The sequence below is a fragment of the Haliotis cracherodii genome, unplaced genomic scaffold (assembly GCF_022045235.1).
Source record: "Haliotis cracherodii isolate W230 unplaced genomic scaffold, xgHalCrac1.p SCAF_10, whole genome shotgun sequence".
In the NCBI taxonomy this organism is placed as follows: Eukaryota; Metazoa; Mollusca; class Gastropoda; order Lepetellida; family Haliotidae; genus Haliotis; species Haliotis cracherodii.
In genome coordinates this window covers 53,248,586-53,392,764 of record NW_027266265.1, presented here as the reverse complement: position 1 = coordinate 53,392,764, position 144,179 = coordinate 53,248,586, and the positions used below count along the sequence as shown (strand labels likewise).

The 144,179-nt window shown below is 40.8% G+C and overlaps 6 protein-coding genes, 1 long non-coding RNA gene and 1 pseudogene across 8 annotated transcripts in view; 5 read left to right on the top strand and 3 right to left on the bottom strand.

Moving 5' to 3' along the window:
• LOC139452569 (uncharacterized) overlaps positions 1 to 7,102 on the bottom strand; it is a 9,721-nt gene extending 2,619 nt beyond the window's left edge. The window contains exons 1-3 of the long non-coding RNA XR_011652378.1: positions 7,049 to 7,102; positions 1,114 to 1,188; positions 427 to 480 (exon numbers count right to left, since the gene is read on the bottom strand). This is a non-coding gene — a long non-coding RNA (uncharacterized lncRNA). The remainder of the gene's footprint in view (positions 1 to 426; positions 481 to 1,113; positions 1,189 to 7,048) is intronic.
• Positions 7,103 to 35,157: 28,055 nt separating this feature from the next.
• On the top strand, positions 35,158 to 41,027 carry LOC139453898 (uncharacterized). Its single transcript, XM_071235344.1, has 7 exons — positions 35,158 to 35,200; positions 36,460 to 36,637; positions 37,180 to 37,391; positions 38,367 to 38,612; positions 39,311 to 39,472; positions 39,770 to 40,431; positions 40,473 to 41,027. The coding sequence occupies exons 1-7, from the start codon at positions 35,158 to 35,160 to the stop codon at positions 41,025 to 41,027; spliced, it is 2,058 nt and encodes a 685-aa protein (XP_071091445.1).
• A 22-nt stretch (positions 41,028 to 41,049) lies between these two features.
• LOC139453897 (uncharacterized) lies at positions 41,050 to 41,993 on the top strand. The gene is made up of 2 exons (XM_071235343.1): positions 41,050 to 41,079; positions 41,169 to 41,993. The coding sequence occupies exons 1-2, from the start codon at positions 41,050 to 41,052 to the stop codon at positions 41,991 to 41,993; spliced, it is 855 nt and encodes a 284-aa protein (XP_071091444.1).
• A 22-nt stretch (positions 41,994 to 42,015) lies between these two features.
• Positions 42,016 to 44,652, top strand: LOC139453896 (integumentary mucin C.1-like; annotated as a pseudogene).
• Positions 44,653 to 51,903: 7,251 nt separating this feature from the next.
• LOC139454525 (meckelin-like) lies at positions 51,904 to 88,086 on the bottom strand. Its single transcript, XM_071236295.1, has 21 exons — positions 87,880 to 88,086; positions 84,673 to 84,761; positions 83,528 to 83,627; positions 82,065 to 82,161; positions 78,137 to 78,209; positions 76,593 to 76,667; positions 75,621 to 75,686; positions 75,044 to 75,165; positions 71,917 to 72,163; positions 68,691 to 68,754; positions 67,973 to 68,068; positions 66,495 to 66,575; positions 65,796 to 65,962; positions 62,979 to 63,233; positions 61,085 to 61,532; positions 60,457 to 60,665; positions 59,588 to 59,707; positions 56,126 to 56,233; positions 55,235 to 55,337; positions 53,200 to 53,342; positions 51,904 to 53,029 (listed from the first exon to the last, which is right to left on the bottom strand). The coding sequence occupies exons 1-21, from the start codon at positions 88,079 to 88,081 to the stop codon at positions 52,949 to 52,951; spliced, it is 2,946 nt and encodes a 981-aa protein (XP_071092396.1). The 5' UTR covers positions 88,082 to 88,086; the 3' UTR covers positions 51,904 to 52,948.
• Positions 88,087 to 88,959: 873 nt separating this feature from the next.
• Positions 88,960 to 123,121, top strand: LOC139454524 (RNA-binding protein 12B-like). 2 transcript variants are annotated; one of them, XM_071236293.1, is made up of 4 exons: positions 88,960 to 89,050; positions 104,806 to 104,873; positions 105,148 to 109,010; positions 122,185 to 123,121. In XM_071236293.1, the coding sequence occupies exon 3, from the start codon at positions 105,157 to 105,159 to the stop codon at positions 108,997 to 108,999; it is 3,843 nt and encodes a 1,280-aa protein (XP_071092394.1). In that variant the 5' UTR covers positions 88,960 to 89,050; positions 104,806 to 104,873; positions 105,148 to 105,156; the 3' UTR covers positions 109,000 to 109,010; positions 122,185 to 123,121. The 2 variants fall into 2 exon arrangements, with proteins under 2 accessions (XP_071092394.1, XP_071092395.1); XM_071236294.1 differs by having other exon boundaries at positions 105,148 to 109,024.
• A 13,487-nt stretch (positions 123,122 to 136,608) lies between these two features.
• Positions 136,609 to 142,217, bottom strand: LOC139453894 (neurofilament heavy polypeptide-like). Its single transcript, XM_071235342.1, has 2 exons — positions 142,195 to 142,217; positions 136,609 to 137,494 (listed from the first exon to the last, which is right to left on the bottom strand). Exons 1-2 carry the CDS (start codon positions 142,215 to 142,217, stop codon positions 136,609 to 136,611), a joined length of 909 nt encoding a protein of 302 aa, XP_071091443.1.
• A 744-nt stretch (positions 142,218 to 142,961) lies between these two features.
• The window catches only part of LOC139452560 (uncharacterized), an 11,962-nt gene continuing 10,744 nt past the window's right edge, over positions 142,962 to 144,179 (top strand). Inside the window, exon 1 of the mRNA XM_071234086.1 lies at positions 142,962 to 143,183. Coding sequence (XP_071090187.1) covers positions 142,962 to 143,183 — 222 coding nt within the window. The remainder of the gene's footprint in view (positions 143,184 to 144,179) is intronic.

Below are 144,179 nucleotides of genomic sequence, written 5' to 3'. Positions count from 1 at the left end.
ACACACACACACACATGTGCATGCACGTCACTATATAAGTGCAATAATTTTGGATGCGACGTTAAACCTAATTTCACCGCACCTCAACATGCTCAAGAGTTGGGAACAAAATGTCCGATTGGGAACTGTTTTACTGGAGCCCTGGCAAAATCTATTTAGATACATGTAAAATGATGTGATTATGAATACAATGAAGGAGACTGAAGCTATATCTTTCCTAAAAAATATAAAAGTCAGAATGAATACGTGCATAGTCAGAAACAAAAGCGAATTTTACCAACTAGTAATGGAACGAGTTTTGTTGTAATTGGTATTAAACAATATATAATGAGACTAACCACAGGTCAGTGCAGTTCAGACAAGGTATAGAAGATTAGAAATTACCCAACATAATTCTAACAATCTAACAAGTAACTGAATAATTACCGTGTAGTGTTGATCTGCAAATATGCCTGCATAGACACCAGCCAAGAAAAATGCCTGAATTTGAAAAAATCTCATATATAAAAACCAGCATATCAAAAAGAATTGTCAATGTTTTGCGTACCAAAGATTCCACTTTCCCTTTGATAGATAGGTCTTTGTAGTAGCAATAGTGATTGAGTTGGCTTTAATGCTGCTTTTAATGGTATTCCTGTTATATCACGGCATGTCAGCCTTATGTGGGAGGAAAGCCCCAAGTGATGCAGGTCTCAGACTACTTCGGTGAAACCCGCGAGCACGGTTATGGTGCTGACAAACCTAGAAACATAATCTGGGCGAACTGGGATTCGAACCCACAATCATAGGTTTCTGGCGTGCCCAAGGGATGCAACTCTGCACAGCAAATCGCTGCGCCTTAGACGACTGGGCCACTCGTGCCCCCTGGGAGCAATTAGGGTACTGACATATTGTTCACACTTTTGCTATCAAAGCAACTAACAATTTTCAGTATTTTCCATTTCATAAAGGGCTCAATAATCAATTAGTTATGTTTTTGTTTCAAATTAGCACATTTCCAGGGAGAATATGAGATGCATATGGAATTGCCTTCACTACATATATAGCCTATTAATATCATACATATAACCATCTACCATCTGCATGATGAAATGGACAAAATTGTTAACTTACTATTTTCCCAAACATTTTCACTGGTCACGTAGCAGTTCTAGGTGTCAGAATAGATGCCTCCCAAGATCTCTCAAGCTGTAAAAGACATTATGTCGTAAATGAATAAGAGAATTTGGATACATATTTCATTGCAATAATAAAAACCACTAAAGTATGATACCAATAATACCAATATTATAAACTGGTTTATAATAAGAAACGAAGCTTGAGTCAACAATTGGCCTAGAAAATTTTATTCAAGTCGTTCAAATACCTCTGTGTCTGTTGCCTAGTGGGGTGCAGGCTAAAACGGCACCTCAGCAAAACGTCACCGATTTCTCTGGCGAAAACGGCACCGCATTTGGCGAAAACGGCTACTATGCGTCGGGCGAAAACGGCACCTCTGTTGTTAATAACGATAACAACGATTTTTGTAGTAATATATAGGTAACATGGTATTTTATTAGTGATGTATTAACATTTCCTCTTTTCAGAGATATAAGTAAATATAGTATTTGATTGGTGATTTACATTGTATTTCCTCTTTTCAGTAAATATGTTCCTATATACATGTCTATCTTCATCATCATCATCATCATCCTCTTCACAAAATTGGTCCATGAACAACAGAACATTGTGAAAGTACTTGGGTCAGGGAGAGATCCCCATCCTTGTATCTTCGCCATACGTCGAAGATCTCCTCTTGACCAGATGTTGAAGATTTGTGAACATACACCCTGAGTCGTCCCTCCTGAATCAGTCGCGACTGTAGAGGCAACAGACTAGCCTCTCGGAACAGCTCTGGGATCAATCTGTTGTTGATGCACAGCGGAAAGGGAAGTCTTCTTCAGTCCGGCAAATTTCTCTATAACGAGCCACAGAAAGTCCTGTTCCACATACTCGATGGGTCCACTGGTCACAGTTATCACATGATACAGCATGTTGATTTCTTCTGACAGTCTTCTCGCATGCAACACATCGAAAGGCCATTGTGAATAATTGTGATCCGACAGCATACTTACTTACTTACTTTGGAGATTTAACGTGCGCTTTCCGACTGATGCGTATTTCGCACACGGGCCCGGCCAGGCCATTTAATGTGTTTCCGAAAGGGGCGAGGGTGGTCTGTGCAACCCAAGAGGGGGCTTTAGGGGTTGCTTATATAGAATTTGGGAATTTTGAGATTTGGAATAGATGCTGATGGGGTTGGGGAGGAGAACTAAGGGAGCTGGGTATGGTGGATGATTGTTTGTTTATGTGATTTTGATTTGGTAGGTTATTATGGTTTTAGATGCGTTTTATTAGTTCCGTTTTTATTAAGAATACGCCTAAGGCCTTGAAGTTTTCTAGTTTATTTTGTGGGTTTAGTATTGCTTCTAGAGTGAGAGCCTTGTTTAGATTGAGGGTGGTTTGTAATGCGGTTCGATGTGTTAGGTAGTGTGTGCAGTGGATGAGTGCGTGTTCTGGGGTTTCTGGTTGTTTGCAGTGTGGGCAGTTACCTGTAGTGTGTTTTTTAAAATTTTTTAGGTGGTTATTTAGGTTGGTGTGTCCTGTTTGGAGTTTAGTGATTACTCTGTCGATTTTTTTTGATGGATGGAGAATTTTTGGTTTGGTTAGTGGTTTGCTGAGCACTCTTTTGATTTTGCTATTTGAGTTTAGATATAGGTTATGCCATTTTTTGTGATTTTTTGTTTGTTTACACTTTTAATTTCTGTTTTTGAGATGGGTAAGTTTAAGCTTTTTTCTGGGATTTTAAGGGATAGTTTAGCTGCTTTATCGGCGTTTTCATTACCGTATATTCCTACGTGGGCGGGTATCCACAAGAAGGTTATTTGTTTGCCTGCTTTTGTTAGGTCGTTGGAGCTTTTAAGTATTTGATTTATTAATTTAGGTCGGTTTTTGGTATTTTTGTTTTGGAGGGCTTGTAGTCCACTTAGGGAGTCAGTAAGTATTAGGATTTTTTGGTTGTTTTTGGATTCTTGATTGTGGAGGGCTGAGGCCATGCCCATTAGTTCGGCCGTGAATATTGATTGGTTATTTGGGAGTCGGAAGGATTGTGTGGTTTTAGTTGGTTGTGTGGTATGGACTCCGAAACCCGTGTGTTTGGAGGTCGGATCTGAGGATCCGTCCGTGTAAATGTGACACCAATTTGGCCAATTTTTGTGTATGTATGCTAGTGTGGTAGTTTTAGCTATGTTTGGGTCGGTTTGTTTATTTATTTGGCTAGCTAGTGTTGTGTCTATTTTGGGTATTTTAAGTTTAGGGGTGAAGATATTTGATTGTTTGCAGTTTTGTTTAAGATTTTTAATTTGGTGTTCATTTAGGTAGTTTGTTATTCTTTGGGATATTGGGGTAAGTAAGGGGTGTTTACGAGCTAGAGCTTGGTTTTTAGGGCTGATGTTTTGGTTTATTAAGTTTTGGATGAGAGGGTTTGATTGGGACGCGGCCCAGAAATTTAAGCTTAGCTGTTCCCTGCGTAGACTTAGTGGCATTTCTCCTGTTAAGGCCTGAAGTGAGGTGTAGGAGGTGCCATGTTGGGTGCGTGTAATGAGTTTGAGAGCCTGATATTGTATTGAGTCAAGTTTTTTGGATAGAGAGTTGTTTAGGGTGTTGTATATGGCGCAGCCGTAGTCTAGTTTTGATCTAATTAGGGATATGTAGAGAGAGAGGAGAGTATCTTTGGAGGCTCCCCAGTTAGAGCCAGTTAGGCATCTTAGGGTGTTTAGGTCTTTACTGCATTTAGTTGTTAGGTTTTGGATGTGAGCATCCCAGGTGAGATGTTCATCGAAAATAAGTCCTAAGAATTTGGTTTGTTTTTGAAATTTGATTGTTTGGTTGTTTAGCTGGAGGATTGGGGAGGCGGGTTTCATGTTTTTATGTTTGAATACTATTCCTGTTGTTTTTTCTGAGTTAAGGGAGAAGCCCCATTTGTCAGCCCATTGTTGTATTTTATTAAGAGATTTTTGGAGTAGATTTGTGGCCATTTTCATGCTTTTAGTGCGGATCCAGATGGCTCCATCATCCGCGAATTTTGATGTGTTTACTTTAGGGGATAGACCCTCGAATAGATCGTTTATCATTATATTGAAGAGGGTGGGGCTGAGGATACTGCCCTGTGGAGTGCCATTTTCTAGGGGACATTGGTCCGATAGAGTTTGGTCTATACACACGGTTATTTTACGATTGTTTAGGAAGTCCTGGATGTAGTTTATTATCTGACCTTTGAGTCCTATTTTTTTAAGTTTTTGTATTAGCCCATCGTGCCATACCATGTCGAAAGCTTTAGAGAAGTCTAAGAAGATGCCTGTGGTATATTGTTTATTTAGTTGTCCTGTCTTAATATCTTGTTCTAGTCGGGCGAGGTTATCTAGGGTTGAGCGGCCAGGAGTGAAACCGCTTTGATCTGGGTTTATGGTGTTATTTTGGGTTAAGTAATGTTGTAATCTATTTTTAGCCATTGATTCCATTACTTTACATAAGTTTGAAGTTAGGGATATTGGTCTATATGAGTTAGCTTGATTAGCTGGTTTATTAGGTTTAGGGATTGGTATGACTAGGGCCTGTTTCCAGGGTGTAGGAACCTGTCCGTTTAGGTAGATGAGATTGTATAGTTTGAGTAGTGCCTGGAGCAGTTTTAGGGGGAGTTTTTTAATTATTTGGTAAGAGGTTAGGTCTAATCCTGGGGCTGTGCCCTTTTTCCTGTTTTGGATTACGTAGAGGAGCTCCTCCATTGTGTAGGGTTGATTTATTTCTAGATTGTTATTGTTTGGTTCTTTTGTGGGTTTGTTTTCTGTTTTAAGTTTATCTTGGAATTTTTGGCTGAAGTTGCTGTTACTGCTAACGGCCGAAAAGTGGTTGGCGAGATTATTTGCTTTTTGGGCGGGGTTGGTTGAGTTGTTAATGTTAGGGTTTTTTTTATGTCGTTTTAAGCCTCTAATTGCGTGGATTTTGCGCCAGACCGTTCTGGCATCTGTACGGTTATTTATACCTTCGCAGAATTTTTTCCAGTCTCTACTTTTGGCTATTTGGACTAGTTTTTGAACCTGGTGGTTTAGTTCGTGGGCTATGTTTAAATATTTGTAGTCGCGTTTTGCTTTATTGAAGGCTGATTTACGTTTTCGTCTAGTCTGTTCTATTTCCTCATTCCACCATGGTACCGTCGGTTTGCCTGTCTTAGATACTTTGAAGGGGATGGAGGTTTTGGCTGCGTATAGTCTGTTAGGTTTTTACAATAGGTTTCTGGATCATTATTTTCTATTTCGTTTAAGTTAGCTTCGTTGCAGATATCTTGGAATTGGTCCCAGTTAGCTTTGTTGTAATGGAATTTTGGTTCTTGGTTTTCTGTTTGGATTGGTACGTTTGTATTTCCTATGGTTATGTTTATGGGGAAGTGGTCGCTACCTAGCGGGACGTCGTGCACTTCCCATTGAGTGCTTTGGGCTAGATCTGCGGTGCATATGGTTAGGTCGATAGCCGACATTTTTTGGTTTATCTTATCGTACCTCGTGGGTTGGTTGCTATTAAGGAGTACTAGGTCGTTTGTTTCTATCCATTCGGAGATTAATTTGCCATGAGTATCTATTTTATCATCTATGCTCCATGTAGGATGGTGAGCGTTAAAGTCTCCTAGGAATATAGTAGATTTATCGCTTATTTTGAGTAGTTTGTTTAGATCCTCAGGTTGGACTTTTTGTTCCGCCCAGTGGTAAATATTTATGATGTTTATGTTTCGGTTATTTAATGTGATTTTAATGCCGTTGGCTTCTAGGTTTGGCGTGTCTATTTTTATTTCTTCGTAATTTATATCTTCCCTGATAAATATGATTAGTACTCCTGCGGCTCTTCTTGTTTTCGGTTTAGCTCTGTCAGTTCTAACTGAGTTGTAGTTAGGTAGTGTGAATTTCGATTTTTTTGAGAATTTGGTTTCCTGTATACAAGCAATGTGAGGGCCTTTATTTAGTTTAAATTTAGTTTTTAGTTCATGGCCGTGGGAGGTGAGTCCGTTGGCGTTCCACTGAAAAATATTTAGTCCTTCGAATATTGGGTTCGGGTGATTGGTGATTTAGTTTTTAGTTTTTATTTTATTCGGTGAGTTCTTTTAGATGGACAGCATCATGTTTGGCCTCTTAAATACAGTTTCAGCTAAAATTGAGTATTGGTACTTAAAACTTCAAAGCGTATAGTGTTTTCACAATAAGTTAACTACGCCTCCCAATCGGAGTCGGTGAGTAAATTGGAGTAGGGGGCTAATTTCTTATTTGTTTTATTTCACAATTAGTTGTGTTTGTAAGAGACGATGTGAGTTTAATTTCTATTATTTTTCTTCAAAGCATGTTATGTTTTCACAATAAGTTGAGTTGCGTATAAGCTAAGTTGGATTATAGTTGGAGTAGAGACTAATATCTAATGTAAACTTGTTTTAACATCTCACAATTATTGGCGCTTGCAAGTTACAATGTAAGTTTAATATCATTTATTTGACAAAGGTAAAAAAAATTAATAAGGTGCCGTTTTCACTCGAGTCAAGGTGCCGTTTTCGCTCGAGTCGAGGTGCCGTTTTCGCCAATCGGTGCCGTTTTCGCCCGGTGACGTTTTGCTGAGGTGCCATTTTCGCTATAACCCTGCCTAGTGTAGGCCTACACATACACTCAGCATATATATGAATCTAACTTATAATAAATAACCTACATACATACAATGTCTCAGTTTACTACATTCAAACGTCTAGATGTAGTGGAAATGGACGTAACGACCCGGGATACAGATCTGAAATCCTCAGAAAATGAAACTAGAGCACAGAGAAACAGGTAAAGGTCAATTTCAAGTCCATTTACGATGTCAACTGATTAAATCCTGCCCTGCGATATATAGATCAATAAAACGGCGATAGATACTACATTACACGATGTGAAACACGTACTCTGACAAGTATTTCAAGAGTCTCCATTCCTCTTACCTGTATATATGTGTAATGGAGATCGAAATATGATGGCTCGGTCTGAAGGCTCACAATATTTCTAAGGGAGGCTACTCTATTGCAATATTGAATGATGCATACCGGTTAAAAAACTTTTCTACAACGCCTGTCCTGTGTTTACTAGCACCGATGATTTTCCCTGGTAGAATATTAATAAAATGACTCTTAGAAGTATGGTTAGAACTGACAATTGTATATATAATTATATTCACAAAGCAACTTGGATTGTGTTTATAAAGTGTTTATTGCATCAGATGGTCAAAGTTAGAAGCTATTGTTATTGACGACCTCGATAACAAACTGATGAAGTATGGGTTAGACTTGCATGGTTACCGTGGAAATCAGACGCCTAGATTAGAAATCAGACACTCCTCAAAACGTAAAGAAACGCTTAGTAGATATCGATATGCATACATGAACGACGTGAGACTTATCGCACCCTGGCGTTGACGTTTTGTGCGACATAGAATTTGTGATTCTGATGGGCGGTGGGACAGGTTTGAGTCAGGTAGGGGTCATCAAATTTCCTGCCTCATCAAGGACAAAGCCAGGATAGATGTCACCTTTCTTTGGTGGAAAGACCATTAAGACACATCTCCGAGGCAATGGCAAAGGTAGCGGAAATTCCAACCCCAGAAGATGTGTATACCATGCAGGTTCATTGGGGAAACCCTTTGACCTCTGTCAACAAACATGACCAGAAATCCGCCATTTCCGAACACATCAAGAACCAAGACAACAACAACAACAACAACAACAACAACAACTGGCGTCAAAGGAAAGTACAAGAGGCTAATGGCCAATAACATCAGGAGATACCAGCCATCTAGCCACGTAACGTGACCAGTGCTGCCTAGTGCTTGGGACTTAATACATTGATTTAATTAAGCTGTGCCACCATCTGTCTATTGCCTTATCCCATATCAAGACCTATTATCCAGCTGGCTTCCACTTGTGCCTTGCTTATTTCAGTCAGTGCTAATTTTCCTCATGGCTTCCCTTGTTAGTTTCCAACTTTGTTTTCTTATTATCTTTCTGCTGTTTTTACATGTACTTACCGTATTTGACGTAATAAGCGCCCCGCTCTAATAAACGCCCATGGCGATATTTGCTAATATATTGGCTAGTGAACAATCCCAATCAGCACCCCTTCCGATTGATCAATGTACACAAGACTTATTTATTCGCGTATGAAAAAAATGGAAAACAATGTCTGTCGCATATAAACATTTCAGGCAGTCAGCATGAACCACGAAATTTATCTTTCAACTGTTTTTTTTAAACAAAATAATAGTCTAATAAGAGGCCCCTATTTCTAATTCTGAGAGCGCCCTGGGCGCTTATGTCGAATACGGTATATATGCTCTCTGCATCCTAGCAACCCGGTAAAGGAGTAAGCATACACACCGAAACGTTTTGTTCCTCATAATAAAGAAGTTGACATCCATTATGGAGGTATACACGAAAAAGCCGGTTTGCACCCGGAAGCGGATTTACGATAAGTTAGTTTATCATCCAACACTGGCTCCCACAGGAGATATCACTTGGATAAGCTCAAGCGATATCTACACTGTAGATATCGCTGCAATCAAATTACATCACTATGCTTTGCAGACCATTGTGACGTCACCGTTACCATGACGTCACAATCAAATGACATCACTAATGGCTCTGCTACTGAAGCTGTTAGCAGTACTTTTTACACTGAAAACACTGCTAATTACTGTCTACAAATTGAAAAAGTTGAAAGAATGGTGTTGGATGATAAATAAAATCTCACCCTCGTGTCTTGTGATATCAAATATATCAACACTCGTTGATAAAAGTGGCAAAAATCCTCGGCAAGCCTCGGAATTTTTCCACTTTTATCAACTCGTGTTGATAAATTTGATATCAAAAGACACTCGGGTGAGATTCTCTATGTACTCACCGGAGTTTTCGTTTATAACTCCATAAACGCTAAAAATATTGAAGCCAATTCTCATAAATAAATAAATACACATACAATAATAACTTCACATATTGCTTATTTATTCACAACGAACTACAAGATATAACACTGAGCATCAAAATACGAAACTAGTGACATCGCTCAGCGCTTTATGCAACACAAGCCCCGCACATTCTGTAATCATCCAATACGAAAACAACAGACCATAAGTAGGCGTGGCCTAATTTATTTTTCGGTTTATGAAAACATAAACGCAAATTTATTTGCTTGGTTAACCAATCAAATGCCATGGAATCAGTTGCAATTTATTCATATGAAGGTCAATATTAGAATCAATGAGGTTCTTTCTTAGTTTTCATCACACATGTCAGAAGGGACAAGTACACATCCGAATGTGATGAGTGAGTGAGTGAGTTTGGTTTAACGCCGCTTTTAACAGTATTCCAGTCATATCACGGCGTGTCAGCTGAATGTGGGAGGAAAGCCCCAAGTGATGCAGGTCTCAGACGTTTACCACTTCGGTGAAACCCACAAGCACGGGAATGGTGCTGACAAACCTAGAAACATAATTGGGGCGAACCGGGATTCGAACCCACAATCATAGGTTTCTGGCCTGCCTAAGGGACACAACTCTGCACAGCGAATTGCGGCGCCTTAGACGACTGGGCCACCCGTGCCCCCTGCGAATGTGATGAGTGAGAGCACCAGATGGCGTTACGCTTTGATCAACTCTCCGACATTTATCGGATTAATCCGTGATATCATTCTATGTATATGTGATATATGCATTCAGTGTGTTATGGAGATTGTACAAAACAAGATGTAAATAATGTAAACACACACGAAACACGTTTTGATCTAAACAGGTTTAGGAATGTGATTAAATAATATACGGAATACATATTTGGTGTGTTCTATCTAAACACTTTTAGGGTCTAAACACACGAAATGAACTTTCGTCTCACAGCCGACCGCCTCCGTGGTCTAGTGGTAGAGCGTCCGCCCGGAGAGCGGAAGGTCCGGGGTTCGATCCCCGGCCGCGTCATACCAAAAGTCGTTAAAAGATGGTACTTGTTGTTACCCTGTCTGGCCCTCGGCATTAACTGGCTAAAACAAGGACTGGTCGGCTCGGAGTTAGTATACTGTGTCTGAGTGGGGTATTCATGTGGCATGGCATGGTATCTCAGTGGGCGAGCACTATAAATCGGCATCAGTCCGGACTAGTACAAGCATCCACACACAAATGCATGCACGTCGCTATATAAGTGCGATAATCTTGAACGCGACGTTAAACCCAATTTCACCTCACCTCACCTCACCTCGTCTCACTGCCTAAACACCACTTAAACACCACACCCCCATACTCTAAACATGTTTAGAATTTCAACACGTTTAAACATGTTTAGAATTTAAACCTCTTTAACCTTGTTTTGAATTTAAACATGTTTAAACAAAGTGCAAATCTAAGGTCAAATATTAATAAGATGTATAATATGTATTAAAATTAGATATTCAAATCAGATACACAGGCACTTGCATAACACATGTACCACTAGGATTTACAACAAACTTGATACGATATTAACATAACATGTTCAAGCTCAGTTAATGATGACAAGGAAAATTGATATCTGTGAGGACAACAGCCTCCGTAACAAAGGTGGTAGCGGACTTGAATAAAGAAGATACGGGTCTTTCCCACATTTAGACGACCCGTGAAGATCCGGGGTAGAATAGGTCTTCATTTACCCATGCTTGCCGTAAAAGGCGACTATACGTGTTGCAAGAGGCGACTAACGGGATCGGGTGGTCAGGCTCGCTGACTTGGATGAATCATTTCATCGATCCCAATTGCGTCGATCGATGCTCATGATATTAATCACTGGATTGTCTGGTCCAGACTCGATCATTTACAGACCGCCGTCATATAGCTGGAATATTGCTGAGTGCCGCGTAAAACAACAAACCAACCAAACAAAACCAACCACATTTAGACCCTTAACACGTTTAGACATAAACATGTTAGACAAGGAACGTGTTTAGGTTTGTGCTTAGGATCTAAACACATATTCTGCAGTGTGGTCGGTGGCCAGCCAGTATTCAGTCTGTTAGATCTATTTGTTATTAAGTTTTGCGCTTTGCTTTTGAAATAATTGTCATTATCATAACAAAGACCACCATAGTAATGCAGATGATAATCAGCGATCGAATAGTTGTCTCCCACCTATTGCCAGTGGAACTGAATCGGATTGAATGCTGATAAAAACTTGTCAAATAGTGGATGACAGAAAACAAACTGAAGCTGAATGACAGCAAGACTGAGGCTATGTTGATTGGTGCCAACGCCAAAAGAGATTTGGCTGGGATTAGTACTAATCTGATTGGTGACTTATCCATTCCCATCAGTGATTCAGTTAGGACTTTTGGGGTTTATCTGGAGCCTGGCCTCACAATGAAGAATCAAATTACGAACATTTGCAAAATATGCAAACACCATCTGCGAAATATTGGTAACATTCGCAGCGCATCTTCTTCTTTTGTGATTTCAAGACTTGATTACTGCAACATTCCGTTCATCAACATCACGACATACCTCCTCTCTAGACTACAATCTGTTCAGAACACGGCAAATAGGATTACAACCCGTACCCCCCCCCCCCCCCCCCCCCCAAAACAGTGCTAAAGTCACTACACTGGCTACCTGTCAGTGACAGGATAGACTTTAAGATCTTGTCCATGATCTATCAATACTATCACGGTACAGCCACCGCTTGTCTCACAGACTTAATCTCAATGTACACTCCAACTAGGAGTCTCAGCTCTGACATTAAGATCCTCCCCAACAGTACTCTGACAAAACTGAAGTCATTTGGACATTTCCAACATATCTTCTTCTTTTTCTCCCCCCTCCTCCTTTTTACCTTCTCCTCCTTACCCTTCTTCTTAGCCTTCTCCTCCTTCTTCTCCTTCTTCTAGTTCTTCCCCTAGGCCTTCGCCTCCTTCCCCCTTCTTCCTCTCCTACCCCTTCTCTTCTTCTCCTTCTCCCCTCTCCTGCTTCTTCTCCTCCTACTCCTTCTCCTATTCTTCTCCTTCTTCACCCTCCTTCTTCTTCTAGAAGGCTATCGGTAGATAGAATGGAGCTCCCATAATTCATATGGTCTACGTATAAACAACAAAATATTTATCAAAACGTTCCGCTTTCCAGGTGACGATGACTAAAGGTTTGTCATAATAACATGACGTCACACTGTGGGTGCACGAGGAATGAAATAATACATTGTGGCCCTCGCTATCGTGTTGCTCACATTTATACACATTTATCACATACACGGCGGAACAACCCGATTAAGCTCGGAATGTTTTACAACTTGCGGCCGCCTGGCGTTCTTTATTAGCAACGTTGTCTTTTAGCAGATTAGTGTCCTTTTTGTGCAGTGGCGTTCTATACACATTGTTCTTCTTTACATATCACGTGTTTTGTTTGAGTGTTATTCATGGTATTGTTTTGTATTTTAAGTTATTATTCGTATAATAACCTATATTTGTAACATTCATTCTTTATTCGTAACATTTGACTATGCGTACTTTTGTCCTTTATTTCAACTTTGTATTTTTTCACCGAATGGCCGCCACAGAACACATTCGGTTTCAAATGGGAGAGGATTGACATGACCAGTCCTAAGACGGTCTAAATAAGCCCAACATCATCTCATTTAAGCAGTGAAATGATACATAGGTCCCGTCTGTGTGCACCTTTTCAGTGGCTGCATTTGCACAAAAAACAAAATAACAGAAGATTGTATGCTCGCCATAGTATGCTCCTCAATAACACTGGACGAGTTGTGGAATTAGCTTGGTTTAAAGATGGTTATGTTGATATTACAATCAATTGCTAGTGTGCAAATACTGACTTAATACGGGTATCCATTCTATTTGTTTGCATAGTATGCTCCTCAATAACACTGGACGAGTTGTGGAATTAGCTTGGTTTAAAGATGGTTATGTTGATATTGCAATCAATTGCTAGTGTGCAAATACTGACTTAATACGGGTATCCATTCTATTTGTTTGCATAGTATGCTCCTCAATAACACTGGACGAGTTGTGGAATTAGCTTGGTTTAAAGATGGTTATGTTGATATTGCAATCAATTGCTAGTGTGCAAATACTGACTTAATACGGGTATCCATTCTATTTGTTTGCATAGTATGCTCCTCAATAACACTGGACGAATTGTGGAATTAGCTTGGTTTAAAGATGGTTATGTTGATATTACAATCAATTGCTAGTGTGCAAATACTGACTTAATACGGGTATCCATTCTATTCGTTTGCATAGTATGCTCCTCAATAACACTGGACGAGTTGTGGAATTAGCTTGGTTTAAAGATGGTTATGTTGATATTACAATCAATTGCTAGTGTGCAAATACTGACTTAATACGGGTATCCATTCTATTCGTTTGCATAGTATGCTCCTCAATAACACTGGACGAGTTGTGGAATTAGCTTGGTTTAAAGATGGTTATGTTGATATTACAATCAATTGCTAGTGTGCAAATACTGACTTAATACGGGTATCCATTCCATTTGTTTGCATAGTAAGCTCCTCAATAACACTGTACGAGTTGTGGAATTAGCTTGGTTTAAAGATGGTTATGTTGATATTACAATCAATTGCTAGTGTGCAAATACTGACTTAATACGGGTATCCATTCTATTTGTTTGCATAGTATGCTCCTCAATAACACTGGACGAGTTGTGGAATTAGCTTGGTTTAAAGATGGTTATGTTGATATTACAATCAATTGCTAGTGTGCAAATACTGACTTAATACGGGTATCCATTCTATTCGTTTGCATAGTATGCTCCTCAATAACACTGGACGAGTTGTGGAATTAGCTTGGTTTAAAGATGGTTATGTTGATATTACAATCAATTGCTAGTGTGCAAATACTGACTTAATACGGGTATCCATTCTATTCGTTTGCATAGTATGCTCCTCAATAACACTGGACGAGTTGTGGAATTAGCTTGGTTTAAAGATGGTTATGTTGATATTACAATCAATTGCTAGTGTGCAAATACTGACTTAATACGGGTATCCATTCTATTCGTTTGCATAGTATGCTCCTCAATAACACTGGACGAGTTGTGGAATTAGCTTGGTTTAAAGATGGTTATGTTGATATTACAATCAATTGCTAGTGTGCAAATACTGACTTAATACGGGTATCCATTCTATTTGTTTGCATAGTATGCTCCTCAATAACACTGTACGAATTGTGGAATTAGCTTGGTTTAAAGATGGTTATGTTGATATTGCAATCAATTGCTAGTGTGCAAATACTGACTTAATACGGGTATCCATTCTTTTTGTTTGCATAGTATGCTCCTCAATAACACTGTACGAGTTGTGGAATTAGCTTGGTTTAAAGATGGTTATGTTGATATTGCAATCAATTGCTAGTGTGCAAATACTGACTTAATACGGGTATCCATTCTATTTGTTTGCATAGTATGCTCCTCAATAACACTGGACGAGTTGTGGAATTAGCTTGGTTTAAAGATGGTTATGTTGATATTACAATCAATTGCTAGTGTGCAAATACTGACTTAATACGGGTATCCATTCTATTCGTTTGCATAGTATGCTCCTCAATAACACTGGACGAGTTGTGGAATTAGCTTGGTTTAAAGATGGTTATGTTGATATTACAATCAATTGCTAGTGTGCAAATACTGACTTAATACGGGTATCCATTCTATTTGTTTGCATAGTATGCTCCTCATTAACACTGGACGAGTTGTGGAATTAGCTTGGTTTAAAGATGGTTATGTTGATATTACAATCAATTGCTAGTGTGCAAATACTGACTTAATACGGGTATCCATTCTATTTGTTTGCATAGTATGCTCCTCAATAACACTGGACGAGTTGTGGAATTAGCTTGGTTTAAAGATGGTTATGTTGATATTACAATCAATTGCTAGTGTGCAAATACTGACTTAATACGGGTATCCATTCTATTCGTTTGCATAGTATGCTCCTCAATAACACTGGACGAGTTGTGGAATTAGCTTGGTTTAAAGATGGTTATGTTGATATTACAATCAATTGCTAGTGTGCAAATACTGACTTAATACGGGTATCCATTCTATTCGTTTGCATAGTATGCTCCTCAATAACACTGGACGAGTTGTGGAATTAGCTTGGTTTAAAGATGGTTATGTTGATATTACAATCAATTGCTAGTGTGCAAATACTGACTTAATACGGGTATCCATTCTATTCGTTTGCATAGTATGCTCCTAAAAACACTGTACGAGTTGTGGAATTAGCTTGGTTTAAAGATGGTTATGTTGATATTACAATCAATTGCTAGTGTGCAAATACTGACTTAATACGGGTATCCATTCTATTTGTTTGCATAGTATGCTCCTCAATAACACTGGACGAATTGTGGAATTAGCTTGGTTTAAAGATGGTTATGTTGATATTACAATCAATTGCTAGTGTGCAAATACTGACTTAATACGGGTATCCATTCTATTCGTTTGCATAGTATGCTCCTAAATAACACTGTACGAGTTGTGGAATTAGCTTGGTTTAAAGATGGTTATGTTGATATTACAATCAATTGCTAGTGTGCAAATACTGACTTAATACGGGTATCCATTCTATTCGTTTGCATAGTATGCTCCTCAATAACACTGTACGAATTGTGGAATTAGCTTGGTTTAAAGATGGTTATGTTGATATTACAATCAATTGCTAGTGTGCAAATACTGACTTAATACGGGTATCCATTCTATTTGTTTGCATAGTATGCTCCTCAATAACACTGGACGAGTTGTGGAATTAGCTTGGTTTAAAGATGGTTATGTTGATATTACAATCAATTGCTAGTGTGCAAATACTGACTTAATACGGGTATCCATTCTATTTGTTTTCTGCCGAGTATCCATGAAATCATCAAGTACCACCCCACCAGCAACCCATGCATGCCATAAGAGGCGGCTAACGGGATCGGGTGGTCAGGCTCGCTGACTTGGTTGATACATGTCATTGTATCCCGACTGCGTAGATAGATGCTCATGATGTCAATCACTGGACTGACTGGTCTATTCTCGATTTTTTAGGCTCAGTCACACATTCAGGATTTTTACTGATGTAATCTGCCATAATCGGCACTGTGAACCCGGCCTTACAGACCGCCGACATGTAAGCGGAATATTGCTAAATGCGGCGTTCAACAAAAACACAACCCTCAAACCCAAGCCAATTACCACCCAAGGGATCAATCACAGTAGCACACATAACTTACTTGATTAAACACGCTGATCGACAACGAAACCTTATAAAGTTTTGCCTCAAAACTGAGTACCGACAAACATCTCCGCCTGTGTTTACTGTCCTCTATTTACTACGTAAAAAGAAAAGTTGCTAATATTCTTTACATGAAGGGTAATGTATTCCAAGTGCAAACAGACAACAAAGCGAGTGTTACAATGACAAAACCATACTGAAAGCACTAATGACTCGCACAACGATTTCTGTGTGTGTAATGCCAATGTTGAGATGACATGACAATATCAATATAAATCTTCGGAAATATTTGCTTACGTATGTGATTAAAGGCTTAAAGTCTTGAACGGGGATGATGCTACGAACGTGTTTACTTATTCTGAAACTAGAGTCTATTTTAAATTATAATTCTGTTTACAACTGTTTATCTTTTTGAGTTATCAACACATCTGGGATTGTATATAAACATTCGGGGTACTATTTTCCCCCGTAGCATATAACAGCGTTCATGGTGAGTTAAAGAGCAAATATTTAAAGTTATAAACAGGACAAAATAAAACAGAACATATTTTTTGCTTATGGTAATTATATTTTGTTTCCAAATATGAACTAATTATGAACTATCGTTGACGAGTGCGCTTATAGTCATGGATTACTACAAGGGACATTGTGGCGTTGTCGCATTGTCGCATTGTCGCATTGTCGAGCTTTGAATAATCTTTAGTATTTTACCAAAGTGCGACAACGGGACATTTTTTAAGGTCAAAATATGTCGCCCCATTTTGACACTTTTTGGTTGTTTTTGCAAGGGCGACCCTGCGACAACGCGACCGTAGTATTCCATATATAGGGGAACTCACAATCACTAATGCAAAAAGTGTATTTTCTCAGCTGTGAGACAAGTACCGCCGAACAGGCGGGGTTGCATTGATGCCTGAGCGTGAAAGACCTGAAAAACACGACACCCACTAGAAATAGTAGGGGATCATGAAATATAAATGTTATGATCGGTCTAAAGAAGAAAGATCAGCTTTGAAAAAATGATTAACAGAGAGAGTACGGTTTCGGAACCAAAACCTAACACCCCCAACACCCAGAAACGTTGCGCAGGCTAATTTATGGGCCAAGATTGAGAAAGAAGTCTGAAAGTGTATGATCATTGCATGTAAGGTTTAATTACAAATTCTGCACTGCCATTATGATGTCACAACCTTATATATAAAGTTTAGATTAGACCTTTCAATATTCCATAAAATAGTTAAGGACCATCCGATTCTTTGATATTACTGACAAATTGCAATGACATATTAGCTGTAGTTATGTGATGTAAAGTGATGTTGGTTGTTTAGTATCAGCAATATTCCAGCTATGTGACGGCGGTCCGTAAATAATTGAGTCTGGACCAGACAATCCAGTGATTGACATCATGAGCATCGATCCACGCAATTGGGATACGATGACCAAGTCAGCGAGCCTGACCACCCGATCCGTTAGTCGCCTCTCACGACAAGCATAGTAGCCTTTTACAGCAAGCATGGGTTACTGAAGACCTATTCTACCCCGGATCTTCACGGGTCTGTAGTTATGTAATATATAGAGACATACTTTGTTTCAAGGTAATTGCGGGCGCATTGTAATTCACATCGACAACTTTAATTACTCAGCCCCTCAAATGTAGAAGTATGTTGTCTTAGATTTGCCGACTGTAATTTAACATTAAAAACTATTATGGGTCAATCCAATGTAGCACCAACAAACCGAAGTTTAATCATTCGTCATTGCGCATACATATATGTATCTCCTGGGTATTGATCGAGGTCGATCCTGCCATACAGATGCGAGTATTTCACACTGATATAATTCGATATCCCGAGTGTTGCTATTGTGTCCCGCAAACGTCTCAGTAGCGACTCGCAACCAACTGTGAACTGTGTACGTCACTACCACCTACAGCTGACGAAACGCTCCATCTATGGGGCCGTGGATCCGCCCGACGGTAAGCGACCACGTCAAGGTAACCGAAATTGTTCTCGATTATTCCAATTTACTTCCAAACTTTCAAAATTATTATCACATCATCGTTGCCAAACCCATAGAACTTTTCCTGGATGATATTATGCTCACATAAGAAGCCTCGGCCTAGAACAGCGAATGTGACCATGCTTTTGCCTGAGGTCAGATACGATTTTGTTTGTTTGTTCTTTACCGCCGCACTCAGCAATATTCTAGCTATATGATGGCGGACTGTAAATAAACGAGTCTGGACCAGACAATCCAGTGATCAACATCATGATCATCGATCAACAAAATTGGGATACGATGACACGCACCAACCAAGTCAGCGAGCCTGACTACCGATCCCGTTAGTCAGGCAGATGTGAAGAGACATTAACAGGAACGTTTTATAACGTGTTATTCACTTCATGCACCAACGATGTGCCTGCAGAACAACCAACGATCTTGTCTTTGGAAGGCATTTAGAAGTGATTTCACATAAGGAAGAGAATATATGGATGTCAACTTCTTTATCATGAGGAACACAACGTTTCGGAGTATATGCTTACTCCTTCGTCAAGTGAAGGATGAAGGAGTAAGCATATACTCCGAAACGTTGTGTTCCTCATAATAAAGAAGTTGACATCCATATATTCTCTTCCTTAACCAAAGATCTTATTTTGACTACTGACACAATGTCGCACAACATTTGCTATGTGATGCTGATGCTGCCAAGCATTACCGTTATCGACGTAATAAGCGCCCCGTTCTAATAAGCGCCCACGGCGATATTTGCTAATATTTGGCTAGTGAACAATCCCAATCAGCACCCCTTCCGATCAATGTACACAAGACTTATTTATTCGTGTATAATACGCACTCGTGTGTTATGTGCATCCTTAATTATGGGCAATTGAATTCTGGAAAATATACCGGTCGTATGTAAACATTTCAGGCTGTCAGCATAAACCACGAAATTTACGATCTCTCAATAATATTCTAATATTATTTCTAATTTTGAGAGGGCCCTGGGCGCTTATTACGTCGAATACGGTATTAGTGATACAACCACTGGGAGGTCTTTAACATGATCTAAACACAATTCTTCAGTTTCCATTTGTTGTTCAGCATACAACAATCCCTGGTGACAGCTTTCCACCGATTTCTTTTCCTGGATTTCCATCATGGCGAATGGTAAGACCTTCAGGATTTGTGCTATGTCCTGGTTCTTCTATCGCAGACACACAGATGGCATTGACAAACTTGGAAGCGAATTGTCTTCCTTTGCCTGTGACTAAAGTTTTTTGAGCTCCGTACATTCTAAAGAACTCTTTCACCGGCAAGTCAGCAACTTCTGTAGCACCCAGCGTTGTCATTTGGAAACTCCATCCATTTTGTAAAGGAGTCAATGAAAGAAGTCAAATAGAAGAATGTACGAGTTAACGTTCTTGATCTTTGGCATTGGTCCAAGGATGTCGACATGGAGGCGTTCAGAGGTTCCCTCTAATGGCATTGGTTCAATGATGTGGACATTGAGGTGTTCAAAGGTTCCCTCAATTCTCATTGGTCCAAGGATATTGACGTCGAAGGGTTCAAAGGTTCCCTCTATTGGCATTGGTCCAAGGATGTCGACATTGAGGCTTCAAAGGTTCCCTCTATTGGCATTGGTCCAAGGATGTCGACATGGAGGCGATCAAAGGTTCCTTCGATTGGCATTGGTCCAAGGATGTCGACATTGAGGCGTTCAAAGGTTCCCTATATTGGTATTGATACCATGGGTTCAGTTTTTTGTGGCTTGCATATCCAGCAGATGTCACAGGTCTTGATGTTATCTTGTATGTCTTGGTACATGCTTGGCCAGTAGTATTTCCGCTGGATCCCACGTGGAGTCTCTTCCAAAATGGCACCACCCTACTTGTGAGTGATGGTATACAGTTAGAAGGTCTTTCCTTTTCGGTCGTGGGACTGCTAAGTGTTCGCCCCGATTATGTTTCTGGGTTTGTCAGCACCGTGCCCGTGCTCGTGGGTTTCACCGAAGTGGTAAACGTCTAAGACCTGCATCACTTGGGGCTTTCCTCCCCAGTAAGCTGACACGCCGTGATATGACTGGAATATTGTTAAAAGCGGCCTTAAACACAATTCGCTCACATACTCCTTCGGGATTCTCCTCATCCCGCCGGATCATTGTGTCGTGTTTGATTAAATTCGTTACCTGTGTATCTGTGTTACCATTCTGCATTATTGTCGTTATTGTAAAACAAATCTGATCAAAACATACGAGGCAGATCAATACTTCTAAATTGCTTATTCAAACCTTATGTAATACGATTATTCAGTTATCCAGAATGTTGATGTAATTGAATTCTAGGGTATATATTGAATGATACTATTGCCGATCAGTCATACGAAAGTATGAAATTATTGTCCGTGAAACAATATCAAGGGGATGGAATGTTAACACGTAAGCCTCCCTTGTTGCTGAATATTTCGCTGGCACTAAACACTCTTAATAAAAGGTTTCATTGAAGCTTGGCGCAAGAACAAAGAAAACCATAACAATGTGGAAATAAGGTGGACTAACGCCAGATAAAATAGCACTATTTAGACATGATCATCAGTCCTGAATACATAAGTTAGTGAGTTTTTTCCACATAAGCACTATAAAGGATGACGACGCCAAGATACTTATTCTGAAATATCACCCGTGTGGAAAATTTAGGGTTTGGGCTTGATGACCTAACGTTTTAACAACGAGACTATTTCACGTTAAAATACCCTCAGTAAAAGACATATACGAACAAAGATAGGTAGAAGTTATGACTATGACGCCATTTCAAGAAGCATCCAAGTTTCTGTGCCGATTATTATGGGCACACCATATATTTTACCCTTCGTGTCACATATTCTACCGTCCCATGAACCCATGCTTGTCGTAAGAGGCGACTAAGAGGAACAGGTGGTCAGTCTCGCTAACTTTGTTGATGGAAAATGTAATTTTTTTCCAATGGTCAAAAGTACGTATGTGGCATTACAAATAACCTATCAACCCACCCACCCTCAACCCCCCACCACACCCCACCTACCACTAGACCACGGAGGCGGTCTGATTGCTAAAGGTTTTAACACATGGATTGATATAATATCTAAGAGGAATAAACTTTTGTCTTAATAATGCGTAAAACGGGCAGGTAAACACAACATGGACTTCGTCCTAAATACAACCATTGTTACATAGCTGACAAAAGCTTTGTGAATAAACAAGATCCTCTCTTCTGCCCAAATTACCCCGTATAGGCAATTCACTTAATCTCAACAGGCACACCATACGCATATGATCTCAATATCTGAAAGCTGTAACATAATATTCCATATCCAATAATATGTTAACGTGTGAATAATACCTTCATTTACAAGACTCATATATTTTCATCTGGATACTCTGTTTGTTACAATCCAACAAACGATGTCTAAACGGCTGCAAGAAACAATTAACATCCCCAATACACTCTTCAAAAAAAAGAAACGCACAGGTAGAATGTACTTCATTGAACCTTACTACACAAAAAGTCCGGTATATATTTTGGATATATGTTTTTGGAAAATGTTGGTGGCCTGATATTCGACAAACGGTATCCAATTTACAACAGGGAGCTGTTTCAACAGGACAACGCTCCACCGCACACAGCTCGTGTCGCGGTAGACTACCTTCATAATGCCAACATCAACGACTTGCCCTGGCCGTCGAGATCTCCACATCTCCAAAACTGGCCAACGCGTTACAAGCAGAATGGAGCAGAATTCCGCAAGACGGAATTCGTACACTTATCCAGTCAGTGCCGTGATTGCTGCCCGGGGTGGTCACACGAGATACTGAGTTCAGCGCAACCTTGTGGCCTTATGAGACATGACAATAACAGTTTTCAATGCCTTTGGACAACGACAACATGTGACTATCGAGCTCCAAAATTTCATATTTGTATCTATGATATTAAATTTAATAAAGCGACTTTATTAGGTACATATATATTTTCTCAAATCTACCTAACCGTGAACATCCGGGGTAGATTAGGTCTTCAATAACCCATGCTTGCCGTAACGGGCAACTAACGGGATCGGGTGGTCAGACTCGCTGATTTGGTTGATGCATGTCCTCGTATCCCAATCGCGTATCCAAAACTGGATTGTTTGGTCCAGACTCGATTATTTACAGACCACCGTCATATAGCTGGATTATAGCTGAGTGTGGCGCTAAACAACAAACCAACCAAACAACCAACCTAAAATCTAGGTGCCACACATAAACAAATCCATAAATATCGAGTAATTATTTAACATGAGTTGCACAAGTAGCTCTACCACAGTCATTCAGCTTCTTCATTAACAAAAAACACCGTTTCCTAACGATTAGCACAATACATCTGTACTTAAGGTGCACGATATCAAAGAAATGGGTATAACGGAACAAGCATTATTGCAGATCACAAGAGTGTGGTATAACGCATATATATCCTGATATTAACATCTCTGCACTGAAACTAAAAACATGAATTTCAAACTTGGAGCTATTGAGCTTATTTAGCGGTTTTAAAGAGTGAAACGTGGTGAAATACAGCTGTTTTGGTGATGTGCTGTGCCATTTATGCCCCTTCTCATGAGTCATATTCTTTACGTAATCGATATATTGATTTGGATGCAAGCGAGTGCGTTTGAACAGTATTTCAGTTACATCACGGCTAGATGTGGTAGGAAAGACTGACGTGTATATCCGTGACAAAACAGCACCAACGACACTGTATGTGATGACTTCAACTTTCCATTTGTCGACTTTGGTGTTTTGTCGAGGAATATTCCTACAGATCCAGCCTTTGGTGTCTACATGTTACAACTTTTGAGATACAATCCAACATAATCTTTCCACGAAGATTTCAAAGAGAGTCAAATAACTGTTGCTTATAAGTTGGTCAGGGTTAAAACATTCAAGGCCTCGGTGACGCTTTCAAAAAGTTTTATTGTGGACATTTTCAAGTCTGAGGCATCAGTGACCAAACGTATGTCCAATGCAATTCCCCATTTGACTGAGTGCCAATGTTTGTTGAGGTGAGCACTTGACTTGCCTGTGCATGTATTTGTGATGGGGGAGTTACCAGTGGAGCACAATATGCTGACCTTACATACGCGAACCTCTCACTATTTGGTGGTTTATAAAAAAACCATGCTTATGGTGTAGTCGGAATCTTACAATTGAGTTTGCTTTCGGTGTTGTTGTTTTATGGCGGTGAAAAGGGATTTATCTCTTTTATTTTGACGTTTACCAATTAAAACACGACAACGGGATAGGTGATGATAAACCTGAAAACAACATTTTTTCTGTGAAACTATTTAGTTTGATTTAGGGCATACAGGCATCGGGAGAATGTGCTGTCTGACGGTATCCTCCGAGACATCGGTGACAGCGGAGTTGTTAGCGTTCCAAGATTTATTCAGATGCATTGCGACTTTGCAGTTGTTGTTGTTGCTTTATGTGTTTAAGAGGTCGCCTTCTGCCTTAGCAATATCGGCTGACCTGTCCCTCTTTAGGAATCATGTGTCTGAGTAGAGTACACATATCTATTGTCAGTTTTAATATTGATATGATTTCTACTTTCTTATTGATATGATTTCATTTTTGATTTGTAGAAATTGATAGAATTTCTGTGGCTGCTCTTTTTGTATATATTCGAGTTGCTGTCAATCTCCCAGAAATAGAGTAAGTTTGGCCTTCGCTTTTGCATCTCTTGGCTTTAGGAGATCTATGACAGATAGCGGATCTAACTGCAATTCTTGTTTGTAGGAGCCCGGGCTGGGGCATGGTCTGGTTGACTGCAAGATGGGCATACGTTGTCATCGTGCTTTTTGTGACCGAGATGTCTCCATCGACTTTCATTATGAGTATGAAAAGTGCATGAAGAATTTGCCTCCAATTCAGCAGTGAATACTGACTGGCTGTCAGGCAGGCCGACCGAATATGCATCTGGTGGAGCTGTGGATGTAGATCCAGTAACCACCAGTGTTGTTGATACTATTCTTGGATCCGTCAGTGTATATAGGTACCTGTTCCAGGTAGTTTGAATTTTAGTGACAGCTTCTGATCGTAGTAGGGTTGGGTTTTCTTTAGTGACGTCTGAGTAGTGTCAACTTTGGGAGTTGTTAGATGTCCAGGGAAGGTGTAACCTTTTGTAGTGACTTTCTGGTGGCTGAATGTCATCACAATTGTGACTTCGGATGAGTTCACGTACTAATATCCCAGATGGCTTTGGCGAGGGATTTTTTCCGATCTAGCGCTTCATCTCGGGTGTTTTGTCTTGCCATATTTCTTTCACCAAAGGGTTTGATGTTCGTCCCCAGAACAGTAATATTGACTGCTCTCTTCTTAGTTTTAACGCGAGTTCTCCTGTTGAGGTATCTGTTGGTGCACCTGTGGCTGGCATCGGGACTTTATATGCTGCAGGACAAAAGGCCTCACAACCATAGTCTAATTGTGATCGGATAAATGCTTTGTAGAGGCCCAGCTGAGTGCCCCTCGATGTGCCCCAAGATGTGCCTGAAATTGCACGTAACCCGTTCAGGTCTTTTAGACATCTGTTTGCCACATATTCTATATGTTTGCGCCAAGTTATGTGTTGATCAAGGACATTCCTGCGTTATGCATGCCGATTATTTTCCATCTTGTGGCGTTTGATAATCGCCTTCGTGCCATGGTCACACACTGTCATGGAATAACTGTTTAAAACCGAGCTTAAGAAAGCAAGTTTAACGTTTGGATATGCAGCTTATCGAGATACTCGAGGGTAGCATGATGCACGGGCATGCCACGTGTACTTTCGTCACGCATGACTGATTACATCATCTCTAGAAAACATAAGTCTTCCCGTAATTATATCTTTCATGACTGTTACAAATATTGGGACCAAACAATAATGAAATATATTCGGGTGTGCTTAACTTTTTTCCTTGTGTATATAAAACACTTGAAAGGGCAATATATTTAATAGAATCATTTCCATTTAGAACGAGTAACACAGACTAAAAGCATAACTATTGTCATAATAATAATCCATTACATCTTTACTGATATTGGTGTAGAAAACTTATCAATACCAAATCTGCCTTTAACATTTCGTAATATGAATGACTGGACCGCGGTCCAGTGGAAAAAGCATCTGCCTGGAGAGCAGAGGGTCGGTGGGTCGAACCCGGACCGCGTCTTATCAAAAGATGGTGCTTGGTTTCGGGATGACATCTCAGTGGGCTAGCATTATAAAATCGGCATTAGTCCGGACGAGTACAAGCGGTTCTACTAAACCGTTCACATTTAGTATATTATTCTTGTGAGAATTGTGTCTCGGAGGCAACATGGCTATACTGGCACACTGTTCTTTTATGATGAGACATATGTATTTATCGATTATACACTTCCTTTTCCTCTAGACATATCATAATAATTTATTTGATGCTGTTACTATGAAGTACTCTACCGCCTCGTCCTACCGAACTGAATCTAAACATATCTTGTGATTGTGAATGAAGAGTTCACAATACTCTAATACAGTATTGAACATACTTCAGACAAATTATGCATCTTCAATAGCACGTAATATTTCTTTCTCATTTCTGATTGTACTTATAGTGACGGTAACACGTTTTCTCTGAAACTCTCGAGATATGGCACATAATGGTTAGTGGTTAGTGGTTAAAGCGTTCGCTCGTCACGCCGAAGACCCGGGTTCGATTCCCTACATGGGTACAATATGTGAAGCCCATTTCTGATAACCCCCGCCGTGATATTGCTGGAATATTGCTAAAAGCGGCGTAAAATCATACTCACTCACTCATTTATATGGAATTTCAAGAAATATCTTATGTATATCTACTAGACACATATACCCTACTCCTAATAAATTGTGCATTGTAAATTGTGTATTCATAGCACTATATATATATCAAGTAATCTAAATAATGTATTGTGAATAACGTATTTGCCTGTGTAAGATCTTCGGATTCAAATCTGGAGGATATAAAGAAATTCATTAATTCATCAGCAAAGACCATTTCTGGTGTCCCCTGTTGTGATATTGCTGGAATATTGCCCAAAGCGGCTTAAAACAATACTTACTCAATCACTCACTCCCATTTCTAGGTATAGGGTTCATATGATTTATTTAGTAAAACATTTCCATGCACTGAAGTGAAGCGTAATTTATATAACGATTCTCGTTGACAATGCACATCGGTGGTTTGCTTGAGGAATTCCAGATGAATAAATTATATCGTCAACTTGAACACAAATGTGCAGTGGACAAACAATACAATGCTACATATTGGCCGTAAAGGGAATATTTGTTGTGACAACTATATCTGTATCTACGTTCCAAGCGGATACAAGTTTCTTGATATTGATTTGTAATTATGAATAACCATGAACACAACACCCGTAAATATCATGAAATAATCATTGCACATTATTCTACTGCTTTACTGTAAGATCATATAACACTACAGCATGAATTAATCACCTCCAGTCAATTTAATGATACTTCGCATAAATGACACGATCGTTAAGTGTTTGCTTTTCTTACTCTGAATATTATAGCTGACAGCTGACATAGCGTTTGATTCCACCAAGTTCAGGGGACGATGCTAAGCTGCGTTGGTTGTTTGCCTCTCTGGGTTACACGTGTAGCGCGTGCGCTCGTGCATACGTGAATCAGTGGAATAAAACTGGCATGTTATTATCATGTTGGTAGACATATATTGATTTATCCTCACTTAATATATAACATCAGTTATATTTACAAAGATGTTTCAGAACAGGGAGGGGAAAGTCACATACAAACTTCATGCCTAACAATCATTTTGGTGTTGTTGTTGTTGTGTGTGTCGTTGTTGTATAAAACGATATATTTGTGACTACAACAGGAGTAGGGAATGGATTGATGTCGGATGCAATTCCCTCTTTTGACTTGTACCATTATACCCCGTTTACACCTGTTATCACCACTAGTTCATAGTAAAAACAGAAACACTTTGCTAAAGATATAATCGGAATCTGCAATGGACAACGCTATTAGCTGAGATGATTTATGATCAAGGAAAGGGTGTTATCGCTTTTGTGAACGAAAACTGATGTGTAAATCACATGCTGTACCAAAGTTCCTGATATTGCACATTACCCTTTTACCATTATCTCGTACACCAAATATAATATACTCACACGCAAAAGAAACGCAAGTGGTTTTAAACAAATAGGTAACAAACACGGAACCATAAATTGATACGAGTTCTAGCAAGTAGTGAAGCCTGATGGTGTTATCAATATTTTTGGTTGCATTTTGGAAGCCCCGAGTAAAAATGCAACATAAAAAACGAATAGCTAAAACGCACCAACTCAATGAATATGTGGGTATCATGCACCCATTTCTCGCGAAATCGAAAACGCACGAACTGTCACGAACTGTGGTCGATTTTTGTCAATCTTGCCCTATTAGTCCAAGGATGCCGAGATGGAGGCGTTCAAAGGTTCCCGCTATTGGCGTTGGTCCAAGGATGCCGACATGGAGGCGTTCAAAGGTTCCCTCTATTGGCATTGGTCCAAGGATGTCGACATGGAGGCGCTCAAAGGTTCTCTCTATTGGCATTGGTCCAAGGATGTCGACATGGAGGCGTTCAAAGGTTCCCTCTATTGGCATTGGTCCAAGGATGTCGACATGGAGGCGTTCAAAGGTTCCCTATATTCTCATTGGTCCAAGGATGTCGACATGGAGGCGTTCAAAGGTTCCCTCTATTGGCATTGGTCCAAGGATGTCGACATGGAGGCGTTCAAAGGTTCCCTCTATTGGCATTGGTCCAAGGATGTCGACATGGAGGCGTTCAAAGGTTCCCTATATTCTCATTGGTCCAAGGATGTCGACATGGAGGCGTTCAAAGGTTCCCTATATTCTCATTGGTCCAAGGATGTCGACATGGAGGCGTTCAAAGGTTCCCTCTATTGGCATTGGTCCAAGGATGTCGACATTAAGCCGTTCAAACTTTCCCTCTCTTGGTATTGGGCCAAGGATGTCGACATTGAGGCGTTCAAAGGTTCCCTCTATTGGCATTGGTCCAAGGATGTCGACATTGAGGCGTTCAAAGGTTCCCTCTATTGGTATTGGTACTATGGGTTCAGTTTTCTTTTGTATGGGGCTTTCCTCCCACATTAAGCTGACACGCTGTTAAAAGCGGCGTTAAACACAACTCACTCACTCACTCCTGGATTCTCCTCATCCCGCCGGATCATTGTGTCGTGTTTGATTAAATTCGTTACCATGGTATCTGTGTTACCATTCTGCATTATGGTCGTTAATGTAAAACAAATCTGATCAAAACATACGAGGCAGATCAATACTTCTAAATTGCTTATTCAAACCTTATGTAATACGATTATTCAATTATCCAGAATGTTGATGTAATTGAATTCTAGGGTATATATTGAATGATACTTTTGCCGATCAGTCATACGAAAGTATGAAATTATTGTCCGTGAAACAAAATCAAGGGGATGGAGTGTTAACACGTAAGCTTCCCTTGTTGCTGAATATTTCGCTGGCACTAAAAACTCTTAAGAAAAGGTTTCATTGAAGCTTGGCGCAAGAACAAAGAAAACCATAACAATGTGGAAATAAGGTGGACTAACGCCGGATAAAATAGCACTATTTTGAGATGATCATTAGTCCTGAATACAAAAGTCAGTGAGTTTTTTTCGACACAAGTACTATCAAGGATGACGACGCCAAGATACTTATTCTGAAATATCACCAGTATGGAAAATTTAGGGTTTGGGCTTGATGACCTAACGTTTTAACAAAGAGACTATTTCACGTTAAAAAACCCTCAGTAATAGACATATACGAACAAAGATAGGTAGAAGTTATGACTATGACGCCATTTCAAGAAGCATCCAAGTTTCTGTGCCGATTATTATGGGCACACCATATATTTTACCCTTCGTGTCACATATTCTACCGTCCCATGAACCCATGCTTGTCGTAAGAGGCGACTAAGAGGAACAGGTGGTCAGTCTCGTTAACTTGGTTGATTTAAAATGTAATTTTTTTCCAATGGTCAAAAGTACGTATGTGGCATTACAAATAACCTATCATCCTGTTCCAATCACCCCCACTCCCCACCCCCATCCCCTGTAATTAACGAGGAGGCACAATTGCTGGGAATTTATCGGAAACAGAAATTGTCCCTTGAAAACTCTTGAAAAAAGATTATGCTTTAGACTGCTGGACAAAAAAGAAATTGCCTTTTAAAAAAAACAAAAACACATTCAGGCTCATAGCTTTAAATAAATGAATTTCTGGTTTGGTAGTTATAGCCGAAAAATATCTAATCTCGACACAAAATCCCATGCAAACATCAACGACCTGCCCTGGCCGTCGAAATCTCCAGATCTCAACCCAATCGAACACCTCTGGGATGAACTCGATCGACTTGTACGTCAAGACACAGACACTCCCACACCTGGCCAACGCGTTACAAGCAGAATGGCGCAGAATTCCGCAGGACGGAATTCGTACACTTATCCAGTGAGTGCCGAGGAGATGCAGAGCCGTGATTGCTGCCCGGGGCAGTCACACGAGATATTGAGTTTAGCGTAACCTTGTGGCCTTATGAGACAACGGCCACTTGAGACTATCGAGCTCCAAAATTTCATATTTGTATCTATGATATTAAATTAAATACAGCGACTTTATTGGGTACATATATATTTCCCAAAATCTGCCGACCCGTGAAGATCCGGGGTAGAATAGGTCCTCGGCAACCTATGCTTGCCGTAACCGGCGACTAATGGGATCGGGTGGTCATACCCGCTGATTTGGTTGATGCATGTCCTCGTATCCCAATTGCGTGGATCGATGCTCATGATGTCAAACACTGGATTATCTGATCCAGACTCAAATATTTACAGACTGTCGTCATATAGCTTGAATATTGCTGAGTGCGGCGTTAACCAACCAACCAACCAACCAAAAATCTACCTATACGTTTCTTTTTTTGAAGAGTGTATTCTGCTCGTGCCACACATAAACAAATGCATAAATATCGAGTAAATATTTAACATAAGTTGCACAAGTAGCTCTACCACAGTCATTCAGCTTCTTCATTAACAAAAAACACCGTGGGGGTTTTATTTTAGTGAAAAATGGCGTTTTTTCAAGTTATGTCCGTTTCCTAACGATTAGCACAATACATCTGTACTTAAGGTGCACGATATCAAAGAAATGGGTATAACGGAACAAGCATTATTGCAGATCACAAGAGTGTGGTCTAACGCATATATATCCTGATATTAACATCTCTGCACTGAAACTAAAAACATGAATTTCAAACTTGGAGCTATTGAGCTTATTTAGCGGTATAAAGGAGAGAAACGTGATGAAATACAGCTGTTTTGGTGCTGTGCTGTGCCATTTATGCCCCTTCTCATGAGTCATATTCTTTAGGTAATCGATATATTGATTTGGATGCAAGCGAGTGCGTTTGAACAGTATTTCAGTTACATCACGGCTAGATGTGGTAGGAAAGACTGACGTGTATATCCGTGACAAAACAGCACCAACGACACTGTATGTGATGACTTCAACTTTCCATTTGTCAACTTTGGCGTTTTGTCGAGTAATATTCCAGCAGATCCAGCCTTTGGTGTCTACGTGTTACAACTTTTGAGATACAATCCAACATAATCTTTCCACGAAGATTTCAAAGAGAGTAGGGGGCACGGGTGGCCCAGTCGTCTAAGGCGCCGCGATTCGCTGTGCAGAGTTGCATCCCTTGGGCACGCCAGAAACCTATGATTGTGGGTTCGAATCCCGGTTCGCCCCGATTATGTTTCTAGGTTTGTCAGCACCACACCCGTGCTCGTGGGTTTCACCAAAGTGGTAAACGTCTGAGACCTGCATCACTTCGGGCTTTCCTCCCACATTAAGCTGACACGCCACGATATGACTGGTATACTGTTAAAAGCGGCGTTAAACCCAACTCACTCACTCACTCAAAGAGAGTCAAATAACTGTTGCTTGCTAGTTGTTTGGTCAGGGTTAAAACATTCAAGACCTCGGTAAGGCTTTCAAAGAGTTTTATTGTGGACATTTTAAAGTCTTAGGCATCAGTGACCAAACGTATGTCCAATGCAATTCCCCATTTGACTGAGTGCCAATGTTTGTTGAGGTGAACAATTGACGTGCCTGTACATGTATTTGTGATGGGGGAGTTACCAGTGGAGCAGAATACGCTGACCTTACATACGCGAACACCCTTTATTTGGTGGTTTATAAAAAACATGCCAATTGTGTAGTCGGAATCTTACAATTGAGTTTGCTTTCGGTGTTGTTTTTTGTATGGCGGTGAAAAGGGATCTCTCTCTTTTATTTTGACGTTTACCAATTAAAACACGACAACGGGAAAGGTCCTGATAAACCTGGAAACAACATTTTTCTGTGAAACTATTTAGTTTGATTTAGGGCATACAGACATCGTGAGAATGTGCTGTCTGACGGTATCCTCCGAGGCATCGGTGACAGCGGAGTTGTTAGCGTTCCAAGATTTATTCAGATGCAGTGCGACTTTGCAGTTGTTGTTGTCGTTGCTTTAAGTGTTTAAAAGGTCGCCTTCTGCCTCAGTAATATCGGCTGACCTGCCCCTCTTTAGGAGTCATGAATCGAGTAGGGTACACATGTCTATTGTGAGTTTTAGCATTGATAGGATGTCTACTTTCTTATTGATATGATTTCATTTTTGATTTTTAGAAATTGATAGAATTTCTGTGGCTGCTCTGTTTGTATACATTCGAGTTGCTGTCCATCTCTCAAAAATAGAGTAAGTTTGGCCTTCGCTATTGCATCTCTTGGCTTTAGGAGATCTATGACAGATAGCAGATCTAACTGCAATTCTTGTTTGAAGGAGTCCGGGCTGGGGCATGGTCTGGTTGACTGCAAGATGGGCATACGTTGACAGCGTGCTTTTTGTGACCGAGATGTCTCCATCGACTTTCATTATGAGTATGTTTTTTTTGTGGATTTCGGGTTGATTTTTTTTACAGCGATATACCGATCTTACTTGCATCCCATTAGGCTTTTTGGACAATGGAGGCTTTGATTTTGCTTTCCATCTCCACTTTGCTGAAGGCTGTATCTCTGCCTTGTGTAGAGCTAGCTTAGCCAGTGTGTCTTCTTTTCAGTTTCACGAATATCTATTTGAGACGGGATCCAACACAGCTCCACCTGTCCGATAGTTTTGTGTATTCGTATAGAATATTATTGACTCTGTTTGGTCTAGAGTTTGAGATTCTGCTACTGATCGCTTGTAGTGTACATAACAAGTCTGACAGGATGACTGCCTTTGTTTCCGGTATGAGTTTGAGTACATGATGAATTGCCTCCAATTCAGCAGCGAATACTGACTGGCTGTCAGAGAGGCAGGCCGACCGATTGTGCTTGGGGTTTGGAGCTGTGGATGTAGATCCAGTAACCAGCAGTGTTGTTGATAGGATTCTTGGATCCATCAGTGTATATATGGGCCCAGTTAGCTTTTCTAGGCTAACTGTAAAGGGTTCATGGAAAGACATAACAACATTCAAACTCAGTCGCAGCCTTTTCTAGAATTATACCAGAGGTATCATGGCAAAAGGCTGAAGATCACGTTCTTGAAATAGAACGTCAGTACCGCCAACGTGACGGCGTAGATATCAACCTTGACCCGCCAGTTATCATACCTTTGTGTGATAGTACGGATTCAGATACGTCATCAGCTAAGTCTGACGCTTGCTAAAGACATCATCTGTAGAACAACAAATACTTCTTGATTCACAAACCAAACCTTTCATGTACTCATCCCGTCTCACAGATTAACTATTCTATCATTTTTTCAAAGCAAATATAATGCAGTACGTATCTAAATTGATAACCCCGTCAAACGCATATCTCAATAAGCAATAACAGCAATATTTTGAGACCAGGTGACATTTGCACCTGTGAGAATGCACGGGCCGGTGTGAGGTCGTCTTCTCGGTACAGGTGTTCGGTAATTACCACAGTATACAGGCCCTATCACACACGCATGACAACAGACGAATAGTTATTATCATTTTACATGTAAAAGCACCTTTTTAGCATTTTCCCAGCATTTTTGACAGTACTTTTAATATTCATTTTAGAGACGTCCATAGTTTCATTGTTGATATATAATTGTAGGTGTGGTTGTGGCCTATTTCTGGATTGTAAAGGGACCGATGAATGTCTATGTTTGTTTTACTGCCTTTCTCGACTGCCGAGGAATGTAAGAGGACCATGTCATCAACAAGGAATGTAGGAACATTGTCATTTGGGTCATTTGCCGGAACAGAAAATAGTCACTGGGCCCGGCTAAGTCTGGCCTGTACAGTTAAATCACCCACCCTACAGCCCAGACTTAGCCCCCTGACTATTTCCTGTTCCGGCAAATGAAATCTGCCCTACGTGGAAGACACTTACAGGATGACGAGGACATAAAGGCTGCCACAGAGGCGTGGTTAGAGGGCCAATCTGTGGATTTCTATAAAAGTGGTATTAAAAGCTTGAAGGACAAATGGAATAAGTGTATTGAGGTGAATGGAGATTATATTGAAAAATAAAAGTACAAAAGATATTCTGCGACTTGGTCTTATATTGAAGTTGCAAAACGTATTGAACGTCCCTCGTCCCTGTTCTTGGACAGTTCTTGGCTGGCTTCAATGTTCTGCCTTGCAATGTTCTTGCGATCTTCAGGGTGTCCAAAAGTTTTTTTAAGTGATCAGTCACATATACGTATGCACACATGCAAATAATTTCTTAAGTGGTTTCATCATTATTTGTCGTCACGATATGGCTGAAATACTGCCGATGTGACGTTAAATCATAACTCACTCACTCACTCATCACTATGTGACAGTGGTTCATAAACACATGCTTTTTACTTGGCGTCGTACAGTGGAATTCTTATAGTTATGGAAACGGTTTGTTGTTATATTTTATCCATCTCATATCAACACCGCCGGTGCACTAGCCGCCGTTTGACTAGGACTATGTTGTGTACGGGTGATGGTAGTGTGATGGTTAGTCGGGTATTAGGTATTGCCTTGAGTATGATTCTTGGTTTGTCTGCACCAAATCTAGCTCGTGGGTCTCACCACAGTGGTGAACATCTGAAACCTGCATCACTTCGGGTTTTCCTCCCAGATTAACCTGACGTACCTTGATATAACTGGAATACTGTTCAAAGCGGCGTTACAGCAAACTCACTCAATCCTAATAATATTATTTTTATTGGAGTCCAAACTGTCGGGGCAGACCGAGATTCGAACCACACATTATTTGGAACATAACGAGTCATGAACACTTCATATGCACTAGCATATCCAAAATCAGTTAGGTAACATTCATAATTCCCAACTAACCAATATGCCTAAATCAATATACAGTAAACTACGTTTATAACGAACACGCTTATAACGAACAGACCGATATAACGAACTTATTTTTTAGTCCCGACCATTTCTTGTATAAATGCTGTATATATGCCTATAACGAACTACGGTTATTACGAACTAAAATTAGTGGTCCCTTCGAGTTCGTTATAACCGTAGTTTACTGTAGACAATATCAATTATTTATACATGCGCTTTGTGAATTGCACAATGAAACATTGCATCATGTTTCATCACGTTTACCATTATCAATACACTCTATATTCATTCGTATATAAGTATCGTTTTAGAGGACCATATGCATATTTTTCAGATTATGCCAACGCTAATAGCTCTGCTCATCGCAGCTGTTGTTTCATGTAAGTAGCTTAAATAAGTTATGTTTACAGTGTAGTAATACAGTAATAATATACAACTGTATATTCCAAATTCACATTATGGATACAATAAAGTTAATGTATTTCTTTGATGTATGCTTCATATATCTATAAACATGGGGCATGGCCTGGGTTATAAAACCAGCAACGCAACAAATAGTATTCGAGGTCGCTCTTTTTCATTCAATCCTGTTGAATGGAATATCTTGCACGTGTTGCCATCATTGCTCTCCCGAGTATCCGGGGTAGAGTAGGCCTTCAGCAACCCATGCTTGCCGTAAAAGGCGACTATGCTTGTCGTAAGAGGCGACTAACAGGATCGGGTGGTCAGGCTGGCTGACTTGGTTGATGCATGTCATCGTATCCTAATGGCATGGATCAATGCTCATGAAGTCAGTCACTGGATTGTCTGTTCCACACTCGATTATTTACAGACCGCCGTCATACAGCTGGAATATTGTTGAGTGCGGCGTTAAACAACAAACAAACAAACACAAGCACACACACAAAAAAAACCCAAACAAACAAACAATCCTTCTGTGACGCTTCTTCCGATTACCCCGATTATGATTCAAGGTTTGTCAGCACCATACCAGTGCTTATAGGGGTCTGAGACCTGCATCACTTGTGACTTTCATCCCTCAGTAAGCTGGACACGCCATGATTGAACTAGAATACTGTTAGAAGCGGCGTTAAACCAACTCACTCCAAATAATGTTTTTTCATTGGAGTCCCATCTTTCGGGGCGGACGGGATTCGAACCCACACATATAACTTCTGTCTACCAGAGAATCAACTTAGAATATTCTGAAATGGTCCATCGTTTACCTTATACACATTCGTGTAAATGCAAGCAAAACTCATGCATTAACGTGTCTGGTTCAAAACTGGATGACGCAAAAGAAACCAAGATGCAAAGACGCAAACAAATAATCAGTTGCATAATCGGACAGTGTCAGATATACCTTTTCTTTAGACATCATTCCTATCTATAGAAGGACCTGTGTGGCCCAGTCGTCTAGTCGCTCTGCAGAGTTGCGTCCCTTGGGCGTGCCAGAAACTTAAGATTGTGTGTTCGAATCCCGATTTTCCCTGACTGTTTCTAGCTTTGTCAGCACCCGTTGTAAACGTCTAAGAAATGCTTTACTTCGGGTTTCTCTACCACATGAAGCTGACATGCCGTGATGTTATTGGAATACTGTTCAATGCGGTGTCAAACTCATGTAACTCACTCATTACAGGTGTCGAGTGTAGCAGCCTGACAGGCAAACAGTTCTTCATATATACGGACAAAAAGACATGGAACGAAGCAAGGACAATATGCGAGGACAGTGGAACACGCCTGGCTAAGATAGACAACCAGCAGACTTTGGATGCTCTTTTTGCTTATGAAAAGACTGGTCATTGGAAAAATGACATGTAAGACAGAATTTAACTATAACTATTTTGGATGAACTACATGAAGTACATGTAAACAAAATAATTATCAAAATTCTTTCCTCCTGAAATATATAAAATATATACTTTTTTAGTGTTGGTGAAGTGTGATGCAAGTCAGCTTCTCAAATTAAAAATACAAGCTGCAACACTTTATAATAATTAGATATCTCTGCTCAGGAACAGATGGTCACTGGATTGTCAAATTTGGTACTACACTTAGGTTTAAAGTCGTTGTAGTCGCAGATTGTAGTAGGTGTTTACCACTTCCACAATGATAATAAGTGGGGTGGAACTGGGTTCGAATCTACCACAAATATATTTTTGGGCAAGATAATGGTAGCGTAAAATAGTTTTGTTTTGGGTTGTATTTTTCAAGTCACATTTACAAATAAAACTCAGCAGCTTAAAAATGTAAGTTTAAAGTATATTAGATGTACATATAGCAGAGAGTTAGAAAGAAAGTACCGATTTACTCATAACGTTTACATAAATAAATTATTCATGTATATCTTTGACCTTAGGGCAAACCATTTCTGGATTGGACTGAACTGTGACGGAGCCTTTCGGTACCATTGGGATCACTGTGAGGCTGTTGATAGCTCATCCTTTACATTCTGGAAAGGCAAAGACGACGATGAGACAAAACTATGTGTTTATGCTAAAAAGGACACGTTAGAATGGTACAGCGAGGTGTGTCACAACGAGTACCAGTATCTGTGCCAGGAAGACACGGGTGAGTAACCAGACACCAGGGCTCCGCTGCAAAAAGCGATCTTAGCACTAAGACGATCGAAACTCACATACTTTAACATAGACACACGAAAGTCGTAGCGCTGAGGTCGCTTTGTGCAACAGCGTCCAGGGAAGCAATCTTAGTGTAAAGACCGTAAATTGACATTGACCTAAGCTATTGAAACGAGTCTTACGGCATCATGCCACGTAGAATCCTTTCTTCTACGCCCGTCGTAACCATTAGGATTATACTTGCGAAGTCTTAACGTCTCATAAACTCTTTACTCTGTCAAAGGAATACATCCGTTACATATTCCGCATCCGAAAAAATGGTATAAATAATGCAGGGTAAAACCCTTTTGTTTACGTTACCGCATTGGGTATACGTATTTACGAATGTATATACGATTGGAATCGCTCCGGAAACCAAGTTTTAGGCATACCCGTTTATAGTCGGTAAACCAGGAAATGCGGTGGAGGTGAACAACTGGTTTGCACCAACGTAACAAATGAAATTATTTAATTTGAAAGGAAGCGCTTTTACGAGAATGGTAACTGCTAAGACAACTTTATACGTGTTGTGAATAGCACCATATGCCGCATATACTTCTTTTGGACAACATTTGAAGTTCATCATCAAATATATGCAATGTAGGCACGGCGAAAATGCGTCGAAAGGATGTCTCTTCACTATCAGTAAACAGAACGTTTCAGTGACAATTCCGATCGACTTTCTCCGAGTAATCCGAAGACAATCTCAGTTTTATGGCATATACATTATATATGAAGTAATCGTGTGAATATTGCGAGTGATGAGGTAAGCAAAACCTTTCATTTTCATCATAAGCCGTTTACTTTTACAAATGTTATTAAATGTTTTGGGTTATTGTTAGGAACGCGCTTATAGTTCTTCGAAATTGTGGAATGGGATATAATCAAGAAGCGACTGTTACTTCCTTGTGTTTGGCGGTTCTAGGTCCCTGTAATTATACAGAGCACACTGGGACGTGTTCGGGATCTCATCATAAGAGGACTGCTGACTATGCTGTTGTGGATGTCGCTGAATGTGAAGACCTGTGTAGTAACACCCTAAAGGATGAGCTAGCGTGTTGGATGTACAGTTACAACAATCCGACCTGTACACTGTATTTCGACAAGGACCCATGGGAATGTACAGAACCTTCACCGGACGCTACAACCAAGACACGGACCTGCTTTACATGTGTGTATAAATGTGTGTTCACTCGGTTACTGACACCTTCCCAAAGAAATGCAAAAGAACACTGATTTACCTGGTTCACACTCGAATATTTGTCTGTTGTTTTACGCCGCACTCATCAATATTCCAGCTATTGACGGCGGTCTGTAAGTAATCGAGTCTGGACCAGACAACCCAGTGATTGGTATACGGTGACATGCATCAAACAAGTCAGTGAACCTGACCACCCGATACCGTTAGTCGCCTCTGACAGGCAACGTGGCCTCTTACGAATGTGTTGCTGAAGACTTATTCTACCCCGGATCTTCACGGGTTATATCAATAACATCCCATCCTATTGTTACCTGGCCGAAACACAACATTCACGTTCGTCTGCACAACGAGTGAGTGAGTGAGTACGGTTTTACGCCGCTTTTAGCAATATTGCAGCAATATCACGGCGGGGGACACCAGAAATGGGCTTCACACATTGTACCCATGTCGGGAATCGAACCCGGGTCTTCAGCGTGACGAGCGAACACTTTAACCACGAGGCTACACCCCCCCCCCCCCCCCCCCACACACACACACACATCCCGCCCCTCCTCTTACATAAGGTAACACTTATAAGGCGACTTATATTTATTCATATATTCTTGATGTAACCGAAATGTAGTTCAAATTCACTATATCTTCTGTGTAATTTCGTTTTTTGCCGACAGTCGAAACTTTGGCTTCGCCCTCAAAGGACAGCAACTCTAACAGCAAACCAATTATCGACTGCAACTTATACACAACCCCTGCTGCATCTACCTCAGCACCAACGACAGTATTCTCCACTACCACCATGGCAACTACCACCACAACTACTACACTGGCAGCAACTTCTACCACTACAATCGCACCTACTGTTACAAAACCAACGACTCAAATGATACCTATTTCTACCAACACATCATCAACAACTAATCAAACTACCCCAGTCACTACAATCATTACTTCGGCAATTAATCCCTCTACCCCAGACACTGCAAGTATCACCATGGCAACTATTCCCACTACCCCGGCCACTACAAGTATCACCATGGGAACTAATACCTCTCCCCAATTCGCTGTAAGTGTAACAATGGCAACTACTCCAACTACCCTGGCCACTGCAAGTAACACCATGGCAACTACTCCAACTACCCCGGCCACTGCAAGTATCACCATGGCAACTACACCAACTACCCTAGCCACTGCAAGTATCACCATGGTAACTACTCCAACTACCCCGGCCACTTCAAGTATCACCATGGGAACTAATACCTCTCCCCAATTCGCTGTAAGTGTAACAATGGCAACTACTCCAACTACCCTGGCCACTGCAAGTATCACCATGGCAACTACTCCAACTACCCTGGCCACTGCAAGTATCACCATGGCAACTACTCCAACTACCCTGGCCACTGCAAGTATCACCATGGGAACTACTACAACTAACCCGGCCACTGCAAATATCACCATGGCAACTAAACCAACTATCCCGGCCACTGCAAATATCACCATGGCAACTACTCCAACTACCCCGGCCACTGCAACTATCACCATGGGAACTACTCCAACTTCCCCGGCCACTGCAAATATCACCATGGCAACTACTCCAACTACCCCAGCCACTGCAAGTATCACCATGGCAACTACTCCAACTACCCCGGCCACTGCAAGTATCACCATGGCAACTACTCCAACTACCCTGGCCAATCCAAGTATCACCATGGCAACTACTCCAACTACCCCGACCACTGCAAGTATCACCATAGCAACTACTCCAACTACCCCGGCCAGTGCAAGTATCACCATGGCAACTACTCCAACTACCCCGGCCACTGCAAGTATGACCAGGGCAACTACCCCGGCCACTGCAAGTATGACCATGGGAACTACTCCAACTACCCCGGCCACTGCAAGTATCACCATGGGAACTACTCCAACTACCCCGACCACTGCAAGTATGACCAGGGCAACTACTCCAACTACCCCGGCCAGTGCAAGTATCACCATGGCAACTACTCCAACTACCCCGGCCACTGCAAGTTTTACCATGGCAACTACTCCGACTACCCCGGCCACTGCAAGTTTCACCATGGGAACTACTCCAACTACCCCGGCCACTGCAAGTATCACCAGGGCAACTACTCCAACTACCCCGGCCACTGCAAGTATCACCATGGGAACTACACCAACTACCCCGGCCACTGCAAGTATCACCATGGCAACTACTCCAACTACCCCGGCCACTGCAAGTATCACCAGGGCAACTACTCCAACTACCCCGGCCACTGCAAGTATCACCATAGCAACTACTCCAACTACCCCGGCCACTGCAAGTATCACCATGGCAACTACTCCAACTACCCCAGCCACTGCAAATATCACCATGGGAACTACTCCAACTAACCCGGCCACTGCAAGTATCACCATGGCAACTACTCCAACTACCCCGGCCACTGCAAGTATCACCATGGCAACTACTCCAACTACCCCAGCCACTGCAAATATCACCATGGGAACTACTCCAACTAACCCGACCACTGCAAGTATCACCATGGCAACTACTCCAACTACCCCGGCCACTGCAAGTATCACCAGGGCAACTACTCCAACTACCCCGGCCACTGCAAGTATCACCATAGCAACTACTCCAACTACCCCGGCCACTGCAAGTTTGACCAGGGCAACTACTCCAACTACCCCGGCCACTGCAAATATCACCATGGGAACTACTCCAACTACCCCGGCCACTGCAAGTATCACCATGGGAACTACTCCAACTACCCCAGCCACTGCAAGTATCACCATGGCAACTACTCCAACTACCCCAGCCACTGCAAGTATCACCATGGGAACTACACCAACTACCCCGGCCACTGCAAGTATCTCCAGGGCAACTACTCCAAATACCCTGGCCACTGCAAGTATCACCATAGCAACTACACCAACTACCCCGGCCACTGCAAGTATCACCATGGCAACTACACCAACTATCCTGGCCACTGCAAATATCACCATGGCAAGTACTCCAACTACCCCGGCCACTGCAAATATCACCATGGCAACTACACCAACTATCCTGGCCACTGCAAGTATCACCATGGGAACTACTCCAACTACCCCGGCCACTGCAAGTATCACCATGGGAACTACACCAACTACCCCGGCCACTGCAAGTATCACCATGGCAACTACTCCAACTACCCCGGCCACTGCAAGTATCACCAGGGCAACTACTCCAACTACCCCGGCCACTGCAAGTATCACCATAGCAACTACTCCAACTACCCCGGCCACTGCAAGTATCACCATGGCAACTACTCCAACTACCCAAGCCACTGCAAATATCACCATGGGAACTACTCCAACTAACCCGGCCACTGCAAGTATCACCATGGGAACTACTCCAACTACCCCGGCCACTGCAAGTATCACCATGGCAACTACTCCAACTACCCCAGCCACTGCAAATATCACCATGGGAACTACTCCAACTAACCCGGCCACTGCAAGTATCACCATGGCAACTACTCCAACTACCCCGGCCACTGCAAGTATCACCAGGGCAACTACTCCAACTACCCCGGCCACTGCAAGTATCACCATAGCAACTACTCCAACTACCCCGGCCACTGCAAGTTTGACCAGGGCAACTACTCCAACTACCCCGGCCACTGCAAATATCACCATGGGAACTACTCCAACTAACCCGGCCACTGCAAGTATCACCATGGGAACTACTCCAACTACCCCAGCCACTGCAAGTATCACCATGGCAACTACTCCAACTACCCCAGCCACTGCAAGTATCACCATGGGAACTACACCAACTACCCCGGCCACTGCAAGTATCTCCAGGGCAACTACTCCAAATACCCTGGCCACTGCAAGTATCACCATAGCAACTACACCAACTACCCCGGCCACTGCAAGTATCACCATGGCAACTACACCAACTATCCTGGCCACTGCAAATATCACCATGGCAAGTACTCCAACTACCCCGGCCACTGCAAATATCACCATGGCAACTACACCAACTATCCTGGCCACTGCAAGTATCACCATGGCAACTACTCCAAATACCCTGGCAACTTCAAGTATCACCATGGCAACTACACCAACTATCCCGGCCACTGCAAGTATCACCATGGCAACTACTCCAACTACCCCAGCCACTGCAAGTATCACCATGGGAACTACTCCAACTACCCCAGCCACTGCAAGTTTCACCATGGCAACTACTCCAACTACCCCAGCCACTGCAAGTTTCAGCATGGCAACTACTCCAACTACCCCGGCCACTGCAAGTATCACCATGGGAACTATTCCAACTACCCCGGCCACTGCAAGTTTCACCATGGCAACTACTCCAACTACCCCGGCCACTGCAAGTGTCACCATGGCAACTACACCAACTATCCTGGCCACTGTAAGTATCACCATGGCAACTACTCCAACTACCCCGGCCACTGCAAGTTTCACCATGGGAACAACACCAACTATCCTGGCCACTGCAAGTATCACCATGGCAACTACTCCAACTACCCCGGCCCTTGCAAGTATCACCATGGCAACTACTCCAAATACCTTGGCAACTGCAAGTATCACCATGGAAACTACTCCAACTACGCCGGCCCCTGCAAATATCACCATGGCAACTGCTCCAACTACCCCGGCCACTGCAAGTATCACTATGGGAACTACTCCAACTACCCCGGCCACTGCAACTATCACTTTGGGAACTACCACGACTAACTCGTCTACTGGTGCTCCATCAGCTACAACTGCACGGGCGTCGTCGTCAGCAGCAACGGACACAGCCACCTCCACTAGACAAAGCGTAACAGCTACACCCACCGCATCATCAGAGACGACAATGTCTTCAACAGCCACCATGTTCTCATCGCCTTCCGTGGCAAGTAAGCTGAAATAACATAATACAAAGGAAATAATAGCTTTAACCGGGTAATGTGGTATAGGTCAGATTAACTGTTTCAGTTCGTGCTTCCACCACCATACCTTTACAATAATCTGATATCAGACTTTGTGTCTCGACCTGTACAAAAGTAATTAACCAGCATTAGAGTGAGTAAGTATTGTTTTACGCCGCATATAGCAATATTACAGCAATTCCAGCGGGTGACACCAGAAATGGGCTCCACACAATATTCCCATGTGGGGATTCGATCCTGGTCTTAGGCAAGACCAGTGGACGCTCATCAGCAGGTTGCCCCACCGCCCCTGCGCCATAAGAAAAACCTGCCACTAGGGCTGGGACGGGTAACTCGGCTACTCGGGATCGGGTGGTTACTACCTGGATAACTACGGGACCCCCGGGCCCTAGGTTGGTCACGTGATATATTGTTTAATGACAAAACTTATCGAAAACTCTATGGCCACACTACATGTCACTAATGTTCCCATTTCTTTCTGTCTATGCTCGCATTTTATATGCTTGAAAAAAAAGATAAAACTTCAGTGTATGCATGACCAGATCGTTTTTACGTGTAGCAAAATACATTTTGCAAGGGCTGCGGTCGAACAGGGTACCCGGGTAGGGTCGGGTAATAGCGGGGTGGGTACCCGGGTAGGGTCGGGTAATAGCGGGGTGGGTACCCGGGTAGGAAATGTTGAATCGTCCCAGCCCTACCTCCCATCTGTGAACTAATATATATTAATAATATAGAATAATATCGCTTGCGGTACAATAATTTTCAGATTCTTCTGGGAACAGCAAGCTGTGTCCGTGTTTGATGTGCGCTGAAACAGAAACGGGGACCGAGATACGGCGCATCATGGAAGCCATTCTCCTGCTCCTGAAGTTAGACAAGTCCAAGCTGTCAGCCGCCAGGAGGAAGCGGGAGTCAGCGCCGGACGACAGACCCTCGGCACAGGCCATTGGCTACTCGGGAATAATCTTCATCGTCATCACATTCAGTTTCTTTGTCCTGAGTGATTTAATACGACTCTGTCAGTTTCTCTCCGGCAACAATCAAACCCACAATTACAGATCAAGAACAATGCCTGAGGATCGAGTGAGTATGGTTTTACGCCGCGTTTAGCAATATTCCAGCAATATCACAACAGGGTACACCAGAAATAGGCTTCACTCGTACCCATGCGGGGAATCGAACCCGGGTCTTAGGCATGACGAGTGGACGCTTTAACCACCAGGCTACCCAACCGCTCCTCTGAGGAGTGAAACTGCATCTTAAGTCACACTATCTTGTGTATGAGTTCCCGAGCACATAAATATATTAAGTATCGAGAAAAAAAAAGTAAATGAAAAAAAGCAATATGACAGTAAAGGTTTGGAAACTTTTGGTATCGTGTCCTAATATGTAGAGAGTATGTTAGAAATGCGTCTGTTATACAGGGGTAAATTTCACAACAAATTTGTATGTTACCAGCAGGGCTTGCTCCTTTTAAAAGTTACTGACCCTTCTCCAAACCACCATAACTCAATGGTGGTGGCCGCGTCGTGGCCGAACCTAAGGTCGTGTAGCCACCTAGCAGGGATCTGAAAAATGTTGAACTCCTCACCCCTAAAACGTTTTTTCCTGAAATCTGAGATTAAATATTGGTTCCATTTGCCTCATTTCATGGCGAATAATGAACAAAAAAAGTTGAGTACGCAACATTACAAAATGGCGTCCGGTTGTCATTCTACCGAGATGATCCAACTAAAAAACTTACACGGAGAAGGGGTGAAATGATGACTAAGTACTCACGGAAATGAAAAAAAAATGTTTTTTCGATCTCAGATTTTAAATAAATGCAGTTAATATACAAAATATATAAATATTCAAACAACTCAATTAGTACTAATTGGGCCATGGCGCAAATACAGCGGATTAAAGGTTTTTATGTCTTTTTACACGTAAAAGTGTGTAAACATTTGAACAAAACAGACTATTGTGAAACTGAGCATAACCAGGTTTTAGTAGATCAATGTGAATGTCCATGACCTATGACACCTTGGCGACAGGTGAAAACAGGTGCATGAAACCCACGTGAATGTGATTTGTCAGTGGTCAGTGATTTGTGAGTGGCATTGTGGGATAGTGAATCATCGTCAAAATATGAGAACGTAAAAGTAACATATTCCCTTCTCAAACAACAACTTACATGTCATTATTATTACGTACATAAACGTAGCTGTTATTTTTATTGTTGTTTTGATAACTTTTTTCCAAGGCTAATTTGCATAATGCCTATAGCCTGTTTCTGTCATGTCAATTTGGACTTAGTTCTATTTTTGAATGTTGAAAGTGTCTACAAATTACCTCCTGTAAAATACATTTTGTATTGAGCACTGAGATAAAACTAGGAAATCCAGACTAGTACTTTTTCAGTTGTTTTGTTATTTCGTATTTACATCTACGTAATGCTTTGTGTCGATTATTAAATCCAGCAAAACAGTTTTTTCTCATTTCCATGAGTACTTTAGCCATCTATTAACGTTCCAGCAAGCCCTTGTAATTTTAACTGGCCACATAGCAGTGAAATCGACCCTGTTATATTTATTTCAGTGTGTCGTTACTTGTACTGTCAACCATTAGTTTCCTCTTGGCCTTTGCTGATGGCCAAGCTGTTGTCTTACAAATATTGTAATACATTACATAGAATATTTTTTGTGCGAAGACGTACGTCTCTTACGGTATAACTTTTGTTGATATTTGCGATAATATCCTGCTTGACAATAAAGGCAGTTTAATATTAATGTAATTCGACAAAATGTAACCGTGTTCAATGTTTGTGAAGTACATTGATAGTGTATGGGCTGAATGAAAGAACGAAAGAACAGCATACCAAGGGAACCAGGCTGGCGATTGTTCGGTCATTGCCTGGGTCGGTGTAGCGCCAGCGCAGCTTACCCAGGGAACAAGGCTGGTGAAAGAAAACATTTCACCGTAGAATCATGTCAAGAAGGTTTATGAAAATCAACATCAATTTTCTTCATCGGTGAAGTTTTTCGATGATTTTAAACCTTCTTGCCAAGATTCCAACTAACAGTTTCTAAAACCTTTAATTTCTGACATTTACCCATATTCTACTTTTTCGTTTAAGAGCATGCAATCCTGCCAGTTTTTACATGAACTTTTGTGGCGGCCATCTTGAATTTTGAAAATGACCGCCATTTCTTATCCGCAAACGGGTCATATTTCAAAATGTAACTGTCTATGATAATGCGACACATAGACTTGATACATGTCAAATGGAAGCTCTTATTATGTCTTTTCACTTGATACATACGATTCTGTTATATCTCAGTCAAAACAAACTTATAGCTCAAGAACAGTGCTGAATTGCGCAATTTGTTAATACATAGGATGAACACTTCATCAACTCTGGAAAGTGTTGCTGCTTACGACGAATTAATAATCAGTACATGTTTCTTTGTTGGATTGCACATATTTGTTTCTAAAGAGACACATATGATTTGAAAAAGTGAGTACCCCAGTTGCCTCTGTTAAAAGTGCCAGAACGTAGCGGGAACGTGCCGGACGGCAGACCCTCAGCACAGGCCATTGGCTACTCGGGGATAATCTTCATCGTCATCACATTCAGTTTCTTTGTCCTGAGTGATTTAATACGACTGTGTCATTTCTCATCCGCAAACGGGTCATATTTCACTGCCTATGATATTGCTACACATAGACTTAATACATGTCAAATAGATGCTCTTTAGTCATACTCTCACACTCACCTCCCCCTTGCCACCCCCCCCCCCCCCCCCACCCCACACACACACTTGTACAAACGTCCTGGGACTAGGTGAGGTGAGGTGAGGTGAGGTGAGGTGAGGTGAGGTGAAATGGGGTTTAACGTCGCGTCCAAGATTATTGCACTTATATAGCGACGTGCATGTGTACGTGTGTGTGGCTGCTTGTACTAGTCCGGATTGATGCAGATTTATAGTACACTGAGATACATGAACATGAATACCCCACTCAGACACAGTTTACTGACTCCAAGCCGACCAGTCCTTGATTTAGCCCCTTAATGCCGAGTATCAGACAGGGTAACAACAAGGTTTTTGGTATGACGCGGCTGGGAATCGAACCCCGGATCTTCCGCTCTCCGGGCGGTTTCCTGGGACTAGGAGACACTGACACACACTCCCCTCTCCCTTGGCACTAAAGGTAATTTTTTTCCCATGTGGACAATGCACCTGTGCAAAAGTCAATGCATGACCATTGCTTTGAAGTGTTTGAACATCCTTCTTATTCAGCAGTGTCAGTTTTCAACCTCTTCCCAAACTTGAAGACACGAATGTGCAAGGATTATGCAATTGATGATGATGCCATTTCTGCTGTGGAGGACTGTTTGTACCAGTAGGATCCAGGCACTCCATCGTCTGTACCAGTAGGATCCAGGCACTCCATCGTCTGTACCAGTAGGATCCAGGCACTCCATCGTCTGTACCAGTAGGATCCAGGCACACCATCGTCTGTACCAGTAGGATCCAGGCACTCCATCGTCTGTACCAGTAGGATCCAGGCACTCCATCGTTGTTGACACAAGTGTGGATAATGTTGAAAAGTCATAAGCAAATGACTCCATCAAAGCAATCATCAGTTAGGCTCAGAACTTTTCTGCCACCCCTTGGAAGTCTTAGCCACATATTTAGATTGTATTCGGCCATTTGTTATATAAACCCATGCCATCAACATCTGATGGCTACACATTTCTCCTCACTACATGCCAAATACAGTGTACAGGTTACAAATGGGACGGGTGAAAATGGATGGGGAATAGTATAAGTCTGTATTTTCTTTTCTTGGTATTGAAATACCAGGATGAACCTCCCAAGCTTGATGGTATTATCTCAATGTTATTTAGGGCATGACTCATACTGCATATTTCAATTTACCGTATTCAACGTAATGAGCGCCCAGGGCGCTCTCAAAATTAGAAATAGGGGGCGCTTATTAGAATATTATTTTGAGTTGAAAGATCGTAAATTTCGTGGTTTATGCTAACAGCCTGAAATGTTTACATGCGACGGATATATTTTTCAAGAATTTAATTGCCCATAATTAAGGATGATATAACACACGAGTGCGTATTATACACGAATAAAAAAGTCTTGTGTACATTGATCAATCGGAAGGGGTGCTGATTGGGATTGTTCACTAGCCAAATATTAGCAAATATCGCCGTGGGCGCTTATTACGTCGAATACGGTAATCTCCACTAAAATTCGGCTTCAAGGTTCAGACATAAAAGTCGGCCTCTTCATGTAAAGATACCAAAGCAGTTTGACAATCTGATGTGTGTTGAATGCCACTACCTCAGCAGTATTCGGTTATATGGCGGCCTGTTAATCAGTCTGGGCCAGACAAGCCAGTGATTGATATCATGAGCAACATGAGTCATACTTGCAACCAAGCCACTGTGCCTGACCACGGGGTCCATTTATTACACAGGTTGCTGGGTATCTGTTCTAACCCGGGATCCCCACGGTGGGTTTCCCCCAACACATGCATCGACCTGGTTTCAATTGAACCAAAATCAAAAAAGGGACAGACTCTGAATAATGGATTTTGGACCAGACAAATGCTCCTCCCTTCGGGTAGGATGACACACAATCAACCAAGACATGAATCTGACCGCCAGATCCCTTCAGTCTCCTCCTACAACCAGTATCAGGGTGCTGGGGACCAATTCTAACCCAGAATGTCCCGCTGAGGGATCCAAGCAGAACATAACCTATAGCTTCCATTCCTTGCATGAGTACAATGTGAGAAGCCCAAGCTGGGAATTTCCAGCAGTGATATTTCTGTAATAATGACTGACTGACTGACTGAGTATGGTTTTATGCCGCTTTTAGCAATATTCCAGCAATATCACGGTGGGGGACACCAGAAATGGGCTTCACACATTGTACCCATGTCGGGAATCGAACCCGGGTCTTCGGCGTGACGAGCGAACGCTTTAACCACTAGGCTACCCGACCGCCCCTGCTGTAATAATGATATTGCAAAAAGCCAACCTACACACTTGTCATATGTAACCTGTGATCTCAGTCAATCATCATAAGGTTGATTCGTCTCATACACTTTCCGTTTCGACATCTATGGGACTGTGAGCATGCAAGCTTGTACAGATGAAACCTGCATGGTCATAAATGGATCAGCCTGGGACCACATCCAATTGGCCTGGTGAAAACAGCACCACCACTAAACTCCTGATAGGAATAATCAGATATATTTAAATATACACACTACGTTTTATGAGCACCACTTTCGTGTACCACTGAAAGATAAATAATCCCTAGCAAAACTGGTGTAGTATATATTGACAACCACAAGGAGACTACACAACAAATAAACATTCGCCTGTTACTTATTTAACATGGACAATAGTCTCTTTTTTGTATCCTATACATACCGTATATGACCGCGTTTAAGCTGAATTTTGAGGACCAGAAAAAAGATTCTGCAGAAAGGGGTCGGCTTATCCACGGGATACACTTTCATGATAGTATTTTTCAGATCGTGATCTGTCAGAAACATCGCCTGAATGACGGTCCGATAGATCACAACTTCCCGAAAGTTTGGAAGTTGCCACGACTACAGCCATTATTGTTATAAATTATCAATAAATTTATTATTATACACCAATGTTGTCATTATTAAAAAAATGTTACGCATGTTACTACTTCCGATAATAAGTTTTCAATTGAATGTTCAAAGTTTATCGTTCTTCGTAAACTCCACAATCTTTACATGTAACAATATATGTAATTCACAGCTATAATATATAATCCCCAGATGAAATCGCCAATAGCTATTACGTACGTTTTGCAAAGTTCATAAATTGACAGTGAACAAGTGTCTACCTTTATTGAAAGAGGCAAATAAACTGCCATTTCCTGATTCTGCAGCCATACAACTCAGCATTCAAACCGCTAAGGAATGCAAGGTCAGCATATGAGACAGAACCTCCATTTTCCTTTCACAAATGAACATAACAACAAAAGCATAAAACCTATGAAAATAATTTATAACACTGTACAAATATATAATGTACATGGATCAACTGATGAATACACAAAAGCAAATAAAATAATGACATTGAAACTTCTTCACAAGTGTAACAGGAAACATATAATTTAATTTTTAAGAGGCTCAATACAGGCCTACCAATGAAAACATGTAAAGGACACTCGTTCTTTAGATGTGCCAATTGGATAATAGCATACATTTCTTTCTTGTGAACATCTTATGTCTGTCATTGGTGAGCCTGCAATATTAATAACAATCATCATATGTAATGGCTCATTTAATGAGCTCTCCTACAGAGTGCATACAGGTGCTACATTGCTGCATAAACCTCCAACAATGGACGGAAATGGGGTTACAGTAACAATATCTACAGTTCGAACATTGAATGAATTTTCAACAGCAAATCACTTGCACGAACATATTTTTTCTTGTTTTCGGGATAAGTCTGCCTTAAACTTGAATCCATGAAGTACCTGGTGTATTTGCCTGTAAAGGAATTGTTCACTCAAACACGGTATTCTGTATTTCTGATACCGCTTGTAGGTTTATGCAAATGCAGAACCATTTTATTTATGCACCAATGTTTTTATCACAACATGATTTAAATACTTGCTCACTGAATGAAAATCAAAGCTGTAATTCTGTAACTAAAATGTGTTACATGATATCTAAAATAATATTGTATTTCTTCAGACATCTACAGGATCTGGCATGAATGTATGTCATTCACTTCTTTACAACAGGACGTATAGGTTTGTAAATTTACATATGAAACATTTGTGACCATCAAAATAAAAATGGATTTCAAAGAATCTAAAAAAATAGACAAAAGAATTGAAAAAAATCATATGTGTACAAGTGTGACCATTTCAACATTTTCAATACACACATCAGATCTAAACTGGATCAGAAATTATCTTAACAAATGCCAGTATGTCAATATATGGCATGCATTACAAGTACCAGAGTAATGCAATAAACAGGGGAGATAATCCACTCATCTGATCAAACAGTGAAAGACAAGATTGGTGATGGTTTGCTATCATTGTAGAGTCCTGATTGTGCCTGGGGTTGGTAGCAAAGTCTTAGCTCAGTAGAGAATGGCTGATAGTGTCTGTACAGCGAACAGCAGCCAGTTCACAGGTATTATTCCTAATTGCCAACCAATCACCCTATTGTGAGGTGAGGTGAAATGGGGTTAACGTCGCGTTCAAGATTCTTGCACTCATATAGCGATGTTGATGCATGTGTGGTGCGAGTGCATATACAAGCCCAGAGTAATACCAGTTGTACGGCACTAGCCCACTGAGATACTTCCACAGTTTAACATGGATACCCCACTCAGACACCGACTCTTGGCGGACACGAGAACAGCAAACATGTTCTTGGAGGAACATCGCCAATCTAGGGGAGAACATTTTAAAAACGAGAATTAAAATAAGTGCATTATACATCATTTGAGAGGTAAAATCCTGGAATTCCAGGAATCCGAGAAAAATTCTCATGTCTGTCTTGAGCCAACCAGTCTTGTTTTATCCTGTTAATGCAGAGCGTTAGGCAGGGTACCGTAACAAGTGCCATCTTTTAACAGCTTTTGGTATGAAATGGCCGGGGATCAAATCCCTGACCTGCTCTCTGGGCAAAGCCCTATTATGACAAACATGGGGTACTTCTGCTCTAGTTAACTTTTCTCATGGAGGCTGAGATTATGCTGTTAAATATCAATGAAAATAACACAAATCAGATTATTACATGATGGTGCGTGTCATGAAACGTAAGTCAGATGTATCTTCCCTATCTTTAGTGAGCTTAGGAAAATCACTTTGACACTCCATCATAAATAATTACTTTCTCATCAACATTTTTACTATGTGGCGAGGAAGCGAGTTGAGAGCCTGGCTGTGTCATGTGTATAAAAGAGACAGGTGTGAGAACAATAGGCTTGGCTTTGATAAGAACCTGCTTTGAATGTGTCAAAGGTAATATTGTTCATGATATATGGTAATAAAATAGTGCCAGGATGCTGGAAAATGACCTTGACCCTGTTTCACGCTATGATTATTGCAAGTCTATGTTAAAGTATGGGAGTTACAGCCACCATAGCGATCAATTGCTTTGTGGAATGGGGCCCTGATGGATATTCAAGGGTCATGTCAATTATTATGTACACACCAAAATCTACTGGATAGGATTTCAAGTGAGAAGCCCTTGCTAGTAGACGGGGATTTCTGAAACATTACGATGCACACATGTATGTACTGGCTGGACATTGGCCAGTCTCTGACATACAGCTGGAAGTCCCGTCACCCCTCATATCAAGAATCTCTCATCAACCAGTGTCTTCTTGGCCAGGTTCTTCCTGCCCCCGCTGTCTCGAATCAACACGATCAGCTGCAACAGAAATATTGATTGACATTGATGAAGAAACATTACATCCTACTGACAATCAACATGATGTAAATTTACAGCCATGTTGAGACTTTTACACACTTCGGTAACACTACCGAGTTTAATTCCAATTTCACCTATAATAAATGATGTAAGAGAGTAGCCATTCGTACCTGTGAAATAAGGTAGGTAATGACCCCAGCCAATACAAAGTCGGTGGCGATGAGATCAACGATGCAGAACAGAAGGGTGTCGAAGATGATAAGTGTGTACTCATTGCCAATAAACAGCACCTGGTCGAATGAGTGTCCATTGTCTGAAAAAGAGAATATTAGATACAGTTTATACTGTCATTGTAACACCCAAATGTTCCCTGGTAAAATGCTTGTCTTACGGGAGCTAAATGAATTGGATGGTCACTCGGAGATTTGGTAGATTGTATGTCATCATACCCAGACGTTACTGGACATTGCTCATAATATCAATCACTGGTTTGTCTGGTACCCGCTTGTTGTAATATGTGACCAAATGGATCAGGTGGTCTGGCTTGTTGACCAATAAATACCTGTAACCAATACCTGGTTTGTATGACAGACTTATTATTTACAGGCTGCAATCATATAGTTGCAATATTGCTAAACAAAACAATAGATCTACACTCTATACAGTCCCAGTATCTACAGCAACAAGGTGAGGTGGGGTGAGGTGAGGTGAGGTGAGGTGAGGTGAGGTGAGGTGAGGTGAAATGGGGTTTAACGTCGCGTCCAAGATTATTGCACTTATATAGCGATGTGCATGTATGTGTGTGTGTGTGTTTGTGTGGCTGCTTGTACTAGTCCAGACTGAAGCCGATTTATATTTATATGCTAGCTCACTGAGATACCATTCCGCAGTGAAACATGAATATCCCAGTCAGACACAGTATACTGACTCCGAGCCGACCAGTTCTTGTTTTAGCCCCTTAATGCCGAGCGCCAGACAGTGTAACAACAAGTACCCCCTCTTTTAACGTCATTTGGTATGACACGGTCGGGGATCGAACCCAGGACCTTCCGCACTCTGGGCGGACGCTCTACCACTAGACCATGGAGGCGGTCAACTCTACAGCAACAAACCCACATTAGTCCTATTACTGCTTGGAATGCCTTCATTTCTACAAAAAACGTATTCACTAACAATAATTCGTCTGGAAATATCCTCTAAAGTACTATCCACTTCCATGGTATCTGCCTGTAATCACATTGAAAACGACTACGTCGAAACATACATAAGTAAAACCATTACAAAAGTTTGTTCAAATTTGAAATTCAGCTAAAATGAATATCACCCCACCTTCTCATAAGTTGATGACATCAAACACATATGGAGGTTTTTATGCAACATGTCACGAAGTATGAGAGAGTGAGTTAGGTATTACACCATTGTGAACAGTATATTCATTACATCATCAAGCAGTGGCACCTTATACCCAAGTCTAGTAGACTGACTCAGGACCACTGGAATTGATTTACATGGTGGTCCAGTGGTCACTGATCGGACACAAAAATCTGTTGCAAACTCTAAGCATAAACAACCCTGTAGGCGTTTCTACCAGCTGGTCATTTGGACAACCAACATATTCAGGGCAGTATTAAACACTCAGTTATCCGGGGTATAAAATGTCCATTCTACTATGATACATATCCAGGAACATTTGTTACCATAACAATGTTCAGAAAACACCAGAAATATCCATCCAATCAAATTACACTCATGAGCGAGCGAAATTCTGAGCAATGTTAGAGTGAGTGAGTGAGTTGGGTTTGATGCCGCTTTTAACAATATTCCAGTTATATCACGGCATGTCAGCTTAATGTCGGAGGAAAGCCTGAAGTGATGCAGGTCTCAGATGTTTACCACTTCGGTGAAACCCACGAGCACGGGTATGGTGCTGACAAACCTTGAAACATAATCGGGGCGAGACGGGTTTCGAACCCACAATCATAGGTTTCTGGCGTGCCCAAGGGACTCAACTCTGCACAGTGAATCGCGGCGCATTAGACGACTGGGCCACCCGTGCCCCCGAGCAATGTTAGAAACACAACAGATGGAGTCAGGAGATGGTGATGTCAAACTATTGTGAATGGGTCCAGGGTACTTATGAGAGAATGGACATATCATACACTGGATAAACGAGGATGGTTTAACCCCAGATCATGAAGGAAATACCATTGTAGAGTATGCCCTTGTCTTGCACATCAAAGAACTCGGTGTCCATCACACTCTCCAGCAGTGTCTTGTCCTTCACCACGTAGTCCAGGTCTCGCAGGGACTGAAACCACAAGCAAACATCTTAAAGGGGGTCTTGCTCCTGCAATGTCACAGTCCCAGCCAATTTAATTCAAGTTGTTCCATCACCATCAGAATACAGAGAGTAGTATACACAATGTGTTAGTGCTAAGCAGGGAACTATTTACATCTAGAATTAAATATTGACATGGACGGACTTGATTCATAGTTCCTGTTTTATCAGGTTCCAAGTTCATTAGTGTAGCATTTGTAAACAGTTAAATAACAAAGAATGATTTAAATCATATGTAGGGATACAAAGAGTGCATTTCACAAATTGTAGAAGGGGGCATAGAACAATATCCTTGTGACTACTGAATACACCAGTCATTGACCGGTGTCATATACCGTATTCGGCGTAATAAGCACCCACGGCGATATATACTAATATATTGGCTAGTGAACAATCCCAATTAGCACCCCTTCCGATTGATCAATGTACACAAGACTTATATTTTCATGTATGATAAGCACCCTTTATTATGTCCCATTAAATTCTGGAAAATATATCTATCGTGTATAATACGCACAGATTCTTCTTTATATCATTACAGGCTGTCAGCATAAACCACAAAATTTACAATCTTTCAACTCTGTTTTTTATCTCACCAAAATTATATTCTATAAGAGCCCCTTATTTCTAATTTTGAGAGCGCCCTGGGCGCTTATTACGTAGAATACGGTAGTTGGAGTAGTGCTGAGGGTGGCATGTAACAAACAAACAAACACCAGTCCTTGATCTACTCAACCCCTCATTCTGCCTGTACTCACATGGTCAATGAAGGCCTGCAGGAACTTGTTCAGCATGGTGTAGGCCTCGACACTCTTGTCTGTGACCTTGCCCTTGTTCCCCGCCTCTCGATTCCCTGCGATGGCCGTCTTCAATGCAAAAGTAAACATTAAGAGCTGTGGTCTGAACAAACTAGGGAGGATTTGACACTGTGTTATGCAATAGTCTAGTCACATCATCGCAGTGGATGCCACCAATGGGCATCCACAGTGTACCATGTGAGGAAACAAACCCAGGACTTGATGCACTCAATTCATGTTCTGCTTGAAAATTAAATGAAAGAATGAGAATTCTTCCTGAGAACCTTTGTTAAGTTATCCTTAAAAGACGGCTTTGGTGTTGTAAGTTCTTTTAAGTGTCTCTCTTGATCAGCTAGTTATGGGAAAACCAGTGATGTCTTATTAAGACATCACTGGTTTTCTCATTACTAGCTCATCAGGAGACTCCAGTGTATAACACAAGTATGGCGGCATGTCTATCATCAGGAGACTTCAGTGTATAACACAAGTATGGCATGTCTTACATCAGGAGACTCCAGTGTATAACACTAGTATGGCATGTCTTACATCAGGAGACTCCAGTGTATAACACAAATATGGCATGTCTTACATCAGGAGACTCCAGTGTATAACACTAGTATGGCATGTCTTACATCAGGAGACTCCAGTGTATAACACTAGTATGGAATATCTTACATCAGGAGACTCCAGTGTATAACACAAGTATGGCATGTCTTACATCAGGAAATTCCAGTGTATAACACAAGTATGGCATGTCTTACATCAGGAGACTCCAGTGTATAACACAAGTATGGCATGTCTTACATCAGGAGACTCCAGTGTATAACACTAGTATGGCATGTCTTACATCAGGAGACTCCAGTGTATAACACTAGTATGGCATGTCTTACATCAGGAGACTCCAGTGTATAACACTAGTATGGAATATCTTACATCAGGAGACTCCAGTGTATAACACAAGTATGGCATGTCTTACCTCAGGAAATTCCAGTGTATAACACAAGTATGGCATGTCTTACATCAGGAGACTCCAGTGTATAACACAAGTATGGCATGTCTTACATCAGGAGACTCCAGTGTATAACACTAGTATGGCATGTCTTACATCAGGAGACTCCAGTGTATAACACAAGTATGGAATATCTTACATCAGGAGACTACAGTGTATAACACTAGTATGGAATATCTTACATCAGGAGACTCCAGTGTATAACACTAGTATGGCATGTCTTACATCAGGAAATTCCAGTGTATAACACAAGTATGGCATGTCTTACATCAGGAAATTCCAGTGTATAACACAAGTATGGCATGTCTTACATCAGGAAATTCCAGTGTATAACACAAGTATGGCATGTCTTACATCAGGAGACTCCAGTGTATAACACTAGTATGGAATATCTTACATCAGGAGACTCCAGTGTATAACACTAGTATGGATATCTTACATCAGGAGACTCCAGTGTAAAACACTAGTATGGCATGTCTTACATCAGGAGACTACAGTGTATAACACTAGTATGGCATGTCTTACATCAGGAGACTCCAGTGTATAACACTAGTATGGAATATCTTACATCAGGAGACTCCAGTGTATAACACTAGTATGGCATGTCTTACATCAGGAGACTCCAGTGTATAACACAAGTATGGCATGTCTTACATCAGGAGACTCCAGTGTATAACACTAGTATGGAATATCTTACATCAGGAGACTCCAGTGTATAACACTAGTATGGATATCTTACATCAGGAGACTCCAGTGTAAAACACTAGTATGGCATGTCTTACATCAGGAGATTCCAGTGTATAACACTAGTATGGCATGTCTTACATCAGGAGACTACAGTGTATAACACTAGTATGGCATGTCTTACATCAGGAAATTCCAGTGTATAACACAAGTATGGCATGTCTTACATCAGGAGACTCCAGTGTATAACACAAGTATGGCATGTCTTACATCAGGAGACTCCAGTGTATAACACTAGTATGGCATGTCTTACATCAGGAGACTCCAGTGTATAACACAAGTATGGAATATCTTACATCAGGAGACTCCAGTGTATAACACTAGTATGGAATATCTTACACCAGGAGACTCCAGTGTATAACACTAGTATGGCATGTCTTACATCAGGAAATTCCAGTGTATAACACAAGTATGGCATGTCTTACATCAGGAAATTCCAGTGTATAACACAAGTATGGCATGTCTTACATCAGGAGACTCCAGTGTATAACACTAGTATGAAATATCTTACATCAGGAGACTCCAGTGTATAACACTAGTATGGATATCTTACATCAGGAGACTCCAGTGTAAAACACTAGTATGGCATGTCTTACATCAGGAGACTCCAGTGTATAACACTAGTATGGCATGTCTTACATCAGGAGACTCCAGTGTATAACACTAGTATGGCATGTCTTACATCAGGAAATTCCAGTGTATAACACAAGTATGGCATGTCTTACATCAGGAGACTCCAGTGTATAACACTAGTATGAAATATCTTACATCAGGAGACTCCAGTGTATAACACTAGTATGGATATCTTACATCAGGAGACTCCAGTGTAAAACACTAGTATGGCATGTCTTACATCAGGAGACTCCAGTGTATAACACTAGTATGGCATGTCTTACATCAGGAGACTCCAGTGTATAACACAAGTATGGCATGTCTTACATCAGGAGATTCCAGTGTATAACACAAGTATGGCATGTCTTACATCAGGAGACTCCAGTGTATAACACTAGTATGGCATGTCTTACATCAGGAAACTCCAGTGTATAACACAAGTATGGAATATCTTATATCAGGAGACTACAGTGTATAACACTAGTATGGCATGTCTTACATCAGGAGACTCCAGTGTATAACACTAGTATGGCATGTCTTATATCAGGAGACTCCAGTGTATAACACTAGTATGGAATATCTTACATCAGGAGACTCCAGTGTATAACACTAGTATGGCATGTCTTACATCAGGAGACTCCAGTGTATAACACTAGTATGGCATGTCTTACATCAGGAAATTCCAGTGTATAACACAAGTATGGCATGTCTTACATCAGGAAATTCCAGTGTATAACACAAGTATGGCATGTCTTACATCAGGAAATTCCAGTGTATAACACAGGTATGGCATGTCTTACATCAGGAAATTCCAGTGTATAACACAATTATGGCATGTCTTACATCGGGAGACTCCAGTGTATAACACAAGTATGGCATGTCTTACATCAGGAAATTCCAGTGTATAACACAAGTATGGCATGTCTTACATCAGGAGACTCCAGTGTATAACACTAGTATGGCATGTCTCACATCAGGAGACTCCAGTGTATAACACAAGTATGGCATGTCTTACATCAGGAGACTCCAGTGTATAACACTAGTATGGCATGTCTTACATCTAGAGCTGCAGGGAGGTAGACCTGGTCGTACTTGTCCCGAAGTCTGCTTGGCAGGGTCATCTGGAATGTCTGCTGTTCCGTGTTTGGCATCAGCCCACGTTGACCACACATGTCTTGCTGCAACAGAGAACAGGGCCACATTAAACACATATCTTACTGCAACAGAGAACAAAGCCACATTGAACACATATCTTGCTACAACACAGAACACAGCCACATTGAACACATATCTTGCTACAACACAGAACACAGCCACATTGAACACACGTCTTGCTACAACGCAGAACACAGCCACATTAAACACACACGTCTTGCTGCAACACAGAACACAGCCACATTAAACACACATGTCCTGCTGCAACACAGAACACAGCCACATTGAACACACACATCCTGCTGCAACACAGAACACAGCCACATTAAACACACACGTCCTGCTACAACAGAGAACACAGCCACATTAAACACACACGTCCTGCTGCAACACAGAACACAGCCACATTAAACACACACATCCTGCTGCAACACAGAACACAGCCACATTAAACACACACGTCCTGCTGCAACACAGAACACAGCCACATTAAACACACACGTCCTGCTGCAACACAGAACACAGCCACATTAAACACACACGTCCTGCTACAACAGAGAACACAGCCACATTAAACACACACGTCCTGCTACAACAGAGAACACAGCCACATTAAACACACACGTCCTGCGGCAACACAGAACAATCTTATAACAGAAACTGACCTCACACATTTGGGGAATCGAACACAGGGCTTCGGCATGACAATCAAATGCTTTAACCACAAGGCTACCCAACTGCCCACCAAATGCTGTCTAGAGGATGTCCTTACCTCCTCTCTCTTCATCATCTGGTGCATCTCCTTCATGTCCGTGTCTGCCTTGCCGTGTACTGACCTCCCGTGGATGTAGTAGCCATAGGCAGCGTTCGCCATGATGAACACACTCACGTTGCTCATGGAACACAAGTCTACGAACTGGCGCACTTGATCCTCGATGAACCTCTCATAGATGAACACGTAGAAGATCCACTGAGTTATGGCTGAAAGGGAATGATAACAAATAGTGCTTTGTATGTAATGTTTCCATGAAAGACAGTTTGGCTGTCGGTAAATAATCAAGTCTGGACAAGACAAGCTACCAATTGACATTATGAGATTCAATCTATGCAATTGGGATATAGTAACATGTATTAACAAAGTCAGCGACCCTGACCACCTGATCCCGTTAGTCGCCTCTTATGACAAGCATAGGTTGCTGAACACCAATACTGAGCCGGATCTTAGCTGGCTAACCACAACTAACACCATGCCAAATAACATGTCCTCCTCGTACATAAATGTATCATTTTGAATTGATACACAAAATCATGATACACAAATTGTGGAAGCTGCGCATCGCTGAATTGTTTAAACCCTATAACAGCCACATGCCCCATCCTATCTACAGCAAGACACTCACCAACCAAGAGGTAGACAAGTACAGCCACAGCGTATCTATAGACATAGGACTGTTGACTTTGGTAATCTGCAGCATTCTTCAACACACTCCCATCCGGGTCCATGGTAGCAACATTTTCGAACCCGACCACTTTCAGGAAGAACACAACAGCAAACACCTGAAGCACGGGGCTAATTTTTCTGGTGGCCTGTATTTCATTCCATTCATTGGCCACAAAATATGTTCGCCAGATTGACACAGGAGTTCCTCCAGATTTCCGACCATCGTTAGATGTTTCCTGGACGCCCTTTGGTCGCTCCCAGTCTATGAGGAAAATGTCTGTGGTACACTGTAAAACCATCATGTGGATGATGCTAAGGGTCTTCAGGGCAAAGGATGACCCGAACAGGGCGAGCCAGTCTTCCAGGGCTTGATCTGTAGGGTGGACCAGGTATACCGCATTCTGTCTCTGAAACAAAACACTTTCACAGTGTAGACCTTCCAAGACAGGATTTTACCTTATCATGTAGGTGTAGATCAATTAATACTAGCAATAATAAATAACTGTGGTTTCAAGGCACTGCTCACAATCAAAGACAGTATTCTCCCTGTACCGTCTACAGTACAACACTTAATACTAGCAAGATTCAAGAGCTGTGGTTTCAAGGCACTGCTCACAATCAAAGACAGTATTCTCCCTGTACCGTCTACAGTACAACACTTAATACTAGCAAGAGTCAAGAGCTGTGGTTCCAAGGCACTGCTCACAATCGAAGACAGTATTCTCCCTGTACCGTCTACAGTACAACACTTAATACTAGCAAGAGTCAAGAACTGTGGTTTCAAGGCACTGCTCACAATCAAAGACAGTATTCTCCCGGTACCGTCTACAGTACAACACTTAATACTAGCAAGAGTCAAGAACTGTGGTTCCAAGGCACTGCTCACGACAGTTGTTTTATTCATGATGACAAAAACAAAAATTCTGACATACTGTTTGGAGAAGAGTGAGGGAGTGAGTATGGTTTTACGCCGCTTTTAGCAATATTCCAGCAATATCACGGTGGGGGACACCAGAAATGGGCTTCACACATTGTACCCGTGTTGGGAATCGAACCTGGGTCTTTGGCGTGACGAGCGAACGCTATTACCACTAGGCTACCCGACCGCCCCTGTTTGGAGAAAAACACACCCAACCATAAATCAATAATAGAGTGAGGGAGTGAGTATGGTTTTACGCCGCTTTTAGCAATATTCCAGCAATATCACGGTGGGGGACACCAGAAATGGGCTTCACACATTGTACCCATGTCAGGAATCGAACCCGGGTCTTCAGCGTGACGAGCAAACGCTTTAACCACTAGGCTACCTGACCGCCCCTCTCAATAATAGAACATAGGCAGGAAAACAATTAGACCACACATTATTCATTTTTCGTTTCTTGGGCCTGCCCCTACTGAATAGCAGGTGAAAAAGAAATAAATTAAACATAAAACAATATATTTTTATTATGTCTCCCTCTTGTAATTTTGACCCTCTTATACAAAATGAAATGTTATATATAAGTTCCATGTCTCCATCAGTGATTCAAGAAGCAAGCTGCAGTTTGACTCCATGGCAGAATGACTTCCATATAATTAATGGAATGATTGACATAGCTATATATTTTTATTATTATTTCGACCGACCTTGTGTGGAAAAGCTGGAATAAATCCGTGAAACATAAAATTAAAAAAGTGTGGTTTTAGTGGATAGCATTCGGAACAATCAGTCCGATGCCACACAGACAAGTCACACAAAGCAATGTCAATTCTATTTTCATGCACTTGGGACCTATTTTCCCCACAACCTTCCAGGAGTGCGTGAGACCCTGTTATGTTTGAATAATGACAGCCTGGCAGTTTCAGACACATACCTTGTAGAAGATGAGCCAGTAGAAGGAAATACCGAAGGTGATGATGAAGAAAGTGTTGGCCAGAGAGCCAGCCAGGTAGAAGATGAAGTTGAGGATGGTGGGGAAGTCAATGGCTGCTCTGCGTCCCCGTTTGGACCACACCCATGTCCTGTAGCCAGCATACAACACTGACAATGTGCCCAGTGTGCCAGTTGTGATCTGGAAGTCTCGGGTGTACTTCCCCTGGTCCATGGAGTAGGTGACGCTGAATGACACCTGAAAGAACATTTACATGTGGGATATTGATTTATTGAATTAGTTTGCTGTTTAATTCCACACTCATCAATATTCCAGCTATATGACGGCGGTCTGTAAATAATCGAGTCTGGACCAGAGAATCCAGTGATTCATGAGTACAATCCACGCAATTGGGATACAATGACATGCATAAACCAAGTCAGTGAGACTGACCACCCGATCCCGTTAGTCGCCTCTTACGACAAGCATAGTCGCCTTTGATGGCAATCATGGGTTGCTGAAGACCTATTCTAGCCGGGATCTTCACGGGTAACATGCAGGGATAAAACAGTCTGTGACTGTAGCTCCTAGTCCAAAGCCCAAGTCTAGTAAAATTCTGTTCAGTCTAGTAAGCTCAGCGGATAATAGTCATTATCATAAAATGGGTAGGTTTCTCGGCAGGATAAAGCCAACGGATAAAAACGATATCCATTGGGGTCATATGAGGATAGAGATGCAAATATCAAAGGTCAAGTAGGGACTACTTTCCCTGTTTATAAACAAACATGGCGTCACCCTCGTCATTCGGTGATCGAGTCAGACTTAACCATTGGGAATCTGGATTAACTACAGAGATAATTGCTTTCATTATCAAAAGAACAGTCTAATAAACTGAAAATCAGTGTCTAACTGTGACGTAGCTAAGGCATTTTATAAGCTTTGGCAACTTTGGAGATATAAATTTCGACACAATTTTGCGAGGGCACTAAGCCTAGCCAAGCGGGATCAGTAGCCATTTCTGTGCTTGTAGACCTCTGCGGCTTGAACCTTTCACCACAAATTAAAATAGTTGGATTTTGCCGAAATATGTTTGAATTATTACCTTGTTTCGAAGGACTAAATTCTTCTGAGGCTAAGAGCGTAGTTTTGGCAAGCAGTTTCAAAATTTAATGCACAGTCTGCTAATAATGTCTCCATTATTCTCAAGCAGTCCCTGAATCAATCCTAAACACTCAAGCATTACAACCACATATTACAGCTTTCAGGAGCTGCATGTTTTACTGCAGTAACTCCACTTCCATTAATTATTGACTTTTATAAGACACTGTCTGTGATTCGGAAAATGTTTGCACCTTGAAACTGCTATACATTTAATCCTTAAACTTATGGATAAACATGAAGCTCATCACTTGAGGGCTTACAAAGTTATTTATGTAATTTCACAAATACAAATGATGGATAAATGTGAATAATTTTGTTCAATGCTGTGTAACAAGTCTCATTTATGGTCAGATACTGTATTGGAAGTTCTTCATTCAAATTATATCAAAACATTTGCGAATTTATACTGGAGGCTGTACCTTGAGTGGGAGAAATTGAAACAGGATTGTCGCAAGTTGTCAGTTGATTCAAAATTTTCTTGGTTCTTGGTTTTGTTCACCAGTACAGCATGAGTAATGTGAATTTATTTTCAGATATCGCCAATCGTCATGAAAGTGGTAAGCAGCGGAGACAATAGAGAACCATTCCACTTAGGTATTCCCCATGTAAACGTCATAAGTTGAAGTTTATACTTTGTAAACGCCACTTTTGAAGTTTGTTGAAAAATGAACAAGTCATGTGAGCAGCAAATAAACCAATAAATTGACTGGAAATCCCTTAAATTTCAACATAAGAATTTACATACAAAATAAACAAGCTATGTTGATACTCTACTAATGGATTAACTTCACATCGGCACAGTTCATTCATACTTGACAAAGGTTCAAGACACAGCCTCATGGAATTACACTATACTGACACTGAAAGGGGGGCATGGATGGGGCATGGATGGGGCATGGATGGGGCAAGGGTGGGGCATGGGTGGGGCAAGGGTGGGGCAAGGGTGGGGCAAGGGTGGGGCAAAGGTGGGGCATGGGTGGGGCATGGGTTGGGCAAGGGTGGGACATGGGTGGGGCAAGGGTGGGGCATGGGTGGGGCAAAGGTGGGGCATGGGTGGGGCAAGGGTGGGGCATGGGTGGGGCATGGGTGGGGCATGGGTTGGGCAAGGGTGGGGCATGGGTGGGGCAAGGGTGGGGCAAGGGTGGGGCATGGGTGGGGCATGGGTTGGGCAAGGGTGGGGCATGGGTGGGGCAAGGGTGGGACAAGGGTGGGACATGGGTGGGGCATGGGTGGGGCATGGGTGGGGCAAGGGTGGGGCAAGGGTGGGGCATGGGTGGGGCAAGGGTGGGGCATCGGTGGGGCAAGGGTGGGGCATGGGTGGGGCATGGGAGGGGCATGGGTGGCCCAGAGCTGAATTTCGCTGTGCTGAGTTGCGTCTGTTGGGCAGGCCAGAAACCTATAGTCATTGTTTCGAATTCTGGTTCGCTCCGCTTATGTTTCAGGGTTTGTCAGCGCTATACTCATGCTCGTGGGTTTCACCGAAGTGGTAAACGTCTGAGACCTGCGTTACTTCCGGCTTTCCTCTCGCATTAAGCTGACACGCAGTGATATAACTCGGATCCTGTTAAAAGCAGTTCAACTCACTCACTCAATCACAATGAGATGAACTGATTGATTCAATTATGTCATATTAATCATTGGATAGTAATGGATACACACCGAAACCTTCTGTCCACCTTGTGCCGCCTCCCTCGACACCTCGCCGTACGTTATCTTGAAGTATGGAGGGTTGATCAGGCCAGTATTCGTTCCGGACTGCAGGCTCAGCACCAGCTGGATTGACTGCGCATATCGCACAAAAGTTGCTTCCGGTGCAGTCTGCACATCTGGAACAACACCATGCTGCGTCAACATCCTTCTCAGTTATCCAGTGTATCATATCTCCATTCTATTGCCACCCAAGCTTTGTCTTGGAATTGATAAAAGACACAGACTAATTGGCTGATGTAAAACTATTGTTTTCCATCCACATGTCCTGAAATTGTAATTTAGCTTCTGTAACACAGACCTCCAAATGCTTAAGAAAGCAGTGTTCGACATAACTGCCTGCACGCCTGCCCGTGGCTGGTAACTTTTCCGTTGGGCTGCATGGAATTTTCCTCTACCTGCCCGACTGTCAGGCAGATAATTTTAAGCCAACTTACATATTCAGATTTATGATAACTCCTTGTAGATTCCCAAGTAATTGTTAGCATTATTTCAACTGAATCAAGGCATGATTTTTCACGATGATTCAATATTTATTATGTCTGAATGCGGGCAGGTAACTTTGAAGATGAGCAAGCAACATTTTTGGGTCACCTGCCTGAATGTCTTGTTGGGTTTTATAATTATTTCAATGAAAGACTTGAAAACTACCTGGTGATGTGGATGTTGTGATTGTAGCCTCATTGTCAACCAAGAAGAACCTTCGAGTCAGCTGCCAGTTAGCTACGCCGCCTGCAAGACAACAAAATACACAAAATACACCAAACTGGCATAAATGTTTATGATAGTGTTTCTCAAATCAAATATGCCAAAAAGTTATTTGTATAATTGAGCACAATACTGAAGTAAATGTCTTTAGACAATGCTTATCTCAAATATGCTCATGTTCTGTTGTTCCAATAAAATGTTACAAATACTTCTCCGAAATCATTTCCAGTTATAATAATGAGCATATTAGAGAACAGAAAATTGACCCATCACAGAATGGAGTTTGGTTTAACGCTGCTCAATACATTATTTCAGTTCAAGTCAGCATGATGTTGAATGATCTGGAATGATGAGGAATGGAAGCTTAAAGTGCCACAGTTCATAGAGACTAACCAATTCGGCAAAGTCAACTAGCATGGGTTTGGTGCTGACAGACCAAGAGTCATAGAAGGTTGGTTGGTTGGTTTACGCCGCACTCAGCAATATACCCGCTATATGACAGCAGTCCGTAAATAATCAAGTCTGGACCAGACAATCCAGTGATTAATATCATGAGCATTGATCCACACAATTGAGATCGATGATATGCATCAACCAAGTCAGCGAGCCTGACCACCCGATCACGTAAGTTGCCTTTTACGACAAGCATAGTCACCTTTTACGGCAAGCATGGGTTGTTGAAGACCTATTCTACCCGGGAATCTTCACGGGTCCTAGAAGGAGCAAATCTTGGATTTGAACCCACAATTAGGAGTGGAATGACACAGCAAGGTCACGATACGATACATATCGCAATACACATATTCACGTCAAATTGCATGGAAACTTCTTGACTATAAATATTTCGCAGCATGTTCTAAAGGAAAAGCTAGCTGTAGACACATGCTTGTAGCTGCTATTTTTAGTAGTGAACTTTGAATGCTAATTACAACATTTTTTGTAATATTTGACTGACAAAAATGCTGGGGGTCATTAAACAAGTAGTAAGAAATATATATATATATTAGCAAGTGGATCATCGTTGCATGAAAACATACGATGCACTGGTGCACCAACGTACCCACTGTCATCAGATCCAGACTTGATTAGGGACGCAATTCTTCACAGTTATTTGTAGTTCCTTAGACCACTGGACTACCAGTGCCAGTCTTAACAAAGAAATGTGATCATATCCTAGTGAGTGAGTGAGTGAGTGAGTGAGTGAGTGAGTGAGTGAGTGCGTGAGTGAGTGAGTGAGTGAGTTTGGTTTTATGTCGCTTTTAGCAATATTCCAGCAATATCACAGTGGGGGACACCAGAAATGGGCTTCACACATTGTACCCATGTCGGGAATCAAACCCAGGTCTTCGGTGTGACGAGCGAAAGCTTTAACCACTAGGCTACCCGACCAACCCCATATCCTAGAGAAGAATGCAACGTACCATCATTGGGTCTGCGGCTGGAGACGTCCCTGTAGTTGCTGATGAGCAGTGGAATCTGGTACAGTCGACGCTCGGTAGCATCTGTGTAGTCGAGGTCTGAGACATAGGTCAAGGTCACACAACTTTCTTAACTCCCAACTCGACGCTTGACAAACACGACTCACACACAAGTCAGCGAGTGAATGTTGTTTCACTTCAGTCAGCAACATTCCAGATATACCACAATCTCCTGTACATAATTAGGCAAAACCCAGTGGTTGATCTCATGGGAACGATCAGTGCTACTGGGGTACAATGATACACAATCAGCCAAGTCACGCTCTAAGAATATTTGACCCACTTTAGTCTCCAAGACAAGCTTGGGGTCCAATAGATCTATTTGGCGCTCAAATCCAAGTCAATACAATAAATAAACAGTCTTTCAAAATAAACAGGAATTGATCTAATGTTAAAAAATAGATTTAGAAGAACCTTTGATTCTACAGGAACAACTCCAAAACCTCAAGACTCCACTAAATTGTGACAAAGGATCAGTATCAGACAAGGCGAAAATCTATTCATGCCATCAGGTTGATGATTTAGGCACTGATGGCACCATGTGTCAATAATCAATTCTGTTCTCAATGACATATGACATATGGGCTTTATTGGAAAATCCATTTGAACACACACTGGACAGGTAGTGTTCTAGTCGGCAAATAGGCAGGCAAAAGGATACAAATATCAAAGAACTCCAGAGGGTATTTCTTCTGATTCCAGAAACTCATGGCGCTGATGGAACACTGTCAACACATGATCATGATCATTATCATCTAAAAGAGCTTTGCTTTAAAGTAACTGGACAATGCTTTATTTAGAAACGGGTCATAATCTGCCAACCCTTAAAAATAAAATCGGAAAGCACTTCAAACTACCACACAAATAATGTGCATTCAATGGTAAATTAGAACATCATCCAAACAGGCTCCCATGACCCTGCTAAGATGCACAACTTATGCAGATCACAAAGAAATATTTAAACAAGGAAATATAAAATGAGCACACATATTTGCTAGGAATATGTCATGTTTACTCTAGTGAATATGGTTTTACGCCACTTTAAGCAATATTCCAGCAATATCACAGAGGGATACACCAGAAATGCACTTCACACAATGTACCCATGTGGGGAATCGAATATGTTTACTAGAGAGTTTAAGAGACATAATGTGGTTCAGAATTAAATATTGAATGATCACTTATTAATTGAATATAGAATTCCAATATTTGAAGTCCAGAGTTCATTGGCCCTGTCTAGCCAAGTTTCTGAATGACGAGAAGAATGAATGGTGGTCCACTGTCAGTTGGTATTTTGTTAATGGTCTTGTCTGTTCTCATCAGAAATTGAAATGTGGCACAAAATTTAAGGTCACATGTATGAATATTTGACCGATATTTATTGACTAAATTTCAAATGAGAATGAACTCAACTATCTGTGCCAAAACTTTCTGATCAGGACCAGTAGAGATCCAACAGGACCAGTAGAGATCCAACAGGACCAGTAGAGATCCAACAGGACCAGTAGAGATCCATCAGGACCAGTAGAGATCCATCAGGACCACTATAGATCTAACAGGACCACTAGAGATCCATCAGGACCACTAGAGATCTAACAGGACCACTAGAGATCCATCAGGACCACTACAGATCCATCAGAACCACTAGAGATCCAACAAGACCAGTAGAGATCCATCAGGACCAGTAGAGATCCATCAGAACCAGTAAAGATCCAACAGGACCACTAGAGATCCATCAGAACCACTAGAGATCCATCAGGACCACTATAGATCTAACAGGACCACTAGAGATCCATCAGGACCACTAGAGATCCAACAAGACCAGTAAAGATCCAACAGGACCACTAGAGATCCATCAGAACCACTAGAGACCCAACAGGACCAGTAGAGATCCATCAGGACCACTAGAGATCCAACAAGACCAATAAAGATCCAACAGGACCACTAGTGATCCATCAGAATCACTAGATATCCAACAGGACCTGTAGAGATCCATCAGGACCAGTACAGATCCATCAGGACCACTAGAGATCCATCAGGACCAGTAAAGATCCAACAGGACCACTAGAGATCCATCAGAATCACTAGAGATCCAACAGGACCAGTAGAGATCCATCAGGACCACTAGAGATCCAACAAGACCACTAGAGATCCATCAGGACCAGTAGAGATCCATCAGAACCACTAGAGATCCATCAGGACCAGTAAAGATCCAACAGGACCACTAGAGATCCATCAGGACCACTAGAGATCCAACAGGACCACTAGAGATCCATCAGGACCACTAGAGATCCAACAAGACCAGTAAAGATCCAACAGGACCACTAGAGATCCAACAGGACCAGTAGAGATCCATCAGGACCACTAGAGATCCATCAGGACCACTAGATATACATCAGGACCACTAGAGATCCAACAAGACCAATAAAGATCCAACAGGACCACTAGAGATCCATCAGAATCACTAGAGATCCAACAGGACCAGTAGAGATCCACCAGGACCAGTACATATCCATCAGGACCACTAGAGATCCATCAGGACCAGTAAAGATCCAACAGGACCACTAGAGATCCATCAGAATCACTAGAGATCCAACAGGACCAGTAGAGATATATCAGGACCAGTACAGATCCAACAAGACCAGTAAAGATCCAACAGGACCACTAGAGATCCAACAGGACCAGTAGAGATCCATCAGGACCACTAGAGATCCAACAAGACCAATACAGATCCAACAGGACCACTAGAGATCCATCAGAATCACTAGAGATCCAACAGGACCAGTAGAGATCCATCAGGACCAGTACAGATCCATCAGGACCACTAGAGATCCATCAGGACCACTAGATATCCATCAGGACCACTAGAGATCCATCAGGACCACTAGAGATCCATCAGGACCACTAGAGATCCATCAGGACCAGTAGAGATCCATCAGGACCAGTAGAGATCTAAAAGGACCACTAGAGATCCATCAGGACCACTAGAGATCCAACAAGACCAGTAGCGATCCAACAGGACCAGTAGAGATCCATCAGGACCAGTAGAGATCCATCAGGACCACTAGAGATCCATCAGGACCACTAGATATCCATCCGGACCACTAGAGATCCATCAGGACCACTACAGATCCATCAGGACCACTAGAGATCCATCAGGACCAGTAGAGATCTAAAAGGACCACTAGAGATCCATCAGGGCCACTAGAGATCCAACAAGACCAGTAGAGATCCAACAGGACCAGCAGATATTAGCAGTTTCTGTTCCTTTGACCTACTGACAAATTCTGCTTAGTGTCCAACACTGAAATCTATTTCAAGTGATATACCTGCAGCTAATCTGTTAGTGCGGGACTAGTGTACAGAGTTTTATGCAACTCACAAATGTGCGTCCAGTACACACAAATGTGGAGAATGGACGCAGAGAAAAAATATACAGCGTCCCAAAGGATGCACAATAATATTCATTGTACCTACAGCACAGCAAGAGCACTTATAGGTGTCTGTAATGTTATCCATCAAGCATGACCTCTGTCCACATGATCATTGATTCACTCCAGGCTCTAAAGTAATATGTATTTTTTAGAGTAAAAATATCATTTATACTTATCCTGACTCATACAAAATGTACATTGCACTACACCATTTCATTACTTCACAGGACCCTCATACTGCCTGCAAGGACCCACAAAATTAATTATTGGGGGTCCCCACTTTTGTAAGTCAAGGTAAAACCCTGAGTGAACATTTTGTAAGACAAGTTGTTGTCCCCCAAATCTGGTTATGTTACATAAACCACAAGATGAACTGAGGACCAATGTAACCCTGTATTTTATGACCTTGCATTGCCTCATTTTCAATTGATCAATTTACTCCTTTCTACTCACAGAAGAAGAATAGACTGTTCCAAATACAAAAGCTGCATTAAGTCGAGTCTCTGTGTCTTCACAAAGCTGTATGAGTCCTCCTGTGATATCTTCCATACCAAGGAACGTTCCCCCTAGACTGTATCTCGCGACCTTGAACTTCATAGTCATTGGCGGGTCAAATGAGTAGGATGTGGTGATGTCATTGTTGTTGAGGATGTCTTCGGCATCATCGCTATAATACAACGTCGGCACAACTGGATTGGTCCTGACATTGAAGAAGGGAGTGTTAGCAAGTTAATTCATGGATTTATGTTCAGCAATACACCAGGAACACAGCTGCCTGAAAGTGGTGGAAATCGGAAATGTCAACCTAATCTAACAAAAAACATACACTCTACATACCAGTGGGTTAATCTTGTTGATACAGCAGAAGACATGGGAGAAATAGTGCAATAAATACTACGTGGTATTGCTGGCATTCTTTCCATGACACCTATCACAACATCAGTTTGTAATGCTCGGCACATCGGGTGATTTCAAATAGAGATATTAATCATGTGTTTAATGTTATACAGTTGCCAAATACCTTTGAAATGTTTCCATAAATTAATTCCACAATGCAAGTTCCCGAAGCGAGAGGGTAATTCTCAGTTAGCTCTCTCATGTGCACTTGGATCAATTCATACACTTCTATAAGCAACACCCAGGGCACTCTCCTACCCTGAGCTCTTTCAGTCAGCTAAGTACCTCTGCCAAGAGCCAGCTAACATCTTACACAGTCCATTCAACAAGTAACATGTGTTTTTCATCTGTTTCATTTTTAAAAAGTCTACACATTTAGATCAACACGTCATGCATTTGTTTCATTGAGAAAATATCCTAAAATGTGAAAAACTATTTCCATTTGTGTGGTTAATATTTAGTTCTTATTTGGTTTACGGCACAACGTCCTGTCATCGAAGCCCTGTGTGGAACCAGTGCTACGGTCACTTTGATGTATAAACCCTAACCTTTTTTAACTGAGGTGGAACTTGTCATGGAAATTGTAAAAAAAAGATGAGTTTGGAACCTAAGTCCATCTTGTTGCCATGGAAACGTAAAAAATAAAAATTTCTAAAATTTCTCAATAGCAAAAAGCACCAGTTCAGCATGTTCCTGACAGACCTGTAACGTTTCATGAAAAAATATTGAACGGTTTATGAGTTATGCTCCAGAAACGAAACGTGACGGATGGACGGACGGAGCCCGGGAATAATAAAAATGGTACTATATGGGAGCATGTTTAGTATTTTATTTTCTACTTGACTTTCATAAGAAATAATAAAGATATCTATATAATTACGCATAACAAGATGTAAAGCCCACTGGAAAGCATGCATTAGGCCTGTCTGCTCTGATTTCATTTTTGTTGTTGTTTTATTTGTTTGTTTGTTTACGCCATATTCAGCCATATTCCAGCAATATGACGGCAGTCTGTAAATAATCCAGTTAGTGACATCATGAGAATCAATCCACGCAATTGGGATATGATGACATGCATCAACCAAGTCAGCGTGCCTGACCACCCGATCCCTTTAGTCGCCTCTTACGACAAGCAAAGTCGCCTTTTACAGTTAGCATGGGTTGCTGAAGACCTATTCCACACCGGATCTTCATGGGTTGCTCCGATTTCATAGTAAGTGCTTTGTTTACAAACAAGAGTAAAGTACGGTCATGTGATATGCAAATTAGCCTGTGGCAATGGTGTAATGCAAAGTCATCACTGCACCAAAGCGTACATCCTGGGCGTGTGTTGGGGGCTCCAAGAAGGCTGAGTAAACACCTTAATGTACCAGCATCTTGTTTTGATCTATTGATGAACTTCAATCTATACCTTGATGTTTCAGATTGCTCCTGAATTCAAAATTTATAGTTATACAATATATTGTGATAAATATTGCAAGACAGTCGTGTATCCCAAAATATTGTGACTCACTTGTAAACACCAATACCCATTCCTAATAAATACTGAGATTGTCCATCCCAGCTGTTAGGGTACAAAGGTGATGGTCACAGATGACACAAGTCATTCAGTCCATTTCAGGTGACCACTTGATTACCTTTTTCTTCATAGCATGGAAGCACTAAGCTTTGACTCGGTCTCAAGGAATAATCTAAAAATGTCTGTTGTACACTATTTCATTATTTCTAAGACATTTCCCGAATCCTATGACAGTCGACTCTTGTTAAGTGTCTGAACCCAAAGTATCCTTTCCCTGGAACAGACTGCCCCAAACTTTATGACAAAAATAAATAAACATTGCGCAAATCAAGTTTATTCTAATTTGACCTGCCAAAACTAAATGCTTTGCAAAAATTCTTTAAACCACAAAAACCAAACAAAACTTTGGTTCAGGGGATGCAGAAAATGTACCTAGTTACCTACAGTTTCCACATATGAGTTATGCTCCAGAAATCAGTTCTAGTTATCAATGTCCATGGTACTTCCTTTTTTTCATCAGCAAAATTCATGCTAGTCTGTTAGCTTGAGACCACTAAATTGTGCTGAGGACTAGTAAATTCCATGATGGTAGTCCTCATGGAGTAATGCATTTGATGGCCATAATTCTGAACCAGTTCACAATGCTTCAAGTTTTCTTCAAATTGAAAATGAATAAAATTAACAGAAAATGAAAACATAGTAAAGATTTTTTTTACTTCTTCAAGCAGAACTAACAACAAACTGAGATTGCATGAAATAATGTTTACAGTAGTTCTCTGGATGTCTGGGGGCACGGGTGGCCCAGTCGTCTAAGGCGCCGCATTTCACTGTGCAGAGTTGCGTCACTTTGGCACGCCTGAACCCTCTGATTGTGGGTTCGAATCCCGGTTTGCCCCTATTATGTTTCTAGGTTTGTCAGCACCATACCCGTGCTCATGGGTTTCACAGAAGTGGTAAACGTCTGAGGCCTGCATCACTTCGGGCTTTCCTCCCACATTGAGCTGACACGCCACGATATAACTGGAATACTGTTAAAAGCGGCGTTAAACCCAACTCACTCACTCTCTGGATGTCTAAGAGAGGCTGTATTGTGAGTTATACCACAGCTGATGCATGGATGATCTGTATTTCCAAAACATACTAAGCTGTCAAGAGTTCACTCACGTTGGTATTTTCTCTAAGATGGTACAGGCCTGTTCACTTCCTGTCCGAGACGATCCACGATCATACAGCAGGAGCACGCACATGTTGGCTAGCTGCTGACATGCTGTCATGTTGGAATAGGCCTGAAAGGAAAATAACACACTGTTTAGTCTAAATACAGACTTCTTTCTTTGACCCACTCGGAATGTGGTAATTAAGTCTCTTAACCAACATCAATCCTTTGAATTGCTCTCTATCTGAGATAAACACATACAGTATTATTTTAAACTTGTGTAATCTTGGACTGTATTTTGAGGACAGTGAAATTCTTGTAATTATGACAGTTTGTCTCCTTGAAAAATGTCCCAAAATGTCTGGATCAACAAATTATCATAACAGAATAATGCAGTCTGCGACTTTAGCCAGTAGTTCGAAGCCTGAGTCGAATAAAATTTTATTCACTCTACTAAGCTATACTAGTAATAATCCATATAACATTAACTTCTACAGAAAATAATGCTAAAAGCCATGTTTAGGCTAGAAGTTTCAAAAGTCTTTGGCACAGACTTTGCACATTGATGTCAGAAAACATTCTTACTTGACAAAGAACTTTAACAGCTCTCAGGTTTTCCTCAAAATACTTGGACTTGACAGTGCCACCAGCCTGAATCAGTAATAACATCAATGTGGGATGAAAGACAACATTGCTTTGTATTTCAACAATATGGTTTGTAAGCTTGATGTGGACCCAAAGCCCAAGCTGCTGCCAACCACCCTAAATTGCAGTACTGTAAGTAGTTTGTGTTATGATCCTCTGGTATAGTTGGTCTGCTAAAATAACTTTTTTGATGTTTGTTTGATTGTTTGTTGTTTATATGCCGCACTCAGCAATATTCCAGCTATATGACAGCGGTCTGTTAATAATCGAGTCTGGACCAGACAATCCAGTGATTGACATCATGAGCATCGATCCATGCAATTGGGATACAATGACATTCATTTAACAAGTCAGCGATCCTGACCACCCGATCCTGTTAGTCGCCTCTTACGACAAGCATAGTCGGCTTTTAAATCAAGCATGGGTTGCTGAAGACCTGTTCTATCCCGGATCTTCACGGGTCACATGCATTTTGAGAGAAGTCTCAATCCATTGACTGATGTCATGAGCATTGATCCATGCACATGAGATACGATGACATGCATCAACCAAGTCAGCGAGTCTGACCACTCGATCCCGTTAGTCGCCTCTTACGACAAGCATAGTCGCCTTTTAATTTAAGGCAAGCATGGGTTGCTGAACATGGCTTTGTAGATTGAGTAAGTGTGACTTGTACGGCAAGCATGAGTTGCTGAAGACCTAGTCTACCCCGGATCTTCCCTGGTCTCACTGGTTGGAGCTAGCGTGTGGAGCTTCAGCTTCATTGATTCAGTGGTTTCTAAGGAGGATGTGTTTGGCAGCCAAACAAGCTGGGCATGACATAAACACACTTGACTTTCAATCAGGTGAGCTAAGGATTTACCTTGTGAAAACATATAAAAACTAAAACCATAATTTGCATAATGAGCTCACCTCAAGTGGGATATTGTAGAGGGTGGGATCATCATTTGGAATGCTATCACCAGTTTTAAAACAATAACCATTTGCCTGAAACAAGACCAACAACATCATAATATATTATGTTAGCTTCAGCATATATTTTGCTTGAAAACATTCAAGCCAAAAAGTAATGATTCATGTTGTTTTATAAAATTATAGCATAGAAATCAATAATCAAATAGTAAACTTGCCAACTGGATGTTATGGACTGTGGACTAGTAGCTTTTCAACAGAACTTCTAAACTACAAATAGTATGGCAGACTATGAGATGGAACATCAAAACACACTCTGTCCCAGAGAAATACAATACTACTGCAACATGTGTCTCAGATACTATTGCAATAGGTGTAATGAGTGAGTGAGTATGGTTTTATGCCGCCTTTAGCAATATTCCAGCAAAATCACGGCAGGGGACTCCAGAAGTGGGCTTCACATATTCTATCCATATGGGGAAATCAAACCTGGGTCTTTGCCGTGACGAGTAAACGCTTTAACCACTAGGCTAACCCACCGTCCCTTGCAATAGGCGTATCAGGTACTACTGCAATACGTATATCAGATACTACTGCAATAGGCATATCAGAGACTATTGCAATGGATGTATGGGCTACTATTGCAATGGATTATTCAGCTACTATTGCAAAGTTTTATTCAGCTACTATTGCAATGGATTATTCAGATACTATTGCAATGGATCATTCAGATGCTATCGCAATGGATGTATAGGCTACTATTGCAATGGATTATTCAGCTACTATTGCAATGGATGTATCAGCTACTATTGCAATGGATGTATCAGATACTATTGCAATGGATGTATCAGATACTATTGCAATGGATGTATCAGCTACTATTGCAATGGATGTATCAGCTACTATTGCAATGGATGTATCAGCTACTATTGCAATGGATGCATGGGCTACTATAGCAATGGATGTATCAGCTACTATTGCAATGGATGTATCAGCTACTATTGCAATGGATGTATCAGATACTATTGCAATGGATGTATCAGCTACTATTGCAATGGATGTATCAGCTACTATTGCAATGGATGTATCAGATACTATTGCAATGGATGTATCAGCTACTATTGCAATGGATGTATCAGCTACTATTGCAATGGATGTATCAGCTACTATTGCAATGGATGTATCAGCTACTATTGCAAAGTTTTATTCAGCTACTATTGCAATGGATGTATGGGCTACTATAGCAATGGATTATTCAGCTACTATTGCAATGGAAGTACAAGATACTTTCTACACAGGTGAAAGAGGTTGGGGACAATTAAGCAAACAGATCTCACAACTTGATACTCTTGGTATTGCAATGTATCAAATCTTAAGGGAGGTGCCAATCCCATCATTTAACAGGGGTTGAAAGTAACAGCATTTGGTAACAAGCATGGTATACTGAGGAACAGGTGCATCAGATACTATTGCAGCTATTCTGCCCCACATAACCCTGATGATAACTAACATGACCTCACTTCCACGTCTCACGTCCGTATTACCTCATTGCCATTATCACAAACACAGGTGTACAGGTCACCTCGGATACCCAGGATCCTGTTACACCGAACACATCTGAAATCAAGAAATCATGACAAACAAATTCAAAATTTGCAAAATCATCAATGACATAGGTATTGGTGAATTGGTAAATTATAAAAGTCATAAAACAAGACTTTTGAAAATGAGTACCTAAAGATTCCACATACATCGTGTACATCCTGACTGCATGTTTACAACTCCACTTTTGACAGGGATCATTTCCATGACCATGTTACACAAAACTGTTTCTCATTATGTGTACATGTGTATCTTTAATTCGAATGACATCTGATGACCCAATAAAAAGCTTAGTATTATTAGTAATTGGGGGCCCAGGTGGCCCAGTTGTCTAAGGCGCCGCGATTTCCTGTGCAGAGTTGCGTCCCTTGAGCATGCCAGAAACCTATGATTGTGGGTTCGAGTCCTGGTTGCCTCGATTTTGTTTCTAGGTTTGTCAGCACCATACCCGTGCTTGTTAGTTTCACTGAAGTGGTAAATGTCTGAGACGTGCATCACTTCAGGCTTTCCTTCGACATTACACTGACATGCTGCGATATAACTGGAATACTGTTAGTGGCAGCATTAAACTCAACACACTCACTTAGTAATAAGTACTAGTATATATTAAACAGTGTTCGAATTAAGGGGGTCCTTCAGGTTTGTGGAAGCCATAGTATTTGAATCAAATGACAACATGAATCTTTAATTTTTGCATTAGGACTATGACAAAGACACCTTGAGTTTCATGCACAATTTCAATACTGTTAGATAGTAGAGGGACCAAATCCATGATGATATGTGATATGGGGCATACCTTCCTACGGGTAACTTCTCCTATTGCCTACATTGTCTTCAAAACAATTTCAAGGTTCAGGCCAGACAATGGTAAAAACATTTATTCTAATGGACTTATCCATGCAATGCCATTTGATACTTGTAGTTTATTGTATAAACATTAACATAGTAAAAACTTAATATATGTTTGGTGTCTGTTCTTGGGAAATATTCTTCATAAGATCAAACATAAAACACACACAACCGTTGATGTACCGACCCTTTAATTATCACTGACACTGATAAATATTAGGCACTGTTCGTAGACACAATCTTAGATTCTCAGTTCTTATTTAGTCCAGGACTAGCATCATATTCTCTTACAGGTGTTGAGTAGTTAATCTAGTTAAGTCCGTTAATCTTATTGTCTTTCATTTGACGTGACTGGGCTAAACAACTTAAGAAATGAAAAAATTAAAATGTCAAGGGAAAAGTAGGAAATATGTTCATTGCTGTGAAAATGAACAAGTTATGGAGCACCTTTAGAATACAGTACCACAACTTCTCGTGAGGATGGTCTCTGCCGTAAGTCACATGTCTCAAAGACAAGCAACCAGTTTTTGTGAGAATCCGTCGGACGCGAACTCGTGACCTTCGGATTGTTAGCCAAACAGCTAACCGACTGAGCTACATCCACACTGTGAAACAATGTGCAAATTTACCTAGTCATGCCTACGACATTACGGAACTGAACAAAAAGGGTCGAATAGGTGAGGGACCCTTACAAAGGTTATGGGTAGGTATGGTGTCTCGTGACTTTAGTCTATCGACACTTACGAATGATCACGATGCCATTTGGCACACTCGTCCCATTCCGTAATCTACAAGATACTGAGTGGCGAGGAATGAACCGATATGGTGCGAACTGAAAACGGGTCCAGGCGTCAGACGTCAGACGTCGAACTCGCGAGTGCGCATGAATGACATGTTATTTAATAATTCGTCGGGTGGATTTTGTGACAGAAAAGTGTGGTGGGGAACACCGTAAGGATGATGTGGATAATAGTAAAGAACGAGGGAGGCATGTGCATGGCTAGTGACGACACAAGGGTGAGTTCGCTTTTGAATCAGTACTGAAAAAATGTAGCCGGTGAGAGTGGCTTGTGTGAATGTTCCAGGACAGTTTCCAGTAGCCAAAGTATTCGGCACAAAACCATTTCATTCTTTTTACTCGAAGTTTTTTTGTGTGAAGAATATTAGGAGCCGCTATAGCATCTATGATAGAAACTAAACGGGTAGATTTACCAAACCCTAATGATTGTGAAGGGATGATTGATCGTAAAGGGGATCCAAGGGCTAAGGACAGAATTCTGGTAATCCAATAGCCACTAAATGGGTACCTAACCCTAATGATCGAAAGGGGCATCCGAGGGCTAAGGATAGAGTTCGGGGTAACCTACCCTAACACTAGTGATATTTGGATGTGTTCAGCGCCAATATATTATCCCTAATAAACTACATTCTTGTGCACAATAATGAAAATTAATGCACAGAAAAAATAATATATGTATATTAGTTCCCATTTCACCCTTTTAGCCCCTTGAATTAGGAGAAAAACGAAAAAAAAAAAAAAAAAAAGTGCTTTAGTAAACTAGCGCTTGCTATAAAATGCGCCGCCGCAGGCTATATTCAGTGAACAAATATTCAAAACTCTCCACAGCGCTTGGTGTATTCAATGACATTCTGTGTAGAGATGATAGATCACTGGGAGGAGCTTATGCACACTCGATGACCCCTGATGTCACAGGGCATTGTTTAGCCGGTGTGACTGGCAACAAAATACTACAAATTACGTCATAAGGTATTGTCCAAGTTTGAAAAGTATGAGGTACTGTATTCTAAAGGTAGGCACAAGTTATGAATTAACTTCAGTCAGCATAATATCATACAAAATCACAGCATATATTTGTGAATTTTTACTTTATCAAGGTTAATTCCAGAAAATGGTCTTAATAATTGAGAACATGAAACTTTAAAACAAATTTTAAGAGAAGCGAAAACATTGCAGGACAAGTACAAAATAATATCTATTTGCCCTGAAGGACAAGTTGTGTTTGACAATTACTTTTCAAGCGCTGCAAACGTATAAAGACAAACAGAAATTACCAGGGTTCATAAGAGTGGATTATATTATAGATCATTTGATAGAAGTTGCTCTGTTTTTAATGATTCGACGTTTTGTACTTCGAAAAAGAGATTGGTCAAAGTGAATAACAGTTAGGTAGATATATCTTACACAGAAATATGGACACACAAAAACGTATCCAATATAAGCTAGATTAACTGGACATCTTGTCTTACTGTTATATTGCCCCCCTTGTTATCACAAGGCACATCATCAAGTAGCCTGAAAACTCCCGTAACAAATGACAATCAAGCTGTTATTCGCTATCCATAAAGTTTCAGGTTCTTCCAACTTCCAAATGCTAAAAACCCTTTATTATTGCATTTTCCATAAACAAATTAAGAAAGCTGGTCAGCTGAAATTTCAAAACAGCATACTTATACAGTCGTGCCTCGTTTATACGGACTCTTGCGTCACTTCACATTTCGTCCGTATAAACGAATTTCCGTATAACTGAAACCAGCTTCTTACTGGAAGTCTGTCACGGAAGTTTGAACTTTACCACATTTTGAGGTTTGAATTTTAAACAATAAATCCAAATTGTCCAGATCGCCTGTGTTCTCGTAATAGGTAATCAAGGTCTCTATACAAGCCACGAACTTGTGCTTGGGGATTACATGTACAATAAACAAGCTCGTCTCAAACGTAACTCAGTGTCACTTGGTTAATTGACTTCTCACGAGTCAAAGGATTACCACCAGCGGAAGTGTATTGTCCGGATAAGTGAGACAATTTTGTGTGCATTTCAGTGTTTTGTGTATGAAAATGACCGTCCGGTTCCGGAAACTGAATTTCCGTATATACGGGTAAATTTATATAGTCATTATTTCGTTTTGAATGAAAATCGTCCGGGAACCGAGGTTTCCGGATATCTGAAGTCCGTATAAGCGGGGCACGACTGTATTCTAAAACAATATCATATTTTCTACCTGTCACCAGCATAGTTGAGGGAAGTGAAATTTGCACAGTTCCGACAGAATCTCTCATTGGCAGTGCTGACCCAGTTTCCATCAACTCCACGACCCACTGTAAACAGACATGTATAAACTTAGTAGAACATATTGAACATCATGGGACATGCTTTTAACTTACATTTTGCAATATTCCAAATTATATCCTTTTCATCATTGTATTCTCTGATGAGGATGGAATTACTAACAACACCCAATGAAAATCTAGGGTTAGAATCGGTCTTCAACAACCCATGCTTGTTGTAAGAGGCGACTAACAGGATTGGGTGGTCAGGCTCACTGACTTGGTTGATGCATGTCATCGTATCCCCAATGCTCTTGAGTTGATGTCAACCACTGGAATTTCCCCTCCATTGTTGTAGAACTCTGTCATTATAGCTTGAATATTGCTGAGTGCGGTGTCAAACATCACAGTAACAAACAATAACAGATCACATTATTCTGGAAAGTTGATAATCCTGATGATTTAACTGATAACACCACACAAAACTACAAACAGTGACAAGCCACAAATAACAGCAATACTGCTGATGCATCATTAGGCAACATTTACTCAGTCACGAACAGTGAGTGAATTGGGAAAACATTCGAATCCTCTCCCATCAATCAATCTCCATGACTTCACTAAAAGAAAAAAAGCAGTCCAAATTTGCCGCCACAATCCTATCAACAGAGATTTATACTATTTCAAACCTATTATAAACTTATCCAATAATCGAGTCTGGACCAGACAATCCAGTGTTTGACATCACGAGCATTGATCCATGCAAATGGGATACGATGATATGCATCACACAAGCCTCGTACGACAGGCAAAGTCGCCTTTTACGGCAAGCATTGGTTGCTGAAGACCTATTCTACCCCAGATCTTCATTCAGTCTTGCTTGACAATGGTATAAGAATCTATACCGAAACATCACTATTACAGTATAATAAAGAAGTTATTATCCATATTATTTTTGTCTCCTTTGTCAATTTCTGATCAATGGCCTATGAAACTTGCCATGAATTACGTATTGCAATATGTATCGTAATATGAAGGAAGTATCATGATACAAATCATATTGTGGTATACTGACAAGACTTCAGATTCCATTTCCCTGCTAATAACAGTGAGTGAGTGAGTGAGTGAGTTGGGCTTCACGCTGCTTTTAACAGTATTCCAGTTATATCACAGCGTGTCAGCTTAATTTGGGAGGAAAGGCCGAAATGATGCAGGTCTCAGGTGTTTACAACTTTGGTAAAACCCACTAACGTGGATATGGTGCTAACAAACCTAGAACATTATCGGGGCGAACCGGTTTCTGGCATGCCCCCCCCCCACCCTGCTCATAACATGCTTGATCAGTAGATCTTTGCAGAATGCTACTCCGTTCTTCAGTGGAGGTACATCATCAGGTTGATATGAATAATATGAATACCTTGTACTTGCGGCAGAGTGGATGAACAGCTGGAACAGGTCCTAGTGGCAGTGACAGATCCCGGACATGTAACACACTCCCACCCATCTGGTGACGTAACCTAGACAACAGTTCATGGGAAACACAAACATAAGTCCTGTTCAGAATACCAGGCTCAAAACAAATCCAAAGCAATGTAAAGCTGACCCTAACAATAGAATGAACAAAATACATAACTGACTGAATTCACAAATCAACTTTCAAAGGCATTTTCTGTACTTTGCCAAATGATAAACCCTTATTTATAATTTCTAACCCTAAACTCAAAGAAAAGGATATGAAAAACATTTTGGTAAGGGTTAGGAATCAAAAAGTCCCTCCCCCCCCCCCCCCACACTTTATCATGTATCTACAAAAGAAAGCATTGAAACTTGCTCCTGCAGATGTCCATGTGCCATTGTATCACTTGAAATTACTGATATGCGTCTCTCTGATATCACTTCCTCATAGGGGCGGTCGGGTAGCCTAGTGGTTAAAGCGTTTGCTCGTCACGCCGAAGATCCAGGTTCAATTCCCGACATGGGTACAATGTGTGAAGCCCATTTCTGGTGTCCCCTGCTGTGATATTACTGGAATATTGCTACAAGCGACATTAAACCATACTCACTCACTCACATTCATCTTTGTCAATTTGCTTACAACCGAAATAACAAATATAATTGCATTTCTTTAAAAACTCCTGTATATTTCTTTCACAGACAATCTATTTATGATATGAGCGACATGAGTGACATGTACATTATTATTTCTAAAAATGTGCGGAGAGCTAAAACATAAGTGAGTGAGTGAGTTGGGTTTAACGCCGCTTTTAACAGTATTCCAGTTATATCGTGGCGTGTCAGCTTAATGTGGGAGGAAAGCCTGAAGTGATGCAGGTCTCAGACGTTTACCACTTCGGTGAAACCCATGAGCCGGGGTATGGTGCTGACAAACCTAGAAACATAATCGGGGCGAACCGGGATTTGAACCCACAATCATATGTTTCTGGCGTGCCCAAGGGACGCAACTCTGCACAGCGAATCGCGATGCCTGAGACGATTGGGCCCCCCATTCCCCCTAAAACATAAGACATGTAAGAGAAACAACACTCAGCTTAACAATCTTACTTGATTAGCTGGACAAGCCTGGCACTTCACTTGGGTGCCACCAAAGTCTGCAGTGTACTTGAACCCTGGGTTACACTCACACGTAAGACCTGGAAGTAGGAAGAGTTCAGAGTGAGTAAACATTCTGTAACATACATACATGTCGGAGGTAAGTTTAATCAGATGTCGACTTAACCACTGGTCTGTTGGCCCATGGCCAGTTAAAACATGGAAGGGTTAAATCAAAAGCAAAGTAACCAGTCATAACAAATGGAATAAACAATCATAAATGGAATTGATAATTATTATTTGTTTCTACCCCTGACATTACCATGATTACCTCCCTTCGATAACAGATGCGTTATGACAAAAATACTATTTCTGTTATGATGACTTAACATTTTTATTTGGATTAAGAAGGCCAGTTGAACTTAAAAGAATTTTGTCACGGGTGCTGTTGTACAAAACAACCTTAGTACTACGACTGTCCTAAGTCTATGTTAAGGTATGGGAGTTATCATCACCTTAGGACCAAGATCGCTGTGTGGAACGGCAACCTGGCTCTGCTGCCTAGTCAGATTGTCTAAAGGCAGGTTAGGTGAAACTGGAGGTAGCCCTGATGGCCAGTCACAAAATTATTCTTACAAATACCACTGATAATATGAGTAGTATCACCAGGGATAGACTGGACCACTGGTCTGTCAGTCGAGTCGAGTCCAAATATAGAGAAACTAGTTATTTTCTCTGAAAATAGCCAGATATAACCATTATCCAATGGTGTCAACCTCTGTCACAGTGGGGATTAGCAAGATATAACCAATGGTGTCAGCTTCTGTCACAGGATGTAACCAATGGCAACAGCCTGTCAAAGGATATAACCAATAGCGTCAACCTCTGTCATAGTTGGGACTAGCCACATATAACCAATGTTATCAACCTCTGTCACAGTTGGGACTAGCCACATACAACCAATGTTGTCAACCTCTGTCATACTTGGGACTAGCCACATAAAACCAATGTTGTCAACCTCTGTCATAGTTGGGACTAGCCACATATAACCAATTTTGTCAACCTCTGTCACAGTGGAGACTAGCCACATATAACCAATGCTGTCAACCCCTGTCACAGTGGAGACTAGCCACATATAACCAATGTTGTCAACCTCTGTCACAGTGGAGACTAGCCACATATTACCAATGTTGTCAACCTCTGTCACAGTGGAGACTAGTTGGATATAAGCAATGGCATCAGTCTGTAGCAGGGGAGACTAGCCGGATAAACAAATGGCATCAGTCTGTAGCAGTGGAGACTAGCAAGATACAACCAACGGCATCAGCCTGTCACAGTGGGGACTAGCCGGATAAGCAAATGGCATCAGCCTGTAGCAGTGGAGACTAGCAAGATACAACCAACGGCATCAGCCTGTCACAGTGGGGACTAGCCGGATAAACAAATGGCATCAGCCTGTAGCAGTGGAGACTAGCAAGATACAACCAACGGCATCAGCCTGTCACAGTGGGGACTAGCCGGATAAGCAAATGGCATCAGCCTGTAGCAGTGGAGACTAGCAAGATACAACCAACGGCATCAGCCTGTCACAGTGGGGACTAGCCGGATAAACAAATGGCATCAGCCTGTAGCAGTGGAGACTAGCAAGATACAACCAACGGCATCAGCCTGTCACAGTGGGGACTAGCCGGATAAACAAATGGCATCAACCTGTAGCAGTGGTGTAACAGTTCATTACACACACTTGATACAGCATCATAAATGAGACTGAAGGGGTCGTTGGCATGGGGACTACAGCTATGTATCTGAGGTACGTTTCAGTGAACAGAAATGTATCCTAGCCTAAATCAGAATACATAACAATTTCCAGTACCTTAAACGGCAGATGAGTCCATATTCCTCAATGCAAAACGGAAACCAGTTCATGTTGTAGTTCTGAATCCCCTGATTATGAGTGTATGCTTGATAATGCTGTGCATTGCAGAATATAAATGTGCTTTAAGTATGTCACTGTGTATGCTTGTTTTTTTCTATAGCACTCTGGAATGCATCTCATCTGTTCATCAACAGTATGAGTGAGTGAGTGAGTTTGTTTTTTCATCCCTTTATCAATATTCCAGCAATATCACGACGGGGGACACCAGATATGGGCTTCACATTGTACCCATGTCGTGAATCGAACCCGGGTCTTCGGTGTGACGTCTACAGTATGACACAGGGGTAGAAGCTAACACTTTTAGTCCACTTGTCTTCATAATGATAACATGTTGCAAAACCCTTAAAAACCTGTAGTCCTTGCCAAACTGGCCAGAAGTTAAAGTATCATAAGGACAAGAAGAAATTTGACATTTTTAAGTGTTTTACTATATGTTGTCATTATAAGGACTAGTGGACAAAAAAATGTTCATTTCTACTGCTGATTTATTGTTTAGACATTTAGTTAACTTATTGACAAGATATTCTGGAATGTCACAATGTTACATGGTCTCAAACTCCATCTCTTCCTGAGGTAGTTGTCCATGGGTAGCACTGCAAGCAGTCAGTAGTCGTAAAACTGTCATCTGCCCATCTTTCCAGAGGATTCTTCCTGTGTTAGCTCCTTGTACTGAACTCCAGGTTCACATACACTGTTAATCCATCCCTGACAAGAGTCACAGGGTAAAGCCTTCTGATTTCTCGGAACCGTTTTCTTACACAGATCGGGGAAAAACTAAGCCCTCACTTCTCGAGAGGTTCTCCGAAATTATTGTTAGAAACAAAATAACAATTGATATAGGGGACCAATTATGGGGCATCACTAATCTTCACTTCTTCAGTATGAGTTACTGTCTGTGGCATCTCTGGCTTTTTAAGTGCCATTGATTACTACTAAATGAAAAACAAACAAAATAACAATGTTAATAGTGTCAAATGGGAGACAAGGGTCTCATGTAACAATCGGCCAACTTAGTTATATTTGGGGCCATTTCCTCCCAAACATAGGACCATTTTCTCCAAAAGTTATGGCCATTTTCACAAAAATTTGGGGTCATTTTCTCCAAATTGTCTGGGGCCATTTCTGCATGGTGCTATTTTTTTTATAACTACTCGTCCATGGCTATCCATTAACTTTTTAATTACAATTCGTTATTACTTATGCCGTGCGGTGAAAAAGTCCAACTGGCAAGACGCACAATACTAGTTCGGTCTCAGACTTGTTCATACAGGAATAGCACTTACCATCGGAGCTTGCTTTCTGGAGTGTGCTATTTTCACTACACGGTTGGCAGGTCATTGAGACAGCATCGTAAAATTCGTGGAAACGTTCACTTGGTCCGTTTTTACAGTCAGCTTTAGTTTGGAATGATGAGTAGTACGTTTGAGCATTTGTTACATGAACGACGATGAGTAAGAATAGGAATTCCATTCGAATCCCCGCCATGTTGGTTGTCTGTAAACATTCAATATACTACTTCCCTCACGACTATTCAAGTTTACAACAGCGAACGTGTCACTTGGCTCTCAAAGCGCATAATGTATTTGAAAATGTACATGAATAGAAAACGAATTATATCTTTGAAGACAGTGTTGACATGGATTTCAACTTCTGTATTCTTTCAATGTGACGTTTCGGTACAGATGCTGGAATTTATCAAGCAAGATAAAATGTCGCATTGAAAGAATAAAAAAAAAGTGTTGGCATCCAATTATTATAAATAAACTCTATCTTCAATGATACTACAGCTTCTAAATTGTCACTTACAGATATTGAATTTCTTCGTGTATATATATTTCATAAGCAGCCTATAATTCCCATATCTTTTAGTGATAATGGAATATATATATATATATATATTGGCTTTGTTCAGAACCATTTAGTGATTTCATGAAAAGCACTCACATTATCAAAGTTGCAATTTATATGCACAACTAATTTAGGTCAATAAACATTTACTTTGAACTTCTTTGTTCCTTCACTATATTTTGTTCAATACAACTAAGTATGTTATGTAGGCAGTCGAAATGTCGTTAGTCACAATCATCTATAAACCGGCGTAATATTCATGTACTTTGCTTATATTGCAATTTTGTTGTTATTCTTTGAGGGGCTACATAATAGAGTCAGTTGTGTAGAGAATGGAATTTGCTGCTGTATTAATTAATTCGCTACGAATGAAAAAAATAATATATTGTTCCAGTGCAATTTTGTTTGACAAAGTGTTAGTTCATTGATTCAATCAAACTGTAGTAGTATATTCATAGCCTTTTTTCAGTATCTGTTTTTTTTCCCTTTTAGTTGCGCACTAACGTCATTTGCATAGAGTCACTTCTGGGGTGATTGTAGAATATATGCTAAAAATGTACATTCAAGAAAGAAGATGCTGAAGAAGACGTGTTTATAACTTTGGAGGTAGATTGTTACGGTTTAAGCTTGCCTTTAACGAATCATTATGGCACAAGCGCAAGGATTCACTGAAATCGATTGAGAGTTATGTCGGTTACAGAAATAGTAAAGAGACCGCGCTTTGTAGACGGATCAAAATGGCGTCTCGAGGTATCTGTAGTTTTGCGAGCAGGACATTCTTGTAACATTTGCTAAGTTGATGTATTTTTGACGAAACATTAGATGTGAATTAATAATTTCATCGTTGTGCGTTAAGATAGTGGATGTTAAAGTGATAATAACAGGGGTGAATGGAAATGTAGGCAACATTTTTCGTCACGTGACCGTAGCGACCACGCCAAATTGTGCGGAATCACAACGAAAGTCGGGAACGCTAAGAGAGCGAGAACTCGTGTATAATATACGGAAGCGTCCTTCCTCAATGTACGTATTGGGTTCATTCGTTTGGAGAGTTTAATAGTTTTCACTCTAATTAGGTATCAACGATCGAACGACCTATCCACGTGTTGAATCAATCCATTGACCAATCGAAGATATTATGTAGCCTACAATTCTCCAATCTCCCTTCGTACCAGTATAACTATGTCCCATTTGCGAAGAAAGAATTTATGAAAAGTGAGTATCTTGTAATGTTCTACTGCGGGGAAACAGAACTTTGTAAAAACACCAAACCTAATTTTTAACAGCACGTGTAGTAAGACCAACTAGATCTAGACAAATTGGAGCTTATCTTCACTTTGGCTATGGACACCGACATTCGCATTACGAATGAATGCTGGAGCATGAGTTTGGACTATCACCTGACTACTCAACCATGTTCAGAAGTGGAAACTTATCAGCATGGTGAAAAGAATGAGACCCAAACAAGTTCATCAAGGCATGGATAGTCATGATGTCTAACAATGGAGGACCTCGTCTGTATACAAGTTGCAAGTTGACACTAATCATGCAAAATTCAATAGTTTGACCCTGTTAACAGGACACGCAAATATTAATTGTGCTACTATTACTATTATTAACACAGTTTAAATTAATAACTGATTCTATTAGTCTGCTTGTGGTGAATATGAATTGTAAGTACTGATATTTTAATACTGTCCTCATCTTTATCCATCTATCTGGTTGTGACTCAAATGAGGTAATGTTCTCAATACCACTTCCCATGCAAATCAATTTCTTAAATTACCACATTGATTTTGATTGATAAATCACATCTTTTTCATTTTAGAAACAAAATCTGAATTGATTTTAGTCTTGGAGGAAGAGACAAGTTCATTATATAAAAACTAGGGATACTGCAATTCATTTGTGCATTTGTGAAAACTAATGTATCTAATCATTAACTTGATAAATGATTGTTACCATGTTACAATGTTGTAACCTGCTAAATCACAAATGCCAAGAGTCACAGCTTACTTGCTTCAAATAGTGAATTACACGTTACACACCAAGGAGCCAATTCAGATTTCTATGAACCAACCAATATTGATAAAAAATATGAATTGTAGAAAAGAAAATGATCAAACATATCTTTTTAGGTCTCAGTGTAGAGACAAGGGGTACAGGTGTGCCATATAATTATGAACAAACTGTTTTTCAAAGTTTTTCAAAACATTGTGTACTATAACAGCAATTGATCATTGTTGTGAAGGAATTACATAAAATGTTTTCATCACATCAGCAACAATATGAAAACATTACTTTGTCGACTGAAATAAGTTCGCTTCTGAGAAATTGAAGGGTATTTTTAAACATAATACAGCCAACTGATGTTGCCAATTCTCTGTTGTAGATTTCACACTTATGTGTGGAAAGTGTGTGGTAATACCGGCATCATTTGAAAACGCTCAATTTTTACTTGCACAACATTGAATTTCCTTATCGTCACGTATATTTTGGTGTTAAGATAAGTTACCTTGAGCAACATGTCTCTTCGTGATCTTCGCATGACCAACGAAAATAAACAACTTCAAGCAGTGCGTACATTGATTGAAGAGTCGGGACCGAACTGATTTTTCGCCGTGAGGAGCTGTTATTGGATTATTCAGAATAGCAGATGCTATGCACAAACGAAAGCAGTCATGTGTAACCGTCTGTCGCAAAACTGCAATATTTAAAGTCGTTGGTATTGAAACATGGTAGAACATTAAGATCACACAGCCGACCATGTGGTCACATGTTAGATGTTTTGTTATCATAGATATTACAGTATTAAATTTAAATGTTCATCTGCCTAACTGTATGATGACTTTCTTGTTGACGAAAAGGGGATATTGAGACATGGTTGTCCATGAAATGATGTAATTCCCTATTCTCATGTGTGCTTGTTACTTTCAGATACATGACATTGAAAGACATGCAGTCAAATTAAAATAAGTTCTTTTACTCTGATTGACACCCCTGTAAAGATCAGACAAACCCTCTTCCATGAAAGGTCCCAATCTGAACAAAGGAGGCATAGCTTCTTGAGCCAATCAGATGCTAACTTTCTCATATGATCTGGCGTCATTTCATCTGTACAAAATGAAAAAAAGACACAGACCAAAAATATACCATCAATTGAAGATATATTTTTTATGTGGATGCCATGGAGGTCACTAAAGACTAGATGTTTAAAATGTCCTCAGTATAATGGACAGCATTGGACACTTCCTCAATATTTTGCATTTGGAAAAGTTTTGTTCATTTCTAGAGATAAAGAAATTTGATATGCATTTGTACCAATTATTTATCAGCACAGATTGGCTGAATGCAATAGTTCAACTAAGCTGACCTACAGAGGGTTTGTCAGATCTTCATGCACAGAGGTATCATATCTTAGTAATAGTACTGATTTGAATGAGATTGATAAAATAACACGTGAATGAAAATTTACATGTCACGCAAATGTGAAACGATACATAAAAACCCGGATGCACAGCGTTACCATTGATACATGGCCTTTGATATGATACATGTAACACTATACATGATGAAACAAAACTTAACAAATGAATGACCCTATCTTACTATGCAAGCTGTGCTGTAGAGAAACGTTTGCCACTCTTCAACTTGCAGAGCTCCAGATAAGCTGCGTATCTGCTGAAATACGCATCAGAAATGCAGAAATACGCAGTAAAAGATAATCCAAGCGTATCAAATACGCAACGAACATTACAGATACGCTACAAAAATAAAATTTCTGCGTATCATCAAAATATTGTGAAGTAACCCTGCGTATCCGATTAGCAAATCAGCAACTTATTTTGAAATTATAAACGGGTATTCCGTCAACCTTGCCAAACTCCACGATGACAGTCACATCATGATCATTTGCCATCACACTTTCTTGTGGAAGTATCGTGGTATTTTTGAGTCCTATAAAGCTCTCAAACCCACACGACACCAGTTTGCAGGGACTAGATGAATAGTGTTTTTAAATATTTAACCTTAATACCCACATGTGTAAAAACTAGTGGGTAACAGAAATTTGAATACACAGATAGAATTACTGATACCCAATGATTTTAAAATGCATGGGTAAAATACCCACAACACCAAAAGCTTATCTGGAGCTCTGAACTTGTCTTTTCTTTTCAACAGCCAATCACAAGGCTTAACACTAGGGCTCCTCAACATGGCCAGGGACACACCTGCTCAACATGGCAGAGGGTGGGGATAAATTTGAGCTTGAAACAATGCCTGCATCATACAACCAGCTCTTTTGATTCTTGATTTTTGTTTCCTTGTTACGTTTTGTGACAAAGAAGAAAGTCTGTCTCCATTGTTTCACTCATCTGAAATACACAGTAGCACCACTAATACGATGACACCAGTGTTTCAAGATGGGTATCATAGTGTGACCTCCCACATAGTTGTAAACCTGGTGGTCTTGCAATAAAGACATTGCACACAACACCAATACACTGAACATATTTAAACTGAAAATCTCTTATAAATCAGTTATTTTCATTGTACACAACCACAAATACAAATGTAGTAAGAACTAATCCAAAACAGAAACACATTCCATGAGAAATGGGACTAACCATAGTGCAGCCATTGATCAATGTGTTTTTGTCCTGTTTCAAGAACTACAGTTCATTGAATAACTAGCGAACCTTATTTTGTGATTCAACGTGCACAGAACACAACTCAACGACAACAGTAGGATACATGCTACCATGCAAATTCATTAGTCATGTGGAAGAGCAGTTCTCCATAAAAGGAATGACCATGGTCACAACAATATATTAGTTAATATGGTTTGTGAACTGTTCTTCCCTTTTTTGAGTTTTATGATTCATTTTCATACCGTTTAAACAAATTGTGTCTATCTTGTACCACTCTGGTTCCTCACAGTCTCTCAGGAATAGGAATCAATACAGGAACTAGCTTGTGCACATTGCTATCACATGACACGTCAACCTGGTTGCAGTCGTTAATCTTGTGTGACCGTTTGTCTTTTGTCATGTGGTAGTTAGTTATACAAATTATATGCAGCAGGATCTGGCATTACATGGTTTTATGTGAATTACTTCAATATCACTACTCCGTTGCTGTCCGAAACAATGGAGAACCTTTTTGAATCGTCCAGTGGCTTTGAGTGCTTATTCATGTTGGTATCAGAAATTAAGGATAAATGTAAAGATTTATCCTTTATGGTGATACATTCTTGTTATTATAACCTCATGTTATTAACTGAAGATTAAAGAAGTGTCAAGATCAGTATGTCCTATCCGAAACCTCAAGGACACTGGGTTCCTGCAGTATTTTGAACACTGCATGTTTCATACACAGGAATCAATACGATTACCATCCCCTTATCAGATGTCTCACAAACGGGTGTTGGATCGATCAGTTTGGGAAGCTGGTCAGTGGAAACCTTTGATTTACAGCCCAATACGACATCGTCTGTAACAACCTTTGCCTTATTCTCTTATTTCCAAATATACACATGATATAAGTGTAATATATTTTCATTGTAAGTGAACCTTGAATAGTGATTTAAATCTGGAAAGTGGTAACTTGTGTTCGCTCCGATCTGGAATCTTAATGTCACTAAACACTAAATAAAAAAGTCCTTTCAGTGAATAAAGTTAACTACACAGTGTTTCAGTCAAATATGACAATAAAAACGACAAAAACCCTATCTTCATTCATAAGATATCGCGATTGTTTGATTCCGTTTTTATGAGCAGCATGTGTTTGCGAATCACTATAAAATAGTACCAGGTGTTCACAAAAAGGTTAGCCTATCCTGCCCCACCGGTGGCACCCATCACAAACTCATGCAAAAGGAAGTCAATTGTTCACCTGAAAAGCCACGAAAACATGGTACAAGTCATGATAGGGAACAGCATCAGACATTATTTTGTCACTGATGTGTCAAGTTCGAAAATGTTCTCCACATGTCTATGATAAGACTTTCTGAAAGTTAAGGGGCCCTTTTCATTGCCCTAACCTCGAGGACTCGGAAGGAGGGGGTGTTGCCCGTCATAATTTCATAATGTTGGCTACGTATTAAGCTAAACCGTACATATATACAAACAAACATAATATGTTTGGATAAGCAGCACTATTTACTGACTGCTTCAGTTAGTAATGATATAAGATACCCTGCAAGAGAAAGTGTATTTCTTGAATACAGTTCAGAGATTTGATGTCTTTAGTGTTGCTATTTTAGGTTCCAAAGCAAAATGTTAAAACAACACTTTTTAATTAGGATTTGTACCGTTCCTTGACACACAAAACCGATAATAAGTAAAACCAACAATGCCAAAAGAAAACATGTAGAAGAAGCCAACAAGGTCTTTTTAAATAATAACAAATTTCATCAGTTTGATATATCACAGATAATCATTGCCTTGCATTCAACATCTTTTGTACCTGCCAGATTGCTGATCCAACGTAAGCAATAATCATGATAATCACTCCATTCTCTGGAGTCTAAATCTGGAGTGATTTTTTAATTATTCTTTTTCAGTGAATCAATCTTTCTCACTGATTTGTTTATTTAAACAACAAATAAACAATCGATTTTCATTTGAGATCGGTCTGCCTGAATTATGGACTGGTTTATGCTTTTTGACTGACAAACCCAAACTATTCAACATAGCCATAAACATAAAATTGTCTGAATGTGACCGAGCAAAATACAATTGCTAAAAAAGTATAACCCAATTTCCTGCTCCGAACATGTCACAGAAACTCACGATCCTTTGAGGTGAAAGGTGACATGGTTTATGTCTCAAGTAGTCACAAGAAAGTCCTCAAGTTGGCTGTAGAACCCTTGCCCCTGCCTTGACAGTGAATGTGATTGGTGTCTTGGCATTGGCTAGGCCAGGGCTACATGGCTCATGCATCAAAATGACTGACATATCTTTGTCATCCATCCACAGGTTTGTCTAGCTAAAATGTATGCCATTGGTTTAATGGTGTGCAGTGGTAATAATCTGCTGGGAGCATCCCACTTACAGCATCTTTCTTTGGTTTACATTGCAACCAAACAAGAGATAGGTTCAATGTAAAATGATCTGAGACCAATGTAGCGAGTTATGAAGTATCAAATTTTGTAGTTTCTGGGCAGCTTTTGAAAAATGCGAGCACGGGTTGCCCAGCCTAAGGCGCGGTGATTTTCCTGTGCAGAGTTGTGCCCTTGGCACGCCAGAAACCTATGATTGTGGGTTCGAATCCCAGCTCGCCCTCATTATGTGTCTAGGTTTGTCAGCTCCATACCCGTGCTCGTGGGTTTCACTGAAGTGGTAAACGTCTGAAACCTACATTACTTCGGACTTTCCTCCCACATTAAGCTGACACGCCATGATATAACTGGAATACTGATAAAAGCAGCGTTTAACCCAACTCACTCACTTATGAAAAATGTTTCCAGAAAGCTAAATTTTAACTTGCAAAACATATCAAGTTTAACTGCCAAACTACATGTACACGACATATGACCTGTTTCCAAGAACAAAGAACAAAGAGTGATTTTCGTCTGATTCTGTTAGAACTTGCAAAGTTTGACAGTTATTGGATGTGCTGCTGAGAGGCAAAGTTATAAACTGTTTAATATTAATTTTGAATTATCGGCGCTTATTCTCAAGAGCAATGAAGCTCTTGTAAAGGCACAGTTTGCCAAGAGTCCACATGCAGGTACAGAATCGGATGTCTTGTTCTAGGGTTGCAGTTGTTACCATCAAGTGGTGGAATAATAATATTGAATCTAAAAATTACAATAGGGCTGTTATCCATTCTAGCTTCAAAAGCTAGTAATGAGGGTTAAATGTTGCCCCTTCAGATAATGCATTGTGTTCATGTAGTGTGGTCAATGCAAACTGTTCTGAGAGAAGTCAATACATACATAACACTGTAAACAAAACAAGTCTGCACACAATGAGAATTTAATTTTAGCTCACCTGATTGAAAGTCAGCATGTGACCTCTGTCCATCGTAAACATTTCAAACATCTTGACCAATAAAACTTAACTTCACATACTTGTTCCTATCAGTGATGACACCCTCACCCCACCCTCAATTTCTTCAAGGTGTTTGATTTTCAGTATGGCTTACAAAGAAGCCATATTTTAAGACTTGCTTATGACTATTATGCAATCATTTTTGTACAAAGTTTAATCACATATAGCTAGCAGTCGGGCTCAATACATTATGCACTAGTTGTCATATCTTAAAATTGGACCTTTGCACTTTGGTCATACTTCTCAGTTCTCTCCAAATGCATTTCCTCACAATGTGAGAAAGTCCTCCGAAAACACAAAGTCTTGACCAATAAAGTTGAAACTTTATGTGCTGGTTCCCATTCATGACTATGCCCCAATTTGATCCAGAAGTTTGAATCCTTACTTTCAATAATGGCTTATATTACTCAGCTGTTTTTCCCCAATGTATTGGAATTTGGTGCATGTTTAGTTTTTGTTGTCACAATACAAGGTAGGGATAGAAATAAGCACCAGCCCAATAGCCCAGATCAGCCTTGCCAAGGACTCGTGAAGAACCAGGTAGAGAATAGGTATTCAGCCATCCATGCTTGCTGTAAGAGGTGACTCATCAATTTGGTTTGGTTTGTTGTTTAATGCCGCACTCGGCAATATTCCAGCTATATGACGGCGGTCTATAAATAATCGAGTCTGGACCAGACAATCCAGTGATAGACATCATGAGCATCGATCCACGCATTTGGGATCGATGACATGCATCAACCAAGTCAGCTAGCCTGACCACCCGAGCCAGTTAGTCGCCTTTTATGGCAAGCATGGGTTGCTGACGACCTATTCTACCCAGCATCTTCACGGGTCAGGTGACTAATGGACTTAGGGGCCGCAAATCGCTGTGCAGAGTTGCGTCCCTTGGCCACGCCAGAAACCTATGATTGTGGGTTCGAATCCCAGCTCGCCCCGATTATGTTTCTAGGTTTGTCAGCACCATACCTGTGCTCATGGGTTTCACCGAAGTGGTAAACGTCTGAGACCTGCATCACTTCGGGCTTTCCTCCCACATTAATCTGAGACGCCGTGATATAACTGGAATACTGTTAAAAGCGGTGTTAAACCCAACTCACTCACACTCAATCACTAATGGACTTTTTGATGCATGTCTTCATATCACAATTGGCTAGATCAATGCTCATTATGTCAATCACTGGATTGTCTGGTCCAGACATGATTATATGTATTTATGGACTTCCTTCATATAACTTGAATATTGCTGAATCTGGTGTTAGACAACAATCAATGTCAAAGATATCCATCCAATGGGCCAGCAGATTCTAAAACATTTTTCTTTTTGTTTAACGCCACACTCCGCAATATTCCAGCTACAAGACAGCGGTCTGTAAATTGAGTATGGACCAAACAATCAAGTGATTGACATCATGAGCACCGGTCTACGCACTTTTGATATGATGGCATGCATCAACCAAGCCAGGGAGCCTAACCACCCGATCTTGTTAGTCACCTCTGGTGGTACTGAAGATCTATTATAACCCAGATCTTCATGGGCAATTTTTGGGTGTGATATTAGTGTTATTACATCTCAGGCCAGCAGACTTTCTTGTACAATTCCTATCCCTGTGATGTTGGTCACATGTAATGTGTTGAATTTGTTACATTCATAGAAATTGTAATATGGTCTGGTGCATGAGTAGTTAGTAGTGGGGTTATATTTTGAATAGACAATTGAATTCAATTTTGACCAGGATTTGACCTTTGCTTTTCAACCATCCTGAAAGTTGAAACCATTTGGTTAAGAAATTTAATGAATTTGGCCTGTGTGCAGTTTGTAGTTAGGCTAAACACTTGTTTTTTTGTGGTATTTATAATTTTGACCTCTGTACCATGCGCGTTTATTTCTCAAATGCATTTCTTTGCACTATAAACATCACCTCGGAAACCACTTGACCAAAGAAGCTGATACTTCACATGCTTGTTCCAACCCATGACACCTCAGTAGACCAATCCACAAAAGTCAGTGACTGCCTCCTTGGTCTAGTGGTAGAGTGTCTGCCTGCAGAGTGGAAGGTTGGGGGTTCGATCCCTGGCCGGATCATACCAAAAGACGTTGAATGATCATACCAAAAGACGTTAAGTGATCATAGAAATAAGTTAAATTATGGAACTTGTTACCTTACCTTTCATCCATTGCACCATGTTTAACAGTACCATATTTAAATCATCAGTGTGCCAGGTATTTGGCCATCCTGTCTATATAAATGGAGGCTTACAGACCACAGATAAGAGCACATGCAAGTATCGTGATACATTTAGAATCGTGAGCAAGGTATCGTGACATGTATCGGATCGCACTGTTGGTGTATCATCCCAGCCCTACTTGTTACCCTGCCTGGCTCTTGTCATGAAGGTGATAAAACTAGGGCTGTTTGGCCCGGAGTCATGTACTGTGTCTGGGGTATTCATGTTAAAACTGCGGCATGGTATCTCAGTGGGCTAGGACTATAACATCGTTGTATTCTTGTGTGGCCTTGCCACTGAGAGCATCTCTTTCCTGGACATTGATCGGCACACGGGTCTGCGATGGCTTATGGCAGGTGTTGTGATGTGTGTGATATTTTAAGATTCCTTAGACTGTAAATTCTTCATTGATGGTTCAAGCTGAATGTCTGATGTACGAAGCAAGTATCCTTTGCATTGAATACAATGAAGAATCGTCTGGGGAAGAGCATAGTTGATCTCTATGTTCAAATTTATTTTCAATATGACCACTGACAATAGTTCTGACTACATTTCCAGGTGAGCTACAGTGTCTGGGTTTGATTAACCAACTTAATGACCTAAAAGATAATGGTATTGAACAAAAGAAGTAGTTAATCTTGATGACATGGGTTTGATTCCCAAGTCAGTAGAGTTGTGCCAAGCTGTTGGAATAGTGTTTAACAAGGTACAAAACTCCTCAGGAACAAGCCACACTGGTAACATTATTGTGATTGTCAGAGTGAGTAAAATTTTAATAACGTCGCATCAGCATTATTTAATCCATATGGCATGAATCAGAATACAATAAACAAGACATGATGATGGCTCCTAATGTCTCCCTTTCTATTAACACAAGTATCTTGGATCCATTCTTCATTCTCCACTTAGCTTCATCCAGGAAGAAATGTCTCTATAAATTTTTACAGAATCTCTCGCACTCATGAGCTTGAAATCCACAACCTTGGGTTAAATGACTCGTACACCTTCTGCCTGGATATACATTCATCTGGGTATGATGACATGCAATCAACCAAGTCAGTGAGTCTGAGCAGCAGATGCATTAAGTTGCAGGGGACTTATCCCTGCCCCGAATCCCCATAGATCCTGTGTATTAAGAAGACGTCCTGGTGCTACTGGCTGTTCCCAGTTTGTATTTGAATCCAGTTGAGTATTGGGTGATACCACCACTTGCTTATCATGAAAATATATGTGACAGAACTCTTTTCATAGTCCCAAACAAGACGGGGGGAAAAAACAGATTATTGGGTGAATGCGTCCAGGGAATATATGGAAAGGATGTCTGGTATCCATTACCAGTATGTGAAAGGTACAATGTTGATAACATTAGCAAGTTTAGAAAGCTGTTGCTATCAATGATGTCCATGAGTTATGGATCCTTATTACAAATTATAGAAAGATGGTTGAGCAACACCTTCCATGTACTCAATAGGCTGCATGAAAGTTTCATGGTCAAGTTGGTATTTTGCAAGTTTGTGTCAAGTAATGAGTTGTTCCCTGCATTTCTCAACAAATCAACAATTGTACTTGATATTCTTGGAATGAATAGTTTCCAGCTGTCATTCTCTGTTTGAAATAACACCGCTTTCCAATTCTCATTATGTAATTGAAAGTGATTTTATCATCATTAATGGAGCATTTGTTTGTTTCTGCAACCTTTACCAAAACGCATGCCTGTGTCGAGATGTACATTTATCACTAATGGAATTACTGGTCCAGAAACAGAATGACACTTAGAGAATAACCAACCAGCTGGGGAGAATTACAGATTGTCAGTCTTGAGGGAATCAATTATTTTGGGCCGAGCCTTTATTCCCCGTAGCTCAATTTGTACGTAATATGTTACTCGTAACTTTAGATCCAAATTGCGTGGATCGATGCTCATGATGTAAATCACTGGAGTGTCTGGTTCAGACTCGATTATTTACAGACTGCTGTCATATAGCTGGAATATTGCTGAGTGCGGTGTAAAACAACAAACCAGCCAACCAACATTGTAACTTTAAAAGAAAGAAAATGTGAAAAGACATGAAATGACAATCATTCAGATAAACTTCACTTAAGGCAGTCGATTGTTTAGATGATTATTGTGATTAATGTTTGATGTCTTAAACGAAGGATGGCATATATTTTTCTCAATAGTCAAGCACTGTGATGTCATATGGCTTCAGCTGACTAATCAACATTAAGAATCTCTAAAATGTGTTAAAATAGAAACGTTATAATACACAATCATTATACCGTTATACCTCACTGGGTAACATCAGAATATCAAGGGGAGCATGTGAGGCCAAGTTACCTTTGATGTTGAAAGTGACTGTGTTGAGTTGTGTCCCTTGTCTCATTCTACTGATCCAAGTTTTTGATTACCTATAGTACTAGATTCAACCTGCTTTATATGATCCTTGTTTTGGCATCACCAGTGACATTTAAGACGGACAAATAACAATTGACATGCAAATTGGAATGGCTGGTTCCATTTTATAATTGGGTGGTATGAGTAACCAATTTTTCTGCGTCTCCAAAACTTGCTGTGCAGATTTGCCTCCCTGATTCATCCCAGGGTCTATCAAGTCTCTGATTGGACCATATTATGATCCTTGGATCCGTGAAAATCCGGGCTAGAATAGGTCTTCAGCAACCCCTTCATGCTGTAAAAGGCGACTATGCTTGTAAAAGTCAACTAACGAGATCGGGTGGTCAGGCACGCTGACTTGGTTGATACATGTCATTGATCCCGATTGCATGGATCAATGCTCATGATGTCGATCACTGGATTGTCTGGTCCAGACTTGATTATTTTACAGACCGCCATCATATAGCTGGAATATTGCTAAGTGCGGTGTTAAACAACAAACAAACAAACAGCACCATATCTATGCTTGTGGGTGTCACCAAGGTGATCTGCATCTTCAACCTGAATCACTTTGTGCTTTCAACCAAAATGAAGCTGACATACTGTAATATATGCGAAATACTGTTCAGAGTGGCATAAAACACAACTCTCACAACGCATGTTGAGATGATCCACTTGGAGGGTGGGACATTTTTCAGTGAAATTGAGTGTAGTTTGATGAGCAAATGATAAAGGCAACTTATGACAAGTTGAGTGATGTGAGATTCAGATGGTAATCATTGTTATGACAACCATTTACAAAACCATTGATTCTGATAGCTTGCTGGTTAGAATTTTTTCTTGACTTTTAAAAAAAATGCCATTATTAATAATGCAGAATATGATCACTATTTGGGAGAACTACAATGAATTTGAGAAAAACTTTGCAATTGACACTCCATCTTTGTTCTTACACATGATACAAACTATATGCATGATCTACATTGTGAGGTGAACAAAAATCCTTGTCCCTAAAAATTTATAAATCTGCAGACTTGGAAGATGTCTGTTACTGTGAATAATTTTGATTGTTCTGGACACCCAAGAACTTCAGAAATATATTTCATCAGTTGTCATTTCTGAATTACTAATTTACAAATGAAATGATACACACTTGTACTTCTGTGAGATCAAGTCTGCCTTTATGATTGTTCTGTTAAATTTTCTGACCTGTGAAGATCTGGGGTAGAATAGGTCTTCAGCAACCCATGCTTGCCATAAAAGGCGACTTGCTTGTCGTAAGGCGACTAATCGGATCGGGTGGTCAGGCTCGCTGACTTGGTTGATGCATGTCATCGATCCCAATTGCGTGGATCGATGCTCATGATGTCAATCACTGGATTGTCTGATCCAGACTGGATTATTTACAGACCGCCGTCATATAGCTGGAATATTGCTGAGTGCGGCATTAAACAACAAACAAACAAAAACTATACAGATTTTCTACATTTTGACATGACAGTGATGCCCAAGAAGTTGTAAAAACTCTGCAACTTTCTGTGTGGTCCTATTCCTCCAGCAGGTGGCTTAAAAACATTTTTGCTCCCTGTCCATGTCAATCTCGTTTCCTTCCCCAAATTTTGGCTGTTATTTAACTTCTTTTGAGTGGTACATATTCAGGTTGGTTCTATGCTTGTCGTAAGAGGTAACTAAAGGGCTTGGGTGGTCAGGCTTGCTGACTCGGTTGATGCATGTCATTGTATCACTATTGCGTGGATTGATGTGTGGATCATGTCAAAAGTTTGGTTCAGATTTACCTAAGAATTCTTTTTTAAGACTTTGCTCTACAATTAGATTACATGAAAAAACAAACCCAAAACACATGAATTTATCTCAGCTTGCTGTTCGTATAACATGGTGAAAAATATGTATACAACCCCCCAAAATAATCAGTTATATTTCAGTGTTGTTTTGAAGTCATACTTGACAGGGACTGATAGGATATAGAAAAATGCAGGTTCCTCTTGGGCCATTTGTAACTTCAGAGGTTGGGGTAGGGGTGGAGGGGAAAGTCCACCCCTAAAATCACTAAACACTACATGTAAACCATTATTTGTTTTTCTTTAACGAGCAAATCAAGATGTTATCATGGTAGGCAATGTGCATGCATACAAAAGGTCATCAGATGTAAAAAGGGGGATGGTGGATCTGCCACTGCTTCACTTTTTTATTCATTAGTAGCAGAACTGATCTGAAAGGTTTTTTGTCTCTCTCTCCCTTTTTTTGACCACCTACATTGAAATTTAGGCCAATTATCTTTGAAACCAACTAATAAAATCTGGCCAGTAGCAATGCCTTGCCTAGACTAAAATATTTACACACTGCCTTGAATTTTGTGGACCGAGGCATTTATCAAGGCGAGAGATATAGTTTATTTCAAACGCTTTATCCATGGCTACAAAACTGATCATTAGTGATCTGCAAATGGTTCTGTTGGCATGACAATCCATGAAGTGATGAATGAAAGTTTATCGTACAAAACGAACATAAAAGCTTTTAAAGACCTGAAACTTGTCATGGATTACAACTTTGTTACACCCTGTTAAAGTAATTTGTTCCCTTGATAGTGATTTTTGGTAAACTTTGTTCATTTTATTCATTATGTATATTTATAATCATTCTGATAATTACACATCAACACAGTTGTCATTTGTTTAAAACACTAAGACCTTTAAGAAACAAAACAATCTGACAATAGGAGGAATTTTGGCATGTAATTCCAGGGAAATACACTAAGTATGTCCTGACCTTTTTATGTCTGATAAATGATAATGAAATCCCAGCTGATTCTCACAAAAGTAAAAGCCCAGTTCTAAGCAAGTTTTCTCTGTCAGCAAGGCTGAACCTGCCTTAAACATCATTTTCAGCTGATGTCCATCTGAAACAGTGAAATAGCCATTGCCTGATCCTTGCAGTGTATATATATATATATATTGCCTAGTTAAGCTTGTTGGTGTCAAGTCAGACTGGCACAAACATAGCTAACAACCTTTGTCACTTACCTTACTGAGGCAACAGAGATAACAGAGATAACTGACTCTAAAAGTCCAGTTTCCACCTGTGCCCAAATCGGCTGGAATTATGGAGTGCAATCCAAATCCAGTAAAAAAGTCGACATCGTTCATAATCTGCTGTAAACATTCAAGTCTGGTCAAGACAATTGCTTTTCTGTAAAGATGACTTATGTATTGGGTGGCTGGGCTCTCAGACTGTCTTGGTACATTTCTCAAAATATTAATCACAGGTCTGGTCCAGATATTCGTTGCTTATCAAGTAGATTATATCTCATTCACTACCAAATCCTTAATGTGAGAAGTCACACCGCCATCTCCATTCGTATCACTAACTTTCCACATTTTGTCATTTATTGGCTTGAATCAATCGATCACAAACTCTTCTCAAGGAGAGATACCTGATTGGCCAGATTCTAGGTTTGTCGGCACCATACCCATGCTTGTGGGTTTCACAAAAGTGGTAAATGTCTGACGTGCATCATTTGGGGCTTTCCTCTCACATAAACTGACATGCTATGAATTGTTAAACTTAACTTGCTCACAGACACTAAAAGGTGTGTGTTTTCATAAACCTCGAGACTTGGGCACTGTGCATTCATTGACTGACAGTATATTTGTTACTTTCAGATACAGACGAGCTGACTTCTTGAAATATCAACATCAACAATCTCATGGTCTTGTTCACTAAAATTTAGGTAGGAACAAAGTATATTTATTGCAGTTGAAGACAGGTGTTACATAACTTGGAGCTGAAATATTGCTGAGTGCCGCGTTAAACAAAACAACTTGGAGATAATCAATAATTAGTGCATTCACAATTAACATCAAGTTAAGTAACATTTATTAATGAAATGGAAAAATATTGGATTATGAACTAAAGTGAAACCTAATTTCATGACTTTATATATGCTCTTTGGTAAGTGTACATATGAGGCAGGTTTATTTAATTTTATTTTATTTTATTTTCAGATTTAAAAGATGTCTGTGATTATTCGACTCCAAGGCCTGCCATGGTCAGCCAGTGCATTAGATATTCGCAACTTCTTCCAAGGCTTACAGGTACCACCGGGAGGGGTTCACATCATTGGAGGTGAGAAGGGAGATGCCTTCATTGCATTCAGCACTGATGAAGACGCAAGACAAGCCATGATGAAGACATTTCAAAGCCTGAATGGATCGCCTGTACAGCTCTTGTTGAGTAGTAAAACAGAGATGCAAAATGTCATAGAGGCAGCTAGAACAGGGCAGTCTGTAGATCAACCAGCAGAACCATCCATTAAGCCCCTCCCAGTTGAGCCAACAAGACAATATGATGATCCCTACACCAGGGGCCTGTCCTCTAATGATAACCGGGGTGGTGTGCGAGATGAGTATCATAAGTATGGTGGCCCAGATGCTCAACAAGGAATGTATGGAAACGAACAAGGTTATAAAGATAACTATCAGAATCGTCCTTCTCAAGATGCCTGGGGTCAAGGGGGACAAGCTAGATACCCTGAAGGTGGCTACCCACCACCAGACAATAGAGCTCCATATGGAGCTGGTGGTAGGGATCCACCAAGAGATGGGCCACCCAGGGATGCCTTTCAGAGGGATACGTTTCAGAGGGATGCCTTTCAGAGGGATGCGCCACCATTTGGAGCAAGAAACCAAGGCATGCCCAATGACAGATATCAAGATCCTTTCATGCCAAACCAGCTTCCTGATCAGCAATATGTAGCCCCGTTTAATGGGCCACCGGTTTTAGACCAAGCACCTATTAGGGCCAACCAAGAAACTCCTTTTACCATGAATGAACCAACACCTCCTATGGACAGAAAACCAGATTTTCGCAGACCTGATCACCGAGATTTCAGGCGGGGTCCAGAAGGGAGAGAGGGGAGGGAAGGAAGAGATGGAAGGGACGGAAGAGACGATCGGGATGGACGAAGTAGTAGAGAAGGCAGAGATAGGGAGAGTCGGGAGGGAAGAGATGGGCGTGACAGAAGAGACAGGTCAGACCGAGACAGATCTGATCGAGACCGATCAGACAGAGATAGAAGTAGGTCAGACAGGTCTGATAGAAATGATCGTTCAGATAGATCAGAACGTTCTGATAGGTCAGACAGATCTGATCGATCTGATAGGAGACAAGACAGAGACCGAGACAGAAGGGATCATTCCGAATCAAGACGCGATTCGAGAGAACCAAGAGAGAGATCTGAAAAGTCAGGTTTTGATCAAAGAAGTTCTCCAATGTCAAAAGGATCTGCAAGGCAGCCTGATGATGTAAGAATTCCATCTGGAAGGCCTGCGCAAGACCAGTTTGTAAAACCAGAAGGACCTTTTGATGGGAGTGCTCCACCATTTACTCCACCTGATTCATTCCCTCCAAATGAACCAAGACAGTTCCCTCTACGAGAAAGGGGAATGGACAGACCTAGAGAGAGATTTGAGCCAGATATGTCAAAACCTTCCCGATTTGGAATGGAAGAAAGACGTCCACCCACAAGGTTTGATGAAAAATCAGATCCCGATTTTAGACCTGACCATCGAGGACCTCCCGATGGTCCAAGAGGAGGTCATCCACCTATGTTCCGAGATCAAGGAAATGGCTTTGACAGGAATAACAGGGCACCAGATCCTGATTTCCGTGGTGGCCCACCCATTGATCAAGGATTTCCACAAAGACCACCACAATCAATGCTACCACAGGGGAGAGGCAGACCGATTGAAGGGGGACCACCGGGAATGAGACCAGCTAGCTTCCATGATGATGGTTACCAAAGAGGACCAGGTGAATACCCAAAATACCCACCTGAAGAAGAAAACATGAATGCTCCATGGGAAATGGAAGCAAGATTCCCACCAAACAATGGTCCAGGTGGTCCTCCAGTGAGATCTGTACTTCAAGATTTCCCTGAGAAACGATCTATAAATGGTGGACAGAAAGGACTTCTTGGAGATGCTCCTGCAATGTTTACTCCAAGATTACAATTGGATAGACCTGATATGGGGATGGAACATGATGTCAGAGATATGAACCAGAGGCCTTTTATGACTGATAGGTCAGGCCCTGGTCAATTCCGAGACCAGTTTGGGAGACACAGTGATCACCAAGACTTCAGAAATAATGACGACTTTGAGGGGCGAACCAAGTTCAGAGGTAGAGATATGCCTCCAAGAATGAACAGGGATTCTCAGGAGCGAGGTCCACTTCGTCCATTTATGCCTGATAATGAACGACGTCGACCTGATTGGATTCCTGATGGAGGTCATGATGGCAGATGGCCAGATGATGGCTCCTCAAGAGGCCCACCTGGTAGGCCAATGGACCGAGACATGCATGATCCCAAGGAAGGATACGATCCCAGGGGACCTTTTCCACCGAGGGAAAGACCTGTAATGGATGATCAGAACAGGAAGAGACCAAGACAGCCAGACACTGGGAATGTCTATATCCATATCAAGAATTTGCCATACACTGTTTCTTATAGTAGTGTGCGACGTTTTTTTGCTGGTTGTGAAATTCCATTTGATGGTCTGAAACTGATCAATAACGACCAGGGCAAAAGAAATGGGACTGCCTATGTTAGATTTACCAATGAAGATTCAAGCTTTAGTGCCCTTAAACGAAATGGAATGGACATGAATGGAAGGACAATAATTGTGCACCGATGTTCTGTTGCAGAGTTTGAAAAGGCTATTGATTCATTTGTACCAGATGAGGACGAGGATGAAACGGAACCATCAAAACGACCAAGGTCTGATGAACCTGAGGGACCACCTGGTTCTCTTATTATGCCTGCTGCTGGTGAACCTTTCATTGTCAAGATTTGTAACCTCCCACTTAATGTTTCTGTTGATGATGTCAAGAAGTTATTTGCTGGTGTTGGAATAATTGACAATAGCTTATCAGTGTTTATGGATTACGACACAAAAGGCATGTTTACTGGAACAGCTTGTGTTGAAGTTGGAACTGCAGATCACTACAAGACAGCCATGGGATTTGAAGGTCATCACATGGGCTCTAGAATTTTGCGTGTCACTATGGGAACGAAAGACGAAAGAGAAAAAGCTAAGTCATCTGAATCAAATTGTGATGTCAAGTCACAGCAATCTCCACGTCAGGGTGACAAGAAAGATGGTGAAAAGGGACAAGGTGATGGGGATTATCCCTATGTTTGTATTCATATGATGGGCTTGCCTACGCAAGCAACATACAGAGAACTTCGTGAACTTGTCACTGGCTTGGATGTTGCTCAACGTGGTGTGCAGATTTGTCACGATGGGTTAGGGAATGCAACTGGAGAAGGATTTGTTGAATTTACAAATAAAAGCGACTGTAAAGAATCTTTGAAGCGGGATCAGCAAATGATAGGACCTAATATCATAACAATTAAACCCATATTGAAGTCGGAAATGATCACCAGACTTAGGAATGCAAGAAGTCTCAACACCAACCGACCGCCCGGAGGTCCTGGAGGTCCAGGAGGTCCCGGAGGACCAGGAGGACCAGGAGGACCAGGAGGACCTGGGATGAATCCCGGCCCTCCAGCGAATGTCAAACCTATACCACCAGGCGTGCTGAAGAGGCAGTGGGTGTACCTAAGATGCTCTAATCTCCCTCTTCAAGTGACAATTCGTGAGCTCTTGGGATTTTTCCACCAATACAACCCTGTGCCCGAGTCAATCCGCCTTCACTACACAGGGGATGGAAACCCAACAGGTAATGCTGTTGTTGGATTTCCTACTAAGGATGAAGCATCTAAAGCAATGGCTGACCTGAATGGAACCATGTGTCGTCGAAACAACGTCGTCATCCAGCCAGCCAACTCATAACAGAAGCACTGGTAGGTACCCCTTCGTAAGTACAATTTCTGAGGCTAGCCGCACTTACAAACAAGAAAATAATCTGGTAGTGTAATTACTACTATACTACTCAACTTTTGATAGGGATGTTCACAGTGCCCAGATTAGGATTGAATTTATCATATTGCTGGGAGATTTTTGCATACGAATAGTATTCAATATAGCCAAGCAGCTTTAACTAGTGCAGCTTCATTTTAAGTAAATTTATCATAAGTTCACAATTCAATATGCTGGTCTCTCTTGTTTCATAAGGGGGCACGGGTGGGCCAGTCGTCTAAGGCGCCGCAATTCGCTTTGCAGAGTTGCGTCCCTTGGCCACGCCAGAAACCTATAATTGTGGGTTCGGATCCCCGTTCGCCCCAATTATGTTTCTAGGTTTGTCAGCACCATACCCGTGCTCATGGATTTCACCTAAGTGGTAAGCGTCTGCATCACTTCAGGCTTTCCTCCCACATTAAGCTGACATGCCGCGAAATGACTGGAATATTGTTAAAAGCAACGTTAAACCCAACTCACTCACTGTTGTTTCATAACAGTATAAGGGATGGTGGTTAAAGTGTTCGCTTGTCACGCCAAAGGCCTGGGTTCGATTCCCAGCATGGGTACAATGTGTGAAGCCTGTTTCTCGTGTACCCCCACCATGATACTGCTGAAATATTGCTAAAAGTGGCGTAAAACCATACTCACTCATTACAGTATGAAATACCTCATTGTCCCTATCAAATGTTGAGTAGTATATTAATTGTAGTGTAAGTGAAACAATGGTTACATGGAACCCTTGTTCTTGTCTTGGCTCTACCATTTCCATTGAATTTGTAAATGGATTTGTGGTAAAGGTAGTGCTGAGAAAGTTAATGTTATTTTGTGGGTGTCTGAGAAGTTTTAAACATAAAATTGCTCAGCTTTTGTTTTAGATAACAGGGTTGTCAATAAAGAATTCAAACATGTTAGTTTTTGACAGTGGTTGTTATGCCATGATGAAAAAAGTGAATAATTCAATTAAAGTGTATTACAGGGAAGTACTTAATACTAATAAAGTCTTGATTACTATCTGTAGGACGGGTATTGTAAAAAGCAACAATGGTTTTTATATAGCTCTGATTTCTAATCAAAGGGGACATTCTGAATTGGAGGTCAAGCGTTTTGAGGTGCTGCTTCTCACTGCAGAATCGTCTACCTTAGCCATGCCAAGATCCTTGTCATGGCATGATCACAGATTCATTTTGATTAGATCATTTCAAGCGCAGTTGTGGGTTATATCAACATGATCCAAGTGATAAATGTCAGCAACCAGCAACACTGACTGAGGACTTTACTCTTGCATTGAGCCGTCATGCTGCGATATGACTGAAATACAATTGAAAGTAGCGTGAAATGAAACTCGCTCTAATTGGACAATCTACTGTAGATTAACATCAAAGTAGATAATCATTTTCTAATGGATATTAATCACATCACACAGGGCAAATACTAACAATTTGGAAAAAGGATCAAAAGCAAGAAATTTTCACTTGACCAAAGGACGCCTGATGTTCCTGACATTCTCAGTGTTATATTTGTCTGAAGTCTATATTACATAAATGGAATGACATGGATACAACTGCCATCGGGAATACTTGCGTAATGTCAACACTTAGGCCAAAGCATTGAATATGTGTTTATTGGAATTAACACCACCCTCTCCATTACACAGGGGTGAGAATCTTCCGCGGATCCGCAAATTTCCATGAATTTTAGTGACCACAAATTTGTTAAAATCTGATAGCTTCCCCCTAAAAATTGACTTGTTAAACAATTTCAAAAATCAAATTAAGGACACTCTTTTTGTTTCCTGTGGACACTGTTTCTGTATATGGACTTGATTAACCTTGTGATAACTCGATACATATTGATTTTCAATGTCGACATCGAAGACATGTATCACTAGTGGCTTCCCGCCCACAGGAAGCTGACATGATATAACATTTTATAATCCCCATTAACGAATGTTATATTTTGGATAACACTTTCGTAGTAAAGTACAGATTCTCGTACTTTTTGATCAAACTTTACATTTGACCACTTTCTAAATGGCATTGTGTATTCATAGCTTTCGGCAATGGGAGCCGTGCCAATTTACACTTGTCAGGGGGATACTCAAAGTACGTGATCTAGACTACCAGTTGTCGGACTTTCATTTTTGTGGAAGCCTCGGTGGCTGAGTGGGTTAGATCGCTGACTTTGTGTGCTGGCGATTAGGTGCCTCACCCTGGCAAGTGTGGGTTCGAATCCCGGACGGGACTCAACCTCCAAAAAGTAGGAGAATCTGTACTTTACTTAGAAAGTGTTATCTCAAATATGACATTTGTTACATTTGACCACTTTCTAAATGGCATTGTGTATTCATGTTTTAACTAGTGGTAGAACTAACATTTTTTGTTCCACTAGTCCTTATGATGATAACACATAGCAAAAACCTTAAAAATGGCAAATTTCTACTGGTCCTTATGATACCATAACTATTGGGTAGTTTGACAAGGACTACAGGACTAGTACCAATTTCTAACGCTGATAACTGAAATACTGTTCAAAGCGGCGTTAAACCAAACTTGCCCATTCACTCACTTGAGTTATATAAGCAGTGATAAGGAGTAACCTTAATAGTACCTAACTAATGACTCTGCTTGTCTCAAACTGTGGATAACTTGATCATGTTAATATGTAGAGACCCTGGACTTTGAGGTAAACTTCATTAGGGTAAACAACGAACCATACTTTGAGTGCTCAATACTAATTTTTATAAAATGAAACCGACATTGATATTGATTTTTTATGAATCTAGTCAGAAACAAAGCCTGTTTAATAAGTGTGACTAACCACTAAGAACTCGAGTGATGATGTCTACGTCATTTATGCCATCTTGAGTGATTTGGATACAGCAAAACCTTGAGTATTACGTCAGTATTTCACAATTATACTTTTCCATAGTAGTGTTTTGCAGACTTAGAACATTCAGACAATTATTTTCCCATGTTTATGGATGAGGCTGTCTGTATCTCTGTATCATCACACACTGTGTCGTGGACTGATCCTTCCACAGTTTACCAGAGCCCGGCTGGATTTCAGTTTATATTCCACTGTGGTATGTTTCTGGTGTTTCCTGCCATGATATAGCTAAAATATTGCTGAAGCGTAAAACCAGATGTCGTGCATTAATCCAACCATGTGACATGTTCTTCTAGACTGTATTATAGACACAATTTTGACAGAACAACAGAATAAATTCTTGCAATGCCAATTTCCTCGTAGAAATATATATGAAGCTCAATTGTGCAATGTGTACCTTAGGTTTATGTATTCATTGGCCACACAGTTTATAACTATTTGTGACCATTTAATTGGGTAGATCAAATACTTGGTTAGTTTGTCATGTATATTGGGAAAAACATAAGTGCTTGTGGTATATAAAACGCATGATGATAACTGTTCTTTGACAGTGTTTGAGCAACATGTATTATGTATACTGAACACAATAGTTAGGGATCATGAAATACTGTTATATACAGTACACATTTAAAGAAACCGAGTCATCTCTACAAAAAACAAAAAAAATCCCCCAAAATGTCATGATCCGTAACTTTTTGTGTTCAGTATATTTACTACATGTAAAACTGTTAGTCATTTCAGTAATTATTATTTAAGAAGTAAATATTAGTAACTGTTTTGTTTTATCTATGTAGTTTAATGTGTTTTAATCTATCAAGGGTAGAGATTTCAGACAGATTATAAAATATTTTACTTACTTTTATTTTAGTTAATGATTGTGGCTTTTGGATCAGGTGCCATTTTGTCATTGTCTATATTCCCATCCCACACTTACAAAATGGAAGCTTGTCATATAGCAAGAGGTTTGACATGTTCATTCTTTAAGCCGAATGAAATTAGTAATTTGTTATAACTGAGTCGTTAAAATGTTATCCCTTAAGCTTTTGATTAGTTGAGTAAACATTATGGTAAACTTCGTGGTTAGTAAAGTAAGATTTCTTGCGAAAAGCAAAAAAGCTAGGGACCCCCCCACACACTGTTATGTTGGTGCTTTGTGCTTCCCACTCGTTATATGCAGGACTGACAAAGAGACTCTGCTCTGAAAAGTATGTGCCTACAGTCCACACAGAACATACTATTGACGAATCATCATAATCAGAGGTATTGCAACTTTTGTAGAAACTATAAAAAAATAAATGATATATGTTTCCTAAATATTAGCAATATGGCAAAATCATATACCTTGCATCTGAATGACTGATGAACAAAATGTGATATTTTACCAAGGTAATGTTTTAAGGAATATAATTTTGAGAGCATACTGTCCACTCGACATTGAACAGACCACATTACACAGTCTCCCCGCGTTTCAATAAGAAACTAAGGGGCGGTCGGGTAGCCTAGTGGTTAAAGCGTTCGCTCGTCATGCCGAAGACCCCGGTTCGATTCCCGACATGGGTACAATGTGTGAAGTCCATTTCTTGTGTCCCCCGCCGTGATATTGCTGGAATATTGCTAAAAGCCGCGTAAAACAATACTCACTCACTCAATAAGAAACTAAATGGATCACACAGGATCAGTGTTCTGGCTCTCTAAGCTGATTGCTTGCCCCAACTGATTGCGACATTGCTTGTGATATGTCACTGGTTCATATGGTCCAGACTCTATTATTTACTGGCCACCATGTTATTGCTGGAATATTACTGCGACCCCAGACAACAAATAAGTAACAATGTAACAGTCAGTCATATGTGGTACAAAGACATTTAAACCCGATTAAGCCATCCATTCCTCACTTTAATAGAAACTATTTCACTACCTACATTCTACATTCAGCCTTCTGAGAACATATCTAGTGAGCATCGTTAGTGCCTTGGCACTGTTATCAGATATATGTTGGTAATAGTAGATATGAACATATTCATATGGTAAGGATGTTGATATGATGACCAAGATGATTAAACAAAATATTAGGTTTTCTATATTATATGAAACGTATAAATATTACATAAAAACATAACATTAATGCGAAATGAACATAAAAATACTGAATCTGGCTGCTTGGGGCAGTGGGGTGCATGACAAGTCCAAGAGTTACCACCATTCCCATCTCTCTGTGCTTGGGATTTTCATTATTTCACAGAATACAATTATCCAGGGATCCATGAGTAGACAGACAGAAAAAAAAAACAACTGAGAAAATCAGTGATTTTTGTTCTTGCTTCTAAACAAATTGGGGTTGGCGTGGTAGCCTAGTGGTTAAAGTGTTACACCAAAGGCCTGGGTACAATCTGTGAAGTCCTTTTCTTGTGCCCCCTTCAAGAAATACACCCAACAGGAAATAAGAGAACATTAAAGTAAAAATAGCCACGTGTGTTCTCCCTTATGTACAAATGACAGATTCTTGTCATTGTTATAAGGGGCGGTTGGGTAGCCTTGTGGTTAAAGCGTTAGCTCATCACGCCGAAGACCCTGGTTCGATTCCGGACATGGGTACATTGTGTGAAGCCCATTTCTGGTGTCCCCCGCCATGATATTGCTGGAATATTGCTAAAAGCGGCGTAAAACCATACTCACTCACTCACTCACTCATTGTTATAAAGGTTCTATACTGACTCCTTTGAATCCTTTGATTGACATGCGTAAAGTAAATTGGCAAAACAAATCTCAAATAACACTGCCTTACTAAAAGTTCCAGATGCACCGATTACCATGGAGTCTCATGGAGTCTCATGGAGTCTGAAGTCACTTGTTTCTTCCTATCAATGGAGTTATGACATGTATGACTTGAGAAAACTGAACAAGAGTACCCATGATTCATTGTTAGAACATGTTGAATATTGGATATTCTCTGTGTCTGATTCATCACTTGGGTTTTCTGAACTGATGAAAAAAAGGCGCCAGGGTATGGCTTTTACAAACTTGTAAGAAAAGAAAACGAAAACACCAAATCCTGTGCCTCACTATGGTTATTTAATTTAAATGGTGCCTATTTAAACACATTTCTTTGTACATGGCATTTATGCATGTTGCAGGTTCCATATGACATGTATGAATATAAATACAGCCATGGTACATGTGAATCATAGTAGTTTGATATGGACAAGATGAAATGGGATTCTTTTGCCAAATTTTCACCTAGTGACTACCCCGGTAAATATTCAGTATTAATCTAATTAAAGCACTATCTGGAAACAATTTGATTCATAAGGAATGTATCATTCTAATTCTTTCATTGTATATAAAAATGCTCATGAGTATTGATTATTGGAGAAAAACATTTTTGTATACACGTCTCAGAAGATAAGGTGTTATTGTTTCTAATCTCCATTGACAGATCTAAGACTGTTTAAATGGATAGCTGTTAGTTTCAATTAAACGTTTAAGTATAGGATAAAACGACCCAAGGGGAAGTGTTTTATCTTACTTTTGAACCGAAAAAAGAAGCTTGAAACAACATTTATCAACATTTTCATGTTTCGAACATACTTTCCATGAACATTAGGAAACGGGCGTAAAATATCTGTTGCTGGCATACGGATCTTGAAAAGGACATCCTAAAAACATTGTGATTTATCAGCGCCTCTGTAGCCTTGTGGTACACTCACTGGGCTACAGATACGAAGGTTGCATGTTCGATCCTCGGGAATAAAAAGAAAATATTTGTCATTTGATTTTACATTTCATTACATGTTAGAATCCGAACCGAAGTTGTATAAATAAAAAATACCCAGGACATTATATAAAATCCATCAGATATTATAACACATTATATAGGAAATATGACTTGAATATCCTATAAAATTCCGGGGATATTATATAAAATCCCAGGGACATTACAGCGTCCCTGTTTGAGATTTAACCCGACCAGAGAACAATAGGATGACGTCACTTGAGGTTTATAATCTGAAATAAAAATCCTTAAAATTAAAGACATTGTGGGAATCAGGGGTCCGGAAAATTTAAAATCCCAATCGGACATTTACATTTATGCCACGCCCCCTTCAAACAGCGTGTTTTAGTACGACTTTTTACACACAAATTACAAGTTGTTACGTATTCATAATATGATGAATTATGAATTGTTTCAATTTAAATTGTTTAATTCACCGGACAATTAATAACAAATAATATCATTTTAGATATATATGGAAAACATACGTTTGTTTCTGTTATAATAACGATCTGTCAACGTTGTGAACGGTCTAATTAATATTCATGAGTCTGCTCAAGTGTACGCGTTGTAACATTTGGATCGAGACTATTATCCCATATTTGGTTATCACGTGACCTCACGGGAAACGTTTTTTTTTTAAACTAAAGATTATTTAAAAACAAGACAGATAATATAATCCTAAATCCTAAACTATCGTTGATAGCAATAGTTATTTGAATACTTTTTCATCTGTACTTAATTATTGACCATAAAAAAATTTGATATCGATCGTCACAGAAAGCAAAATGGCGGTCAATCAAGATTCAATATACGACTAGCTACTGAAAACAATAAAACACTGGGAATCCTGGTTGTAAAAGGTCCCCAGCAACCTGTGCTTATCATTCATAATAGGCGATTAAATGGATTGGATGTTGATTGTGTCGCCATACCACAAAGTTCAACTTCTGTTATTATTCAACACAAGTATTTAACAACACTATTCTGTGGATTTGACAAACTGTCATTGGATATAACAACCAGAGTTTCTACATTTCCCCAAACAACTTAACACTGAAGGACATTAAACCATGCCGTGCTATATTTAACTTTTGCAACAACAGCATCAGGCAGTCATGGCTTTGATACCTTGAAAATTGAAACCAAATTTTGTGTGTTGGGTTGTGAGGTTTTCAGTATTGTCAAGTAAGGAATATTTATGACATGTTGGCTCATGGCTTCACAGGTGTTTTTGTTGCAAAGTCAAAACAATTGATTCTTTTGAATAAAACCAAACACAAGATACGGATATATGCTTATTAGCATCTGATAGAGGATCACAATTTTGCAATGCACATTTCGATTCAAAGCACGACATATTGTATCATTCTAAATTTAGAATTCAGAAAAATCTGAAACGGCAATGTGTGGATTGAAGTTCACAAATAGAACAATAAAGGATGCTGGTACAACATTGTATTTGCAGGAATTACCATAATAATTAACATGGTGTAGCTTGCGTTGTCAATAAGATGAGAACTGACATTAGGCACATGTAGTCAGATGATCCAGTCAAAGAACTCTCAAGTGGTCTGCGCATCCAGTCAGGAAGCTCTCAAAATGTGATGAAATGTCATTTCTTAGATACCCGAGACAGTCAAAGCTTTTAAGGATTTCCTCATTCTCTCTCCAATGTCTTTTTTGTTGAAGACAACATTGTATAACACTTTATAATAACAATATACTTAAAGGTGTTTATTTTATTGCCACTTCTTCTTGGTAGCTGATGGTAAATAAGCCACACTCAGTTACCTCCCTTGAACGCACATGAACGGCTTGCCCACCAATTCCAACACATTTCTCCTGTTTTTGATATCTAAATAATGGACAAAAATCGCGTTATAGTGTTCCTCAAGCATTTGTGATTCTAATGATATAAGTTTTATTACAAAATTCAACTCATGAAGTTTGCAGTTACCAGTTGAAATAACCCTACTGTTTTACATGATTTATTTTAACATTTTCCCTTTCTAAGTCAAGATTACTGTTAATTTTTTTTCAAAAGTACATTAATACAAACATAATGAATGTATGTTACTATTTGTGTCTTTCTTCATGTAAGTTAACACTTTTTTGATAACAAAAAGGGGGAAAAAATGTAAAAACAGGCCAAATTGAATTTCTACACAGTTATGGGAATTGACTGTGCAACATAATGTTCACTCATTTAAATGTATAAAATGAAACAAATGATAAACGTCGCTATTTCAAATCACTTGATATACTGAGCATAACAAAATGATATTGTGATATGTATCGAATAAAGAATAAACCTCAATTTACCAATATACCAGTAATACAGTGCATCCTCACAAAGTATTATCATGATAATTGGGATATGCCAGTAACACTGATACACCAAACACATCTTTTAGATAAACAGTATGAAATATCTCATTATCACTTTCAAATGTATTATTTCCACTTAATGCCTCTATTATTCAAGTGTTATTATATTCTATTTTTCGAGTTCTTCTGCTGGTTATATTCTGATAGTTAAAGTACCAAGAGAAGTTCATTTCAATATTCATAATCATAATCATAATAATACTGAAGCTTGTCGCAAGAAGTGATAACAGAATTGGGTCGTCAGATTTGCTCTCTTGGTTGATGCATGTCATTTCAACCCAATTGCTCATGATGTCAGTCGATGCTCATGATGTCAGTCATTGGTGTGTCTGGTCCAGACTTGAATTACAGACCGCTATCATATAGCTGGAAAAATATTGCCTAGTGTGGCGTTAATAAAACAATAAATCTGAAACAGACAGGGCACAATCAATGACAATTGGGACCTGAAAAAGACTTCAATGTGAAGATACACAAACATATCACAGATGTTGACAATATTTTAAGACTTGTATCTCAAGTTTCATTAATCCTTGAACATTACACAAGATGTTTCGATCGCCAGATACCAAGCTTTTTGTGAAAAACAGCTATGTGGATCAGTGTTCTTGCTGTGTGACCTAGTTTATTGTGTATGATTGTACCTCAATTGTTTGGACTGTTGTTCATGCTATCAACTGATGCATTTCTTGACCCAGACAGACTCATCATTATCATTATTTACAGTTGAAGGCGTAGCTGGAATATTGCTGAAAGTATAAACAAAAAACAACAACATTAACATACACTTCTAAATCAGAAATACTTTGATAAAAGTTAGAGACCTACACTCTCTGTGAACAGTGTCGCATAAATTTAAGACGTCATATGAACAGAAATGCAAAGTACATACTCACTACCCATCACTAACAAAAAAAATAGAACACAACAGTTAATAATGTCAAAAGTGGTTAAGGCAAAATGTTCAATTTTCAAGCATAATTTCAGTTGGTGTCCACTACCCCAAGTTTGTTTTTCAGCATAACCAAACAGTGTCAGCTTCCCATTTCTTAATTGGTCACTTTATTTTGGTTAGGACTGTATCATATCTGATACTGACCATGTATGTACACCGATTGAAGAGGGTAGATTTTGTGCCTACATTGTCCTATCAAACGACCACCAACATCTTCTCTAAGCAAGATCACACATGTTACATGATCATGTTGATCAAGCTCCAGGGCAGTGTGGGGCTTCCTGGTCCTATGCTTGTCTTGAACATGTTGAAAGTCACCGCTGACAGCACAATCCACACCTTTGATGGAATGCACACAGTATGCAACAGTGGTTTGTCTGCTCATGGACCAAAATTTTCATCAGTATTGATAGATGAGATTTGACTGGCAGACTACAAAAACATTCTCATTCCATATGATTGGTCCACAATAGCCTACATGATCTTGGCATTGATGTAAATGACATTTAACAACCGACACAACATTGTAATGCATGCACCTTCACACCACTGAATCTGTTACTTTTCAAAGGGCTTATTCATGGATAGTAATTACATTTTGCGAATATCTGGGGTAGAATGGGTCTTCAGAAACCCATGCTTGCCGTAAAAGGCGACCATGCTTGTCGTTAAGGCTGCTAACAGGATCGGGTGGTCAGCCTCGCTGACTTGGTTGATGCATGTCATTGTATCCCAATTGCGTGCATCGATGCTCATGATATCAATCACAGGATTGTCTGGTCTGTCTGGATTTCAGAAAGCTGTCATATTGCTGAGTGTGGCGTTAAACAACAAACAAACAAACAAACAAACATTTTGCTCATTATTTCAAGAAATAGAGGGGTGAGTGTGGCCCTGTGGTCTCGAGCACCACAATACTCTGCGCAGAGTTGCTACCACCTTGTTGCCAGAATCAGCTAGTTGTGGGATCAAATCGCAGATTCACATGTATGATGTGATCCTTGATTTGTCAGCATCATACCTATTCTCTTGGGGTTCCTCAAAGTGGTAAATGTCCATGACCTACATCACTTCAAGCTTTGGCCCACACACAGAGATACAGCTGAAATATTGTTCAAGGTGGACATATACACGGTTCTGTCACACATTAAAGCAAGAGTTTTCAACAATTGTAGGTGACTATTTTTAGTGATGCTTGCTTTGATGTTGTATGTAGGTAACATTAAGAGTAGCAGAGAAATCAGTACATGAGTGTGTGGTACTGATTTTACAAAAGGATTCGGAATGAGTAATTTTGTGAGGGATTCTGACAAGTGTTTTGTAAAATCAGGATAAATGGTAGTATTTTCTTTTTATTATCGGCACTTTTGATTAGCCGAAGTAAACAAATGGTAAAGAAGTATTGCCTTGTATATTAAGACCATATGTATGGTGAAACTGATCATGCTGATTGGGTCAACCTGACAGCAACAGTGGCACTGTTTGTCGTTATTGTAATTTCATGTTTAATGATGTCAACAACCTTATCTGTACTGTATCAATAATGGTAATTATATTCTGTCAGTGCTGCGGAGCATTTGAAATCATTATTACACCAATATCTTCTGTTAGATATATTCTAATAACTTGCTTAAAACATTTTGGATAATGAATAAGTATATCACTACCTTAAGCAAAATCTTTTTTACAATTTAATTTTCTTGGATGATGAACCAAGTCAGCAAATTATTTCAACCTTTACATGCTACATTTTCATGGATATATGCTGATATTTATGTATACTGCTCAAAAGAAGTTAAAGGACTCCTGATTCATTCATGCTGCTGTTGTTAATCTGTCATAGCATATTAATTTGAAAGAATTGGGTGTTCTTTAACCTCTTTTGATTAGTACACCAAATAATCTTATTGTGTAAGTTACTCAGTATCACCTTCCTCAATTTGGTTCGTGTCTAGGAGGGGCAGTGGTAGCCTTGTGGTTATAGCGTTTGCTTGTCACGCTGAAGACCCGGGTTTGATTCCCCACATGGGTACAATGTCTGAAGCCCATTTCTGTTGTCCCCTGGACGTGATATTGCGTGAATATTGCTAACACTGGCGTAAAACCATACTCGCTCGCTTACTCATGTCTAGCATCTCGAGAAGCATCGTCATGACAGTGGAAGGGGTTTATGAAATACGCTCAAGCTCATGCAGAAGAATATACTTCGTTTTAACATGTTGGAGTTGCTCTTCCTTCACCAAGATACAAGACAATGCGAGTTTGGATTGAGTCACAGGGATAAATCACAGTTCAGTTCAGCTATTAAATGTGTTCTCGTTTGTCTACTAAGCTGCTTATTACAGTGATTCTGCTCATCTAATTACACACTCATGTGTAATCATGAGATCAAGAGCAGACGAGTCCCAGTCACCCCCTAAATGATTATTTTGAAAACATTCTGAGTATGCTGGGCCTTTGTCATATTGGACTAGTGGTGGTTTTAGGTAAAAATACCCCTGCTGTACCTTATGCCTGCTCAGAGTCCCAAGAAAATGAGGATGTTTGCAAGGACCTTTTGACTTAGCTGGTTGTACACGTTGTATGCCATTGCACCGGATGTTGTGTGATGTCAGTTGTGCTTTCAACCCTTGGATCTCTTGACCTTGCCCTCATTATTTACAGGCCACAATAATATAGCTGGAATAAGGCTGACTATAGTGCAAACAGGGTCGGAGGGTGAATCAGTTGAGTTTGGATGGCCATATTGACAGCTGAAAGTGGATTGTATTTTAGCTCTGTGACTTATTGCAAACTTGTGTGTGTGTGTGTGTGTGTGTGTGTGTGTGTGTGTGTGTGTGTGTGTGTGTGTTGTGAGAGAGAGATCAAATTATCAGATGGGTTGACAGTTTCAGATCTGCTTAATCAGCAGATAGCTCACATAGCTGTAATAATGCTGACAAAGGTTTTGAAACCCATTCACTTAGAGTTCACACTTTCACTTGTGCCTTTGCAACATGCAATGGTTTCAAACACACATACATGTAAACATAGTGAACATCACCATATATTTCATGTAATATAATACTTAACATTACCTTTGAATTTTGTCTTCCATTTGTCTTGTTTACAGATAAGGTATTGAAACCTCTTGAAGATATATAAACAGCAATTAAGACATTGACTGTCATATGTTTTGACTTAGGGACATTGTCCTTGACAGCAAGTCCGCGTTGTTGCAGTAATAGTTGGAGGTAGTTTGAATCCAGCCATTCACAGAGTCGACATAGAAATTGTCAAGAAGTGCTATTATGAAGAGAGAAATTAACCCCCCACCAAGTCAGATTCGTCCAGAACAGCTCATTGGAAGATGCACACCATCTCTTCATGAACACTTCGAACACAGAATCAGACAGCGGGTCATTTCATGTCAGTTCCAGTCACCAAGATGGTGAATGGAAGCCAAGAAGAAACAGATCATTACATTACTGCTGACAATAATTAATACACGCCAGTTAGAGATGTTTCAAATTGAATTACCTAATGTTCACTGTATTATTTCAAAACGACAGAACACATTTCTTCAAATTAAGTGTGGTTATGCAACGTTAAAGGAACGCTGTGTTGGTGTTATTTAACCTCAATCAAGTGTGACGATGCTGAATTGAAAACTGTTTTAGACGTTGTTAACCAAATGTTCATTGACTTGTTAAATATTCCTTTGTTTTAAGTCTGATGTTTTATATAACGATTGGTGATATTTGATTTTATAACCGATTTGTAAATATGTAAGCAACCTTTGAGGTTCAAACAACAAAAACGAGGCTATAATTTGTACTGTGTACAATGGTAAAGAGCGATGACGGAAGCTTCTCCAAATACACAATGGCAACCATTGGACTTCGTGCAGTTACATTACGCACCAAATGTCTTGAGGAAATAAGCTCACGAGACTATTAACGGAAAGGTACATTCAACATGAATTATAAATCTCAAATTTATGAAACCCAGAGGATCGCATAACTATGGTCAGCTCTTTCCATTTGGCTGCCTTCTTTTCGTCCGTCGTCCGTCGTCCGTCGTTTGATGTCTTCGCAACGACGTTTCTCACGTGAAAATTGTCGTGGATCGGGAATATGTAAAAGACGTCAAGTACTATGCACTACAAATTTCAAACTTTCCTTTAGTATATAAGTAAAGATGTAAAATTCATCTTTTACATTTGCAAAGCTATTTGAAAATGTTAATGGCACAGTTACTGATTCATGTGTTGCCTGGGGCGGTCGGGTAGCCTACTGGTTAAAGCGTTTGCTCGTCACGTCGAAGATCCGGGTTCGATTCCCGACATGGGTACAATGTGTGAAGCCCATTTCTGGTGTCCCCCCGCCGTGATATTGCTGGAATATTGCTAAAAGCGGCGTAAAACCATACTCAACCACTCACTCATGTGTTGCTTTAAAAAGTTACAAGTGCTACCGAGAAGGCAACACATACATGCTTACACCAAAGTGCCAGACACTGGCAAATGGGAGTGAATGTTGCAACCAGAGAAGTTGAAAGCGAGAATAGAAACATCTTTATGAAGTGCCCTTTCCGTCTTGATGTCTGACCTTCGAGCCAGGTTTCTGAGAATACATGTACATGATCTGATTATTCTAGTAGAGGAAACAAACAATCTGTCTTTATTTCCTCGTTTTTTAAGGATACATGAAGATGATTTTAAAGCGTGATAAAATTTATTGCAGTGTATTTTATAGTATATTCCATATTCGCAATCCTTGAACCCATTGTTTTCGATCATGGAGTGAAATAGAAACGTTGTCTGGCCAATGTTACTGAAAAGCAAAACTGTCTCGCATCGTTGAATTTTTCATTATTTCATTTTACGTCTTCATTTGCGACTCTGATCCTTATGGTTCTTTTGGTTCAGAATAAGCTAGTATATTCATACACTTTTCGTTTAAAGATTCTGCAGCCAGAACCTCCACAGGTCTCATGATGTTACTGCAATTGCATAAGAAGTAAACAACCATTACAATTCTGGTTCTCGATATACTACTCAAAAGAATATAAGGACCACCCGATTCTTCTGTCTCTATAGTTAATCGGTAATTCCATGACAGATTACTATAGTGATGGGAAGAAATCAGATGGCCCTTAACTTCTTTCGTGTAGTATATTTTGTCAACCTGCAACAAACCAGCAACCCTACATAAAATGTGTTTCTATTTTATAAATATGTCCAAGAAGGAAATCGACGTTGATCAAGTATTGCATATACATGTATGTCCTAAATACTGACACACTCAGCTTGGCTGTCTCTGCAATGGAGGTCAACAGATTTCCGGCAACGTTCTTGAGCAGGTAATATTGTCTGCTGCTGCTCTCCACGTGCTGATATCCCAGCACTATTGTCATCATCTGCTTTGTAAATACATTTCATAATGACAGTATGTTGAGTTACATGGGATGTTTTGTAGTGTTGGCACAGTGCACCCTATATCATGTCGTCATGTACAGGATTTAGTTTCATAAAAATTGTGTTCGTGAAGCTTCAGAAAAGACATTGATTCTTGCAGCTTGTTCTGATTAAAATTTTGCGGAAATCATTACGCATGTCTTCGTGTTGCTTTCTATATTGATGGTAAGTATATTTTTTTAAAACCCACACTGCTTAGTGGTGGATGAGCTGAAAAAACACCCTGACATTCGTAAATATAATAATGGCTTTCAAAAACACATGATGATACAGTCGGAATCGTATGATGGAGGTTTTTTTTGTTTTTAATTTTATTTGCAGATGCCTAAACTTAACTTTCGTGCCGTTTTCTGACGGGTGTTCAAAGTAGAAATTCTGCAGGGCATTGTGTCGAAGTCGTTTGAGCCAGAGATAATTTTACCAGTCGGAGATGTAGCTGCCATGTGCATACCAATCTCTCACTACCATGCTGATTACACACTACCTACCAATTCATATTCAGTAACGTTTTTGCGGTAGGAGGACACGTTCAAGCGAGCCCCAATATGAGAATGGAATTTGAAAATCCGCTGAGTAATAAGAAGGAACACACCTTATCCCGAGGTTTCTGTGAAATCCAGATTGTTTAAGAGTTTACTTAAGTTCAATGGCTTGCAGCCAATTTCTCAGGTTATTTACGTTAGAGAGACTATTTCGTATAATTTGGTGGAAGTACATGAAATAACAATGTTATTGACGTCTACGATGGTTCACAAAGGTCGGCCTGTCTCTTCCCATTACTGGCTAACCTCAAAATGATTGAAGATTCGCAGATCAACAAAATTCAAGATCGTGCTTCCTTATGTACAGAAAAGCAACAGTGGAAAGCCATGAAAATACGTTAATCCGTTGACCTGACGACCGAGTCTACGAATCGTATAGGCAACATAAGTTATTAAGTTTATTTTGTTGTACCCCCAAGGTAAGATCCCAAGCAATATTTTCTCATCATAAGACTGGACTAAACGGGGCTGGGGGACAAGGCTATTCGTTTGAAAGCACATTTGATTATGCTAATTATTTCAATCATTGGCTTGTCTGGTCCATATCTGCAGTCGGCTATTTAAAGATGGAATATTGCTGACTGCCGCAACGTACACTTTCACCGCAGCACTAAGAGAAAGAAAAAAAACAAATTAAAGATACAACCCCTATTTGTTTGTTGTTTAACGACGCACTCTCCAATATTCCTTCTATATGACGGCGGTCTGTGAATAATCGAGTCTGGACCAGACAATCCAGTGATTGACGTCATAAGCATCGACCACACAATCGCCACTATGACATGCATCAACCAAGTCGGCGAGCCTGACCACGCGATCCCGTTAGTCGCCTTCTACAAGCATCTGTTCCTTACGACCAATTCCACCCCCAACCCCACAACTCTCAAAGGAAAAAACGTAATGCCACATACACATTGTCATTGTTTAAAAGTACTTAGTTTTGTGGTATTCCTTTAAAAACAGATTTAGTTTATTTGACAAGGAACCTAGCACAAAACTATGAGATTTGTTACAACACACTGTGAAGATTATCAGGCGCCAAGAAAGGTTCAACACAACACAGGCTAAATAAAGGTATTCCCAAAATATTCTAAAGCGAGGAGTGAAATGGAGTTTAGCGTTGCGTTCAAGATGATTTCCCTCCCAGAGTGACGTGAACGTGTGTCTGCTTGTACTATTCCGGACGAGCTCCCTGAGATCCCATTTGGATTTCATTTAAAAATTACATTTATATGCATGTAAAAACCTTTTGGGTGTAAAATCTAGCACAGAAAACGCAAATGTATATGGTGAATGCGGATGGTTTCCCATGTATATCAATCGTTATTTAAAGGTTATTAAATACTGGGGCAAGTTATTAAATATGCCATCTTCAAGATACCCTAGAAAATGTTATACTATGATGCTTCTCTACGACAGCCATGGGAAACAAATTGGGCATCAAAAGTTAAAAACATGTTATACGAATATGGATATGGGTATATTTGGTTACAGCGACATGTAGATATGTCATAGCATTTCTTCGCCCGTTTCACATAGACCTTAAAAGGTATGTACATCCAAAAATGGCATGGTTCCTTGTCCAGTTTCAGAAGAGCAAATTATTACACTACATTTAAGACTACTATTATACTAGAACCTTATCTATTAAGTGTAAATTTACATAAGTTTAGAACAGCTCTTTCTCGATTTCGTTGTGGCTCACATGATCTATTTATTGAAACAGGCAGATAGGAAGGTATTGCAAGAGAACATAGACTTTGTAGGATTTGCAAAACTGATTGTTTTGAAGATGAATGTAACTTTTTATGTGTGAATATCTAAATAACTTTCGACCACAACCAAAACGGTACCAAATTTTGTAAACTAATGAGATGTGATTGTACAGAAACTATGAGAAATTTATCAATGTTCATTTTTAATGCTATGAAAGTAAGAAAATGTATGAATTTGTAACACGCCCTAGACAAAGTACTATAGGCCTTTGGCCTCATCAGTACAATGAATAAAGATTGATTGATTGAGATCCCATCTTGCAGTTCAACATATTTACTACTACCCTGGCAGGCAGGGTAGCATATTCCTTCTTTTTACGTCTTTTGGTATGAAGCGACTAAACCGTTTCCATAATCATAGGATGTATCTACTGAAAGCAGTCTATTGCACGAGTCCGACTGTATCATGAACATGTGTTAACACCTGGTGTCATCGCTGATTTTCAGTGATCCCAATGTCATTGAAATCAGTAAATCATTAAACAAAGATCTGAGGACACCCCATTACGGCTCACGTCAGACCGACCTTGCGCGAACTTTGACCGACCAATGGAATGACCTATCAGAAGGCAGCTTTCTCCTGCTTTACGGCACTAATTTCAAATTGGCGACTACGCTTCGAAACATATTCTGACAAATCTTCGATTACAAATTCGAAACCTGAACAAAAGAACATTCTGGAATAGCTAATAGATGGTCTAGATTGTAAGGATTCAGTCGTTAAACCCGTAACTATCGTTCGGAGTTAAAAGTTTTCGAGGTTGCATGATTAGAAGTCACATTCCGACTGTCACTTTCATAATCTGGTAAGCGATGCTCCTAGTGGGATGTCCTCAGATCTTTGTTTAGCGGTAGGTCTGATTTTAATGAAATTGCAGTGATCCATTCAAATAAGTTTCACCTTTTGCGGCCAAAGAAATCTGTTTCGGCATATAATCGAGATTATTCTCTGGCGTTGACGTTTTATGCATGTATTTATGAATCGCCATCAAATAGTGTTGATATCGGGTGAAAAGGTGAGCGTATCCTGCCCTGCCCAAGAAAAGACAACCCAAGGGCATCTGTCTATACATCAAAATATATCATAACAGAAGACAGACAGCTTCAACAAGAGAGGTGAATAAAAAGACAACGAGGAATCGACAGGAGGAGCAATACCCGTGACATGACGATTGTTTAGTGCTTACTAAATTGTTTTTTTCCCCAATGAATCGGGGCGGTCGGGTAGCCTAGTGGTTAAAGCGTTCGCTCGTCACACCGAAGACCCGGGTTTGATTCTCGACATGGGTACAATGTGTGAAGCCCATTTCTGGTGTCCCCCGCCGTGATGTTGCTGGAATATTGCTGAGAACGGCGTAAAATCATACTCACTCACTCCCCAAGGAGTCTGATAACATGGCAAAGAAATGGGTGAAAGACTCCCAGATCGGAATACCCAAAACACCCTGTAGGTTATTAATACATCTAACATGAATTGTAAACTCTTCTCCCAACCTTAATTTCAGACATCAATATTTTCGTGACACGTAGTTGTGATTTCGGTTTAAGACAACAACGACAAGGCGGTATGTCTATTATTAGAGCATTTATTGTGATTTCATACTAATTAGAACCTTGCAACAGCATAATATCACGCAACGCGAGAATTTTATAAGGGTCAAATATAAAAATACTTCTCCACTTGATACTACTAAGGTACACATATTCTAAGCATATATGGAAGTATAATTATAGAAGATAACACGAGTTCTATAAAAAAAAGTTATCATGTTTGGAAAACAAGGTGATACCACTTTTGTCGGGTTTGTCGGAAATGTTTGATCCTCATTTTTTTAATTTTTTTTTATGCAACATTGATACTTAGAGTTCAGTCAGGACAATGTTAATATAACCGGACATGCATTGACGATGTCAGGTGTCCGGAGAAGGACGGTTCTGCAGTTGCCAATGTTTGTGAAAAAGCCGACATAAACCGTAGCATATTTATGCAGTCTGTCCGTCCGTCGTTAGCTTTCACATTTTCGACATCTCCTCTGAAACTACAAGGTCTGTGGAGATGAAACTGTGTTTGCATGATCCCAGCTATGATCAAACTACCACCTTTGATCTTCAAGTTCCGCTGTTTTTGTAGCCTTACTGGATGTCTGATATTCCAAAGGTTACCGAGCTGACGCTTTGTGAGAGTGATGGCAACTATGTGTCTCTAAATAATGCTCACAGAATACTGATCCGATTACAGACATGGCATCTATTGTGCCTTCTCATAAGTCTGGGCCCTATTCCACAAAGCGACCGTAACTCCCTTACTTTAACACAGACTTACAACAGTCGTAACGGGTCCCAGGTGAGATGGTGTCAGGGCCTTGTATACTGTTGTGTGAGACTGTTTAGTTGGATGCTTTTGTATGTTGTTTTGTAGCACTGTTTGTGGATGTATTTGTTGGTCTGTTTGCTTTGCCATTTTGCAGGACTCTCTTATAAAGTATTTTATCAGATCTCATCATTCTGACATGGGCGATTATGTTTGTGGTAAGAGGCGACTAACGGGATCGGTCAGTCAGGCCCGCTGACTTGGTTGATGCATGTCATTCATCCCAATTGCGTGGATAATTGCTCATGATGTCCATCACTTAATTGACTGGTCCAGACTCGATTATTTACAGACCGCCGTCATATATACTCAACAACAAACGTTCTTGTGACACCAATATTTTAGTGTATTTTTCAAACAAGTAAAGGTTTTCAATATTGTAGTCGTGTATGGAATCAAGTCACAAAAACGCAACTGCTACAGAAAAGCATGCATTCCATGCAAAAGTTGACTTTTATGCAAGCCCCATGCATTACACTACCCAAGAATGGGTATAAAAACATGTGCGTTAACGGGATTCCATATGCATTGTTTAGCATCGTGCTGACAACAACCACTTAGAAAAGCAACAAAATTACGCAATTATTCAACATTACGAAATGCCACACCTGTCCGAAAATGAGCGTCTGCGAGCCATTGGTATGCTTGAAGCAGGATCGAGTCAACGTGATGTTGCAAGACAATTTAACGTCCACAGAAACACCATTTGGTGTTTATGGCAACGTTGGCAACAGACGAATGCAGTCAGAGACCAACCTTGGAGTGGCAGGCCACACGTAACCAATAATCGACAAGACAACTGGATTCGAACAACACACCTACGAAATCAATTCCAGCCAGTAACAGTGACTTCAAGAAGCATCCCTGGTCTTCGACGAATATCTTCACAAACCGTACGTCGTCGCCTCAGATGTGCAGGGATTGTCGCCAGAAGACCCACCAGACGTCCCATTTTGACAGGAAACCATCGTCAAGCACGTTTACACTGGTGCAGACAGCGTAGTAGTTTACACTGGACGGCCATGTAGTGGGGACAAGTTCTATTCACTGACGACTCTCATTTTCACCTCAGCCACAGCGATGGACGGAGTCGAGTGTACCGACGTCGAGGTGAACGTTACGTCAATCATTGGTCGGTTCGGGGACGGCAGCGTTATGGTATGGGGTGGGATTACAGCAAGACAGAGGACCCGTTTGATAGTGGTAGAGGGAAATCTCAATGGACAGCGCTACCGCGACGAGATCATCGGCCTTGTTGTTCTACCTTTTTTTGCGTCGTCATGGCCCAGGCATTACCTTTCAACATGACAACATATTGCTCGTATTGTTCAGGATTCTCTTCAACAAAACAACGTGAATGTCATCCCCTGGCCGGCTCGCTCCCCTGATCTCTCACCAATCGAGCACATGTGGGATGAGATGGATCGGCGCCTTCGACGTCAACCACGTGTTCCACAGACACTCCAGGAAGTTCGAAACATGCTCCAGCAGATATGGACAGATATCCCATAGGACTTTGTGCGACGCCTGGTCCATTCCATGAGACGAAGATATGTTGCTTGCATCGCAGGAGTCTTTTCAGATTTGGTTAAAAAAACATAACTTTGCATTAAATCTTATTCAATGTCGCAGGAACTTTTGTTGTTCAGTAATATCTGAGATGTTGCCGAGTGCAGCGTTAAAAAACAAACAAACAAACAAACATTCTGACATGAAGGTATGAGAAATTGTTTTGTATGTTGTTTTGTAGGATTGATGTTGTTTTGCACGACTGTTTTGAGGTTCTGAAAGATTCCAACAAAGCCTGGAAAAATGTGGTGATGGTTGATGACCTTCTAATTAATGGACGTAAGCTTATTATTACGGCACCAAGTGAAAATGGCGCCGTTGTTTCATACTATTGTCATACATATTAGAATGACCCAAAAAGGTAAGGATGTCATATTAACATTTTGTTGACAATTCAAACTGTTGACTTCATATCCAGGTAGGCTACAGTGCCATGGCACCATAACAGTTACATGCAGGTACAGCATCTAGGAGGATTTACACCTGAAAGACAGCCACATGGGTATTCCGGGATAGAACGGTTCCCATGTAACGTCTGCTGGTTGTAAGAGGCGATAACGTGGCACGGGTGGTCAGGACTTGGTTGATGGCGTGTCCGTTGGATCGTTGTTCATAATCACTGGATGGTCTGGTCCAGACTTGATTATTTACAGGCTGCCGTCATATGGCTGAAATAATGCTGATTGCGGCGTAAAGTGACAAACAAGAAAAACAACAGTTATACCGCGGTACGGTACACCACCCGATGCATGGAGAAGAAGGTTCCACAAGTTCAGCGGCCGATTATTATATCAATGAGGTGAGGTGAGTTGGGTTTAACGTCGCGTCCAAGATTATTGGACGTGTGTGTGTGTGGCTGTTTGTACTAGTCCCGACTGATGCCGATTTATAGTGCTAGCTCACTGAGATGCCATGCCGCAGTTTAAAAAAACATGAATACCCCACTCAAACACAGTATACTGACTCCGAGCCGACCAGTCCTTGTTTTAGCCCCTTAGCCAGACAGGGTAACAACAAGTACCATCTTTTAACGTCTTTTGGTATGACGCGGCCGGGGATCGAACCCCGGACCTTCCGCTACAATATCAATGACTAGTGATACATCCGAAACATGTAGTTAGCTTGAATGGCTGATGCATACATCAAGAATAGGATGATAAAGTCAACTTCATTCCAAATACAGTAAAGTACGGTTTTTACGAACTCAAGGGGGCTACTAATTTTAGTTCGTTATAAGCATATATACAACATAACTACAGCAAATAGTCGGGACCAAAAAAGTAAGGTCGTTATATCCGTCAGTTCGTTATAAGCGTGTTCGTTATAACGTAGTTTACTGTAGTATGTGCTCCTTTCATAAATCGTCTTGTCTCCATGTGTGATCTCACCATATGATATCCGCAACACAGTACAACAACGTATCACTAGTCCTGCACCATGACCGTGGAATATATTTATTTTATGAAAAAATAATAATCTAGAAATGCATACAAAAGCAAGTCTAGCCAGCTCAAGCTAGCTCTATTCCACAGTCCTGCACCATGACCGTGGAATATATTTATTTGAGGGATTTTTTTTATTTTTAGAGTCAAGAAGGATATTGTGTAATATAAGATTTCAGAGACTAAATGTTAGTCTGAAATCAGCATAGGGAATTTTTTTATTTTTAGAGTCAAGAAGGATATTGTGTAATATAAGATTTCAGAGACTAAATGTTAGTCTAACGTATCACCAACAGTAGAAGAAAAGCGAAGGTGAGACAGCAACGTGTGTGTGTGTGTATGTGTGTGTGTGTGTGTGTGTGTGTGTGTGTGCCTGTGTGTGTGCGCGTGTGTGTTGTTTGTTTTGTGCTTGCCGTAAAAGGCGACTATGCTTGTCGAAAAAGGCGACTAACGGGATCGGGTTGTCAGACTCGCTGACTTGGTTGATGCATGTCATTGACCCCAATTGCATGGATCGATGCTTGTGATGTCAATCACTGGATTGTCTGATCCAGACTTGATTATTTACATACCGCCGTCATATAGCTGGAACATTGCTGAGTGCGGCGTTAAACAACAAACAAACAAACAAACACTGGGTTAGGTTAAACAACTAGCTAGTTTTTATCATTGTGACTAATGTATACGTTGATCTTTGGAGTTCATCACTGTAGTTCATTGAATAATATCAACATGTTTCAAGGTTATATACAATAACACCTCGTGATCGTTACTCGTCTTGGAATCTAGTTGATTGATGGGCTAGTCGCCGTCTGCACAAGTCAACTGACCACCCTTCCAGGGGTGAGTCACAATTACATTTACGGGGGTAGTATAGGTCGACCGACTCGTGGAAAACATCCGAAAAAGTCAACACTCAGTTCGTTGCCACGAAGCCTAGAAGCAAAAACCAAAGGAAATTAGGGAGAACCTACTTCTATGGAATCGGAGTTTCTAGTTGTAAAATGAGACCTCTTATCTGTCAGTACCATCAACTTCACTGTCTCTACCTCCCTCCCCACGCCCCCCCCCCCCCCCCCCCCAACCCTACCCCCCCGTTGTACATGTGGTTTGTCTTATTTATGATGACCAGTTCACCCTGGCCAGACACATAGTGCCCTGGAATGGCTTAACCTTTCCATGGCCCTTTATTATTTGTGCCTATAGTTGTAATTCCGCGTCATGCAACAGTCCTAAACTTCTTAAAGAAAAATACAACATCGCTAACAAAAGGTCTAATCATTTCCAGCCAACTTATAGACTCAACCTTACAGCAAGCCTGGCAATAAACCCATACTTCGGTACTGGCGAACTACAGAATCCAATTAAAAAAAATGAAAAGTTAGTCTCACAGTTAATTACTAAAATTTCTTTGTATAATGTTTAACTAGTCCATTATTACCTATAATGAAGCGTGGAGGTAGGGGTATTGTATAGCAACTGAATGATACAACACTTACACTTACACAGACGCAACAAATGTTATATTTGGGATAACACTTCCTTAGTAAAGTACAAATTCTAGTACTTTTGAGGGGTTGAGTCCAATCCAGGATTCGAACCCACACTCTCAGAGTGAGGCACCTAATCGCCAGCACACAAAGTCAGCGATGCTTCCACAAAAATGAAAGCCCGACAACTGTTAGTCTAGATCACATAATGACAGAGCTCCAGATAAGCTGCGTATCTGCGTAAAATACGCATAAAAAATGCAGAAATACGCAGTAAAATAAAATCCAAACGTATCAAATACGCAACGAACATTACAGATTCGCTCCAAAAATAAAGCTTGTGCGTATCATCAAAACATTGGGAAGTAACCCTGCGTATTCGATTAGCAAATCAGCAACTTATTTTGAAATTATAAACGGACATTCCGTCAACCTTGCCAAACTCCACGATGACAGTTACATCATGATCATTTCCCATCACACTTTCTTGTGGAATTATCGTGGTATTTTTTAGACCTATAAATCTCTCGAACCCACACGACACCAGTTTGCAGGGACTAGATGAATAGTGTTTTTAAATATTTAACTTAAATACCCACATGTGTAAAAACTAGTGGGTAACAGAAATTTAAATACCCAGATAGAATTACTGATACCCAATGATTTTAAAATGCATGGGTAAAATACCCACAACACCAAAAGCTTATCTGGAGCTCTGAATACCCCTCCGATAAGTGTAAATTGGCACGGCGTGGCCGAAAGCTATAAATACACAATGCCATTTATAAATTGGTCAAATGTAACAAATGTTATATTTGAAATAACACGCAATTGTAGTTCTTTTTTTTGGGTACTTTGACCACTTTCTAAATAGCATTGTGTATTTATCTTATACTTTGTTGAATAAATTATTAAATACTTCATGTCAGTGACAACAAAATAGTTTTTCACTGCATGTTAGAATTTTCTATCGTCTGCTCGGCTATTTCCCGCCATCTGGGAACCATTAGTCACCAGCTGTCCACTGTCCGACTGGCCTGGGAGGGCATGGAATGTGGGACCGCAAAGAAAAGTCGTCTGCTCACTTTTGAGTAACATTTGTACCCTATTCCGCACACAGTTCTGATGTTCCCTATGCAGCCATTCAGGTGAGTCATGGGAGATATTGTTAACACTTATGAGGTGAGGTGAGGTGAGGTGAAATGGGGTTTAACGTCGCGTCCAAGATTATTGTACTTATATAGCGACGTGCATGCACTTGCGCGCGCGTGTGTGTCCGGACTAATTCCGATTTTATTGTGCTAGCCCACTGAAATACCATGCCACAGTTTAACATGAATACCCCACTCAGACACAGTACACCGACTCCGAACCTACCAGCCCTTGTTTTATCCCCTTAATGCCGAGCGCCAGGCAGGGTAACAACAAGTACCATATTTTCACGTCTTTGGTATGACGCGGCCGGGCGGACGCTCTACTGCAAGACCTCGGAGACAGTACTAATAAGGACCAATGCTTGTAATTATGCCCTTGTATCGACGCATGATGAAACACCTCGTGCAATTATCGTTAATTTGTCCTGCTATTAGAATAAGGAGTTATAGAACACCCGATCTTTGTCATATTACTTCAGTTAATCTGTCATGGCTGGTGTGTTTTGCTGCCCTCTTACACAAGATATTCGTCATAGGAACATCTCTCTCTCTCTCTCTCTCTCTCTCTCTCTCTCTCTCTCTCTCTCTCTCTCTCTCTCTCTCTCTGCCTCACTTACATCCTGTATATCTCCAGGGCCAGGATTCCGGTAAACCATAGCCCTGGAGATATACAGGATGACTTACATAGTGCATACTATAAACCCAGGGCTAGAGGGTGACATTGAGGCCACCGTTGTCTCAACATGTGTTTTTACTCTCTTGTGGTCAACCTGTAAATCAATCCGGGTTTTGCAGAATACAGTTAGATGTTATCGCAGCTAGTTCTTAGAGCCGTGTTTGTCTTCAGAGTTTCGGCGAAAACATAGATGGCAAGAGCAAAAATATTTTTCACCAAATGTCATGTATTTTAAACGTAACAAATTTGAAGCTGACTTGTCACAGAAAAAATGTGAATGATCTGAGGTAACTTGATTTGTCGTTGTGTATGTGCTGGCCATGATACATGCATGTTCAGCCAGTAGTACTTGTAGCATCTTTGATTTCTTATCATTGAAATTACTTCAAACTGACCAGAATTGTTTTTCACACGTTTCAGGTACAATATAAATATAAGACATCAGTTTTCAGTTCTAAATATTATCAAGAAGTGATATCAGTTTTCAATCAGTTTTTGTCGCTGTTTACTATGTGTAACCCGACACAAGACATTCCAGAGACCAGAGTTGACAAGTAAAAGGACACCATAATACTTGATCTCACAGGAAAATAACTGATTGTAAATTAGAAATAACACATTTGATTAAGACGACAAAACAAGCAGCAGACCCCACTCAAGGTTTTACACCTGGGCCCACTTGCACAAAGCGATCTCAGCGCCAAGACTATCGTAATCCAATGTTAAAGTATGGGAGTCACGGTCATCTTGGCGCTAAGATCGATTTGTGTAACTGTGTCCTGGTGTCACCACGTAAGTTTCATCAATACTTTGGCTTCTACGTCCAATCGAATTTGTGCCGGCAGAGAATCGAGACTGATTATTCTCTGGCGTTGACAATTTACAGTGTGCCAATATACAGTTAACACGGACGACTACAAGAGCGAGCTTAGAATGTTGGCATTCATCTCACTGTCAATTAATTCCAACGATTATCAAGTTTCCAGTGTGACTGATGCGGCACACGGAGAGGGTGGAGATAGAAGGGAGGGGTAACTTGTGTCTGAGGGGTTACTTGTGTCAGAGGGGTGTCTTGTGTCTGAGGGGCGTCTTGTGTCTGAGGGGTGACGTGCGTCTGAGGGGTGTCTTGTGTTTGAGGGGTGTTTTGTGTTTGAGGGGTGTTTTGTGTCTGAGGGGCGTCTTGTGTCTGAGGGGTGTCTTGTGTCTGAGGGACGTCTTGTGTCTGAGGGGTGTCTTGTGTCTGAGGGGTGTCTTGTGTCTGAGGGGTGTTTTGTGTTTGAGGGGTGTCTTGTGCCTGAGGGGCGTCTTGTGTCTGAGGGGTGTCTTGTGTCTGAGGGGTGTCTTGTGTCTGAGGGATGTCTTGTGTTTCAGGGGTGTTTTGTGTCTGAGGGGTGTCTTGTGTTTGAGGGGTGTTTTGTGTCTGAGGGGTGTCTTGTGTCTGAGGGGCGTCTTGTGTCTGAGAGGTGTCTTGTGTTTGAAGTGTGGCTGGTCACTGAGGGGTGTCTTGTGTCTGAAGGGTGTCTTGTGTCTGAGGGGTGTCTTGTGTCTGAGGGGTGTTTTGTGTCTGAGGGGTGTCTTGTGTCTGAGGGGTGTCTTGTCTCTTGGGGGTGTCTTGTGTCTGAGGGGTGTCTTGTGTCTGAGGGGTAACTTGTGTCTGATTGGTGTCTTGTGTCTGAGAGGCGTCTCGTTGTGTCTGATTCGTGCTTTGTGTTTGAGGGGTGTCTTGTGACTGATGGGTGTCTTGTGTCTGAGGGGTGTCTTGTGTTTGAGGGGTGTCTTGTGTCTGATGGGTGTCTTGTGTCTGAGGGGTGTCAAGTGTCTGAGGGGTGTCTTGTGTCTGAGGGGTGTCTTGTGACTGAGGGGTGTCTTGTGTTTGAGGGGTGTTTTGTGTCTGAGGGGTGTTTTGTGTCTGAGGGGTGTCTTGTGTCTGATGGGTGTCTTGTGTCTGAGGGGTGTCAAGTGTCTGAGGGGTGTCAAGTGTCTGAGGGGTGTCTTGTGTTTGATGGATGTCTTGTGTTTGAGGTGTTGACTGTGACTGAGGGGTGTCTTATGTCTGAGGGGTGTGTCTGAGAGGTGTTTTGTGTTTGAAGGGTGTCTTGTGTCTGAGGGGTGTCTTGTGTCTGAGGGGTGTCTTGTGTTTGATGGATGTCTTGTGTTTGAGGTGTTGACTGTGACTGAGGGGTGTCTTATGTCTGAGGGGTGTGTCTGAGAGGTGTTTTGTGTTTGAAGGGTGTCTTGTGTCTGAGGGGTGTCTTGTGTCTTAGGGGTGTCTTGTGTCTGAGGGGTGTCTTGTGACTGAGGGGTGTCTTGTGACTGATGGGTGTCTTGTGTCTGAGGGGTGTCTTATATTTGAGGGGTGTCTTATGTTTGAGGGGTGGTTTGTGTTTGAGGGGTGTCTTGTGTCTGAGGGTGTCTTTGTGTCTGAGGGCTGTGGGTGTATTGTGTCTGAGGGGTGACTTGTGTCTAAGCGGTGTCCTTTGTCTGAGAGGTATCTTGTGTCAGAGGGGCGTCTTGTATCTGAGGGCTGTGTTGTGTCTTAGGGTGTCTTGTGTCTGAGGGGTGTCTTATATGTGAGGGGTGTCTTATGTTTGAGGGATGGTTTGTGTTTGAGGGGTGTATTGTGACTGAGGGGAGCTTGTGTCTTAGGGGTGTCTTGTTTCTGAGGGGTGTCTTGTGTCAGAGGGGCGTCTTGTATCTGAGGGCTGTGTTGTGTCTTAGGGTGTCTTGTGTCTGAGGGGTGTCTTATATTTGAGGGGTGTCTTATGTTTGAGGGGTGGTTTGTGTTTGAGGGGTGTATTGTGACTGAGGGGAGCATGTGTCTGAGGGATGTCTGGTGTCTGAGGGGTGTCTTGTGTCTGAGGGGTGTCTTGTGTCTGAGGGTGTCTTTGTGTCTGAGGGCTTTGGGTGTATTGTGTCTGAGGGGTGACTTGTGTCTACGGGGTGTCCTTTGTCTGAGTGGTGATTTGTGTCTGAGGGGCGTCTTGTGTCTGAGGGCTGTGTTCTGTCTGTGGGGTGCCTTGTTTCTGAAGGGTATCTTGTGTCTGATGGGTGTCTTGTGTCTGAGGCGTGACTTGTGTCTGAGGGGTGTCTTGTGTCTGATGGGTTTCTTGTGTCTGAGGGGTGTCTTATATTTGAGGGGTGTCTTATGTTTGAGGGGTGTCTTGTGTCTGAGGCGTGACTTGTGTCTGAGGGATGTCTTGTGTCTGATGGGTATCTTTTGTCTGAGGGGTGTCCTTTGTCTGAGGGGTGTCTTGTGTCAGAGGGGTGTCTTGTGTCAGAGGGGTGTCCTCTGTCTGAGGGGTGTCTTGTGTCAGAGGGGCATCTTGTGTTTGAGGGCTGTGTTGTGTCTTAGGGTGTCTTGTGTCTGAGGGGTGTCTTATATTTGAGGGGTGTCTTATGTTTAAGGGGTGGTTTGTGTTTGAGGGGTGTCTTGTGTGTGTGAGGGGAGCTTGTGTTTGAGGGATGTCTTGTGTCTGAGGGGTGTCTTGTGTCTGAGGGGTGTCTTGTGTCTGAGGGTGTCTTTGTGTCTGAGGGGTGACTTGTGTCTAAGGGGTGTCCTTTGTCTGAGGGGCGTCTTGTGTCTGAGGGCTGTGTTGTGTCTGTGGGGTGTCTTGTGTCTAAGCGGTGTCCTTTGTCTGAGAGGTATCTTGTGTCAGAGGGGCGTCTTGTATCTGAGGGCTGTGTTGTGTCTTAGGGTGTCTTGTGTCTGAGGGGTGTCTTATATGTGAGGGGTGGTTTGTGACTGAGGGGAGCTTGTGTCTTAGGGGTGTCTTGTTTCTGAGGGGTGTCTTGTGTCAGAGGGGCGTCTTGTATCTGAGGGCTGTGTTGTGTCTTAGGGTGTCTTGCGTCTGAGGGGTGTCTTATATTTGAGGGGTGTCTTATGTTTGAGGGGTGGTTTGTGTTTGAGGGGTGTATTGTGACTGAGGGGAGCATGTGTCTGAGGGATGTCTGGTGTCTGAGGGGTGTCTTGTGTCTGATGGGTATCTTTTGTCTGAGGGGTGTCCTTTGTCTGAGGGGTGTCTTGTGTCAGAGGGGTGTCTTGTGTCAGAGGGGTGTCCTCTGTCTGAGGGGTGTCTTGTGTCAGAGGGGCATCTTGTGTTTGAGGGCTGTGTTGTGTCTTAGGGTGTCTTGTGTCTGAGGGGTGTCTTATATTTGAGGGGTGTCTTATGTTTAAGGGGTGGTTTGTGTTTGAGGGGTGTCTTGTGTGTGTGAGGGGAGCTTGTGTTTGAGGGATGTCTTGTGTCTGAGGGGTGTCTTGTGTCTGAGGGTGTCTTTGTGTCTGAGGGCTGTGGGTGTTTTGTGTCTGAGGGGTGACTTGTGTCTAAGGGGTGTCCTTTGTCTGAGGGGCGTCTTGTGTCTGAGGGCTGTGTTGTGTCTGTGGGGTGTCTTGTGTCTGAGGCGTGACTTGTGTCTGAGGGGTGCCTTGTTTCTGAAGGGCGTCTTATGTCTGAGGGCTGTGTTGTGTCTGAGAGGTGTCTTGTGTCTGACGGGTGTCTTGTGTCTGAGGCGTGACTTGTGTCTGAGGGGTGCCTTGTTTCTGAAGGGTATCTTGTGTCTGAGGCGTGACTTGTGTCTGAGGGGTGTCTTGTGTCTGAGGGCTGTGTTGTGTTTGATGAGTGTCTCGTGTCTGAGGGGTGTTTTGTGTCTGTGGGGTGTCTTGTGTCTGAGGCGTGACTTGTGTCTGAGGGGTGTCTCGTGTCTGAGGGGTGTCTTGTGTTTGATGGGTGTCTTGTGTGTGAGGGATGTCTTGTGTGTGAGGGATGTCTTGTGTTTTAGGCGTGGCTTGTGACTGAGGGGTGTCTTATGTCTGAGGGGTGTCTTATATTTGAGGGGTGTTTTGTGTCTGAGAGGTGTTTTGTGTCTGAGGGGTGACTTGTGTCTGAGGGGTGTCATGTGACTGATGGGTGTCCTGTGTCTGAGGTGTGTCTTGTATCTGAGGGGTGTCTTCTATCTGAGGGGTGTCTTGTGTCTGAGGGGTGTCTTTGTGTCTGAGGACTGTGGTTGTTTTGTGTCTGAGGGGTGTCCTTTGTCTGAGGGGTGTCTTGTGTCTGATGAGTGTCTTGTGTGAGAGGTGATTTGTGTCTGAGGGGCGTCTTGTGTCTAAGGGCTGTGTTGTGTCTTAGGGTGTGTGTGCTGCCAGTTCACAGACGAACGGAGCAGCATGTCAGGAGGCCCATTTGGTTGTGAGGTATTCCTTTTGGTCACGAGGTCTAAAGTCCGAAATTTAACTTTCCACTAAAACTATATGATGAAAAAGCAACCGTCGATCAATTCATCCACGACCTATACTGTTTGGGGTTGTATTATGTAGTTTACGTATCAATATCCAATTATTTGTTAAATAGCTGTAGTTTTAAATTGAATTGAATGAAGTATGTTTAATGTCTAATGGAAGTTATACTACTTTGGATTGACATAGATATCTGCCAGATAGGTTTGAGTTTATGCGGGGGAGTTAGTACAATGCATATTTCGTATGCTTGTGGAAACGTTTTGTCACTTTCATTTATTGAAATTATGTCCCTCTTTAGCATTTTCAGCAAAACTACCAAACCTCGGAATACTATTTCCCACCCTTTCAATTTGTATGTAGGTGTACGTTGTCTATCCAACCATATTCACTTCATGCACAGCCACGTGGTATCGTTTGTGTTGTCAGTGGTAGAATACACAAACTGAAAAAGCTGAAACAGAATTGGAATAAACCCAGTCTGTCATCTAAGGAGCTGGATTCCAAAGCTCCATGAAGATGCCGAAGTATATCCCAGAGATATATTGCCGAGTCCAGAAACTGTACAATCTCATTAAAATCAGATTTTAGTTCTCGCTACCGTTAGACAAGGATCTGAGGACATCCCATTAGGGGTCACGTCAGAACGACTTTTCATCCGACCAATCAGAGAGTCGCTTACCAGATCATGAAAGTGACAGTCGGAATGAGATTTCTTATCATGCATCTCGAAAACTTTAACACGGGGTATTCCGAACGATAGTTACGGGTTTAGCGACTGAATTCATACAATCTAGACCATATATTTGCCATTCCAGAATGTTCTTTGTTCAGGTTTCAAATTTGTAATCGAGAATTTGTCAAAATATGTTTCGAAGCGCAGTTGCCAATTTGAAATTAGTGCCGTAAAGCACAAGAAATCTGCTTTCTGATTGGCTAATGTCGACTTCTTGTCAATCCTTCCATTGGTCGGTCAAAATTCGTGCAAGGTCGGTCTGACGTGACCCGTAATGGGATGTCCTCAGATCTTTGTTTAGCTATAGCGAGAACTAAGATCTGATTTTAATGAGATTGAGAAACTGTACCACGAAATTCCTATTTCATTAACCACAATCCCTAACACAATCAAGGAAAGGTTTTGTATATTTATAGAAAGTATTTTGAGACAAGTGGGATAACTATCATATGGAGTCTTTGCTTGATAGTTTGCCATCTCAGAAGAGAACCAAATTCAATATAAGTCAAACGTTTGATTTTTTAACTTTATACACCACAATCCCACGCCACACGCGAAATTTCTTTTCGGGTTGGCAAAATCATAGCAAGGGAATTAGTCCAAGAAGATTAACTTAAGCTTCAGCTATATCGATGATCTGATATTTTAAATTTTTACTCACTCTTTCAATAATAGTCACTTTCCTTCCTCTGATTCACCCATCTTAACTAGAAATGAAAGAAATCAGTGATACCGCTTCATCTGTGTCATATTTAGATCTATGCATTAAGATTAAACAACTTCCCACAAGAATGTAAGTCAAGAAGGATGACTTCAACATTCTATGGTCACCTTTCTCCTCCTGCCGGCAATATTCCAGCAGCTCCACAACTTTTGGCCTACATTCGAGCAAGCTCTTTCGACGATGTTTTCAAAATAATGGACATTTCAAACCAGTGATTGTGTGTCATACTCCCTTTATACACCATCTATGTGTGCCCCCAGCTGACGACAAGCACGCCGTGAGCTGTCTGACAATGCAACAAGCTGTTCCTTAAGGTATTCACACAGAAGCTCAGGCCGAGCTCAGTCGATACTTGCCCGAAGTGGAGGATATAAATGCATTGGTTTCTACACACCCACATCTACCGGAGGACAGACAATTGGAGTAAGATTCAGGTAGGGTTCTTTAGAAGCCATGCTATTCAAGACATTGCGATACGGGAATTTGACTTATTTATGAAACGTCCACCGTTGTATAACACATTGAGTATGGAGCAGGATTGAAATACCAGGATTGAAAGTGAATGTGGCTTCTCATGCTCAGCTTTTGTTGGACTTTAATTGAGTCAGAGTAAGAAGGTGCATCGAATTAACCAACATAGGTAAAATAAAATGAACTATGATATTCGACAATTTCAAATTTATTTCCAGTCAAGGGTTTGATGGCGTAAATGTTGGCACACGATGTTGGTGGTATTCGTGACGACCAGGGTGTTGCTGCATCACGTACCCATGTACACGTGTGAGACGTTTAGGGGTACTGAACCTCTTTACAGCCAGCATCAGCGGCTACATCAACAGCAGCAGCACCATCAGCAGCAGCAATGTCCCGCCCCAATGTCCCGGCCTTCCGCTACGTCCGCCATTGCTGCAGTCGGGGGTCTCTCCACAGTCGACCCTCAAGAGGTACGTCCCATTGCTAATAACAATGACGATGATGGTGGCGCTGATGATGACGAGGCCGATGGTGGCGCTGATGATGACGAGGCCGTGAATCTCGATGGCTTTTAATCTGTTGACTGTTGTTGTTTTTAAACTACGTCATTAGGTGATACTCTGAAATATTTGTCATGTGACGAATGTCAACGCACTCACTCAACGTGTGAAGTACACTCGGCTCCTATCGCACATCCAGTTGGTGATTTGTTGAATGTTAAACTGGTAGTCACCTATGCGGTACTTATCATATTCACTTGAGTTCACGATGTGACGTAAAGCATTAACTCACTCACTCACTCACACTTGAGTTCAAGGCAAACGTTCCATTTGATCGCTTATACAGCATCTCCAAAAGAGAAAAACCGGACGGTTTCGTTTTTATATATTCGGAGGGTTCAATTGACAGGTCAGGGTTTCTCTTCTGTGTCCACCAGTTTGTTTGTTGTTTAACGCCGCACTCAGCAATATTACAGCTATGTGACGGCGGTCTGTAAACAATCAAGTCTGGACCAGACAATCCACTGATTAGCATCATGACCATCAATCCACACAACTGGGATACAATGACTAGCATCAACCAAGTCAGTGAGCCTGACCACCCGATCCTGTTAGTCGCCTCATGCGACAAGCACGTTACCCCGTGCCAACCAGTGGGAAGAGAGCCTGCTTGGATAGAAGCCTCCAGATTGTAAACACAGTTTTCAATATCTGAGGCCTTTTAACTTGTACATGGCTGGATAGTTCCTTCATAAATGAAATTTTCTCTACCTAGGCAGGTTTATCTCATCGTGATTCAAAAGTGCAAAATTTGCCCATATATACATGAGAAAGTTTGTTTTGATGCCAGACCTTTTTACAAATACGTCAAACGAAAGTAATGTCCCCTTATCATCGATTATGTCATTTACCCACCAATGTATATGTTGTTAGAATACCAAGCGCTTTCGGCAAGTATGTCATTGT

Excerpts from the sequence above, each read along its gene's own strand:
- LOC139453898 (XM_071235344.1), top strand. The coding sequence starts at position 35,158 with ATGCCAACGCTAATAGCTCTGCTCATCGCAGCTGTTGTTTCAT. Across the intron at positions 37,392-38,366 it reads TCTGTGCCAGGAAGACACGG|GTCCCTGTAATTATACAGAG; the intron begins GTGAGTAACCAG and ends TGGCGGTTCTAG. Across the intron at positions 39,473-39,769 it reads AACTACTACACTGGCAGCAA|CAACTACCCCGGCCACTGCA; the intron begins CTTCTACCACTA and ends TGGCAACTACTC.
- LOC139453897 (XM_071235343.1), top strand. The coding sequence starts at position 41,050 with ATGGCAACTACTCCAACTACCCCGGCCACT. Across the intron at positions 41,080-41,168 it reads CTCCAACTACCCCGGCCACT|TATCACCATGGCAACTACTC; the intron begins GCAAGTATCACC and ends GACCACTGCAAG.
- LOC139454525 (XM_071236295.1), bottom strand. The coding sequence starts at position 88,081 with ATGGCGGGGATTCGAATGGAATTCCTATTCTTACTCATCGTCGTTCAT. Across the intron at positions 84,762-87,879 it reads CCAGAAAGCAAGCTCCGATG|GTCTTACGTGTGAGTGTAAC; the intron begins GTAAGTGCTATT and ends TCCTACTTCCAG. Across the intron at positions 53,030-53,199 it reads TTACCTACCTTATTTCACAG|CTGATCGTGTTGATTCGAGA; the intron begins GTACGAATGGCT and ends TTTCTGTTGCAG.
- LOC139454524 (XM_071236293.1), top strand. The coding sequence starts at position 105,157 with ATGTCTGTGATTATTCGACTCCAAGGCCTGCCATGGTCAGCCAGTGCA.
- LOC139453894 (XM_071235342.1), bottom strand. The coding sequence starts at position 142,217 with ATGGGTGAATCAGAGGAAGGAAA. Across the intron at positions 137,495-142,194 it reads GGTGAATCAGAGGAAGGAAA|ACACAAGACACCCATCAGAC; the intron begins GTGACTATTATT and ends GACACCCCTCAG.